A 130,561-nucleotide genomic window follows, 5' to 3' on the forward strand; every position below is an offset into this window, starting at 1 on the left:
CTCACGTCATCTAGCCCTGGCCATGTGACCCCCGTGACTAGGATCTCTACCAGCAGAGCTTCGGCTCTCTGGATTTGCAGAAATAGCCTGAGACAGACATTTTATTACTGGAGAGGGTCCCCCTCTGCATCATGTGAAACAGGTATAATCTTGCTCATAAACACACTTGTTCGAGGAATACAGGACCTGGGACACACTAGGGAACAGGAACAGCAGACTCATGTCGCCTACTGCATGCTTCCTGAGCAGGTACATGATCACTGAAATGGAAGTCCCAGTATTCCCAACTACTTAAAATTATTAATTTCTTTGTCTTACAGAAGGTGTAGTTAAATTTGCCTAAGTTAAAATGTGTGACTCCACTCATTTAGGGAGTCAAAGGTAGAAGCCCTTGCTGCTAGGTGAGTTTAGATTTGGTCCTGAGGACCAACGGTGAGAATACTGTTGCAAAGTTATACGTGGTTGCTTTTGTACAACTTACTTCTATCTGAGCTCCTTACGGTTGCACTAGATACATCCGGGTATTAACGAAGTGGTGTCACTCTGACTTATGTAACCAATCTCCAACCCCTCCATGTACTTCTCCAAAGACTGTCTCATTCAGTAAAGGCACAACCATCTACTCAGTTCCTCAATCCCCAAACCTAGGAATGACCCGTGATCCCACCTTCTCTCAGTAGCCTGTCCACCTTACACCACTAGATCCATCTGCCCAGTCGGCCAGGTTTCCCATGAAGGCTGAGGAGCTGGCTGCCCCTCCCAGCCCCGTGCGACCCTCTGCTCTAAAGGGCAGGTCCTGCCTGGACTAGTACAACAGCCTACTGACTGGCCGTGTTTCTTCCACTCTTGCCCCATCCCTAACTCCCCCTTCCAAATCCATCCTATCTCCACCAGCCAGTGGCTTTTAAAACTGTAAGTCAGGCTACATCACTCCTTTCCTTAAAGCCTCTCAGTAGCTCAGTATCTGAAGTGCTTCGAACTCATCACACTTTCGTCTAGACTTCTCTCTCAGGGCTGCAACTCTCCAGGCTCACCCCAGACCACTGACCTCCCGGAGTAAGCTCTAGGCCCCCCTGCTTGCCTTGGTCCTTAGGACACACCCAGCTCCTTCCCACCTGGAAGTCTGTGTCCTAGCTGCTTAGAGGCTCACTCTGCCCCACCTGTCTTTCCATGATTGGCTCCCGTTTTTGCTAATCAAATCTCAGGCTCAGCTGCCTCTCACTGAGCAGCCTACCTGACCACTCAATCTAAAGCAGTCATCTCTTTACTCTTTAGAACATTACACTACGTTAATTCTCTGCATAGCACCCATCGCAAAGAATATTTCCTTAGTCTATTTCCATCTGCCTCTAAAATGTAGGCTCTTTGAGAATCTTATCATTGCAACATCCTCAGTGCCCAGAAAAATACCTGGTCCGTGGTGAGTACTCAGTGTAACATTTGTGTCATAGACATGAATCTGATGGGAAGGACACACCCATCAGATGTACCCTTCCCCAAATCCGAGACTGTGTTCTGGGTCTCGAAGAATAAACAGCAGGAAAGACACGGTTGCTCTTTGAAAGTGACAATACCAAGGACTCTCTTGAGGAACTTCTTGCTTCTACTGATACTTATTTTTTAAAACGTCTGCTATATATGTGGTAATGCAGTATTTTATTTATTCTGTCCATTCGTAACTAATATTTGACACATTAACAACATTAATAGAACTTAAATCTAGGAGAAGTTCAACTTAACATTTTTCAAAAAATTTCAATACTGGGTGTTAATAAGAGAGAATTGTGGTTGAAATTATTTTGTAAAAACTTATAATACATGTTTGAAGGTAGTCTCTAATACATACAATCAGCTTTGGGCGTGGAATTCTTTGGTTCTAAGAAAGAACATTTGGTTCACTTCACTAATAGGGATATCTCTCAGTGCCGGGATGGCCTCCTCCTGGTACTCCTTCTGCTGCTGGTTTTTAGCGTAGTTATCTGCAAGGAGAGGACAAAGGCACTGACTGCCCAACGGTTTCTCCTAGTCTCTGCGGTTTGCGGAGACCTATGACACAGTTTTCTAGCTAATGTTTGGGTAATGGCAGATGCCACGTATAAGTGTAATTAAAAGATTACTTAAATTCTCTCTTGAGAAGAAATGTCCCAGTTAGAATAGAAATTAGCAGAGCACTTTCTCGCTTGGAGAGAAGTTACTATTTCACTCATCTGTACTATGATGACTAAAGTCCCATTTGTACATTCTCCATAGGAGCAGAATTCCAATCAGGCTTAGAAAATATATTTAAGTCAACACCCAAAAACTGTTAAGCCATTTGGTACAATCACTCATACAAACCTAGCGCTTTCCCCTCTCTGCACAAATTGTCTATTTGCCATAATTCCGGTCAAGAATGCTGGGGATACAGTAGGTTATCAGAAAGAAAACAGAAGTACTATAACTGATTTTCAAAATACATTGTACAGGCTCACCAAAAAAAAAAAAAAAAAAAAGAAAAAAAAAAAGACTTTGAAAAGTTAAAAAAATCATACCTGGGACCTGGGAACTTAAAAAATATTTCACTTCCTAGAATCTAAACAAGTTTAGAAATCTGCCTAATTTATTTTAATCTTTAAACTTCAAAATGAGAACTTTAAATAAAAAAAAACTGCAAAAACACGCTGTGGCTCGTCTACCCCCTACTGGGATCAGGCACACACGTGACCCTGAGGGTACACACCCCAAAGCCTCTTCCCGGACAAGGACTGCAAGGCCCGCGTCCCTTCACCAACACCACCTGTTTAGGGTAGAAGTTATTTCCGTCAGGCAGAGCTGCCGAGGAGCATACTGTCTACTTGCGGTTTTTATGTGCAAATACACCTGTTAATTACTGCAGTGAATGGCAAATTCACCAGACTTGTTTCCAGAGGAAACATTTCTCTGGGATACTTCTGCAGTGTTTCTCCCAAGTTCTTTTCACCGTGCTGCTGTGTCGCATACTGCACCCTATTCTCGGTTGCTCTTCTTGATAGAAGCGCTGAGAGCCCACTCGTCCATCCCCCCGCACTTCCCATCGGCACCAATTTACCTGTGACTGTATGAATGGAGTTGAGTGGTGAGGTATCCATCATGTTTACTCCAAATAAGAGTACATACCCGATGACTACGGTAATGAGGAGGTAGACGGGCAGTGCAACTGCCCAGTACCTGCAGAAGAGAAAGTGAAGTAGGCAACAGACTTCCCCAAAAGTTGTAATTCTTACAAGTCCGTCACTAAGTTAACATCACTTTAAAAATTTAATTTCATTAAATACATGTACATAAAAGACAGTGAAACAGTTCTACAAGGCCAGTAATGAGAAGTTGCAACCTGTATCCCACCTGTCCCAACCCTGGAGTCTCACCCCCCAAAAAGGTACTTGAGCACCTGGGCGGTTTTTTCCAGTACCGACCTCATACGCATGCTGTAATGGTTTTCTCAATGGCAGACACTTGCTCTGCACCTCCTAAGGCGGAGATGAGGAACCTAGCTCTTTCACACTCCCTCACCTGCCTCCTGTCTTCTTACTATACTTACATCACACTTTCTGCACGTACCCAGTTTTTAAAAACTACTGTGACTATAAACAATGCTTGCAACCGAGCACCTTGGTAGTATTATATGCTTTCTTATACAATTTGTTTTTGCTTTTTCTGGAATTAGCAACTCCATCTCTGTGTGTGTTTGCTTATTTTCCATGTACCTATCAGCCGCTGACCCCCTGCAGTCTCCCACAGGACTGCAATGTGCCTATCAAGGCAGCGGAGCACAGCAAGCGACTGCACGTTTGGGTTGGGGCATCGTTTCTTTGGTCATATTCTCCCTGCTGTTCTCTCCCTGGGTCTTCTAAGGGTTAAGATTTTTTCAATGTTATTCTTTCCTCATCTTTTCTGTTTTCCATTTTTCTGTCTTCTACTTCCTGGAGATTACCTTTGGTTTATCTTTTAACCCATCAATTAAAATTTCAATTTTGGCTATCATATTTATAATTGTCAAAAACAGCAGTAATTCCTTGAAGATCAGACTTTTCTATAGCATTGTTTTTTTAAATATATTTTACTGATTATGCTATTACAGTTGTCCTATTTTTTCTCCCCTTTATTCCCCTCTACCCTGTACCCGCCCCCCCACCATTATTCCCCGATCTTAGTTCATGTCCATGGGTCATACATATAAGTTCTTTGGCTTCTCCATTTCCCATACTATTCTCAACACCCCCGCCAATCTGTTTTGTACCTACCATTTATGCTTCTTATTCCCTGTACCTTTTTCCCCATTCTCCCTCCTTCCCCTCCCTGCTGATAACCCTCCATGTGATCTCTATTTCTGTGAATCTGTTCCTGTTCTAGTTATTTGCTTAGTTCATTGTTTTTAGGTTCCATTATTGATAGCTGTGAGATTATCATCATTTTACTGTTTGTATTTTTTCTCTTCTTTTTCTTATAAAGTCTCTTTAACATTTCATATAATTAGGGCTTGGTGATGATGAACTCCTTTAACTTGACCTTATGTGAGAAGCACTTTACCTGCCCTTCCATTCTAAACGATAGCTTTGCTGGATAGAGTAATCTTAAATGTAGTTTCTTGCCTTTCATGACTTTGAATACCTCTTTCCAGCCCCTTCTTGCCTGCAAGGTTTCATTTGAGAAATCAGCTGATAGTCTTATGGGAACTCCTTTGTAGGCAACTGTCTCCTTTCTTCCTGCTGCTTTTAAGATCCTCTCCTTATCTTTAATCTTGGGTAATGTAATTATGATGTGCCTTGGTGTTTCCTTGGGTCCAACTTTTTGGGACTCTCTGGGCTTCCTGGAAGTCTATTTCCTTTGCCAGATTGGGGAAAGGAAATAGACCTCCTTCATTATGTTTTCAATTTCTTGCTTTTCCTCTTTTAACACCCCTATGATTTGGATGTTGGAATGTTTAAAGTTGTCCCAGAGGTTCTTAAGCCTTTCATTTTTTTGAATTCTCATTTCTTCATTCTGTTCTGATTGAATGTTTATTTCTTCCTTCTGCTCCAGACTGTTGATTTGAGTCCCAGTTTCCTTCCCTTCACTGTTGTTTCCCTGTACATTTTCCTTTATTTCACTTTTCATAGCCTTCACTCTTTCCTCTATTTTGTGAGCATACTCAACCATTTCTGTGAGCATCCTGATTACCAGTGTTTTGAACTCTGCATCTTGTAAGTTGGCTATCTCTTCATTGCTTAGTTGTATTTTTTCTGGAGCTTTGATCTGTTCTTTTGTTTGGGCCATATTTTTTTTGTCTTGGCACGCTTGTTATGTTTTAAGAGGCAGAGCCTTAGGTATTCGCCAGGGTGGGGCAACCCACACTGCTGTGTTGTGGTGCTGTCCCTGGGGGAGGGGTCCAAGAGGGAACAATGCTGCTTTCTCGGCTCTTGGCTGGCTTTCAGTCACTTCCCTTACTGCCCACAAGCAAATTGGGCCCTTCTGGTGCTGATTCCCAGGTGGGTGGGTTTGTATACATTCTAGGACCCTGTGGGTCTCTCCAACAAATTCTTCTGTAAGGCTGGGAGTTTTTCCTGCCACCTTAACTCCCACAGATTTTACAGCCAGAGGTTTTGAGGCTTTATTTTCCCACACTGGAACCCTGAGGTATGTGGTCTGTCTCACTCCCCAGTTGTTCTTCCGGCTTACCTGCATGCAAATGTGGGACCACTGGGCCCCCCAGCTGCCGCCTTAATGCAAGTCCTCTCTACCCCAGGTGCCTATTTCCACCCCTCCCACCAGTCTGGGTGAATGTTTCTTCTTGAACTCCTTGGTTGTTAGACTTCCATACAGTTTGATTTTCTGGCAGTTCTGGTTATTTTTTGTTTTTAAATTTGTTGTTGTCCTCCTTCTGGTTGTACGAGGAGACAAAGTGTATCTACCTATACCTCCATCTTGGCCGGAAGTTATAGCATTCTGTTCTTGTTTCATAGTTATTTTCTTCTGTTCCTTCTATTAGCTCCTTTTCCTTCTTTTTTTTTTTCTCTTGGGTTTCATTCTAAAGGCTTTCAGAAAATGTCTGGTAAGTTATGGTTGCCCGCTCATATTTAAAAGTGAGGCACTAACAAGGTAACTGGAGGCACTGTGTATATGTGGGCCAGGGTGGCCACCTGGCAAGTCTCACTACGGGAACCCTGGCCACTTCACTGGGGGGCCTCCAAGGGTCAGAGATGGCAGATCCTTTCTCCAGAGCTCACTTGGGGACAAGCCTCACCTCCGGTTTTGCTAGGAGGAGCAGGGCGCTGTGAGCCTGGCAATTGCAAGCCTGGGAGCAGCATGAGGAAAGGCGCTGAGGGGGAACCTTATTGTTCAGCAATGCATTGGTTTCCACTGGTTTCCCTGTTGTCAGTAAGGTGCCCCAGTCCCACGCTCAGTTAGACCTAGTGTCTGCAGACTCTCATTCAACTTTCCAGAGTAAAACTCCTGTCTTCTGCAGGCAAGGAGGGTTGATCTCCCTGCTCTGAGGGCCAAGGAGGGAGATTTGAGGGTCTAATGCTATGTAAACACAGTTTTCAGCCCAATCCAGAATCAACATTTTAAAGAGGTACCTGGTATGTCCAATTTCTGAGCCTTTCTCTAGTTCTGGGGCACAAATATTCTTGCTGGCTTCCCTACTTCAGCAATGTGAAGAAGTGGAAATTAAATTAGTTACTTCTTACCTTTCTACAACCCAAATATGGGGTTGGTACTTTTTACTTGCTATCCTATTATTTGTTCCTATGGGTTTACACCTTAACAAATTTTTTTTTTCTACAGAGTTACTTTAACAAGATGTTGGGAGGAAATGGGGACAATGTACACATTGAATGCATCATTTTTCATTGCAAGTGTATCAGTAATAACCTTTAGAAAGCTTTAAATTTCTATATGGCTATTTATGGATCTTAAAGAATAAATATCCAAGATATGAGTATTCTTAAGAAAAAACCTGATCCCTCAAAACAGCATTAATATACTTTTATTTTATTTAAGCAATATATTCAACTTACTTTTGAGGCCAATAGGTTAAGCTTAATGCGTTTAGCCACGACTCAGGAATAAAAGCCCACACGAGATACAGTACTGTAAAGAGAGGGAAGAAAGGTCAGTGAGGCACACACCTCGCGTACTAAGGTTCAGATCAAGCAAAAAAGCTCCCGTGAGGCTTCCCTGGTGCACACAGAAATGACTACCCTCCTTCCAGTCCTGCCAGCTCCTTCTTTGTACCCTTAGCACAATTACTTTCTATCTTTTTATTGTGGTAAAAAAAAAATAACAGAAAACTTATAAAATTCAACCAGTTTTAAGCACAGTCAGCAGTGTTCAAGTATATTCACCTTGCTGTGAAGCAAATTTCCAGAGCGTTTCAGCTCAGAAATGCCCATTAAACAACAGCTCCCCTTTTCTCCACTAGCCAATCTTTTAACATGTCTTTAACTCTCACACCCTATTTTAAGCACTTTAAGTCAGCAGTTTTTGTATTTGTTACAGCACCTAGTGATGTGTCCTTTACGCATAGCAGGTGTTCGACACTTCATCCCCAGAGGGCTGAAATGATTAGAGACATTTAGTTGCTCACGAGTGAATCACTCTACCCCCTTGCTCTGACCCCTGCATGTTGGGCTTCTGCCTTATCTCCCAGAACACACTCTTATTCCCCTCCATCCAAGTCTCTGTGGCAATGTTTACTGTTGTCCTGTAATGTGACAGCGAACCTGTGGGTGTCACTGCGGGGTAGGCACACCGCTAGCACTTTACTTGCATTATTTCATTCAGTCCTCAGGACAATCCCAGGAAGTACTTTGCCATTTTTACAGAGAGGAAATGGGATCTGAGAAATGTTACATAATCTGCCCAAGGTAAACAGCAGAGACAAATTTCAAGCTAACTATACCAGTGACGAAGAAGGAGTAACATTTTCCTCAACAAATATGTAATACACAGTTCTGTGTGTCAGGAACATGGGATACAAAGGTGAATCCAGAAGAGATGGCCTCTGTCCTCCCTGAGCTTAAAACCTAGTGGGAAAGGAGACGAGTAAATGGGTATTTTTAATTTACCAATTAAAATGGTAAGTGCTAATGGGCAAGAAATACAAAATGATAAAGGAGTACCTAAGAAGGACCTTAGCACTGGTGGGGTAGGTCAGTTGGTTAGAGCATCGTCCTTATACGCCACGGTTGCAGGTTCAGCCCCTGGTCAGGGCACAGACAAGATTCAACCAATGAATGCACATATGTAACTGGAACAAGAAATCAAGGTTTCTCTCTCTCCTGCTCAAATCGATTTAAAAAATAGAGAAAGAAGGACCTCAGGCCACACTGGTGGTGATGCAATTGATGTTAATGGTCGGGAAAGATTTCGTGGAGGAAGTAACCAAATTGGGGCCTGAAGGATGAATACAGGGTTAGCTAGATTAAAAATGTTTATGGTTGGGCTTGTAGATGAAAGGAAGGAAGGACATAAGAGAAAATGGCATTCTCTGCCATGATCCCCAGAGATAGCAAGAGAGGTCTGGTGTGGCTAGATGGCAGAGGGAAAAAAGGGTAAGAAACTGGCTTAAAGTTTGAGATAGTTTTTAAGGTTAATAAAATACAAATAGTGGGGAAACATAATATAAATTCATAAGTAGAATTTACTTAATTAAATGAATAAGCATTTATTGAGCATCTACTACATGCCTGGCATTATATAAAGGTCAAGGCTATACAGAAAAATAACATATGGTCCCTATTCTCACAAACTAGTGCAGGAGACAGATATGAGTCAAGTGTAGTGGCAGGAGCTTCACATGCATTATCTTATTAGACCCTCTCCAAACCCTTCTGAGGTGTGTGCTATTACCGCTAATTCACAGATGAAAAAATCGAGCCTCGGGGCATCTGAGTTGCCCAAGATGTCACAGCTAAAAGTGACTGCGCTGGAATGTGAAATCCAAGCAGTGTGTTCCACTACGCTTTCAGGCCACAGCAAGAACATTACTAAAAACATGGAGGCGAGGAGTTGGGGCGAAACTCTCAGCAGTTTAGAATGGCTGGGACATAAAATACAGGCTGTGAGTGTTGAGAAATAAAGCTGGAAAAAACAGGTCATAGATAATGAAAAAGAATCTTGTACCAGGAGCATGGAATTTATGCTGCAGGCAATAGGGACAACTAGATAACATGTTTTTAGTTTTAAAGAGATAGCAAGGAGAAATAACCAGGTACACTCCAGCCAGAGGTTTTAGGCAGAGGAGTTCAGGTCTGCAGCTCAAGTGAGCCACTGATCGGTGTAGGGAGGATGCATCTGTGTTAGAGTGGAAGTGGTGAGAGGCCCCATCAGATCAGTGGCAGGAGCGGATGAATGGATGAATGGGTGAGGGGAGAAGGAAAAGTGTAAGTGAAGAACGACTCCCAGTTTTCCAGAATAAGTGTCTACTAACTTCAGCTCCAAACAAATACTTGAATAGTCATTTCCCACATGGCAAGGAGTGACCTTGCAGAAATATACGTCCGACCATATCACTTGCCTGCTCAAATCCTTCAGTGCCCTTACAGTGTAATCCAAGCTCATTACCAGGGCGTGCAAGGACTTCAGTGATCTGGCTGCTGCCCACCTCTCCAGGGTCTAGTCCCGGTGCACTCCGCGCCAGCTCCCCAGTGTCTCAGGGCCGCTACACTTGTAATGAGTACCGTCTGCCTGGAATGTTCTTCGCTTGGCTCTTTGAATGGATGGTTCCTTCCCTTCCCTCACGTCTTAGCTCAAATCCCACTTTCTTAAGAGAAGCTGTCCTGGCTCACTTGCTATTCCAGCTATTCCATCATGTTCTCATTACTCCCTACCATTTCCCCTTATTTCCTTCAAAGCTATTAACATTTTTTGTAATTACTGTTATGGACAGAATGTTTGCCTCCCTCTCAAATTCATACGGTGAAGCCCTAACCCCTAACATGGTGGTATTAGAAGGGAGGGAGGAGACGACTTCATGAGGTTGGGGCCCCCATGATGGGATTGGGGTCCTCTTAAGAAAAAAGACCAGAGCTTTGCTTTCCTGTTCTCTTTCTCCCCAATACTACCCCCTCCCATCTTGCACTTCCCATCTTCCAGAACTGTGAGAAAAAAGTCTATAGTTCAAGCCACCCAACAGTCTGTGGTATTTTGTTACAGCTGCCTGAGCAGGCTAAGGAAATTATTTTGTTTTTAAATCAGGGAATATTTCCACAGAGAGAATTATGTAATCCTCCTGCCTCCCCCTCCCCCCCACCTAGTTTTCTCATAACTGCTGGGTACTGACCTCTGACGTCCTCAATCTACTTTCTGCCTCAATGTCTCAGGTTTTAATCTTACTAACCTCCATTTGTCCCCTGAACCCATAGGCATGCTTCTTCCTGAGGGTCTCTATACTGGTTATTCTCTGCCTAGGAGGCTCTTTCCCCACATGGCCACAGGGCTGACTCACACTTTTTTTTTTTTATTAAAAAATATTTTATTTATTTATAGAGAGAGGGGAAGGGAGGGAGAAAGAGAGGGAGAGAAACATCAATCAGTTGCCTCTCACTTGCCCCCAACCCAGGACCTGGTCTGCAACCCAGGCATGTGCCCTGACTGGGAACTGAACCAGCACCCCTCTGGTTCACAGGCCAGCATTCAATCCACTGAGCCACACCAGCCAGGGCCACACATTTATGTCTGTGCTTAAATCTCATGGCTCAGCAGGGCACTTCCAGACTGCTGCACTTAAAACAGCAACCTCCTCCCACTTCTATATCCTCCTTTCTGGCTTCATTTCTCTCCATAGTACATTATCATCTCACATTGTGTATGTTTGATTTAGTTATTTTGTCCACTGGCTTTCTTGCTCCACTAGAACGAAAACTCTGTGAAAGAAGGAAATTTTGGCTGTTTGCTCCTCCTCTGCCTATAGCAGTGCTCTCTAAAAACTGTTGAGTTAATTTTTGTTGGGGGCATTATTGGATTTAAGTCTTAAAGTCATTGATTTTATTTATTTATATAGTTTCTAATCCTTCAAATACACTATAGAACAGGAATTTACAAAATCAGGTTGATGATAATAACAACAGCAGCTAATACTTTTTAGTGCTTAGTGTTCCCATGCATTGTTCTAAGTGTTCTGCATAAATTATGGCAACTAATCCTCACAACAGCCATCAAAGCCAGTCAACTGAAGACAACCCAGTGTCTGGGCTCAAGTTCCAGCTCTGTCATTTGCTGGCTGCAAGACCTTGGGCACATTGTTTAATCCTCACCTGCCTCAGTATTCTCATCCGTTAAATGAGGACACTGATAACAACATCTACCTCAGGGGGCAGTCTTGTGACTGATGAACACGGAATAAACATCATCACCAGCTTCTTCCACATGAAGAACCTGGAGTCTCAAAGAGGTTACTTAAATGGTCCCAGGTCACACAGCTCATCGGTGGAAGAACCAACCTCCGATCTCAAGTTGTAACTTCACCCCAAGGCCTCCCCACCCAACCGCTTGGCTGGCTATACTGATGCAGCGAAGGTTCATACCCCCACCTTCCTAGTTTCCAGCAAATTCCAAAGAGTTGGATAGTGGGTACCCAACTTTCTCCCTCTTAACCCTTCATAACACTCAAATCCTTTGGGGGAGATATGTGGGGCCTGCTGTGTGACTCTGGCCATTCATGTCTTGGCAAACATCAGTTTCCTTATCTGTAAAATGGGATCTGACAGGGGTTGAGTGAGACCCAGGATGCAAAGCACACCTGACTTCTCCAGCCTAATTCCCTTCACTCACTAGCTCCCACCTGCAGTGCTGGAGCCTCTTCCAGAGCCTTCGCTGAGGGCCTTCCCACTTCTCCCTCCTCAGGGTGGGGAAGAAAGGTCACCTGATTTCGCGTCTTTCCACTGGGCTCCCACGGCCCTGATCACACTGAGTGGTAACTGCAGATTCACTCCTGTGTCTTGCCAATAAAACCATGGCTACCGGCAACAAGTTTTAGTCACTTTGCAATCCTGTCTGGTACAGTATAAATACTTGTTAAGATGACATCTTTTTAGACTAGTACCTGGCATATGGAACGCTCTGAACAAACATGAGTCCCTTCAGGCTTTCTTAAAAAGAGACGTAGGTACAAAGAATCACAATTCATGTGTGCATGATAACAAACGCAGTAACTTCATTGTCCTTGAACACCAGAAAAAGGCCACACGGCCATCCATCAGGAAAGTACTTACTGAAGCCAAATTGGGAGCTTAAGAAAAGAACAAAGCCATAAATCGCTCTTTCTGGCAATGGCGACGGGGAATTTTCCACCATCTTCCCTGTGGCTTTGAGACAACCTGTGGGAAAGAAGCACAGTCGCTGTCAGTGATGTACTTCCCTGATTGGCTTGTTATAACCTCATCGTTTTGCTGCGGGCAGTCTCTGCAGTGTTTTTCCAGCCTACCCCACTGCGAACGGTCATCCTGCGCACACACCTCCAACACACGCACGCTTGCACTCGCGCACACCAGCACCCACGCCTAACCTGCACGCGCACACCAGCGGCCGAAACGCGCGTGCACGCGGGCGTGCACACACGCCGGAGCGCGCACACCCTGCAGGAAGGGGAGGGGACGCCCCTTCATATCTGCAGGCTTCGCCTTCCTGCGGGAAAGGAAGCGGTGGGCGGTGCGGGAACAAGGCTCCCGCGGGCGGCTAGGACCCAGCCCTGCCCTTTGGAGGAGGCCGGGGGAAAGGGGACTTCTGTTTCTCATTCAAGTTCAAGGTGGCCCTCAACCTTGAGTCCTTCAAGCACCCCATCGGGCCCCTCCCAACACTCGGCCACCTCAGCGGAGTCCCCTAGGCAAGCGCCGATCCCCGGAAGCCGCGGGGAGGAGAGAAAACAAAACCTAAGAAGCCCCTGGGCAACGGCGTCCCTCTGTCGGGCGCAGGCGCGCTGCTACCCTCATCCGGCCGGTGCTCGAGGGTCCCCCAGTCAGCTGCACGCAGGAGGGGGCGGGGCAGCGCGACAGCGCATGTGCGCTGCGGCTCACGTGACACGCCGCAGCCTGCACCGCCGCTCGCTCCCGCTAGCGCGGGCTGACGTGGAGGGCGTCAGGTGGCGGCTAAGGCCGCTCGCGTCCGAGGCTCGCGGGCTGCGGGCCCGGGTGAGTGCGCACCTGGTGCGCGGCAGGGCTCCTAGATGTGTCACCTGGTCGCACTGCATCCGAGATGATCGGGGAGAGGGGCCCTCCACACCCCCTCCGTGGGCGTGTGGTGAGTGTGGTTGTATGCGCGTCGCTGGCTGTGGTGCCTGCGGTGTGCCCGCATGGGATGGGTTGCCGGTGCCCTGGGGGGGGGTGTGTGTGGCCGCTTTTGTCCGCCCGCCCGAGTGGGTGTGTCCCTTCTGTCTTGTGTCCTCCTTCTGCAAGCCTCGTCCCCTCCTGGTGCCTGCGCGAGAGTGAGTAGTCTCTTTGTGGGCGCATCCCCTGGCCGCCCGCGCACCCTTGTCCTGTGGGTGACACCGCTGCTCGGCGAGGGGTCCTCCGGCCCCAGCGCGCTGCCACGCGCCCATGTGTCGCCTCCCGGCCCATTCGTGTCCGCGCGGGCTCTCCCCAGTGAGGGCGTGGGCGCCCCCGGCGGATGTGGGTGGTCTGCCCTCTGTGTCACTGCACCTCTCCAGGGCGTGCGCGTCCCCCGCGCGCTTGATCGCAACTCCTGCAGTCGTGACCCCCGCCTGCAGCATCGCCGGCCCGGGTGTACGTTCTCGCGTGTCCCCTTGTGGGTGCCGCGCCTGGGTCCTGTTGAGTGCGTGATTCGTATTTGTGGGTGCTCGTGAACGTTCGTGCACGTCCTGTCCTCTGTGTTTTGTGTTTCCTGCGACTGCGCCACCTGTTTTTGTGAAAAGCAGCGGAGTCCTGGCCGGTGCCTCCCATCCCCAAGGAGGGGAAACCGGGGAGCGGAAATCAACCCTGTGTTCCCCGCTCCCTAACGCCTCTTCGGAGCATCCTCCACTCCCCATCCCCCACTCCCGAAGCTCATGGCGGGGAGGGGGCACAACAGCGGGTCTAGGCAGCTGCTGCTTAGTGTTGAAGACATCCGGTGTTGGCCTGTTGGCCAGCCTGTTCCTAAGGGGGGGCCAGGCACCAAAACACGAGCCGAGGCGTTGGTGGAGGATTTGGGCTGGTACCAGTGCGTGCCTTTTCCAGGGGCGCCCTAAACCCCCAAAGCTCTTCAATTGCAGACTCCTTCCAAAATTTGCACCATCAATACACTCTAGCCCACCCTGGCGTTCTTGGTAATACTTAGCGACTCATACAGTGCTTTACGGCGTTCACAAATACTCTCTCTCTTGATTCTGCCCAACAGCCTGGCGAGGGAAACAAAGCAGACGCTTCACAGATTTTACTCCTGCCCTGGGAGCAGTTTCATCATAGTTACAGCTCTAGCTAGGACGTTTATTACTTAAAGAAGTTTGCATTTGATCTTAAGGGAAAAGGGATCTGTTACAAGGATACACAGGAAGGAAACTTCAAACCTTTAGGCACCCAACTACGCCTGTGCAAAGGGTCGTGCTCTGCGCTCGAGGGCTGCGTTTTGGTGTGTTATCTCTCTCTGTTCATTTGCTCAATTTTCTTACTCTTGCCTAATTTTCCTTTTTTTCTTTTTAATTTCTGGCTTATTAAATGTACAGAGGGGGATCTGACCAACCCATGGCTCAGATTTACAGTTGTAGTAATTCTGCCACATTTACTTCAGATCCATTTTTCTTTTCTTTAGAGAAATAAAATTGTAGGCGTTGGAGGTGCTCTCAGTTCCTCCCCTCTTTCCCTAGAGACAGACAGCCACGGTGTTTAGGGTTCTGTATATCATTCCTTTGCATCCATAAACAATAATACGGTGTTGTTTTTAAACCTTAGTGATATGAAAAAGATACATCTTTTTGCAACTTGCTTTTTTTCAATCATTACATTTTGAGATTTATAAACAAATAAATTGGAAAATTGTGTTGTCTTTGGTTCATTCATTCTAATTGCTGGTATGGAATACCATTGTATGAATATACCATTCATACTTACTTACCCATATTTACTTACCCATTTACCTATTGATGGACTCTGAGGTTGGTTCTGGTTTCTGACTCTAAAAACAAACCCGCAATAAACATGTTTGTGTTTGTACCCAAATTTGGAAGTTTCTCTAGGAAATGCACCTAGTAGTAGACTTGCTGGGTGGTATGATATGTGCACCTTCAACTTTACCAAATATCGCTGGAACTCTCAGAATGGTTGTACTGATTTTTGACTCATTGGTTATCGAGTGAGGACACGTTTTCTCACCTTTCTGCTAACGGTTTATGTTATCAGACTTGAACATTTTTGCCTTCTCTTTACTGACCAGCTTCCTTATAACTTCAGCTTGTGGCTAAATGTGGCTTCTGCGTTAGCCAAGTGTCAGTCTGTGGGTTTATCTCTCACATCTAACTGGCTCAGTCTTTAACTCATTTGGTCCTCGTGAGATTAATCCCAATAAACATTTATTTTGACCTAATGTATGTCAGTTCCTGTGGTTGATGGAAAGGTAGTAATTTCCATGGTATAAATACCTCTATAGTGACAGGTGGTGTGATTTAATTTTTTCATCTGATGAGTTGTTTTTAAAAATATTTTTTCTCTTTAATGTAATACATGATACATTCAAAATATATGTAGCCTATGTTAAGTTGTGAAGCAAAACAATAAAAGGGACACCTATCAATCCATCACTCATTCCAAGAAACAAAATGACCAGTATTGAATGTGCTAACCCCCAGGGCGACTACTTAACTGAATTGTGTGTCATTCAGTGCTTTTTGAAAATGTTATCAGATATGTACACATCCCTCAACAGTGTATGGTTTCTGCTGTTTTTGAGTTTTAAAAAAAAGGAATACTGCATACAATTTTCTGAGACTTACCTCACTCAATGTTACATATCTAAGGGTCATTCATACTAAGAATAGATTTGGAGTTAATTTTCTTTGCTGTGTAATATTCCATGGGTGAATATAACACAGTGTATGCATTCTTCTGTTGACAGGCATTTTTTTTAAGGTTCTGCTGTTTATGAAGATTCTCGTACACATCTTCTGGTATGCAGTTGCAAGAATTTCTCTAATTTTCGCACTGGGTGTATGACCCCCAGGGCAACGATGATGATTTTTCTAGGGGGTACTTGGGCACACGTGACATTAATGAATCAATTTATAGATGAGTTTCATGTGCACTCTCCTGAAATTGGTATTGCCTGAGGCCCATCATAGAGCCTTCCCTCCCTCTGGTGTCAGCTCCCCACCTCCCCTTTGACAGTAGCACTCTACCTTAGATGAGGCACACTGTGCACCCACACGGACTCTTGCGAGGGCTTTGCCCCAAGTGGGAAGACTCCACAGAAAACAAAGGGATGAGTCAAAATACAGCGTTTAGGGTTAGGGAGAGCCTTTATCAGCCCAGGCATTTTCCATCTCAAGAGCTGCATTCCAAAACAACACTGTTTTATGTTTAATTAACAGCGGGTGTAGTTATTTTATCACTGTTATAATAATTATAATAATTTAAACCAATGGTATGTCACTTTTAATTTAAAATGTCACTGTGGTACTCCAGAAATTCATCCTGTGCAATTATTAAAATGTAGGCTAAGATTTTTGAATGTCATCTTAAAGTGTGAAGAGTATGTAATTTTTAAAAACATTTTTGTGGTTTGTAATAGCACTGTGGTGATATATTTGCCAGAAGTGGAATTGCTGAGTTATGGGTTATGAATGTTCAACTTTACAAAATGTACCAAATTGTTTTCTGAAGTGGTTGTACCAGCTTATAGTTTGGCCAGCAGTTTTGTCAAATTATATACTTCGACTAGCGGTGTTGATGAGTTCGAGCTGGTCTGCGTCCTCTCCAGCACTTGTTCCGGCCAGACTTCCCACTGTCTGCCTATCAGACAGTGTGAAGTGACGGGTCACCGTGGTTCTAATGTGCGTTTCTCTGATTGTCAATGAGTTTGAGGGTCTTTTCGTCTTTTTATGAACCTTGCTTTCATTTTGCGAAACACTTGGCATATCTTTTACCCATTTCGCCAGTGGGTCGACTTTTAAAACCAAAACTGTAGCACCGATCCTTTGTTGATATGCACTGTAAGTACTTCTGTGGCCTATTATGTCACTGAGTATCCTGGTGAACAGAAGTTCTTAATTTTAATGTAATCTAATTGGAAACTTTCTCTAGCCCTGGGATTGCTTTCTTTTTGGAAGTTTTAAAATGATGCCTTTCACATTTAAGTTCATAATCCATCTGGTACTGATTTTTGTGTATGGTGTGAGGCAGTGGTGCACATTCGTCCCCCGCCTCCAAATGGCTACGGTTGTCCTCATATCACCTGCGAAATGACCCTCTGTTCACCAGTGATCTGCTGACCACCTCTTTGCCGTGTTCACCCTCTCTACGCATGGGTTTCTTTCTGGCTCACCTTTCCGCGCCACGCGTCCACTTGTCTGTCTCTGTGTTGATACCACTGCCATAATTATTAATGCTACAGCTTTACTGGACATCTTGATATCTGGGGGTGTGGGGGGGGCAGCCGATTTGAATCTCAGCTGTTCTTGGATCTTTGTTTTTGTTTTAAGAATCAACTTGTCACACAACGTGAAACACTCTTTGGGAATGAATTGGAATTGATGGAATCAATTTGGGGAGAACTGAAATCTTTAAGATTTTGAACCTTCCTGTTTGAGAACGTGGTATGTATTTATTTCTATTTATTTAGGGGTTTTTTTAAATGTCTTCATTTAATAGAGTGTTGTAATTTTCTCCATATATATCTAACACTTTTTAAATGTGCATACTAATGTTTCTAGTAGTTTTGTTGCTATTATAAATGATGTTTTTTAAGATTCTATTTTCTGACTATCGTTAGTAACTAGATATTTAATGGATTTTTAAATATTGATCTTTAATCATTCATTTGATAAACTTATTATTTCTAATATATTTTCTGTAATTCCTTTGGGTTTCTACATGTATAATTATATTATTTGCAAATGGTGACACCTTTGGTTCTTAAAATTTTCCCTTTATTTCCTTGTCTTAATGTTCTGGCACGCTTGTAGAGCTATGTTCAGTGGAAGTGATTACAGTGTGGTTCATCCGAGGTGATGATGGTGGACACACATGTCTTGTGCCTAATTTTAGAGGGGATGCTTCTCCATTAAAATGAATATTTGTTATAATTTTTTGTACATACTCTTTATTAAGTTAGGGAGCTCTTTGTGATTTTGTCATATGGTTTCTTGCATCTGTTAGGAATATCTTGAGTTTTTTTCTCCTTTAATCTGTTAAGTGTGATGGAAATCAACTAACACATTTTAAAATTCTTAATTCTTACATTCTTTCCTGGGATAAAAACAAATTGATCTTGCTAAATTGTCTTTTTGCAAACTGCTGGATTGAGGTTGCTAATATTTTACTTAGGATTTTTGTATCTGTTTATGAATGAAATCACCTGTCATTTTTCTTTATTGACTATCTTGTCTTGTTTTGGTATTAAGGGTGCACGTGCCTTACACCAGCTAGAGAGTAGGTAGGTCCTCCTTTTGTGCTTCCTGGGCCAGTTCGAATTAGAGTGATAGTTTCTTGAAAGTCTGGTGGAATTTACCTGTAAGAGCTGATGTTTTCTTTGTGGAAGGATTGTGAATTGTTAATAATTTACTGGAAATTGGCAGTTGAATAGTAATAGGACTTATGATTTTCTGTTTCTTTTAGTCAATTTGGTAAGTCTTAGAAATTTGTTTTTTTAACAAAAATGTCAAGTTTATTGGCATCAAGTTTATGTTATTGTCTTAGTTCCCTTTAAGTCTGTTTTATCTGGCGTTACATTCCCTTCTCTCATTTTGATTATTATTTCTATGCGACTTCTCTTTTTTCTTTGTTAGTCTTACCAAAAGTTTCTCTGTTCTATTAATTTTGGCAAGGGATTGATTTTTGGCCTTTGTATTATATTTTTGCCTTTTTTGAGTTCATTGATTTTTTTTAAGATTTATTTTCATCCTTTTTCTTGGGTTTATTCTTATATTATTTTTCTAACTTAAATCGCATGCTTATTAATTTTTAGCCATTCCTTTTCCCAGTATAAGCATGTAAAGCTATGAAGTTCTTCAAAGTTTATTTTTGCTTTATCTCATGATTTAGTTTATAGTGTTTTCATTAACTTTCAAATCCAAGTAGTTTTAAAATTTCCATTTTGATTTGTTCTGTAACTTACATGTTTTTTAATGTTTTAAAGTGTATTTACATTTTTAAATTTACCTATATTAACTTTTTTTACTCATCTCTTAATTGTTGTAAGAGAATGTGATGCGTATTTTGTCTGTAAATAATTTTTTGTCTGCCCTTGCTTTATGGTCTTGTACATAGTGAGTGTAACTGTTTTGTGCGTGCTTCCCTGATTGCTGCATGTCCGATAGGTCGGGCTTGTAGGTTGTGCTGTTCGGACTGTCTTTATTACTTTTCGTTTGTTTGACCTGTGATGAATTGAGAGAGACGTGTTGCAGTACATCAAACTTCCTGTAGTTCTAACACGTTTTTATTTTTATGTATTTTGAGGTTATTTGATTAGATACATGTAAGCCTATTATTTTCCTATTGAATTGAACTTTCTCTATTATACTGTGATCCTTTCCATGCCTAATTTTGATTTTTGTCCTTAGGGTCTGTTTTGTCGAACTCACCTTTCTCTTGGTGATAATTTGCAAGGAATAGCCTTTTCCTTCATTTTACTGTCACTTTAAAAAATGTATCTTTATGTTTTCATGTACTCTTATAGAGAACATTTTACTGGATTTTTCTTTCAATTGACTCAGACAATTTATGCCTTTTATTTTTATTTTTTTAATCCTCATTCAAGGATATGTTTCATTGATTTTAGAGAGAGAGAAAGGAGGAGAGTGAGAGTGATGAGCGAGAGAAAGAGGAGAAACATCAATGCTTCCTGTAGGCATAGGCACCCTGACCAGGTATTGAACCCGCAATCTAGGTATGTGCCCTGACTGGGGATCGAACCCACAAACCTTTTCGTGTTCAGGGACAATGCTCCAACCAACTGAGCCACCTGGCCAGGGTTATTTGGTATTTTTAAGAAGTCAGTTCAGGTCTCTTGGTGGTCAGCTCAGTTTTTATCTAAAATTACTTTTATTCTTGTTCCTGAGACATAATTTTGAGGGGTATATAATTCTAGGTTGAGAGTTTATTTTCTGTCTGCATAGTGAAGATATTTTACATATGAAGTCTGCTGCCATTTTACTTACACTTCTTTGAAGATAATATTCTTTTTCTTTTGGCTTCTATCTTTCACCTGTAGGACCAGGTGGCGATTACTTTTTCTTTATCCTCTTTTGGGTACCCATGTTTCCTGATTCTGAATTTTATCTTTATTGATATATAGAAGACACTGAGCCCTGTGCTCTTTAAATATTTTCTCTTTTGATTTTACCTATTCTCTCCTTCTGGAAGTTTAACTGGATATATAGTGACATATATGTATTAGACTGTTGGCGGGTCACTTTTTATCTTTCATACTTTTATTTCCTTGGTTTTTTTTTTTACCAGAATTTACAATGCTGGGTAATTACATTATGCACGTCATCTAGCTCTTAAATATGTCTTCAGCTGTGACTAATTTTTTCTTTAACATATCTATTTTTTCTTTTATTTTTAACAACTATATTTTACATTTCAAAAAGTTTCGCTTAAAGTTCTTTTTAAGGTATATCTGCCCAATCATTTTTTATAGTCTAATGTTGTGTTCAGTTTTTTGAATGCATTAGTATTCTGTAGACTGCATCTGGTAATCCCAATGTCTAATGTACTTAGGAGTCTAAATTTATTGCTCGTTTGTCTTCTGTTGTGTCTCCCTCACGGTGGATTATTAACTCCTGTGCTTGGTGATCTTTGATTATGAACTCCTATCTGATCTTTCTCTAGGAGCCCTGAGAGTCTGCTGGGGGGTGCATTTCTTCTGATAGGGTTTGTATCAGTTCTGGCTGAGGTCAGGGAGTAGTATCAGCTCTGGCTGGATAGAGGAGTTTTCGTGGGACCACTTTCCGTTCCCTCGCTTTGTTTCTGGCCCAGGGCTCAGGGTCCTGATCCAACCACAGCTCGTAGCTCTTGGCTTTTAGGTTTTGTTCTAGCAAGAGGTTTGCTGCTTTTGTGGGAAAAGGGTGGCTTTGACTATTCCCTATTTCTATGAACTCAGCAAAATTGAAAAAATTTTAAATCTGGACCCACTTTTTTTTTGCATTGGTAGAGTCCCCCCATTAGTTCATCATAACTGATGGGATTAGAAGTCATTTACTTTAATATTTAATTTTATTAGTATATTTTAGTTTGTATTAGAAAAAAATGCTGTCCTACCATACATAAGATTTCTTGGTGATATCAAATTTTCTCTTAAAACAAGTTTACATCTAAGTTAAAAGTTGAGTTATTCTAAAGAAAAATATAAATAGCATTACAGTCAGCAAGTGAATTTGGCAAAGTTTTCTTCAGGAAATGTGAGTACAAAATTTGGGAAACACTGAGCTAGGGAATCAAGGTAGGTAGGGGGCACAGTGTACCCTCTGGACCAGATGAGTAAACAACGTGAAAACCACTGGCAGAAGATACAGGCGGGGTGCTGCGGGCTTACGGAGAAGAGGTTTCTGCAGAAATAAACCTGGTTAGCAAGGAGATCAGGAAATGCGTCCCAGAATCCAGTACTGAGGGCAGTAGACATTGGTGGCTGCAGGATAAGGTTTGTTCGGGAATGCAGGCAGTTGAGTGTGATTGGTTTGTACGGTGACTGTCGTGGAGTGACTGGAAGCAGAAGCAGGACCAAGATCTCAGAAGACCTTCTGTGCTGTAGGAAGGAGTTTAGACTTTATTCTGAAGACACAGAGAAGCTATTGAATGATTTTAAGGAGTAAAATGTTATATCAGTTTTAGAGGATGCCAAGGTTAAGGCAAGTCACCAGTTAAGAGTCTCATTTGTTAACTTAGTTCAGAGAAGGAAGATGGTGCTCCAACTGAGGTGGTGGCCCTGGGCCTGAAGAGGTGTACGTATGCTAATTTTAGATTTCTTAGAGGAGTAGAAATGACAAGACTTCATGGTCATTTGGGTAGAAATGTTGACATTTCTTAAGTTTGTTTTTGCACCTGCCGAGTCTGAGAGGCTAGTGAGACATGTTGGTTAAGCCCAGTAGCAGCTGACAAGGTTTAGAAGTCAGGAGATGCAACCCAGTCTGGAGAGATTTGGAAGGGTGGGCACTTGGTCATCTCAGCCATTGGGTGCTGTCGTGTAGTATGATGTAATCTAAAGTGGCTTACGGATAAACACGATGTTTTGAATAGTTAGGAATTTAACGTATGAAAAACATAAATTGTATATCCAACCTATGACATCATGGACATTAATCACTTAGGTCAAGTGAGACTAATAAAAAAAATATCAAATAAATATCAGGTAAATAAAAGTACGTGTGATATGTGAAATGGCAAAAATCATGGTGAAGCTATGAAATGATGGAAGTTCGGGAAGTGCTGTTTTCAGCCATGGGGTGGTGGGTAATAACAAGGTCACCCTAGGGGAGAGTAAGCGTGAAAGCAGAGAGTTGACACTGGGGTGGCAGGGAATGGACAAGAAGGGCCCATGGAGACTGAGGAAGCACAGCCAGAAGAACAGGCAGAGAACCAGAAGATGGTCTCTGGAGTCCACATGAAGAGTTCTGAAAAGGAGGAAGTGGTCAAAGGTGTCAAGTAAGTTGTAAGCTGAAAAGTGCTCTTTGGACTTAGTAGCTGAGGTAGACTAGACCATTTAGCTGGAAGCATCCAGACAATGGATTTTCAAAAATCTAGTTGACATTTATAGCAGTTCCTATATGCCATGCAGTACTCTAAGCACTTGAAATTTGTTGACTGGTTCATCAGGTAGGCAGTGCTGCTGTCTTCACCTGGCACGTGAGGAAACTGAAGTGCGGAGATGTTAAGTGACTTGGCCAAGATCACACGCTCAGGAAACGGGAGAGCCAGGGTCCACGCCCGGACAGTCAGGTTCCCGAGTCCATGCTCCTAGCTACTGTGGCCCACCACCTCTCTGGTGAAAGCAAAATAGAAAATAGAAATTACACCGGCGTTTCATGACAGTGTAGTTGGTGTGGGCTGTGGTCTTGCTGCCAGGTGGTCACGCTGGCTGAGTCTGCCAGTGCGAGCCCGTAACTACATTGCAGTCGATGCCGTGATGTGGTATGTGGGCTGTGACAGACAGTTCTTGGCTCTTTCTGTATTTACACACAAAAAACGTTTGGAAGACAGGAGTTTAAAAGTGTATGTATTTCCCAGAATAGCATATGTCCCATGTTATGTGCCATACTTTGGGGGCAAAAAAGGCTTTTTATTTTTTCTAGTCATTGTTCACCTTTGCGGTTACATTCTGAACTCTGGAAATGTTGTTCATCTAGAGTAGGTCAGGTTGCAGACATTATATGCAACCAGTCTGCTGTAGGAGGTCACTAGTCACTTTATTGGAAGTGGAAACCAGGTTGTAGGAAACAGCAGATGAGAAGGGGGGTTGAATGGGGGAAGGGGGAAGAAGAGTTCTTGCTGAGGTTGAAGAGTGCCTGTGGTAGGCGGGCAGGCTGGAGCTCTAATGACTCTTGGTTGTGGTCGGAGGAGCTCATCGGAGTTCCATTTGTGGGCAGTGACCTGAGGCACGGCCTTGGGAAGGAAGAGCAGAGGAAAGGTGGGTGGTGAAGTTCATTTTGGTTGAGGAGGTGCATTAAAACTGCAAAGCTAGGGTCCTGAAGGGGCGGCCTCCATGGGCCTTCATGTGTCTGGGCTGATGATGGAATTTGGGGGTGAGGGGAACACTCTGAATTAGTTGTCAGTGTTCTTTTTTTTTTTTTTTAACATTTTATTTTATTTTCCATCATCAGTGTTCTTAAACACGACAACCACCAAGAGGTGATGAGGTGGCAATGGGAAGGAAAAGCAGGAGTAGTGAAACACGTGTTTGCGAGGAGAGGCTATGGAATCAGAGGACCTGAGTTTGGATCCTTCCTAGCTTGCTGACCTTGAGCAAATTACTTAATTTTACCAAGCATGTTTCTTATCTGCCCAGTGGAGATGATGGTAAATGAACCTGAGAAAACTTGCTGTGAGGATAGAAGTGATACAATTGAAACACTTGGAACAACATGTGACAAATAGTACAGATAGTTTGCTAGGAAGAGTGTTATTCTTCACTCTACTATTTTAAGGGCTTCATGCAGCAAATTGGATATAATAATACAGATTAATTAAAGAAACTGATTTCTGTTTCAAGAACTGATAGTGGTTTTGCTTAGAAAAACAGCTGGTTTGTCCTAACAATAGTGAGATACTAGTGGTGAAGCAAAAAGGTATTTAAAAATAGTGTTAATGATGGTACTGATAATAATAGGAAAAGAAATCCATTACTTGGGCAAGAGACTGATAAAATGCTGCATTTTCCAGGGATGTTTAGGTTGTGTAGCTTTGCTTTGATAGCTATAAATCTCACTGAACTTTCTTTAGGGGGAAAAAACACACCTTAATGTGAAACTCCTGCCCTAAGTCCCCTTTTCCCCCATTGAAAGAATTATTTTTAAAACGTGGCTGTTGGTAACATGAGGGGTTTTGCTCACCTTTGCAATCTCGCATTGCTGGCTGTGGTAGTTGGGAGAGTGTTGGAGCAGCCACTGTTCATTAAGGAGGAGAGGGAAGGCCTGAATGCGGTTATGGGGAATTGAGAGCTGGACAGACTCACCCTGTACCACATCCGCTGTGCTCCTTCGCCCAAGGCGTAAACACATTGAAGGGTGGAGAGGAGAATAGGAGCAGCTGATAGGAAACTTTTTTCAGTGGAGTCAGGATTCAGTTCCAGCCAGGAGGTTGAGAATGTAGCCGTCTGCATGTAAAATGTTTCATAGGATGCAGTAAAAGCAGATGGCGTACAAAGGACAGCAGTGGAAAGATATGTTGTTCATTCAGCACTTATTTGAGGGTTTATCATGTGTGGGCACGTACAAAGATGAATAAGATGCCCTTAATTATCTTCCATGTAAAGGAGACGTGTAAACAGATAAATTCAGAGTAGAGATGGTGACTCTTTGAATTGGAGGAAAAGAAGAAATAGATTAAACTGACATTTGAAGAGAGTCAGGGCTGAAGAATTGTAGAGCAAAAACAAGAATCTTTCGGAGAGTTCAGTGTTCTTATTGGAACCTTGGGGCATAAGTTCCAAGTGTTTTTCTAAAATGCTGTAGAAACCAGAAAAACTGCTTCTCATACCTCTGATGATTTGATCAGTGATTCGGGTTTCTGTTGTTCCCTTAAGTCGGTGCACCATGGACAGTTTTGCCCTGGGGGACTTCACTGCAGCAGATGGCGCCTGGGTGGAAGATTGCCCTTTGGCAGATGATTGTGCCTTTGCTCCTGATGATTGTGCCTTTGCTCCTGAATTTATGTCCAATGATTATGTTCGTGTGACTCAACTTTACTGTGGTGCGGTGGTAAGTAGATTAGTTCACCTTTTGTTTTTAACATTCTGTCTTAAAGTATTTTAAACATTGAGATATAATTGGCATACAATGTTACATGGTTTCAGGTGTACAATGTGACTCGCTGGGTGTATATGTGAAATCACCACACTGAGTCTAGTGAACATCCATCATCACACAGAGTTACTGTTGTTTTTGTTCTTGTGATGAGAATTTTAGATTTACCTCTTAAAGATTTTTGATTTAGAGCTATTGAGTTTAGGTGTTTTGTGCTACGTGAGGTTTTAAAGGGAGGTGTATGTGCTCTTGAGGTGATTTCAGAAGGGAAAGGAAAGCAGCATGTCAGCAAGTGCCGCGTCCACAGGCAGACTGACCCCAGGGTGTCTCTGCCTGAGGAGAGGGCAGCTCTTGGAAAGACGGGGGAGGAGGCCGGGACCCTCGCTGGTTGAAGATGCTGTATTTAGAGTGTAAATAAATGTGCACTGAAATTTTTATTTAGTGCCAATAATTCTTACATCAAAAATCAAGAACTATGTTTTGCATCTTATCAGATACAACTCAAAAGATTTCTTTTTTGTTTTTTAGGATAGGCAATATAAAGATTATGCCAAAAGTGAGAGAAACTTAGGTGAGTACGCTGGTATTTTAACTTTAGTTTGTTGAAAGACTATCAAGGGAAGTTCATCCTTTCACATCAATTTAGCAGATTTAATGTAGCTCTTAAAATTTCTTCTTACTGTTGTTTTTCATTAGAAATCAAAACCTTTCTTTGTTAAAATAGAGTTTTAGCTAACATTTAAATATTCTTCACATCTAACAGGTTAAAATATTTTATCCATTCATTTCTTATCTTTCCATAACTATTTTTGCTTTTTCCCTATTAACACTATTGATTCATTCCAAAATGAGGCACAAAATATTAATCAAAAAAATTTTTTTTAATTAAGAATTAGACATCTGCAATATGTGGTGTAGTAAACCAACTCCTGTCCTGTACGGTTACTGTGATACCATTAAAATACACATCTTCTGGCCACTTCTGTTTCAACACCAGCAGACTTCTGTCATTTCACGGCTGTATCCCTGCGTGGGCACGAGGTGAGTCACCGTGTTACTAGTGTGTGAACAATGGTAAGCGTGGCGCCCGGCACTGAGGGGCGCCCCGTGCAGTGGAAGGCTGTGTCTTGTGCTGGAATACTACTCAGTCTGACGCGCATCTGATAGAGTGGAAAAAGTTAGTATACTTGGGATTTGGAGATGAATGAATAATCATGATAGCATTATATTTAATGAATAAAATTCCGAAGAGCATTAGATGGTAAATTTGGAACTGAGTAAGGAAAAATTAATATGCATGTTTATAAATATCAGCACTGTATATGAGAGGAAAAGGTATAGTATTTTACCCACTTAATAAACAACTTATTGTTACCTGGAATGAAGAAAGAGAACATAGGGGTGTAACATGCAGTTAAGTGTAAAGTTCAATGAATTTTTACGTATGGGTACCTAATCTTTAAAAAAGTAAATTTGTCTTTAAGCAATTTTCGTGCTTCTGGGATAAGTTTGAAGCAATTACAACATCTTGAATTGATGGAAGATATTGTGGATTTGGCAAAGAAAGTTGTGGTAAGTGGTAGAATGTGGCTTTTTCCTCCTCTATTTAAAGAATACAAGTATTTATATGGTGTCAGGCCCATGTTACTAATTTACAATGATTAACAGGTTTTAATTTTGGTTAACCTACGATGATTCTGCTGTTCATGAGTTTGTATTACTTATTTGAGAGATCAGGTAGACATTTCTTCATTGAGAACCATTTGATAATTTCTCTTACTTCAGTTGATTATGGAGCCAAGAGTTTTTCTTGGTATTACTCTGATTGTAAACTTAAAATTTATTATTATTATTTTTTAAGATTTTATTTATTTATTTTTAGACAGAGGGGAAGGAGGGAGAAAGAGAGGGAGAGAAACATCAATGTGTGGTTGCCTCCCATGTGTCCTGCACTGGGGAACCCTGCTTGCAACCCAGGCATGTGCCCTTGCTTGGCATCAAACCAGCGACCCTTTGATTTGCAGGCTGGTACTCAACCCACTTCGCCACACCAGCTAGGGTGTAAACTTAAAATTTAGAAAGGGCACTTAATGTTTATTTCCTGCTGGTAATCCTTTGCAGTAACTTACATCAGCAGTATATTTTTATTTAAAAATTTAGGTGTAATTAACATTAAAATTCATACATTTAGAAGTTATACTAAATCATTTTATCATTAGAACTCAATGTAAGACTATTTCTGAATTCTTGTTTTAGGGTCCTAAGAGGTAAATTAAGCATGATACTGTATGTGAGAAGTGGATTACTATATACATATATATTTCTAAAATGTAGTATTTTGTTGTGCATTGAGAAATTCACGTATAATTGACTGAATAAGGAAAAAATGTGCTTTGTACTTTTTCTTTACAGAACGATTCATTCTTTATTGGAGACTTACTGCAAATTGGTTATAAAATAGAAAACGTAAGTGTTAAACCCAGGAATCCACCATAGTCTCTTAGTAAATGGCAGTTGCCTCACTGCTCATTGCCCATGTCTGGGTCCACAGAGTCAATTTTTTTTTAAAGATTTAAAAAATATATTTATTTTTAAAGAGACGGAGAGAAACATCAATGTGTGAGACATACAGTGATTGGCTGGCTCTCGCATGCCCCCAATTGGGGACCTGGCCTGCAACCCTGGCATGTGCCCTGACTGGGAATCGAACCTGTGACCCTTTAGTTCACAGACTGGTACTCAATCCACTGAGCCACACTAGTCAGGGCTCAGTGTTTTATGTGTAGCACCTAGTATAATTCTGAGCCTCTTTTACAAGTTGATTCTTTTTTTCTCTTTTAGATTATTTATCTGACATGTCCTCACGAATGAAATTATTAGGTCCCCAATATGAACATGTTTTGCTCTATAATTACTAGAAAACCTTCATACAATGATAAACCAATTTTTAGTGCTGTCAGTAACATAAGCACCTACATATTTCCTTTAAGCCTGCCATCAGCATTGATAACTGATAACTCTACTATTTAATTTCTGAAGTCATTTCAGACCCTAAAAGTATGAATGATGATTCTGTGAAGATCATTTCACTGAGTGCTCATTTGCACAGGCACATGTTTACCTCCTGTTCTTCTATTTGCCACAGACCATTTAAAATACATAATTCCCTGGGTGAACCTTAATGTATACCTTAAACCTTGAGGTCGGGATGCAAGTCCCAGTTTAGATGAGACCTGAGACCCCACGTTTATCTTGTATTACTGTACTCTTCTGCGGCCCAAGGTTGCCCCTGGCTGGGTGTGAGGCCTTAACGGTCAGGCCTGGAGTCATTGCAGAAGCGTCTGGAGCTCTGAGGGTGACCCGGGGCTGCCTGCCATGTAACACACTTGAGTCCAGGGCATCTGTTAACTTGTATGTTGGGGTCCAGCCATTCTAGGTTCTGCACAAGAGTAATAAAAAGTGAGGTTCCAAGTTTTCTCTTGAGAATCCGAAATATTAGATACATTTATAATGCTACATGTGAATTTAGAATTAATACCATAATCACATTCTCTGTCCCTGTTTTTGAAACAGAAAATGTTGGCAATTGAAGAAGCTTTGAATTGGGTGAAATACATAGGCGATGAAACAGTTCTACACAAATTAGGAGCAGTTGACAATTGTTGGCCTATGTTAAGTATTTTCTTTACTGAATGTAAGTATAAATACTTTAAATTGTTACTTGACTCAGTTTTTAAAGGTATTATTGGGAAATGGAACGTGTAGTTGTAATTTATTACTTATCTTAGGATTTTAAAAAATGTTTTTCGCTGAGTAAGAGAAAAGCCTGCAGAAGAGAACTTTAAGTTTGTAGTTACTTTTCTTCATTCCCTATCTTAATGATTTCTCTGACATTATATATTTTAACATTTTACCTAATAGATGTCATAAGTTATTATATATAATACCCAGAGAAAGGGACTACACCTGGGGCCTTGTGTATTCTTACTAGTAAGAGAAATAAGTAATGCAGCAAAGATTATAATTTTCATTTCCCTGATGAATCTGTTATTCTTATGTATGATGAAACTGCTTATATATATTTCACTTTGTGGAATACTTTTCCCTAAAGTATTTGAGTGTTAGCAGTGTTTTTATACTATAGTTGTAAGAATCTTGAAACAGGGAATATTTGGTTCTTTAGTAGATGTTGGTAAGGATTTGTCATTTCCAGTGAGAAGAAGGCAAATTTTGTACCATCTAATTATTAGAGAGAAATTACAATTAAACATGAAGACAGGCTCTTCTGATGGGTTTTCTAGACACTGGGCTGTATTAACATGGGTCTCCCTGTTCTAGAAAGCTTTACTGTAGTTACAGGCTAGATTTAATGGTAGAAGTAGAGGACCAGTATCATCTAGTAGCTCACCATGTGGGCTCGCCCTTGACTCACTGCTGTTCTCTCTTCTTTGTAATATCCCTGCAAGATAGCAGTTGTTATCCCAATTTTAGGAATGAACAAACTAGTAAGACTTTGAGAGGTGAAGTGATACTTCTGCAGTCTAGTAACTAGGAGAAGCCAGATGAGAAGTCGCCTCTTTTTGATCTTAAAGCCCCGATTTTCATACTATAATCTTACTCTGTCCCTTAGTGTTATTTTACTGCCCAAATGCTTCTTGAATCTTAAGTTTTAGGTGAATGTGTTTGTGTACAGGTATAACTACATTTTTGTTGCAATAAAATTATTACTATTATTAAAATTATTATTGTTATTTACCACTTTAGAAAAACCTGTTATATTGTATAGAATAGGTTAAAATACAGTAAATGAGGTCTGGTAAGTTTTGGTTATTGCTTCAGCATTTTAATTAGTTTATTATATTTATATAAGAATAGTTTTTCAAATAGTGACTCATTTTAACATTTTATTCATGAGAGTCAAATGTTGAATTAAGACATTTAAATTCTTCATTTGTTATATTAAATACTTCTTAGAAAGTTGTTTTACAGGATTTTTTTTCAGACATTTTATTGAACATGGTGCCAGGTACACCATAGGTACTCAAATATATTTGTCGAAATGACTTGAGTAATTATGAAGCTCATTGGGAGTATGTTATGATAGAACATTTGCTATAACTACAATTAGAACCAGTGTAGTAATAAACAAGTGTTTTTTTAATGCTTGAAATAAAACTGATTAGATCCATAGCAAGCAATGAACCTGATATTATCAGTTGTTTATTTTCAAATATATTATTTGATACATGTAAAAAGAGGACAAGAAATTTGTTATTTAGAAAGTATAATAAAATAATGGACTTTATGAACTCACCTGAGAATTAGAACATTAACAATACTGTGTTTTTTAAACAAATGTTCTCTAACTCTCTCCTAAAATAAAATTTAGACAAGTATCACATAACTAAAGTTGTGACAGAAAACTGCAATATTCTTGAAGAATTTAAAAGGCAAAATTGTACAGAGTGTTTAGAGGTAAGAATAAATATTTACTTGTAAGTATATTTTAAGATTTGCTTATTAGAACTTTTATTAACATTCAGAAAGTTCAGTACTACTGCTATCTGGCAATATATAAGGAACTACTATAAAATTCAATAACATGTTTGAGGGAAATTTTATTAAGTTTTGATTAGAATATTTATTTTTTTGGAGGAGGAAAATAACATCTTGATCAGAATTTTCTGATGTTACAGACTTTAAAAGACTTAATCATCCTCTGGCTGGTGGGGCTCAGTGGACTGAGCACAGGCTGCGAACCAAAGGGTTGCCAGTTTGATTCCCAGTCAGGGCACATGCCAGGGTTGCAGGCCAGGGCCCCAGTGAGGGCCATGTGAGAGGCAACCACACATGGATGTTTCTTTCCCTTTCTTTCTCCCTCCCTTCCCCTCCTCTAAAAATAAAAAAAAAATTTTAAAAAGAGTTAATCAAAAACTGAAATTTTATTTTTTTAAATTAAAAGGCGTGTAATTAGTTGAGTAAATATGATTTCTTTGGTAACAGCCTTATTGAGATGTAATTCACATGCCATACAATTGACTCAGTTAGATGAATTTAACTAAAAATTTAAAAAAGGATTTAAGAGAGTAATGCTCTTGAATTCTCTAAAGCCATTGATGTGACCCAATTTATTTTAGTTAATTTGTTTATTTTGAATATTTGAGTGTTTGAAATGAAGTTTTAGTTGTATCTGGAGGATCTTTGATTTTCTTTTGATTTCATTCTTGCTTACTTAGTTGCCTCTTTATTTTGTCAATGAGTCTAATCAATGTGGCCTGCATGTGTTATTGATTTATATATTGTTTTATAAGCACTCAGGTTCATTGAACAATATCACATTATCACATTTTCTAACCTAAAATTAAATTTTTACCTTGTATCTATGTTTTCCCCTCCATACGGCAGGCGCTCAGTAAGGTTTACATAAAGCGGGCCTGCCAAGCAGTGTGCGGAAGGGAGTCAGTTGGGAGCAATCACTTATAATGTGATGGCTTTGTTTTCTCTTTAAAATTCCTGTAACAAAGCTAGCACTGAGTCATTAGGTACAAGTTTCTTTAAATGTACACACCAAAATATTGAGTATTGATTTCTCATTTTCTGCATGAATAATTGCCCAGGTTGTTTCTGATACCAAGGGTAGAAACCCAGGTCCACTTTTGCTAGGTACGGGGGCTCCTGATTGTCTTTGCATTTGATTGACGGGTCTTCTTTCACCTTGGTTTCTCAGCAAGGAGAAGTCATGAAAATGAAAGGAAATGAAGAGTTTTCCAAAGAAAGATTTGACGTAGCTATTGTCTATTACAGCAGAGCCATTGAATATAGGTAAGAGGTAAACGGAACAATGAAATCCTTTTTATGTGGCAGATAAGTTAGAATTCTGGTCAGGGAAAAAAAGGATGAGGCATTGAGGAGCATCTTTAACTTGCTCTGCAGATGAGTTTCCCACCTGTAGGCATTAGAAGCGTAAGAGATGGTCTGAGTGTACGAACTCAGTCAGACAGTAAAACTGAAGGAAGTCGGGTACAATTGTGAATTTGGTTCTGCCTGCCTTCGTTTTCTTTCAAGCTGTCAATAAAGACTTACGTTCTTTCTTGTTTTCATTTTGCCTTCAACTAATTTCGTCCAAATTATTAACTGATAGTTACTAATACTTAAGATGTCACCCCTTCAGAGATTTTTGCTTTCTAAGAGGGAACTTTTAAAAGATAAGAATTGGACTTGTTGAGAGAATGCCAGTGTTCTCTCTGTCTCGCCTTTTATTTGCTCAGCGGGTAGAATTTGGTAGTGTTTCTGCAAGCGCTGCTTGGCTCCTGGGACACCTTCACCGGGCCACCTAATACTGTGGCAGCCACGGGAGGGTGTGCTGTAGACAGCGTCCCTTGTTCCTCCCTTGCCAGTCTCCTCGGGGAATGAGCCAAGCAAGGCAGCACGGCATACACCTGAAAGGCTGCTGCTTGGTTCTTCTGAGGAGAGGGTGGAGGAAAAGAACAGTAGGTTCTACCACCCACGGCCAGATAAGACTGAAGAGGGGAGAATTTGAAGTGAAGCTGTTCAGTGACCCTTCCAGTTTACAGACTTCCTGCGAGTTCTTCGTCAAGGTGGTGTAGTCCTGACTTACATATGTAATTCTGTCCTCTACAAGTATGCATACTTGCAGTGCTAGCTTTTCAGCCTGCCCCATCTGACTCTGGCCACCGCTCTGTGAGCTGGGCGAAGATAGCGGCAGTCTATATGTTGCACACAGGGAAGTCAAAGATGATTTGAGCAGCTGCTCAGGTCGAAAGTGAAGGAACCAGGACTTAACCGGTTAGGGTTCCCAGTCCTGTGTTCTTTCTGCTCTGCCATACAGATGTAAAGTTTTTGAAAATTTTTCCATGCCTTGTGTTTTCTGTATGATTTTTGTTTGTTTCATATGTAATTTGCATTACTGATTAAATGTTATTTCTTTTAAAGTCCCGACAACCACCTTTTTTACGGTAACCGAGCTCTTTGTTTCCTCCGCACTAGACAGTTCAGGTAAGTCGTTGCAGTGTCCCGGTCACTGAGCTGTTAGGTTGAATGCCCGTGTCGGAAAAATATTTCTCTTTTGCAGGTATGCAAGAAAATCCTCCAATAGCTTTTTGGCAGAAATAGTTCAATGGTTTAAAAAAGAACTCTGTAAGCTGTATATGGTAATGGCAGTGACAGCAGTAGCTATTTTGATGGTATGGGTAACACGTTATGAATTATTTTAAGTACTTTACATGTGTCACTTAATTCTCACAGTACCCTTAGCAGATAGGGAATGTTGTTCTCCACACTTGTATTTGGACAGACTCTTCCCATTAGTAAGTACTGATGTCAGGGTTTGCACACAGATCTCACCTGATGATGGCGAAGTCTGTGTTTACACCATCTGTGATATATTACCTTTTTTTGCTCTATTAGTTCTATAGTTCTGGAAGAATTTTTGTTGTGTTTGTTTCCTCCATCCTAGTATGAAATAATTAAGTAAATGTCTTTCATAAGTGAAAAAGAAATTTAATGGTTTAAGAATGGAAGTGAAATCATAATTCATCCTTAGTTCCTAATGTCAAACCAAGCTTTTATTTATTAGTTGAGAAATACTGTTAACACTATGCCATGAGTTTGTTTTCCCTCAGTTTAAAAACCTTAGGACATAAATGATTAAGCATTAATACTGAGCAGAGTAGGTGGTTTGGTTTAATTATGTCCTGCCTTGCTGTAAGGTTAGGGTGGCTTCAAGAATACATCCACTCAGTAGAAGAGTATTAAAAACAAAACAAACCAAAAAACCAGGTTAGAGCCTGAGATCCTCATAATAGGCATGAGGTCCTGCTTAGTTACTAATTATAACCCATATTGGTGTCTGACCTTTCCACAGAGAGGTCAAAATAAAAAGAAAATTTGACAAGTTATCTAATTCCCTCTATCCATGGAGAAAAAGGACACCAGTTGCTTAGGTGAAACAGTGTTTTTCTGGTGTTTGCGTCTGGAAGAAACTTCTTACATGGTTTACAAGTAATACAAATTGAGTGATGGGGTAGAGAAGAACCTCAGCAATATCTTGTTCATAAAAGAAAAAAAACTCCCTGAAAGTGCTCTCTGGGGTTTCATAATTTGTGACATTTTCTCGTGAAAGCAGTTAGTGTTGGTTGTATTTCAGTGCAACTGCTTATGTTGAGACGTGATGGGGAGTGGGAAAGATAGAATGTTCCAAGTTTGTAGCTTTTAAAAATAACATTTATCATGTTTTTCTTTTACCATAAACAGAAAACATTCTCATGGTAGAAAATGTGGAAAATACAAGAGTGTAAAAAGAAGAAAAGTGTAAGCGAGGCTGTCTAGAGTGGAGGAAGGGGACAGGCTTGGTGCGGTCTTTGTCACTGCCCCCACCTTCCACTGTGCTGATGAGGAAGGGGCTGTAGCTGGCTTTAGGTTACTGCCTCTGGTTAGGTGCAGAATCGCAGATGTCCTGTGCTATTTGAAGGTGCATCTGTGTGCTTTGACCATGAATAGGTCGGCAACTTGGCTAGCTTCTTGTGAAAATCAAGGTGTCTAATCTGAAACTGTGAGTGGGCACAAGGTCATTCACTCTGCATAAAGGAGCTTCGAGAACTGAGAGACAGACCAGGGTGTTTCTGCCCTCTTTGCTGAGCACTGAATGCTAGACAACTCAAGGGGAGCCTCCTCAAACTCTGCTGCAAAGGAGGTGCATCAAAGTAAAAGTACAGAAGCCAAATATCCTGGTGAGGTCAAGGTCTAGAGCAGGGTTGTGCATCCATCCTTGTGCTGCCTTCCCAACAGTCTGGCTTGTGGTTCTGTACCACTCAGGTTTTCATTAGAAGCAGGTCCGCAGCATCTTCTTAGGCAATAACCAGCATGTATCGGATGCCTCTTCAATGTCAGAATCCTTATGCTGCACTGGTTTTGCTGGTGTTTCCCACCTTCTCGCATGTTGTTTACACGGCTTGCTAGTAATGTAGGCATAATTTTTTCTGAGTCCCATGTTACATAGAACTCCTGATCAAGAGAGCAGACAGTGTGACTTCAGAAAAGAACATGTTGCCAGAAGTGCCACTGACATAGGAGGACAAGTGTCTGTCAGCTTAGTTACCAAGATTGTGATGCTTTGAAGCTCTCACATCCAGGGTTTGGCAGACCTGTCATGGGAGTCTGGCTGAGCCCCAGGGACAGGTGGGGCTGTTTGGAGCACTTTGCACATTCTGATTCACAAAACCCTGACAGCCCTACGTGAGACAGGTGCTTCTGTCTCTTTGTAAGTGAGGGGCCAGGGGAGGTCGAGCAAGTGTCCGTGGACACTAGGTGAATGTGATGGAGCCAGTGTTAGACCCAGGCAGCTTGGACTTAGAGTCTTTATTAATTCCCACAGGAAGGTAGTGATAGAATCCAAGGGCAATGTGAAAGGTGAAAAAAAATTAAATGGTCCAAATAGTCAATAAATATGATTATCCTTGCAGGATACGCAGGTGAAAAACTTGCGTCTCTCTTTCATACCCGTCAGATTGGCAAAAGTTTTAAAAACTCATTACACCAAGTGTTTGAGAGGATGTGGAACACAGGGAGCTCGCGTTATCGGCCGGAGGAAGTGCAGGCCGGTGCCCTCACGTCGGAGAGCAGTGTGGCAAGGTGAAGATGCCCGTCCTCTGCAGCTCCCGCCAGACCGTCAGACGCGTAGCTGAGAAGAGCTGTGCGAGGCTTCACTGTGCCGTTGTTTGTAAGAGTAAAGAGTGGAAACAACCTGAATGTCCATCCGTAAAGGAGTAGATACATCAGTTACGGTGTATGGTATATTCATACAATGGAAACCTATGCGGTTGTTGAAATGAATGCAATGTTGAGTGAAAACGCACGTTGCAGAATGATTTCTATGGTTTGATGCCATTTATATAATTTTAAAAAATGCCAAATGATAAGCATCTTTATAAGCATCTTAGCATCTCAGTATGTATTAATGTTTTAAAACACATGGGCACTTGAAACACCAGGGGAGTGGCTATCTCAGGTGGAAGGGAACAGGGCCAGAGATGGAAGAATGGTACACAGTGGATGCGAACTGTAGTAGACTTCTGCCAAAAGATCCGAAGCAAACGTGGCAAAATGTTAAGATCCGGCTAAGCCGGTACATGGGTGTTCATTATGTTAATGTTAATATCTATACTTTCATGTACACTTGAAATATTTGATAAAAAGCAACACTGTAATTAAAAATGCACATGGTAAGAAGAAAAAAGGAAAACAAAAACAGATCACGAAATATCAAGGACGAAACAAGTGAAACATAATCTTGAGAGAAATCAAAGGAAGATCAACAACAAGGAGCCCGTAGTGAGGGATGTGTGAGGAAAACACTCCCTTCAGAAAGGGTCAGAGTTGCGGTGGCGGTGTTAAATGCCAGCCAGGCACACAGTTTGTAAATCAGACCACCTGTTGGTGAATGTAGGTGAGCTGGTCAGAACCCTTCTCACTCACTCGTCCAGGTCTGCGGACCACTTGGGAATGTGGGGAATGGGGTTGGAGTGAAGGGGGGATGGTGGCAGTATGCTGTCCCCTCTCACAGCTTGTCCCTGCAGAATCCTGCAGCCTGAGGGACGAGTGCTGTGTATCCTAGAACCTGTGGCTTGGTGTTCTGGAAGCTCACTTTTCAAATACAGTTTGGAAGTTAAAGGGCATTTTAGAATGGTAGTTGTGACTGAAGTAATTCAAAATTTTCAGTTTAGAGGAAAATATGGAAAAAGGAATTAGGCACATCTATAGCTTTCGTAGTTACAGTAGCTATGCAAGGTGTAAGGTTAGGCTTTGCCTAGTTAATGTTTAATTCATTCTTGTGGGAATCAGATGTAGAAAGTCAAATTCTTCGGAGGGAATATGATAAACTATACAGGGAACTGTAGTGAGAAAGGGGAAGCTTAGCCCTGGATGAATTTGAATTACTTTGGAAAATTATGGAGTTTTTAAACTTGGTATTTACTTTGACCTTTTCATATTTAATTACCCATCATATAATATTGCTTCTATTAGATCCCAAGTTGTGATTGATAGCAGGCAGATAGTTTAAAGGATAGCATCTCTCCCTGCTTCCCCTCTCCTGAATTTCTTCAAGGCCAAAGGTATAAATCAACTCCATTGAATGATCTGTGAGTTTTTTTAAATCCTAGTTGGTTTGGTGAATTATTTCTCACCCTGCTTTCTTACCTGCATGGTCTTTTTATTTTCATTTACAAGCTGTTGAAGTTGTTTTTTCAGTCTTCTTTGGAGTGCACCCACTTTTTAAAAAAGCAGGTGACAAATGCAGATTGAAGAACGTTAAGAGCACAGAAGGACAAACTGCAAACTCGCCCAGCTCAGACCTGTGTATATTTCCACACTTTATGCACATATAAGTAGTATTAAGTTGAACCAAATGAAGTTGCCATTTTTATGGCTGATTGAATATAGGTTGATTGCACTCGGTTCAGTGTAAAAAGTATGTATGTCTTTTTTTTTTTTAACATGGACAGGAGCGTACTGTGTGCACTGTACACCTTTCTTCATATTTAAGTCTTGGAGCTTGTTCCATGTCAGTATACATAAAGATCGACCCTTGTTCTCCTTCATGGCTGCATAACCCTTTATTCCGTGGATTACGTATTCTTCCAGCTTCAAAATGTTACGTATCACTCTAATGATTATCCCTTTGTGTTCTGTACTCAGGTGCAAGTATACCTGTAGGATAATACAACAAAACAAAAACGGGAGTTAGATGTAATCTGACTCGGATGAAAGAACATCTGTAATTTTAATTCCAGAAACTAACGATTTAAAAACTATTTATTTAGGCAATGGTATCGGTCACTGCACATTTGGCAGTGACCGACCATTATTACATCTGACTCCCGTTTTTGTTGTGTTGTAAGAGCTAGAACCTTGGGGAGTAGTACTGTTACTTCTTTGTTGGTCAGGGCAGGCCCTGAAATAATAAGTCTTATGACTTGCAGAGTTCTTACATATTGTGGTTTGAGGGGGGCAGTAGCATTTATTTCCCCTCCCAAGTCCAGAGCCAGTCAGGAGATGGGAGCTGAAGACAGGCCGGTGGTGATCCAGCCTCACCCCACTACTGCAACAGTTGCTGGAGAACCGGGCCTGAAGTCGGACAGCCGGACGACTCCTTACTCACCCGCGGTTGCACACAGAACCGGGCACCAGGGACCCTTGTGAACTTTGCAGCTTGGAGGAAGAGGAAATCTGGTGTTAGTTAGGTCGGGGCTTAAGATGACATCCCAAAGTGAGACGAAGAGGCTACGCCACCTGTGATTAGTGCCCCTCCCCGGCCATCTAACCGCCTGCGGAAAGTTAGGGATGGGGGGAGAGATTATTGTAGCAAATCCACATGGAAGCTTGGAGGAGCGATAAGTTATCTACTAACATTTTAGGGCAATATGTATCATATTGCTTACGAGGAAATAGGTGCTGGGGCTGAAGAGGACGCTTTCCCATGGTGTGTAGTGAATTGGAGCATCGGTGCTACAGTTCTCTTCTGACCCTGTGCCCAGCCCTCTCACCACAAGGTCACGTAGTCTTGGGAGTTGCCCTGTGTTCAGGGATGTCATTACCCCGCAGGTCCCGGGCTATAGTGGCGTTCACACCATGCAAGGGAGTCCACCCACTGCTTTAAAAGGAGCAGAATGTGGTCATATGGTAATCAGTGTGAGAATATGTTAGTATTATACATTTCTTCATTAAATACTGTGGTATTTATGTGATAATTACAATTGGTAATCACTGATGGTCAGATGTAGTATACATATTACAATAAACTATAGTATAATATACATTCAATAGATATTACTGGGGTTCTGTTTATGGTCAGGTCAGAAATGAACACAAGCCCTTCCAGACAGCGGGACCCCAGTGTGACGGCCCATGCGGGGGGATTAGTGGTACACCGGGTGGCCCGAGTACAGAGGATGAGGGAGGGTCGTGTAGTCTGCCCGAAAGCTGTCAGCCTTAGGGGAAGAGAAAGATTTAAAGCCGAAGGGGGACGGCGTGGTCAGTGCCCTGAAGTCAGTCTGGCTGCGGTAGGAGAGTGTGCGGGGGCGCAGCGGGACGGGGTTGTGGGGGCGGGTTAGGAGGCTGATGCGGCCCTCCAGGCCAGAGAGGATGGTGGCTCGGAGGGTGGAGTCAGTGGGAATGGAGAAAATATTTTGGAGGTAGAATGAGCAGGTTGCGTACCGTCTGGTTTTTGGACCTATTCTGAGGCTCCCGTCCTCCACAGCCTCACCGGCTCGGGGGCCCACTCCCGACACGGGGCCCTGGGAGGGAGGTTGGCAGGCAGTAGGCCTTGCCCTCACTCTTGGACGTTCTGTGCTGCAGGACCGTCCAAATGGGGATGTTGTGCAGGCCGCGAGGTGCGTGGCTAGGGCCTCCCCGGATAGCTGTGGACAAGACGCATGGTGGGGACACAACCTAGGTGAAGCTGTAGGAGAGGGGAGATGCGCACGGAAAGGGCGGTGGGCCTTCACGGCTCCGGAATCGCTGGAGTGTTGCAGGAATGACAGCCTGCCCGCAAGGCCTGGTATGATGTAATCGGAGGTGGGGCTTCGAGCAGACCCCCGGACAGTGCTGACGTGTAGCCAGGGGTGGGACCTGCTGGGCTAGAGCAAGCGCGCTGAGACTAGGGTTGCGCAGTTGGGAAAGGATGAGCTCGCGTTGAGAGGCTGCCCATGGGCAGCCTCTGGGCTCCCAAGAAAGCTCAGTGCGGCCTCATGGCGGCAAGGGTGGGCCGCAGTACCTGCCACTGCTGAGAAGCCGAATGGACTTCGGACTTAGTGTCGTGGACGCAATTCAGGTACCAGAGGGGACCCGTGCTAGTGAGAAGCTTGGAAGCGAAGCTGGGTAGAACAGGTTGAAATATGGGATGGAGGACATGGAGACAGCTAGTATAGGCAGCTGTTAGAGGTGTCTGGGGAGAGCAAGGCAGTGAAGAACAGAAAAGGTATGCAATTTTATCTGCAGCGATCCCCAACCATTTTGGCAGCAGGGACGACGCAGTTTCATGGAAGATGGGGTGCGGGGTGAGGGGGTGGAGATGGAGCTAAGATGCGCTTTGCTAGCTCGCCCGCTGTGGTTGGATGAGGGGGAGACGGAAGGCGGAGCTCGGGCCTGATGAGCTCACTACCCGGGTTCCGACTGGCGGCGGAGTGGTACCCGTGCGTGGACCCCCGTTTCCGACAGGCCGCAGATTGGTGCCCATTGGCGGACCCGTCCCCACTGCCCGCAGATCGATACCCGTTCTCAATCCCATTTCCAACAGGCTGTGGACTGGTACCTGTGTGCAGACCCCGTTTCCGACAGTCCACGGACTGGTACCCGTTCGCGGACCCCGTTTCCGACAGGCCGCGGACTGATACCCGTTCGCGGACCTCGATTCCAACAGGCCGCGGATCGATACCCGCTCTCAATTCCGTTTCCGACAGTCCACGGACTGGTACCCGTTCGCGGACCCCGTTTCCGACATCCCGCGGACTGATACCCGTTCGCGGACCTCGATTCCAACAGGCTGCGGATCAGTACCCATTGGTGGACCAGTCCGCGACTGGCCGCGGATTGGTACCCATTTGCAACTCGTTTCGGACGGGCCGCGGATCACTATCTGTTTGCGGCCCGTCTCCTGACAGGCAGCTGGCCGGTATTAGGGTGTTTTGGCTACAAAAAACAGAAGACGGATTGAACTGGTTTAAATGGTGACATAAACTGACCGTATTCAGGAGTTCCAGAAGATGGTGGCTGACAGTGTCGTCGAAGACCTGGTATTTTTCCAGGCAGCTGCGTGACCCGGGTGTCCTGCTGCCACCTATGGGTGTCGGGATGCATTACAGTCTCCAGCGGAAACATGACTTGTCTGTAATCTTCAAAAAATATATACTGGAAATGTAAATTCAGGCCACGGGCCAGTACCCATTCGCAGACCCCGTTTCCGACAGGCCGCAGATCGGTACCCGTTTGCGGACCCGTTTCCGACAGGCTGCGGATCGGTACCCGTTCATGGACCCCATGCCAGAGAGGCGACGGATCAGTACCCATTTGCGGCCCGTTTCGGACAGGCTGCGGGTCAGTACCCGTTCGAGGACCCCATGCCCGACAGATTGTGGGCTGGTACCCGCTTGCGGCCCGTCTCCTTACAGGCAGCTGGCCAGTATTAGGGTGTTTTGGCTGCAAAAAACAGAAGACGGATTGAACTGGTTTAAATGGTGACGAAAACTGACCGTGTTGAAGAGTTCCAGAAGATGGTGGCTGACGACGTCATTGAAGACCTGGTATTTTTCCAGGCGGCTGCGTGACCCGGGTGTCCTGCTGCCACCTATGGGTGATGGGATGCATTACAGTCTCCAGCGGAAACATGACTTGTCTGCAGTCTTCAAAAAATATATGCTGAAAATGACCATTCATAAGCCTATAGGTTGAATTTTCGGAAACCAAACAACAGTCACTAGCGTCCAGATCACAGCCGCAGTCCCCCCTGAAGTCAGTACCCACCTCCTCCCCCAGGATGTCTCCGGTAGTGACTGCCAATGCCATCGGTGATTTTTGCGCAATATAAACAGTCATACAGTATGTGCTCTTTTATGTTTGGCTTTCAGCATTGTTTTTGAGATCCGTATTGTTGTATGTAAAGTTACATAAAGTGTTCATCAATTGCATGAATATACCAGGTTTTATCCATTCTCCTGTTGATGGACATTTGGGTTTCTAATATTTGGCTTTTATAGGTGGCGTCATTGTGAACCTATATACTCACTTTTGTTGAGTGTATAATCAGGGACAGGATATGCTTATGTTCAGCTGTAGTACTCAAGTCCCAATGTGTTTGTATGATTTTATGCCCCTGCCAGCAGCCTACGAGAGTGTCAGTTCCACATCCTCACTAACACTTGACTCTTCTGAGTTACTTCATTGAGCCTCTCTGGTGGTTGTGTAGTGATGTAGTGCTGTGATTTTAATTTGTATTCCCTTAAGTTGAGCATCTTTTCATCTGCTTATTGACTACGTGGGTTTTCTTTTACCGTTAAGTGCCTGTTAGGATTTTGAGTTGAATGTCTTTATTTATTAGTTATTTTTTTTAAATTATGGGTATGAGTCATTGTCACACATGAGTCACACACATCTTCTCACACTCTGGCTAGCTTTTCTACTCTGGATGTTCACACAGCAAGCTACTACTTTCAATGTAGTGCAGTGTGCCAGCCGTTTCCTTTATGGTAGGCATTTTCTGTGTCTCTAGTCTCCGCCAACTCAAACGGCACCGCAGCGTTGTGTTTGTTCTGCCATCTGGATTGTTTAACTTTGGGGTTTAGGTCTGTAGTCCATCTGGAGGTGATGTCTGTACTTCGTGTGGGGTGGGTGCCTGTCCCGTGGACTCAGCGCCATTTGAGAGTGGTTTTCTCTGTACTGCAGAGTTTCCTTTGTCGTGTAGATCAGGTGACTGGAGGTGAGGACCTGTTCCTGATTTCTGTATCTGCTCCTGTTGGTCAGCTCATCTATCTTTAGCTTTTTCTTGTTTGAAATTGCATATACACCTTTTTACTGGGTGTTATTTCGTTGTAGTATAAGTTACCTAATTTTGTTCTTGTAATCTATTTTTAACAGTGATGAGCTAGTGGAGAGAGGGGATTACAGGAACTACTATAAAGGACACATGGACAGAATCGAGGGGGAGGGTGGAGGTGGGTTCGGCTGGGGTGGGGTGGAGGGATGGGGAGAAAAGGCAGACAACTGTAATTGAATAACAATAAAAATTAAAAAAAAAAAAGAGTGATGAGCCCTCTCAGGTATCATTGGCCAGCACTAGGTCACATGTCTACACCTAAGCCAATCAGTGCAAGGGAGAGTGGCTGTTGCCATGATTGGATTAAACTAGTTAGGAATTATCTCTGGATCTTGTAGTGGTAAGGTAGACACAAGGAAAGGCTAGTAATCAGGTGGTGGGGGGAATAGTTGTTGGGTAGGCTACTAACAGTGTTTTCTCATGGTTTAAGATATATTTATTTTTGTTTTTTAAAGATGGGAGAGATGTGAGCATATTAAAAGTTGATGGGAGGTTGTACAACAGTGTGACTGTACTGAATACCACTTGAACTATACATTCAAAATGGTTCAAATGACACATTGTGTGCTATGTAAATTCACCATAATATGGAATGGATTCCTGAGGAGGAATTGTTAATATACAGGGGAGAAAAGGGAGAATTGATACTGTGAGAATGGACCGGGTGGAGAAAGCGGGCGCATAAGGTAGAGCATGAACACCTTTACTGCAACAGTACAGGAGAAAAGGTAGGGCTAGGTGGGGGTTTGTCCTTGGCAGTAGGAAATTGAGGGCTTTCTTTGATGTCTCCAGTTTGCTCTTTGAGCTCAGACCAGAGGTCATCTGCTGAGAGTGAAGGGAGTTTATTGGAAGTTTGAGGACAGGACATAAGATTTGAAAAGATCATCTCAAAATTAGAAAATGATTTCATCTAGTAGGATGTTTTAACATTGTTGAAGGCTCCTTCAGATTGTTTTAATCATGTATAATAGCTCTACCTGTCTACTCTGCTGTGTGATTTTCTCCAGCAATACTTAGCTCCCTAGATAAAGGCATGGAGAAAGCAGAAAGTGGGATTGATCCCAGAGTTGGGGCTTTGCCGCAGAGCCAGATGTGCACAAAGGGACGTAGGAGTATAAAGAATGACTAAGCGTGTGACCGTGAAGTGACTCAGGCTAGCTAAGTAAGGGAGTAAAAAAGCAAAGTGGTTAAGTCAGTGCATTGGGCACCCTGAGGAGATAGTAGGAATAGTTGAACAAGATGGAAGGAACTAGGTTATAGGGGAGAGTGGGATGCCTGAATCAGTGATTTTTGAGGTTGGAATAGTTTTGAGTGATAAGTTTTGGGGGACGGAGGGGGCAGTGGTAGATATCTGAGCAGGGGTGGAGGAGGAGGTCTTAGAAGGTAACCCAGGAAACTTAGTACTTGACAGTTTACAAGCACTGATTTAGTACCTTCCTCAAGAACTGTTACCCCTGTTTTAGATGAGGAAGCAGGTCCTAAGAGGTGAAGAACTTCCTAACAGCCCCAGTGAGAGTTAGTGACTGATTGGACTTCACTGTTTTACGTCCCAGCCTTCATGCTCTGCCCCCTATACCCTAGCAGAAGTGTTATGTGAGCGATCTGGGAGTTAGATTTCTGCAGATTGGAGGTCTTGCTGCTGTGCAAAAAACTATACAACTAATAACAAGAAGTTGGGCACAGATTAAAATGTAGGTAGGATATGTGCAGGAAATACTCCAGAAATAGGGAAAGTAGTTATTCCTGGGTAGTTGTGATCATGACTCTGGATGACTTTTCCCCGTGTTTTAATTTTCTGTGTTTTCCAAATTTCCTATAATGGATGTATATAGACTTTTAAAAATTAGAAAGTTAGTTTGTAACTAGATTATATATGGAAAATGCAAAAAGTACAAATAGAAATGCAATATAATACCGTTATTAAAATAAAAGTGTGAATATTTTATTTCCTGTTTTCCTTTTTAGAAATGCACTTGGTGATGGAAAGAGAGCCATTATTCTAAAGAACAACTGGACAAAGGTAGGTTACTCTTACATTTTACGTTGGCAAATAATGCCATACAGCTTGATGGGAAATGTGTTCAGGTCACAGGTCGTACGTTTGTATGTAAAAACGCTGGATAGGATGTGCAGGGTTCAAGAACGTGACAGGGACTCTTCAGTTCCACAGTCAGAAAGGAGACGGAGCACAGCAGTGAGGTTGCGTGCGTCTGAGGGGAGTAGGGTGCCTGTAGGGATCTTGACCTTGGGGGCACCTCACCCACTGAGATACCAGCATCTGCACACTGCGGCTGGGTTAAAGACCTGAAAAACAAAACTTAAAGCTCAGAAGGAACTGTAGGAGATGGTATTGTTCATAAATTCTTATACACAAATTAGTGAAGAAACATAAATTTGACTATATCAAACTTAAAAATCTTCTGTATGTCAAAAGACCCCATGAATGAAATAGTCTGGGAGGAGATAATTTGTCTTATATATGGCATATATAACTGATAGTGTTTATATCTGGAATGTGCAAAGACCTAAAATTAAAAACCCTGTAGAAATGGGCCAATACACAGGCATTTCACAGAAGAGGAGTTCTGAATGGGTAAAAGAAGTAAACTAAGCTCTGTTTCCCAGTAATTAAAACTGTACAGAGGCAGAAGAACGAAACCAAGAGAGCACATTGGAGAGCCTCTAAACAGACCCACGTGTACATGAGTAAATAAAACAAAGTGATACCATTTGGGCTCTTCAGATTGGCGCTAGTTAGCGAGATGAACAGCCCTGAGTGTGGGTGAGTGCGTGTACCAGCGGGAACGCCTCATAACCCAGTGGTGTCGAATTGGTTACAACCACCTAGGAGAGTACGGTGATGTGCATGTGCAGCGACTCCTAGGTTCTAAGTGTGTGCTCCCCACAAACAGTCGCACGTGCGCCCATGGTGGGGTGCACAAGGGCGGCCACTGTGACAGTGTTTTAATGGCACATCTGAATATTCATTAACAGAGCAGGGATGGACGTGGCTTTTAGACTTGATCCAGGTCATTACTATGATCTGTCTGATCTGTCTCTGTCTTTTTCCTTAAAGACTTTATTTATTTATTTATTTATTTTTAGAGACTGGGAAGGGAGGGGATGAGACAGAAACATCAATGTGTGGTTGCCTGTCATGCGCCCCCTACTGGCCCTGACTGGGAATTGAACCAGCGACTCTTTGGTTCACAGGCTGAAGCCAATCCACACTGAGACACGTCAGCCAGGGCAGAAGTTTTTAATTTTCACCAAGTCCACCTTGTCAGTTATTTGTTTTGTGGGTCATGCCTTTGGTGTCACATCTAAAAAGTCATCAAAACACCTAAGGTCACCTAGGTTTTCCCCTATGTTCTTGAGTAGGAGTTTTATGGGTTTGCATTTTCCATTTAGGGCTGTGATCCATTTTATGTTCATTTTTTGTGGAGGGTGGAAAGTCTGGATTCTTTTTTTTTTTTTTGCATGTAGATATTTATTTGTTCCAGCATCATTGTCGAAAAGACTATCTTTCCTCCATTGTATTGCCTTTGCTTCTTTGTCAAAGATAAGTGAACTATATTTATGTGGTTCACTCTTCTTTTAATTGAGATGTTTTGTGCTGATTGCAAAAATACTCTGTAGCCTAAAAATATTGGGTTGGTCAGAAAGTTCGTTTGATTTTTTTTCCTTATAACGGCTCTAGTAGAGCTTAGTTGTCTTTAACTTCATTTGAAACAATTTTGTTAAATTGCATTGTGACAGCTGTCATATCAGCATGCATTTAAACAAACTAATCAAAATTGGTGAATTTTTGTGTGGTCATTTTAATGTTGAATATGGAAAAATACACAACATTTTTGGCATATTTATACTTTATTATTTCAAGAAAGGTAAAAATGCAACTGAAATGCAAAAAAGAAAAAGATTTGTGTAGTGTATGGAGAAGGTGCTATGACTGACTGAACAGGTCAAAAGTGGTTTGTGAAGTTTCGTGCTGGAGATTTCTCCCTGGACGATGCTGCATGGTTGGGCAGATCAGTTGAAGTTGATAGTGGTCAAATCAAGACATTAATTGAGAACAATCAACATTCTATCATGCGGGTGATAGCAGACATACTCAAAATATCCAAAATCAATAAAGTTACTGGTGAAAATGAAACACGTGTCTTTTATTTTAAGGAAAAAACCACACAGGCTTTTTGCTAACCCAACACAACTCCTAGTAAGTATTCAGGAAGTTCGGTAACTGTATATCTAGGTCATTTGTCACTTTTATTTTACTGGAAGGGAATGCTCATGGAAGGATGGGTTTAAAAAAGCAAAAGTAGACTGTCCAAGGTGCAGTCTTTACTTTTATAAGAATCCTTCTATTTAAGAATTCATTGTGAGCCTGAGCTTACTCAGTCATGTCTCCAGGATATAAGCCTATATGGGAAGGTACTCTGTCGATTTCTGTGTGAGGTTGGGCCATTTTTCCTTCCTTCTTTCTAGTTAGAGAAGACTGGTACATTGTCAACTCCCCTAAACATGCATTCAGGCTTCAGAGAGGCTTAGTCACTGTATCATAAAGAGTGAGCATTTTTATGGTGGAGTCAACAGGTAATTGTCGACATTTCTGTGTGAGTTACCTTTTGATGTTGTTTTATAGGACACAAACCAATAGTTTCACAAATGTTCTCAAGAACCTTTTAATTTTTAGGGGTGTATTTGGACTCTCTTGTTTGTGAGAGACAAAACCTAACCCAGATTTGGCCTCAGTAGAAAAGAGGATGCATCAGCTCACATAATCTGAAAATCCCAGGGGTCAGCTTCGGGCGTGATGGGATGCGGATCCCTACGTGCTTCTCTTTGTGTTTCTTAGCTGTGCTGCCCTGGTTGTCGGCGTCACTCTCAGTCTCTCTTCCGTTTCATTCTACCTCGGTCCCGCTGCTGTGTGCTCAGGTTCTGCAATGTCTGTGTTGTCACCCAGTGTGGTTCTCATCTTAAACGCTGCAGCTTTCACCTCTAGATTTCAATTTGAGTAGTTCTTACATGCTGCATGTCTTTACTTACATGTTCAGTCTTTCTTTTAGCTTCTTGAATGTATGGAATATTTTTATAATAACTTTTAATGTCCTTGTCTACTAATTCTCTCATGTGGGTCATTTCTAGGTTGTTTCAATTGACTCATTTTTCTCCTTACTATAGATCACATTTTCCTTTTCTGAATACCTCATAAGTTTTTTAAAGATTTTGTTTATTTTTAGAGAGAGGGGAAAGGAGGGAGGAACCGAGGGAGAGAAACACCAATGTGTGGTTTGCTCTTGCACAGCCCCTACCGGGGACCTGGACCACAACCCAGGCATGTGCCCTGACTGGGAATCCAACTGGTGACCCTTTGGTTCATAGGCTGGCACTCAATCTGCTGAGCCACACCAGCCAGGCACATACCTAATAAGTTTTGATTGGATGCCAGGCATTGTAATTTTCCTTGATATTTTTTGTATTTCTGTAAATATTTTTCAGCTTTGTTTTGGGATGTAGTAGTCACTCGGAAATAGTTTGCTTTCTTGGATTCTTGTTTTAAGCTTTGTTAGGTGGGACCATAGTGGTATTTGGTCTAGGGCTAATTTTTCCTGCATAACTGAAGCAAAGCTTCTGAGTACTCTACTTGATACTCCATGAATTACTGGTGTTTTCCACCCTGGTTGAGGGGAACAGGAAATGTTCCTGGCTCTGTGTGGGTGTGACTATTGTTTCCTCTTAGCTTTTCAGGTCATCTTTCTCTGGCTAGGGTAGTTGCCCCACATGCAGGTGCTGATTAGTACTCAGCCAGACTCAAGGGGGCCCTGTGACAATCTGGAGTTCTCAGTGCAGCTCTCCCCTCCCTGCCCCCCTGCCCTGAGAACTTGAGCTGCGTGACTTGCCTGGACTCCCGGCTCCGTTTCCTTAACTGAGACTGCAGTCTCTGCCTGGGTTCCTGCTCACTGGGCCATGGCTGAGCAACCCCACTGAGCAAGCAGGAGCAGGCCCAGAGCTTACTCGGTGTGTTTCTCTGCTGTCAGGGATCGCTCTCTGTTGTTGCCTGATATCCAGTGTCTCACAACCCTTTGTTTCACATATGTTGCTCATATATGTTGTTTATTTTAGGCAGGAGGGTAAATCCAATCCCTGTTCCTCCATCTGGAGCAGAAGTGGTAGTGTGTGGGCTCTCTTGGCTTCATTTTGAAAAAGACTTACCATGTAGTGGGAGGACCAAAGTGATATCCTCAATAGCTGTTAATTCTAGTGGAAAGAGAACATCTTCAGCATCTATACTGTGTACCCGAGGGATGCCTCAGACTTACTCTCCTTGAGCCCACCTGTGGATCCATCACTATAACCTGGGAAGTGGTGCATTTGGATTGGCCTGTTTCCTGGGTCACAGCTATGCTTGTACTCCACCATCATTGTCGGGGTGGGGCATGAGGTTGCCAGTCCTGCCATTACTGTGTAGAGAAGGGACATGGTGGCACTCCAGAGGAGGTGCTGGGCTGATGAACAATAGAGAATTTTTATGTATGTGATAGAGAATGAGGTAGTGTCAAAGAAGAGCAAGACTTTCTATTGTAATGGGATTCAAGTAACTCTCTAAAATAAAACTTTAGCAAAGAGATCCGAATAAAATTTCTCAACTGGCACCAATTACACTGGTTATAAGTTTAAAGAAAAGGACTCAGTAAAGGATGAGTAAGGTGGAGGGAAATGAGAATGAGATAAAGTGTTTTTTACAAATTTAAGCAGATATGGTTTATAATCTATCATAATTTCCTGTGCTGTGATTTTTTTTTTTTAAACGCAGTTATGGTCCTGCCTGGCATCGCTCAGTGGATTGAGTACTGGCCTGCGAACCAAGGGTGGTCAGTTCGATTCCCAGTTAGGGCACACGTCTGGGTTGCAGGCCAGGTCCCCAGTAGGGGATGCGCAAGAGGCAACCACACATTGATATGTCTCTCCCTTTCTTTCTCCCTCCCTTCCCCTCTCTCTAAAAAATAAATAAAACTTTAAAAAATGCAGTTATGTAAGCTTTCAAGTTGACATATGCCTGGGGGATAGGATTTTGGTCGTTTTTTTTTTTTTTAATTTTATTTATTTTTAGAGAGAGGAAGGGAGGGAGAAGAACATCAATGTGCGAGAGATACATCGATCGGTTGCCTCTCACAGGCCCACAACTGGGGACCTGGCCTGCGAGAACCAACAACCTTTTGATTCACAGGCCAGCACTCAGTCCACTGAGCAACACTAGTCAGGGCAGGATTTTGGTCTCACAGCATACCTGAGAGCTCTTTGTTATCTTACGCCTTTTGAGAAAGAGCAAAGTTTAACCAACTGCAACCTGAACTGACTCTTTGATCTGAGCCTCAATAGTCTGGCTACAGAACTCACTGGTTGGGTTGCTGCCCCAGAGCAGGGTTACACGCGCACGGAGTCTGCATAAACAGAGGTCCTTGTGGTGGTTTCTGGCTTTTCTTAGTGGAAAGCTTGTCTTCCTTAAAAAGGTCACTTATTCCCGATTTCATATTTTCTCATAGAATCAGAATGTTCTGTGTAAAAAGTGCAGTAAAGAGGAAAGAGCCCTGGGCCTGAAGTCATAAATAAGATCAGGGTTCTGTGGTTTGCCCCTCAGTAAGTGACATCGGTCCAGTTCCCAGCCTCTCACACTTAGAAGTCACTCTTCAAGTGGAGGTACTGTGTCTAAAATGGGAGTTCGGTTTGTGAGTAGCGAGCTGGAGGGGAGGCAGTTGAGTTGGCCCAGGTTTGGCAGTGTTAGCTTTCTAGGCTAAAAGATTCATGCTTGATATACAAGATTTCTCAAAATGTGTAAATGTGGCTGGCCAGCCAGGCCTGTAGTTCTGTAGCAAAAAAACAAAAAAGAACAAAAATCTCAATTTAAAAAAGAAAACTTGATTAAAAAACAAAACTTGATCATTGAATTAAGAGTAAATCAGTGGTTTTGGACCTTTTCTTTCTTAAAGCCAAGACCTGTTCTTAGAGGTAAAAGAATTATCATGTAGTGGGAGGGCCACAGTGATATCCTCAGTAGCTGTTAATTCTAGTGGAAAGAGAACACTAGTGATCACTAGAGAAATCTAGTGATTAAGAGAGCCCTGGCCAGGTAGCTCAGTTGATCAGAGCGTTGCTGATAAGTCCAAAGTTACAGGTTCGATCCCTGGTCAGGGCACACGCGAGAATCACCCAAAGGATGCATAAATACGTGGAGAACAAATCTCTCTCCCCCTCGCCCTCTCTCTTTCTAAAAAATCAATCCAAAAAAAAAAAAAAGCTGAATAAGAGAGTGATGGATAGAAGATGTAGCCGAGATTTACCTGAGCCCGTGCTCCTCTTCAGAGGGGTTGGAAAACTGCTACGTAAGCCAACTGTGCTTCCAGCTCTAAGGTTCTGTTGGTTTCCGAAGTGGAGGGAATGTGAGGACTTGGTGACTGTCACTGCCTTGAAATATTGTGAACAAATTTAAGTTATTTATATGAATGATTTTTATACTTTATTGGGCATAAAGTTATTTCATTCTTTCCTAGTAAAATATAATGAAGGTTGAATTTTTTCATTTGGAGAGGGTACACCAATCTCTCTTAAGCAAAAATACTGATCTCTAGTCAGCTGTTGAAAATTATTATGAATACTGTTATAACTATTCACTTAGATCATTTAGGTAATTTTATATCCTGAGAGGTATTAATACTTTTATTTATATTTCATTGATAGGGTTCTAATCTAACATTTTAAGTAACTAATCAGATTTCAAGCAAAATATTTTTTCTTATCTATTTCCTTTAACCTAAGCATATTTTTGAGAAAATTAAATTTATCTCTTTGGAACAGGGTCATTATCGTTATTGTGCTGCTCTTTCTATGCTGGGGGAGTATGACTGGGCCCTACAAGCAAACATTAAAGCTCAAAAACTCTGTAGAAATGACCCTGAGGGAATCAAGGATCTAATTCAGCAGCACGTAAAGTTACAAAAACAGATAGAAGACCTGCAAGGTATTTCACCTCAGATTCTTTCGGTTTCACGTAATTCCCTTTAAAACTCTTGAAGGTGGGTTTCTTGGGTGAATGGTGGACCATGAATCAATTTTCAGATGATTTGTACTTACTTTGTTATCTTGGTCGAGTCCCTTTGGCTTTTCATTTCCATCTGTATAGAACTATATCAGCATTATGTTCCATTAGGTAATTATAAATGATTTGCATTTTTATTTGAACATTTAGCAACAAATTATATGCTCTTGTGTAGAAAAATAGCGTTCTTGAAATTTGAAAATAAAATAAATCCTTTTTGAAACAAAAATGCTATAAAATTCTCCCCTTCACTGTTATGGTTATTTCCTGAAGAAAATTCCCTCCATGAGAGCTATTTGATGTATTTGCACCAAGTTCATGGCTGATTTTACGTGTATCTCAGGAATTTGCTGGGCGGCGTAGGAACGCCGTAGTTCCTGCTCTACACTCTCTGTGTAGGTGTCTGCTGTTTCTTCTTTTGGGTGTTGAATGTCTTATGAAGCTGAGTTGAGTGGTTCTGCTTCACTAGCAGATGTCATCCACCAACGATTGTAGGACTGTGAGCTCCTCGAAGACAGGTGCTGTGTCTGACTCACATTTACCGTATTTTGCTGTGTATAACGCACACCTTTATGCCCAAATTTTTGAGGGGAAAATAAAGCTGCACATTATACATGGGTTGTACCTGGAATACCTTGTACCTGTTCTTGTGTTTTGTAATTGTTTGTTAACATAAAATTTCTTGTACTATAATATATTCAAAAATAAATGCTAAATTTCCATTAGAATACAAAAAACAAGTATCTAAATATAAATAAAGTAATTAATTAATTAAAAATTAAAATGAAAGATCGTTTTCCTGAAAGTTTGGGCCAAAAACGTGGGTGTGCGCTGTACACGGCAAAATACGGTATTTATCGCCTCATGTAGTCAGTGATCCTCTCCAACAGGGTGTCAGCTGAGGTCTGTGTGCTAGTGCGTTGACATGATTGTCAAACCGAAAGCATTGCAAAATGTAAAATTGCTTAGGTTTACTTCTCAGTTCTCTGCATGTGCAAGTCTTTCAACGTAGGTGTTTGTGTTGCCAGTGCACTGATTACTAAGTGTGTGTGTGATTGATTTTTATAGGTGGAACATCAATTAGGAATCCACTTAAAGCCTGTTGTGAAAGCAGGTGAGTTCTATCCGTTCGATCAGTAGCTGCTCACTTGGAAAGACTTTGCCCTGCAAGTTTAAGAATCGTTACGGTTGATGCTTTAGTATCTAGTAGCAACCACAGTTAAGTCAGAGGTGAAAGGTGGTTTTTAAAGTGTCCCTGTGTAAGATCAGGTGACCTATGAATTGCCAAATTTGTTTTGCTGACTGTTTTGCTCAGCTATTTGTATATGTATATATTGGGAATCAGTAGCCTAAGTCTGTGGAAAAAGGGGTGAAATGTTAATGGAATGTTACTGTGTTTGAATGGGACCGGTTTGGGCCATTGGGGTCTTGGCAGCAGAGAGCAGGGGCACAGTCTGTGCCTTGTAACCCTTCACCTCTGCCCTGGAAACATCTGCCTCTGGACTCCCCACGCTCTTTCAAAGGCTGAGACTCTTCCTGCTGGAGATGGGCGGCAGGTAGACTGGAGTGCGCCTGCGGTACAGCCAGTAGCGTCCAGTGCTCTGCCCGTGTTACTTGGCGGTTATATAAGATTAAGCTTTTCCCCACATTCCTGAGATAATGAAGCTGATAAACTTAAAAGGAGAGTCACTTATTTTAATATTAGAAACCAGACTACATTTTTTGAGTTGTTTTTAATCTGAGTTTTTAATACCAAATGTAAAATAATATTTATGCATAAAGCCTACTCTCAGAGGTAGAGATCCTTTTTAAAACAATCTTATCTTGCTTTCAAGGAAAAAGGGCTCTAATTGCTGAAACCTGTTTCTTTGAAGGTTGACTTTTTAAAATGCATACTACTTCATAGAAATAAAAAGATTATTCCCTTTCTCTCCATTCAGGGCCGACACACCTAGTTCATCAACACCTGCGTTTAGTACTTCACTTAACTTTGTGGAAACCGAAGGAGATTCCAGGAAAACCAACCGCGAAATGGCAAGCGGTGGTCATCCAAATTCAAAGGTAAGCTCAGTGAAAAACTAAAAATAAAATTATTTCCAGCATAGATAGTCTCATATTTTTACAATAATATTTTGGTGATAATGTAAACTAAGTATTTTGTTGATATAAACCTTTTTTTTTGCCTATTGATATCAAGAGAATGATTCTTTTTAAAATTTCATTTATTTATTTTTAGAGAGAAGGGGAGGGAGAGAAACATTGTTGTGCGAGAGAAACTTTCATCAGTTGCCTATCACATGCCCCTAGTGGGGGGCGGGAGGTGCCTAGCCCACAACACTGGCATGTGCCCTGACTAGGAATCGAACTGGTGACCTTTCACTTTGCAGAACAATGCCCAACCCAGTGTGCCAGTGTGACTGAGGTGTGCCAGTCAGGGAGAGAATGATTCCTTTTTTTTTTTTTTTTGAGATTTTATTTATTTATTTATTTATTTTTAGAGAAGGGATGGGAGGGAGAAAGAGGGGGAGAGAAACATCAGTGTGTGGTTGCCTCTCGTGCACCCCTTACTGGGGACCTGGCGGCAACCCAGGCATGTGCCCTGACTGGAAATCGAACCAGCCACCTGTAGGTTCTCTGGCTGGCGCTCAATCCATTGAGCCATCCAGCCAGGGCAGAATGATTGTTTATAATAAATAATTGAGCTACCTTTTGTAACTACATAAAAATAGTATTTTATTGTCACAGAATTTTTTTTGCAGTCATGTGTATGTTTTTTAAATGTTTTTTTCTAAATTTCATTTTACTCTTGGGTGGTTCTCTTTGCCTTCCCTGTACATGTGTCTCAGTCAGTCACTTGGGAATGAGTGACTGGGGTCTGGTGGCCAAATCACCCCACCCCTTACAATGCTTTCAGGTTTTTCTTTTCCTTTTCTCTCTTCTTTTTTGCGATCTGCGTGGCTGCCTGCCCACCCACCCAGTGTGTGCTATGCTGGGCCTGGGAGGCACCCCACCTCCATCTGTGCCCAGGGTGTTTCCTCAGCCTCTGCTGCTCCTGCTGGTGGCCTGAGCTCTTGGCTCATGGCTGTGCTCAGCTGAACCTGGGTCTGGTGGCCTCTCAGGGAACCTGAGGCCTCTGGCCTGGCCCCGGGCCTGGCCCCGGGCTCCGTGTCCCCGAGGACCTGCACCTGAGTTTTGCTCCGAATTGCAGTGTACTCAGAACTCAGCAGATGTCACTGAGTCCACATTTATATTTCTCTCCAGGGCTGGGGGGAGGGGGACGGAATATGGTGTTTTGGGTTAGATGGGTACTAGGCAATGAGGGGAACCGAATTCTTTTGTTGTTAACAATGAAGACCTCAAAGAGGCTGTGCTCAGTTAGGGAGAGGAGCAGAGGGAAAGATGTGCCGGTAGTGAGTCCGTCCAGACGCTTCCTGAGCGACTGCCCTGTCTGGCCTCATGCTAGGTGTCAGGAATAGGATTGTCATTTGAGAATTTGTCATATCATACTCTCTTATCATTAGTTATGATTGTGTGTGTTTATTCATTTAGGCTTAACCAGCTACATGTTTTAGGTGCTTGAATAAATTCTAATCTATTTTATTTTTTATCTATTGAATTCTTAAGGGCTTTTCTTTTTTTTTTCAAAATCTCATTAATTTTATTTTCATGGGTAGGACGTAGATGACGCTTCGAACGCAGATGATTGCGACTGTCCTCCTGAATATTTGATGTCACCAAGTGAGTTTTTGCCTTATGCAAATTGCCTAAGTTAATGTAGTGTTGTCCAAACTTCTGTGCCCCAGAATTTGCACAAACAAGCCTCACTTATATCCGCTCCTGTTCTTTTACTTTGCACTGCTTCTCTGTTAAAACATGGAGTATTTATTTGAAATCGGTACTGAGTCCTTTCATATTATTTAATAAATCTAATTTTGGAACTCCAAATTAAAGTAATGGAAAGGAAGGATGAAGCCCTTTCTGGTTTGCTCTCTGATTTCCATTAGGCCAGTGCTCTTCGGCTTTCATATCATTATCTGCCCCAACCAAAGAGCGGGTTTAGCCGTTCTACCCCCCTCAGTGCCTCACTGTGACGCTCACCGTTGATCTGTTTATGACGGTACGTACGTCTCCGCTTTATGCGTGGGGTGGGAGGGCAAAAGTAGGTTTACAGTTGTGAGCACGAGAAACAATTTGTTCTTGGGTTACTATTTGTTAATTGGTGTATTATTTTTCGTGTGAACAACTGCAAACCTACTTTTGCCCCACTCTGGATGAAAAGGTGGATTTTCTTTTCATCTCCTAGTAGCCCTTACTAACCCTGCTGGGGGTGAGGGGCGTCCCCTCTGTTGAGAATGGATGCTTTAGGCCAGCTCTTGTTTATTTTAAACTGTGCCTGGTGCCTGTGTTTGTTTACGCATCTAGTCCGCAGGCAGACGGGGCAGGACCTCCCTGACTCCGCCTCACTGACAAGTGCAGGGGCCCAGTGGATACAGCCAGGTTTGATGGAAATCATTCTAAAGTGAATTGCATGCTTCCCCGCCTTTTAAAACAGAGTTTAAGAGAAGTCACATTTTCTTAATGACTAAAGGTTGTCGTTGTTACAAGTTATTTGTCTCCACTTTTCATGTGTTCTTTCTGGGGTTCTAACAGGGACCTGTGACCGTCTAGTTAGTGACTCTGTTGCCCTCTTCTCCTTTCTCGTTTGTTGGTTTTTTTGTTTTCTCTTCCGTGTTTTTGCTTCTGGGAGCCATTTCTCTGTTTTCTTAGGCTCCCGTGCCCATATCCAACTATGTAGTACTGGGCAATACTTCGGCAGAAATTACAAAGAGGGGACACTCAGGGGATTGCAGCTCTAATAGCACCTGAAAAGGCTTTGAGGATAAAACTTCTTTTTGAAAACAGCTTTTAATGTATCAGTATTTCTCAGGCTGTTATCACCCGACAGTACATTTAAATAAATAAATACTGCCCATACTTCAGCATCTACATTCAAAGAAATTGAGGTCCCAAAGTTAGGGTTAAGTAGTTCTGCCTTAGGTCACACAGCAGAAATCAAACTGGAACTCTTCTGCCTTTCTAGAAGCCTCTTTTGTTTTCTGAGGCCACCAAAACCAGCTCAGGCTCTCATCCCGTCCTCAGTGTGTGGCTCTGACTTGCCTGCGCAGTCTGTCCCCAAAGCTCCCCTCGATACACTGGCCCCTGCTGCTGTGCTCTCCTCTGCCCGTCTCTGCAGGCCTGTCTCCCCCCACAGTGCGCATGGGCTCGCTCCTGCTGCCAGCCCCTAAGGCTGAGCTCACCGAGCTGGGGAAGTGGAAGCACTGGGGCTGTCGAACCCCCCCAACCTGCCTCAGCCGCAGCCACTCCAACCTGGGTCCTGACCAAGCTCGCCGAGCCACATGGGTCTACTTAGCGTTTCTTAAAAGGAACTCCACCCTTGGGGTCTGGCCCACTTTGTCCGAATCCTGCTTGTTCCTTAAAACTCAACACAAATGCTGCCTCCTCACAAATGCTTTTCCCGACCCCTCCTGCCCCTCTGACTTCTCCCTCCTGTGAGTTCTGACAGCAGTTACTGTGAAATTAATTTGTCAGTAACAGCAGGGTGTCTTCTTTTCTTCTCAAGTGTGATTGCTGTTTAATTTCTGCAGTGACTATCTTTTCCTCCCATCTGATTGTAAACTACCTGAGAAGAGAAACTGTAGGCTGTCTCTGTGATAATACTAGTAATGATACTAATCTCCTCTAGGCCTACATAATAATACTAGTAATTTTATTGTCTGCATAGGCAAACGTCACCAGTAGCTTCTTTTTTGGCTTGTCTGTTTGTACTGTGCTCACGATATTGCTTCCTTTGCTATCTTATACAATTTACATATTTTAAAAATTATTTTACTTTCAGGCTCATAGATTTTCATGTCCAGATTTCAGGAACAAATACTTTTGTATTCACAGGTCAACCTCCAAGGCATAAAGGAAAAAAATCCCGAAACAATGAATCAGAGTTCAGGTATGTTTTTTATCTAAGGTTTTTTGTTTTTTCCCCTAATGTTCTCCTTCCAAGAAAAAAAGAAAAAGAAAAAAAATATCTTTGAAGTACTGGATACCTTTACATATGTGTATTATGTTAAGTAGTAAAATCCCTTTCAAATAGCAAAGGCCTGTTTTTTAGAGAGAGTCATTTGTGAGCAGAGAATTATGAATCTCGCTTGTTAATACTGATTTCTGAAAGTCATACATATATTCATTAGTATTAATTTTTTAAATTCCAAACTATGTGTTCATGCCCTGACCAGTGTGGCTTGTTGGTTGGGCGTTGTCCACCACAAAGCTAAAGGTCGCTGGTTCAATTCCTGGTCAAAGCACATGCCTGGGTTGCTGGCTCGGTCCCGGTCAGGGTGCATACGAGAAGCAGCCGATCGATGTTTTCTCGCACACTGATGTATCTCTCCCTCTCCTTGTCCCTCCCTTCCCTCTCTCTAAAAATAAATAAATAAAGTTTTTTAAAAATACGTGTTCATAAGAGGAAAAAATATTCAAAGAAATACAAAGTGGAAATTAGTCTCCTTCCTGCTCAGCGCATTTCACTGTTCACAGTTTCTTGGCCATGAGGAACCTTCTCTGCCTACACAGGCACAGGCATGTGTATAGTCGGAGGAAGGTATTTACTGATGAACCAGCCTGCATCTGTAAAATTAGTTCTACCAAACATCCCCCTAAAATTAACGGTGGGAACCCTTGCCACCTGTCTTTATAGTTCTCCCCCAGAACCTACAGAGATGTGGATTGATTGCGGAATGGACTTGTCCGTCTCACCGGGGACCCAGGAGTTTGTGAGGTTAGTGAAAAGGGAGGCTGGAGTGCCAAGCCAGCTGGGCCAGTTGTGCCGGCGTCGGTGTTCTCGTCGCTCCTGAAGGCTGGCCCCCTGATGGGGTCCTGGAGGAGAATGACATGACTGTCATAGTGCCGTCAGAGAAACAAGTAAAGCCCCATGTTTTAACAAAATGACCAGTTTTTAATGGACAAAGGAAGCAATATCGTGAGCATGGTACAAAGTAAATGCAAAGCAAGGACATGGAATATTGTGTGATTCTGTTATTTCATAGAAAAGTCCTGAGTCTTCCTCTTCACCTGGTGCTCCCCAGGAGAAACCAAAACCAAATACATGGTCGTACTTTGAATGTGTAGTTACAATCTTAACCTGTTTTGTTAAAGATAGATTGATTTTCCCGATACGGTGTTTCTGTTTTCAAACTGAAGGCTTCCTATTTGGTCACGTCTGTCTCACGGGGTTGTTTAATGATTAACGGGTGACCACGCGGAGCACGGCGAGCGCGGGATGCACAGGAACTGTGGTAACTGGTGTCGCCGTCACTTCCACTGCTGGCTGAACCATTTTGGTGGACCGCCTGCTTTCGTCTCCTCCCCCGCGCCTTGCGAATCTTCCCACACCAGGCCACCGGGGAAGACAGCCTTCGTTTTCATGGCTGTAGGACGTTTTACAGTATAGACGTGTATTTGGAGAAATTTCTGGAGTGGAATTGCCCTGTCAAAGGGGATGTGTAATTTTTAATTTTGATAGATGTTGTCGAATTGTCCTCCCAGAAGACTATCACTGTTGGACACTTTTACTAAGCTGTGAAAGGGTGTGGTGTAATGAAATATGTATTTGTTCTCTGTCCCTAGTCCCTGGCACAGACCTCTTAAAACCTTTGGAGTTTCCTGAGTGATAAGAGTGTCTTATTTTTCATAGCAAGCCCCTTTCCACCCTGTTTGAGTTTACACCAATGAGGTAACTCAAGGCTGGGGCCCTGCCTTCAGGATTGGGGCTGGTCACCAGAAAGACCAAGTATGCGATTGGAGGGTTGGATCTTTCAGCCCCACCCCTGGTCCCTGAGAAATTCAGGAACCGGGCTGGAAATTATTCCATTCACCAGTGCCCAGTAATTTAATCCTTCATGCCTGTGTAATGAAACCCCATTAAAAATCTCTAGACACTGGGGCTTGGGGAGCTTCTGGGTGGGTGAGCACATTGAGGTGCAGGGGAGGTGGCCCAGAGTAAGAGCTGTGCGTCACCCCACTCCCCCCATACCTTCCAACATGTCACGTTCTTCAGACTTTTATGAGTTACATCCTTTATAACAAACCGGTAATAGTAAGTATAATGCTTTCATGAGTTCTGAGTCACTCTAGGAAATTGTTAAACCTGAGCTGGGGTCATGGAAACCCCAGAGTTTGTAGTCAGCTGGGCAGGAGTGTGGGTGACCTGGGCACCCTGGTATGGCTGGTCTGCAGTGAAGGCAGTGTTGTCAGGCTGAGCCTTTAACCTGAGGGACCTGCGTGGGTCCCTCCTGTCAAAATTGAATTGAACTGCGCTGTAGACACAGCTGGTGGAGAATCAGTGTGGACAATGAGATGTATTCGGTGTCAAAACACCCACGTATTTGGTCTCAGAAAACAGCTAGGGCACCTGACTTTCTTACCCTCACCAGCGTTGGAATCAGACTTTCAGAAGCGGTTATGTCTTAATCTTAGGTTTTCCCCTGCAGTGGAGCATTGCAGTGTTTGGTGGCCCCATTTCTTGCTTCGGGACTCTGTCATTATTGATGACTGCAGTTGTGTAGTAACTTTGGGTGGTCAGTGCAAATTCCCCTTAGTTTATTTCTTTTTCAAAAGCTGTTCTTCCATGTCATCTTTATAATGAATTCTCTTGGCTCCCCCATCTCTAATTTTAAGGGATTTTTATTGAGATTTCATTGGATTTAAAAATTAATTGGGGGAGAAATGGCATCATAGTAATATTTTAGTTCAGGAGCTTGTGACTCTGCACTTACTCAGTGTTTAAAATGACCTTCAGTACATATACTTTTTCTCGTATAAGCAGACTGGTTTGTTTTAAAATAATCAGAACAGCACTTTCCCCTTTTAGCTCCAGTTCACAAGGGAGTTTACCAGCAGATTTGAAAACCCTTCTGGAGAGAGAGTTTTCTAAATCTTCCAGAGCTGCGCACCAGGTACGGGAAGGGCTTTTCTGATGGAAAAGCCAGACTCTGAACAACACGTTTTCACTAGAATTAAGTCTAGTCGTGTGCATCTTTTACCTTTTTGTATAACTTTAGTTATGGGCGTATAATTTATGAATATACATCCATACTACCATCAAACCAAACGATCACTTACTTAGATATTTTAAATTACGTTAACCGGAGATTTAACTGACAGTGAACACTGCAGGATTGTTTGTGTAACAGGAAGGGTTGGTTTGTTTGTTTGTTTGTTGCAGGACTTCGCTAATATAATGAAAATGCTGCGGAGCTTGATTCAGGACGGTTACACGGCTCTGCTGGAGCAGCGGTGCCGGAGCGCCGCCCAGGCCTTCTCAGAGCTGCTCGGCAACTTAGACCCTCAGAAAATAAAGGTGGGGTTGCCGCCTCCTGCCGCGTCCGTCGGTGCCGAGGCACCTCGCTGTAACTGTCCTCCGTGCTGATGCGCTCCCCATGTGGAGGGGGACCAGGGCTTTGTAACTTCGCTGTTACCAGCACACTTTGGGCCTTGCCCCGATGGCCCGAATCCCCGGGCTGTGGCCACACTCCCCTTTGGCCTTCATGCCCACCGTCAGTGTGACCCAGGTTCCGATCCTCTCCTTGCTCTCTAGAACTGCTGGCCTTCTCTCTTTTTGGAGTAAGGATTTGGACTCATTTTAGTCACATCTTTTCATTCAGAAAGTGTTAGCTAGGTAAATAAACAGTTTATGCAAGGTTGTAGGAGAGCGAATGTTTTCACCTGTCACTAGTAACCACTTACATGCAAAAGAGAACAACTTCAGTTACTCTAATCTGTTATGAACCATGCCTTTAAGGAGCTCTGAGACAGTGTGTCTGTGTTTTTATTAAATACTTGATAGCATATATCTTTGCGAACATATTTTCTAAAGCTGTTTGGCCTTCATTTCAATCATCATGATTAGTGAGATTTTACTACCCTTTTTCTGTTGTGGCTAACAGGTTGGTATGATGCAAACTGGGTAGAATTATCTTCCGGCTTTTAACTGGACCATTTCTATTTACAGCAGTTGAACCTGGCCATGATCAACTATGTCTTAGTGGTCTACGGATTTGCAATTTCTCTCCTTGGGATAGGACAGCCTCAGGTAAGATTTGTAACAGAGATAATAAACATCTTAACTAGCCATTGATTTTAGGAGATGTATAAATTAGCTTTCCTGTTTTGACTTACCTCCCCCTGCATACTTCCCTGATAATTTTTTCGGAAATTCCTACATTTTATTTAGTTTGTGTTGTGTGTGTGTGTTTTTTTTTCTTGGAAAGAAAATTCAGTTTGTGTTTCCATTAGAAAAAGTGATGTCTGACAACCAGTAGGAATCTACTTTTTATTTGTATGAAAAGTAAAGGACCTAATGTATCAGGGTACATTTCAGAAACATGTCGAGGGGGGAAAGTTGAGTTGGAGAACTGTTTGGAAAACGTACTTCATGACAGTGTATATTATTAATGGCTATCTGTGGGCATTTTGTAAAAACTGAAAACATGGACCAGCCCTGCATCAAATTTAAGGTAATGGTTCCACTTAGTGATGGAAGAAATGTGGGCCTGGGGAGGTTAGGAAAGGGAGTTTGACCTTATTTTATTAAAAAAAAAATTAAAGTAAAAGTGATGATACAATTTGCTCTGGGTGGTGAGTTCCTGGATGTTTTCTTATTCCGCAGGCTGCAGTCTTTCCGTAACCACGTAGCTACATTTTGTTTCCATGGTTTTGAGTTTTTGATGAAGGTCGAAATGGCTCTAGAATTACCTCGTGTATAATATATTCTTGCTACCAACTTGGGCTCCAAGTTTCCTTGGCTAGATGAAGGCATAAGGATACCTAACGAGGATCAAGTCATTGGTTTATGTTCATCCTCCCAGTGGTCCGTGTTGCCTGAGGTTCATTTTCCTTGTGACTTGCTTGTTTCCTTAGTCTGGATGTCTTTCATTAAGGCCTGTCTGTTTTTTAGATTGTTACAGACAAAAGTTCATAATCTCAATTCTTTTATTCATGGCAGAGTAATAATAAATATATTATATTTTGTTTATTAGAATTGAGGAGGTAGTTTATTATATTTATGATTTATTCTGAAATAGTGAGATTAGTTAAAGAAAAGAATGGGTATGATAGAACTTGAACCTTGAAAAGAATTTTATCATTCAGAGTAGCCCCAGAAGGAAGCAATGTATTTACTCCGGTACAGCCCTTGCCGGAAACGTTTTTGGAATGCCTCCTTTGGAGCTGGCCGCAGCGCTGCTGGTGGGCTCCATTTGTAGTGACGTTTCCGTTTCCACCCACGACGGGGTTATAGCCGTGTGGTTGAGAGCTAAGTGTCTTTGGAGTTTTTCAAAACAAAATTCATGGAAAGCACAGAGGTTTCCACAGCTGACAATATTCCAAGACATCTACTCTGAGCCCTGTGAAGCTGTTATTAAAGAGCTGTCTTTAAGGCTGAGCATTTGTCTGTCTTACGCCACAAAACACGGAGACGTCACTGGAATGCCTGCGCACGTAAGGCAGCAGCACCGGGGTGGATGTGACGGGGTCTTGGCCTCCGAATCAGTCTTTTTACCCTGAAGTCGCACCGGGTGCTGGTCACCGAGTGCTGGTCATCAGCTCGCGGTGTGTTAGTACATGCTCATTTGTTGGGTGGTCACTGTGTTCAGTGGTTGGCTTCTCATTCTGGAGCTGGATCACTTCAGTTGTGAGCATTCATATGGTCGACATTTGTACAATTGCTAAGAAAATGAAATGCAGACAGTACAGTTTTGCCACAGAAGTTTTGGGCAGCTTGTTTTTTGTGTTACACACACACACACACACACACACAATCAACCTTCAGATAAAATGGCTTGCAGTGTTTCTTTTTTTGTGTCAGTGATCATTGTGTTCTTATTCCCATTGAAGGAATTATCTGAAGCTGAGGGCCAATTTAAGAGGATGATTGCATTCTACCCCAATGAGGGCCTTGATTGCTTGGCCTACTGTGGGATTGGAAAAGTGTACCTGAAAAAAAACAGGTTGGTAGAAGCCATTCTAGTTTATGCCCCAGGCTGGTAATTCATTCAGAGTCTAATGTGGGACGAGCCCTTTCCGGGAATTATTTCTATGTCTGTGGTACGCTATTACAATTATGTTTACTTTGAGGACTGGCATTTAATGACATTGAAGTAAGGGGAGTCATATCACTTCCTAATGCTTCCTGATTTTGAATCTAATAAGAAATTCAGCCCTGGCTGGTGTGGCTCAGTACATTGAGCACTGGCCTGTGAACCAAAGGGTCTCTGGTTCAATCCTAGTCAGGGCACGAGCCTGGGTTGCAGGCCAGGTCCCCAGTAGGGGGCATGTGAGAGGCAACCACACATTGTAAATAAATAAATAAATAAATCTTTAAAAAAAAATTCAATAAGAGACTAATTTGACACAAAAGGCTAAGATAAAATATAATCTTTTGGTGTGTGTCATATTAATTGGTGACTGAATTGATGTACATTAATGCTTTACAAGTCTGATTGTTTAATTCTTTAGTTAAATATCTGTTTGCTCAAAAAGCTTGTATGAAGATTGTCTTAATACGAGGTCCATATATGGTCAAAGATATCATGAGTTAGGAATAGAAATCTCTTCTCTGAATTTATATTACAGTTGGAATCCTTACTCAAGGTTTAGTATGTAGCTGTCACCTAAGTTTTCCATGTCTTACCTCCCCAAATTGCCATATGAACCTCAGAGGGCAGGATTGCTCCTTGAGCTTTAAAACATATTTCCCCAATCCTGCCGCTTGTACCCAGTGTGAGGTAGGTGTGTTAGGTTACTTTGTAAAGAAGTGTTAATGATTGAATACCATGTATAACTTTTAGCTATCTTCAGTTTTCATCTGAGTTTTTAAGGGAAATTTTATCAGACCGTTGGTATTCTTGGGAACCCAATCTTAGAGTGTGCCTAAAACCTCCTTTGCAGATTTTTAAAGATTAAGGAAAGTTGTGTTTCCTGAAGTTACTGTCTCGACAGGCTAAACTGTATTAAGTGGTGGAGACAGGAGAAGTGAGGGTTCAGTGGTCTGTGTAACAATGGCAAATGAAGTTAATTTCCAAGTTTCATGTAAACAGTCTAGGGTAAGCCCATTTAATGCCATGGCCACGTGCAGATGATCTTAAGGTCTAGAAAAATAACATACATGTGTAAAATCACTGGGATTGTGGCAAACAAAAAGTTCTGCATGTCGAAGGAATTTAAACTTTCATTTCAAAATCATGTGTGGGGTTCGATGTGTAATGTGCTGTTTCGGCCATTGGGATGTGCAGGTTCCTGTGCGAAGTCCTGCTGTTCCTAACTGTCTCGGTGGCGATGTAGCACTACGGGCAAACTGAAGTTTTTAAGTGGGCAATCATATGAAGATTGGAGAAAGAAGGAAAAATCCTATTTCTTCTCCAGTCTGAAGAAAAGAATAAAGACTTGGTCAACTTTATAATACAATATTTTAGTGTTTTTTGTTGAATGGGCTATGAGAATCCATTGACATTCTTTTAAAACCATAAGTCAGATTAGATTAAAACATTTCATATTTATAGTTAAAAGTTCACATACACATTTGTTCTGTTAAAATAATTCACTGCTTTACGGTTGAAGAAAGATGTCCAGAATACACTCTCTTTAAAAAATTTTTCAGCAAGAATCTACTTTAATTTGTTTACTAGATAAACATAAAAAGGGAACAAACAAATTGCTTAATTTTTTTGTTTTAGTTGTTGGAAACTTTAAAAGAGTTACAACTTTAAAGGACTAGTGTGCACCTTCCATAATAAAGCCAGTCTCCGGGCAGATTTGTATTTGTGTTTGATTTAATAAGCAGACAATACTAAAGAAAATACGGGTTACATTGACTATTTCTATGCAGTGATTTACCAGAAGTACTCTTACTAGTTAGCTTGAAATCTCTGACTTTTGTTGTGGGGAATGAAAATTCATGTAACATGTTTTAATACCTTTTTTCTTCATAATTATGACTAGGTTTGGTGAAGCTCTTAATCACTTTGAAAAGGCAAAAGCCTTGATTTATCGACTTCCTGGAGTGTTAACTTGGCCCACAAGTAATGTGGTTATTGAAGAGTCTCAGCCAGGGAAAATAAAGGTAACTGTTTATTTCTGCAGAAAGCTTCTTACTAACTGTTAAAACCCATCTGCCCTCATTGAACCAGGTATCAGATGACAAAGAGGTCAGAGCCCTCTCTCTCCTCAGCCCCCCGCTGGCATTTCCCCTTTAAAGACTAGTCAGACTCACTGACATTTACTACACAGTTTCTATGTGCTGCTCACATACATGCCATGTTTTATTACCTTTAATCCTTACAGCAGTCCTACCAGGTGAGTACTGTGATTGTTCCCATTTTAGAGAGGAGGCAGATTAAGTTCAGAGAGGTTAAACAAGCTCAAGGGTAAACAGATAGGAGGAAATGGTGGAGCTGGCACTTGAGTCTAGGCATTCTGACCTCCGTGCATTATTAAGCAGAAAGGTATGCTATCCTTAGGGAAAGGTATACCATCGCTGTTGCATTATATTTGCTGTACATATTGAGATGGTACTTGAAGACTCAGAAAATAGTAGTCTTATACCCAGAAACTTAGGATGCTTTGCTAGGTATCGAGAGACTAAATTGTGTGTGAGTTGACTAGGATAGACCTTTGGTTGTAAACCCCGGCATTGACTCAGAACTTGCTTTTGACTAAAGCTTTTAAAAGCACAGGGGTCAACTCTTACAGCTCAATAATAAAAAGACAACTAATATAATTAAAAAGTAGCCACAGGATGTGATCTTTCAAGAAGTTACACGAATAGCCCTGGCTGGTGTGGGTCAGCGGTTTGAACGCCAGCCTGCGAACTGAAAGGTTGCCGGTTTGATTCCTGGTTGGGGCACATGCCTGGGCTGTGGGCCAGGTGCCCAGCTGGGGGCATTCGAGAGGCAACCGATGAATGTTTCTCTCACACATCAATGTTTCTCTCCCTCTCTTTATTCCTCCCTTCCCCTCTCTCTAGAAATGAGTAAATAAAACCTGAGTTACCATGTAACCCAGCAATTCCACTCCTAGATACATACAGAGAAAACACATGTTTTCAGAAAAACTTGTACATGAATGTTCATAGCAGCATTGCTCGTAATAGTCAAAAAGTGCCCATCAGCCCTGACTGGTGTGGCTCAGTGACTTGGACGACCACCTGCAAGGTGGAAAGGTCACCAGTTGGATTCCTGGTCAGGGCACATGCCTGGTTTGCTGGCCAAGTCCCCAGTTGGGGGCGTGCAAGAGGCAACTGATGTTTCTCTCCCTCTTTTTCATTCTCCTTTCCCCTCTGTCTAAAAATAAATAAATAAAATCTTTTTTTAAAGTGTCCATCAACTGATGAATACTAAAATGTGGTCTGTTTATACAATTGAACATTATTCAGCCACAGAGAGGAATGGAGTGCTGATGTATGCTACAACGTGAATGAACCTCGAAAACATTACACTAAGTGAAAGAAGCCAGAGACAAGGCCACATGTTCTATGATTCCATTATGGGAAATTTCCAGAATAGACACATCTGCTTAGAGACAGAAAGTAGATTAGTGGTTGTGAGGAACTAGGGGTTGGGGGAAATGGAGAGGGACCGCTAATGGGAATTCTTGTTTGGTGATGAAAATGTTGTAAACTTAGAGTGTGGCAGTGGTCGCCAGCCCTGTGAATACACTGAATTGCATGGAATGTGAAGGACATCTCACATGAAGCTGGTGTTAACAGAAATGAAACACGAAACACAAGGATCGTTGGGTTTTCCTCTCTTTATGCCAGGCTGGGAGGGAGCCGTAGGACTATTTATGACAAAAGCCAGCTCCGGGAGCATGGCACGCGTTTCGTAGAGGCACCTGGAGCAGTGGGCTAGTTCTTCAGGGAAACAGCCCAGGTGGCAGGGGTTCGAGGGGGCAGGCGACTGAGAGTGGTCGGACCCTAGGTGAGGTGCCACTGGGAAGGAGGGGAGAGTGGAGTCCAAGGATTATTCTACTTACTTGCCTCCCTCTGAATGCTGTAAGGAGATCTCTGAGAGCTCTATGTTGTAAAATGAGGTTTGGTGGTTACAGTAGGGTGAGGTTTTGATTCTGACTTTGAAATCCTGAAAAAATTTTTTTAGTCCTTGCCCACCCCCTCATTACTCTCTCTTGATGTGTTTGCGTCAGCCTCCTTCTACAAGGAAAAAGTTAAAAAGTGGTATGGAGTTTTTTCCTGGCTAAAAACATTGTTACTCCTATGCAGAAAATATTTTCATGGCAATTTATTATTGAAATCTCAAGCATTTTGGTTGACGAATTAGTGTGGTAGCAGGGTTTTTGTGTGTATTTTTGTTCTAGACGCTGTTAGAGAAGTTCATCGAAGAATGCAGATTCCCTCCAGTGCCAGACGCTGTTTGTTCCTATCAGAATTGCCGGGGGTCTTCCAAGATCCAGATATACATAACAGATCCAGACTTCAAGGTAAATAGTGCACAGTAGGACATTAACAAGGCACAGTTGTGCCGCAAAATGAATTGGGAGCAAATCCTGTAACTGGAGGCACCATGTTCTCTGGCTTGCCCGCAGTCTTATGTCCTGTGGCCCACCCCTCCCCCTGGCCTTCTGTAGGTCCACGTCAACTCACATGGAAACCCAGAGCCACTGAAATCCACTCCGAGGGCATGGTGTGACCTGCGAAGGCAGGCTGGCTAACTGTGCCATAAACTGCCTGTTCCCAGGAGCACTGGAAATAAAATGAGGTTGTTACCTCTGATTTGCCGAAATTCTAATCTCTTGTAAAATTTGACTCTAAGAATCTAAAGGCCGTTGTGATCTCTCATAAACCAATTTTGAGACCAAGTCTGGCACTTAATTGTGTGAATGAGTTATTGGGCCTTAGTATATTCAAGAAGATAATAGCTGCCCACCCCAGCTGGCGTGGCTCAGTGGATTGATTGCTGGCCTGTGAACCGAAGGGTCACTGGTTTGATTCCCAGTAAGGGCACATGCCTGGGTTGCGGGCCAGGTCCCCAGGTGGGGGTGTGTGAGAGGCAACCAATCAATGTTTCCCTCCCCTTTTCTGAAAATGAATCAATAAAATCTTTAACCAAAAGAAGAAGATAATAGCTGCCCATTTTGGCACTGTCCCTGGTTCGAGCAGAAGAAATAATGTTTATAAAATATTTTATACATTGGAGAGGATAATGCAGCTGTAAACTTAAAATGAATCTGTTGGTCAAGCTCTGTATCTCTGACACCAGGGTATGGAAGTATTGTATTCCCCACAAAGAAATGTGATGTCTAGTGACGTCTGCCAGATGAATGTGAACAGCTTGCTCTGTATCTCAGTATGCATGTGAGTGAATCAGAGTGTGTGTGTGTGTCAGAAAGAGAGAGAATTAATTAAATGTGATGAATTTAAAAATGTTTAAACCCCCAGGGTTTTATACGAATCAGCTGTTGCCAGTACTGCAAAATAGAATTTCACATAAACTGTTGGAAGAAGTTAAAAGCAACCACCTACAATGATAAAATTGACAAGGTAAGGCTAATAAGATTGTCTGGATTTTCTACTATGCTTATTGTATGTTGATATTCCACCCCCACCAGGAATCTTAGGAGAATGTCTTAGCTGAGTATAAATTCCTTCCTGTACATACTAGACATATCAGAAAGTTTTAAATTAAAACTTTAATGATAAAGTGGAAAATCAGCTTTTATTTTTATTTAGTAAAAATATAAAGGCAATAACCATAAAGATCTTCAATAAAGGGCTTCACCAGCTTTTACAGTGGGAATGTTGTGATCAAAAAATCAAAATTTTGATGTCTAATTTTAAAATATAGGTCTTAAAGTATGCACTGACAGTTTTAGCCCTTCAGGGATCTTTCATATAAGTACTTTAAAATTATGATATAGAATTGGGGGTCTCAAATTCTTTATTTTCTACCAAAATTTGATGAGATAATTTTTACTAAAGAATCAACTTAAATTTTATACTTCCACTTCTTGTTGTGGCTTCTCTTTAATTAGCAAAATAATGATGTTAATTACCGTTAGCTAGATATAGTTTCCGAGAAGGCACAGTTTTAAAATCTTACTTCTCTTCATAGAATTTGTGATTTATATAAGCTAGAGACTTAAAAAAGAAAAAAGAAAACCTTTTTCTATATTGCATAGACTCATGTAAACCCCTGTCAATTCCGGTGGAAAAAATAAGGTGGTTATGCTCAATGTCTGTTAGCAATGTCTGTAAGTTTGCTAGAGATACAGTCTCACGTTTTATACATTTTCACATAGTTAACTGTTGCCGTTGAGTCACTTCTGCTATGTCTATGTCTTATCTTAACTGAGTTTCTCTAACTATAAAGCTCCCTTAGTGGCTTCACCACGCCTCTGGGTTGAAATACACCCCGTGTAAGTTAGCTGTCAGGAGGATATACTGAAGTAATACACAACCCGAATGTCTCACAATGCACAACAAGAAAGGCTCATCTTGTGTACGTGACTAGTCCTGAGGTTCTGCGGCTGCTGGCCAGGGCTGGGGTGCGGCAGCTCTAGTCCGTTGGCTGTGTTCTTGCTGTCTGAATCAAGGTTGCCTGGAAGGTGTTCTTGTGGCAGAGGGTAAAGGTCAATGGCGAGTCCATTCAGTGTTTCTTCGAGCTTTTGCTGGGACGTGGTGTAGGTCATGTCAGCGGTCCTTCTGTTGGGAAAGCAAGTCGCGTGGTTAACCTAATAGCGACGTTCCTCCTACTGGGAGGCTCTGAAAGTCAATGAGCAGGGTCATTCACTGCCTCCCTAAAGGGGGTTTTGACCATATTTTGACTGTTCTTGGTGGTTAAAATGGTATACATGCACAGATTTATTCTGATACATAGCACTTTTTTTTTTAATCAAATAGGATTTTCTGCAAGGAGTTTGTCTTACCCCTGACTGTAAAGGCATCATTTCGAAGATTATCATCTTCAGCAGTCGTGGTCAAGTTAAATGTGAAGTGAGTATCTCTTAAAGGAAAGCCTTATTACATTGATAACCAGAGTGCTTACACCTTTCAAAACATGGTTTAAATTTATGAAAGTTGTACAATTTGGACCTTGTCTTTTCCAGAAACAGTTACTTAATTTCAGAAAATATAGGAGACGACTAGGATGTGAGGCTGCTTCCTCCTTGCAGTGAAGGGGTCTCACATTCTTTAATTTCCTAACAGGAAAATGAGGCCTTTTCATTTTAGGTTTACTGTTGTTGCTCTTTTTATAATCTGGTTCTCTTAAGCCCAGGTAAACTTTTGGGGATTTGGGGAGTGGGGGTCCTGTGGGAGGGGGAGAGTGCCTTGAGGGATTACCTTTAACCAGTCCTCATGGAGGTCTTCACGGGAGTTGGTGGTTATGATATTTGTAGTTTATTTGATGTCAGTTTACTTTTCATTAAAAAAAGTTTCTTGCTAAAGTGCATCTACTCTCTTCTCAGCAAATTGTTTTGCTGGAGCTTTCTGGGCTTGTGTCTGGGTCAGAGCATCCTCACTGTTCTCTGTCAAACTGAGCATTGATGATGTGCTTCTGGAATACGTGTTACGTGTGGCTGTGTGCTTTGTGTCATGGAAGTATGAGACCAATTTTGGATGTCTTTGTTTTATTTAAAGTTTGAACACAAGGTCGTAAAAGAAAAGGCTCCTCCAAGACCTATTCTGAAACAGAAATGTTCTAGGTAAGATTTTTAACTAAATCAGTAGCTTAATGATGTATTTTACAATATAATTCTATTAAATGCAGATTTCTAAATTATGTTGTTTTTTAAATTGGCTGTGAACACATGTCCAAATAAGTGGTTTTAAAATGATTTTTATGGGTATTTAAAACTTAAAGAGAACTAGCCTGGAATGATTAAATACTGAAAACTTGAATCAGAAGTTTTATTTAATTGTTGAATTTGTAAGAAAAATTATGGCATTTGATGCTGTGAAATGACATTTGATTAGTAGGTTTGGCAGTTACATAAAAATTGTATGCTTAGCTGTCAGTTGTTTAAACTTTAATTCCAAAAGTGTATATTTTTTCTCTTTCTTCAGCAAACATTTTGAACCAATCACTTCTTTCTCACACTGAAATACTCAGTGTACTGTCAAAATTATTCCCTTTATTGTATCTTCTTGTAAACATCAAATACAATCCACTTTGCTTTTATTTTTGGTCCTGCCTGTTGTTTTCCATTCTAATAAGTAATTCCTTGGTGACCAAGAAAAAGCAAAAGAAATGACGAAAAGAATTGTTTGTTGAAGAGCATTCATTGTAACCATATCAACCAGATTCCGGTGTTGTGGGCCATTATTGGGATGCAAGGATAATACTATACTGTGGGGTCTGTCTTTGAAGTGAGTGTTTACGTGTATTATCTTGCAGAGTAATGTTTACTATTCCTATTTACCCTAAGCAGTGACTTAAAAACATGGAAATAACATCTGTACAGTCTATACATGCCGTCCTTAAGTAAACATCACTTAATCACTGAGTTCCTGTTTTCATGAAACGTGTCCCTTTAGATTGACTGAATTGACCACATGTCAACAGCTTTTGATATTAAACAGAAGATGCAGGCTAAGTTCTAATTAAAAAGGAAAACGTCTAGCTTATTGCTTAGAGAATGGTTTGTATAGTAGGCAAAGGAAAATAGTTAATTGAGTTTATAACAAAGGTGAAGTATCATTAATTGTAAATGTTTATCAGCCTAGAGAAGCAAAAACTGAAAGAAGACAAAAAAGTAAAGAGGAAGATCCAGAAACAGGAAGCAAAAAAATTAGCACAAGAAAGAATGGAAGAGGACTTAAGGGAAAGTAACCCACCCAAAACTGAAGAGCAGAAAGGTACGCTGGGGTCCCAGGCATGATGCAAAGAGTATATTGTCATGTAAACTGTGAATGCAAATACTCATCTTCCTGAGCCTTATGTTGTTATTGAATTGAAATTCAGATTTCAGTGAATATTTTAATGCTCTCACGGATGGGGGTGGTATAAATGGCACTGATTTTGGAAGCAGTACGTGGGGATTCAAAACACTACCCTGCCACTAACCGGGGGCAGACTCTTAATTTCTCATCCCTGAACTGGAGGCAGAAATAACATCCAGCACGAGTGTTGTGTGTTTGCCAGTGGTCTGTAGACTTCGCTCTGTGGATTTAAGTGCTAAAACAGTGCACCGTAAACTCACTACCAACCGTCTGAAATAAAGCTGACTTCAAGTAAAGATGCCGTTCGTAAAAGGTGCCGTAGGGATCGCTAGTCCAGCTTTTTGTTTTAGGCCCGTGTGTCCCCACTCTGTGGTCAGGGTGGGAACGCGCCTCTGGTGATGGCACTGTTTCTGTGGGCACGCTGTGCGTGTGCGACTTCCAGATGAGCTGCAGTGGGTTACTGTCATTTTCTACAGCAGTGGGTATCCTTAAAGTGAAGTACTTCCTCCTGCTGTCTTTATTCTTCATCTCGTATTCCATTGATGTTTTACAAATCAATCAAAATGATCTTTCCTACTGAAGGAGTTTTCAGTGAATGTTGGTATTTTAACTTTGGGCACTTCCAGAGGCTAAACAGCCATCCTTTAGGGAGATGAGTGGGTGGGAAGATGAATTCCTGAGATATTTTCCAGCTCATCGCCATTGAGTTCACAGGTCTGCAAATTAGGATCCAGCAGTTACATGAATAATGTAATAAGAACTACCAAATATAAATTGAATCTGTGACTGAATAAATGATCACTTCAACTCCAAAAAAAAACCCCTTTGCATTCTTAATGAGTAAATATGTTTATTGAATATAAATTCTGAATAACTGATGAGGCTGGGTTAGGATGGTTGAGGGAAGTAACCTTATTTTAGAGGAACTAAAATTTTAGATGTTACATGAGTGGTACAGAGTGAAGAAGAAAAGGTATTTTTGATACATTTTACTTAACGTGAACGTTCTTATTTTTTCAAAGGTATTGGTGTGGGGCAAAAGTAGGTTTACAGTTGTAAGTATGTGAAACAGAGCTTATGTTTTTATTATTCATTAATTACTGTACTTTCTGTATAAACCACTGTCGACTTACTTTTGCCCCACGCTGTATTCAGAGTCCTAATTTAAAATTTCTTGAGTTGTTTATTTCAAACAACATGAAGAATCTGAGTCATGTTTATGTCACACAGTGTTCCATCATTTCTTTCTGAGTGTCTGTCTTTGCCGGTTGGCCCTGCTTCCTGCTGGGACTGACCACTGTTGCTTGTCCCTAGAAACCGCAGCCCGGGTGCAGCACTGCGAGCTCCTGGACGATAGGATCCTGCAGTGCATCCAGCTGTCTGCCGACAAGATCCAGGCCAGCGTGCGGGACGCGTCCAAGCTGCTCAAGGAGCTGCTCTCCTGGAAGGTTCTGAGCACAGAAGACTACACAACCTGTTTTTCCAGCAGGAATTTTCTGAACGAAGCAGTGGACTATGTCATTCGTCACTTGATTCAAGAAAAGAACAGAGTCAAAACAAGGATATTTCTGCACGTTTTGAGCAAGCTCAATGACATGGAGCCAAAATTGGCCACCTGGATCCAGAAGCTTAATAGCTTTGGTATGTCATTTACTTCTAGAGATGCAGTTCGGTAGGAAGGGCCGATGTGGGGCCTCAGAGTCCTGTTTCGTTTTCCTGTCGTCATTTAAGACTTCTTAAAATGTAGGACTGCCAGTTGGTATGGTTAAAAATACTATTTCCCCAACTCACCATTTTTAGATTATTTTATGGAGGGGTTACAGTATACATTTTTTAAAGGTATACACACAGCAAAGTTCAGTCAGTTACAAAATCCACTCCTGTGTTATGCTAAAGTATTTGTGTAAGTGTGTGAACTATAAATACCAGGCCCAGCCAGGAGTGCAAGGCACCCCAGGAGCCAGGTGTCTGGGCCCTCTGGGACTGTGTGGTTCCGCAGTCTGAGTCCTTACTGAAAAATTGAGAGGGAAGTGTGGATGGGACTAATTGCTGAGGATTGCATCACCTAAGGCACACCTGTGTAGGAGTAATCCCTATGTAACGATTAGGAGAAAAATACCTGGGTTGTAAACCACAGGGTCGTAAAACTGTTACTCTGTCCTGATTTTCCTAATGTGGTTGAGGAAGACCCCCAATGCAGGCTCTTTGCCCAAGGCCCTCGAGCAGGCCGCATTGTCTAGCACCCGATGGTGACTTCTTGGGTACTCGCCCGGGCCCTGTTTATCCGCGTGACTGATGGCAGCTGACCTGCACAGTAGATGGTTCAGTTGGCAGCTGTTAGATAAAAGGGCAGTGGCAGAGCAGGGCCTTGCAGCGGCCTGTGGTCCAGAGTCAGCCTGCCAGGCCTCCGTGAGCCACCGACCTGCCGGAGTTCTCAGATGCATGAGCTGGTGGGGCTCTAGGGTGGCAGAGGAGACGTTGCAAATTTCTGGGTTGAGACATTGAAGAGGGCAGCAAGCTTGGCACTGGGTTTTGTGAGTTTCTGCTCCCAGAAAATTCCCCTGAAGGGACAGTTGTCCTTGGCATCTATTGACAACCCAGCGCATCAGTTATAAAGTTACTTCTTACTTTAATCTGCTCTGTAAGACAGACTGGAGAAGTAGGCTTGTCTGCCCCTGCTGACCCGGGCAAGAGTGCCCGCCACTGCCCATCGAGGTAGGCAGCAGCCTTTGACTTACAGCTCATAGACGGAGAACAGGAATGTGTGCTTCGGATGTAGTTCACGTTTATTCTGAAGATTCAAGGTATCGTTTTAATGAGTATACGCATACTATTTAAAGGTGCAGGTTCTACTCAAAGCTGTAAAATGATTCAAACAAGTTAATTAGTCAGGCTGTACTGTAGCCCTGATGTAAAGCTCACATTTATTAAAAGCCAGTAATTTTCACTTTCTGGAATTTTACTTTCTTCTCCCAGAAAGTCAGTCACATTATTTGCATGTTTAACATGAGAGGTCCATTTATATGCAGGTAGAGGGAGGGAGGGGGAGGGGTAAGGGGTGGAGAGGGAGGATATGAACATCTCAGTACTGGGTGTGTTCTGCCTCCCCCTCCCTGAGCAGGTGCTGTGATGTGAGCCTTAGACGGGGAGTGGGAATGTGGTATTTCTTCAGAGGTGATTCCCTTAAACCTTGTATTGTGTGAGTATTTTATATGTCCTTGATTCCGGTGTTTAACGATCACAGTCTTTCATGCAACATGACCTCTGCCTGCCAGCTGTTTCCTCTGGAAGAAACAGCTGTGCCGGGTAACTGGGAACTCAGTAGTTGGCCTCATTTGCTGTCTGAGAACCTACAGCCCCTGTAAGAGGTGACTGTGCCGGAGGAGAGGCTCCTGGGAGAGGGTCAGAGCTAACCTTTGCCTTTCTCTCCGTGGCTGAGTTAGTGTATAGCCAGGGTTCACCATACTTTCAGTGGCAGTGTGTGGGGTTGTAGCCACCCTTTTTCTGATTCGGAAAGGAGGAATAAACCAGGAATGGTGAATGCCTCGACTTTTGGGAGGAATGTTAGGAGCCATGATATTTGGAGGCATATGGAGCAATTCTTGGAGATGTTGAGGGAGGAGTTTACCCATTTCCTGTGTTAAAGACATTTGGGAAGCTTTTGCATATTACTGATGTTTTGTTACTATGGAGTATATGTAGAAAAGCATTGTAAAATCTTGCTAGTTTCTACTAATTGGAGTGAATTCGTTATGAATTAGTGAAGGGTTATTGCTTTATATTTAAAGGAATTCAATGCCTTTCTTTTCCTAAGTCTTAATAAAAGTAACTAATAATAGAAGCCTTCAGCCCACCTTATTCAACTAATAGATAATACTTATTATAATTGGCATGTCAGTGTTAAATGGTGCTTCTGAAATGCATAATAGCACAAACAACTTTGTTCTCAAGTATTTACATGTTTTCATTGTAGTGAAGCACATCGTAATGGAACCGTTTTCAAAAATGTGGTGAATGTGCTTTTACAGTAAGTGATTTTCCCTTCTGACTTGGGCTGTGCTTTCATTACAGGCTTAGATGCAGCAGGGTCTTTCTTTTCTCGTTACGGAGCATCTCTTAAGGAGCTTGATTTTAGCATCATGACTTTTCTCTGGACTGAGAAGTACGGCCACAAACTGAAGTCGATAGAAGGGAAGCAGCTGGACTATTTCTGTGAGCCGACATCGCTGGAGGACGCCCGGTTCCTGATCTGGCTGCTGGAGGAGCACAGAGACAAGTTCCCAGCACTGCACGCCGCTTTAGACGAGTTCTTCGATATCATGGGTGTGTGGGCTGAGTTCGTATTATACCTAATTGTGGGGAGGACCTAATTTACTTAAATACTTTTAAGAAACACTGAACATCGTTCTGGTAAAGCCAGCTTATTTGGGGAGGCTAGCGATCAAGAATAGTAATTTCTCTTCATGGCATACAACCTTTTTACTCTGCTGAGCGGAGTGGCGTGGAGATGCCCAGAGGGGCACGTTGCACTGACTGTCCTCACTTAGATGTTCTGACGGTGTCACGGCAAAGATTGCGTGTTCATTTGACAGGATTTATTCAGAAGGGTTTTGATCTGTAGCAGTCAGGGAAACACTGGCCTGTAAGAGCAGGTTTGCAGAATCTAGAACAGACAGCACATCAGCTGCAGGGGGAGGAGCCTGGAACTGCAAGCTGGGCAAAGGGGACTCTGGCTCAGCTGTTCCCCAGTTCATTTTATTAAAAAGCTTGGCTTCACTGCTGCTTCAAGGCCCCGCTAGGTGTTAACAAGGAATTCAGAAATGCTCACGCTGCTTCCTGCCCTCGAGGGCCCTGTGCTCCACAGAAAGGGCGAGAGGAACACAGGTGCCCTGTGGGAGTGAGGCCAGTGACGGAGACCATGCAGCGGGCTCAGACAAGGGCCAAACACATGCGTTCTCCTGGGAAGAGGAAGGCCTGATGTGGGGTGGGGTCTGAGGTGGGCAGGGACAGGATGACCTCCAGCCTTGGGGGGGCAGTGGGGGGACAGTCGGGGCACCTGTTAGTTTGGGTGCGTGCCTGGGGTCCAGTTTGGCAGGATAGGACAGCTAGTAGTTAATTTCTTAGCTGTTCTTGATTCTTCGTTTCTTCATCTGTGTGGTTGGTCCTCTCTCGCTTCAAAATTCCTAACGTTTTAGATTCTAAATTAATTTGAGTATCTTATTTTTTCTACTACATGTATGTCTTATGATAATGCCCCTCCCCCTCCCCCCAGCATCAGAAGTCTACTTTATCGTTAGGCATTAGACTTGTAAATTCCAGGCTGCTTGTTTTAAAGTGTACCGTCAAAGGTCTGGCCCTGTACAAAAGTTTCGTAGTTCACACGCAGCACAAGGAACGCTGAAGCTTACTGCCGTTGCGGTTCTTAGGACGGCACACTCGGTTACAGATGGCTTCACTTTCCCGGACTCTGCGTCCTGACTGCGTGCTGCTGGGCAGTCTGCGTTTACCGCCATCAGTTTGTGCTGCTGGAATAACATGCTGCCCTGGGGCTGAGCTTCTGAATCCCGAGGCACATTTGGGTCACACAGCGAGACAACTAAAAAGCGCAAAATAATGCCCTTTCTGCACTTTTCCTGATTCTTGTGTTCCATACCTAAATATGCAGCCCATCTGGCTGTGACTCCTCCTCTGCTCTGTCACGCGGGCAGGAGCCCCAGCCGATCGACAGGCCAACAGGTTTTGGATCCCACAGCTCTGCCTTGCACCTTTGCCTCAGACATTTCCAGTTTTATCTCCTATGAGAAGTGGTTATATTTCTTAAAAGTTAAAGAGTCCACTGATCTTGTAAAAAAGGATATTCAACAACGTTACCAGCTGCCCCCCTGAGCTATTGGTTGCGTGTTTCCCTGTTGGAATTTCTGTGTAGAAAGGCAAGAGGCCTCCGAAGAGCAATGTGCCTGAACCCATTTATATCCCACTTCCGTCCTGAATTTATCTCATTTAACAACATTGTTGTGTAGCTTGTCTTCAAACAGGGAACTTCCTTTTTTCTGTCATCCCATATCCAGTTTGTCAGCAGTCCAATAAGCTTCATCTGGTCTCTGTCCTTCCCTGTCCAGCTCCACTTCCTAGGCCAGGACTGTAGCGATCCCTCCGTGTCCAATTGAGGGCAGGAGCCTCCAAACCGGTCTCCATGCCTCCAGACCCTCCCTCTCCAGATCTTCTTCCTCTTACTTTACCTCCTGTGACTCTCAAGGCACATCTGTCTGATCCCGTCACTGTTCTGTGTGGGAAACACTTGCTTGGTTTTGTCTACAGTTAAATTCGCATCGTGTGTCTGAGTTCATCACTCTGCCCGTCTGCCCTCTGAATAAACACCAGTTGCTGTGCTCCAACCTGACCTTTACTTTCCTGCCTCCAGTCTTTGTGCGTGCAGTTCCTCCAGCCACTTCCCACCCCGTGGCTTGTCATTTCAAGTCCCTTCCTCCCCAAAGCCCTTCCTGATCCCTCCTTGGGCCTCTCCCCTTGAAGACTTTATTACTTCCCCTGCTTTGTCCCCATTATATGTTTTGTGGCAGTTAGCGCACTGGGTGACAGGAGTTGGTCTGCTTGTTGTCTTTTGGAACACAGGCGTGTGGATGGCAGGGACTGTTTTATGCATCTCTGTATTCCCAGTACCTGGCATGGAGTTTGGCATCTAGAAGGCATTCAGATTACGCTGAAATGGATTGAAATTTGTCATGCTTTGTAGTTGTTGTCCCATTTAGTCAGTCATTTCACTCTTGGTTTCTAAACTAGATCTGTGTCAAAGCCAGATAAGGCATAGAACATAGTCGTGTTAGTGGATCCGGGGTGGTTTTCTTTAAGGCTTTGGTGTATTGTGTGGCGATGTTAATGTTCCGTCTCCTCACAAAACCATCTTTATCTTCCCACAGACAGCCGCTGCACCGTGTTAAGGAAACAAGACAGTTGCGATGTGCCAGTAAGTTACTCGATCACTTTAAATGTTACGTTCTGATTTGTACTCGCCAAAGGAGAATAGGAGGGCCCAGGACAGTGTTCACTTACCTCGTAGGTGGGACCAAATCTGGAGCACTTCAGGTAACAGAACTATTTCATTAGAAAGTTGATCCCTCTCTTCCTCCTGGAATTGGAACAGCAGTCAGCAAACTCTGAGGCTTATGTTAGACACGGGCCTTAAACGTTTCACAACTAAATCTTGGATCATTTACTGGCATAAAAATGAAAAGTTATCGCCCTGGCCAGGTGGCTCGGTTGATTGGAGCATTGTCCTGTACACCAAAAGGTTGTGGGTTCTATCCCCAGTCAGGGCGCATACATAGGCTGTGGGTCCAGCCCTCAGTCAGGGCATGTATGGGAGGCAACTGATCGATATCTCTGCCTCTCTCTCTCTCTCTGCTTTCTTCTCTCTCTCAAATCAATAAACATATCCTCAGGTGAGGATTTTTTAAAAAACTGAAAAGTCATCTGTATGGTGAAAATTTTAATGTTTTGCTCTTTAAGGAAAACAGACTTTGTTTTGAGTAGCTCCAAATTGAGTTGAACTTAAAATTATTTCCAGAGTTGTGTTCCTTACGTAGTTTTGGCATATTTCAAACAGAAAATTGCTTGCTTAGTGATTTTTAGGATCAGACCATCTATACTTGAAATTTTGTCTTAATCTATTCTATCAAATGTGGCCCAGCTAAGAATGGGAACACAGCTAGTGCCCCGGGAGAGGTTGCATGCTTCTCCTACATTCACCGTTTGTGCCCCCGTGTCAGGCCAGGTGCGGAGGGTCTAGTTTGCCTGAGGAAAAGGAAGGTCATTAAAATACTATTAGCATACTCCTGGAATTACTTTAGTCTGATTAATTACTTGAAATGATATAAACCTTGTTGAAAATGAGTTCAAAATATTGGAACAAATGTAATTTTAGTTGTAACATTAGGCACCATTAAACTTTCTCATAATTTCGATTATAAATCATAATATTGGAGCTGACACATGGTTGTGCTCTTTTTGTTAAAAATGTTACGTAATTCAACTTGTGAGCAGTCTATGAAAATCAGTATGTTTATAATATATGGTAGCTTCATAATGATGTATTTGAGGGTTCATTGACTTTTCCCCCATTTTTTAGGTTCATTCTACCAAGACAAAAAACAAAGGCAAGAAAAAGAAGCCAAAAGATTCAAAGGTATGGAGTATTTTCTGTATTAATTCTTATCTAAAATAATTGAATGTGTAAATTGGAAGTAACCAGTTCTTGGGATACTTTGAAGCATTTTGTTGAGATGACTTTCTAGGCTTTAAAGATATTTTGACAGTCTACATTTTGAGGAAGTTTAAAGTTCATATTGTATATAAGTAACTCTTAAAAGAAACTTTTATTTCTTTTATATTTTCTGAATACTTCTGAGTAAAAACAATTGTCACAATGTAGGACTCTGTAGGGTTGTCATAGAGTAGGTGCCCAAGGCAGCTTTTGAGTTTATATCTTGGCTCTCTACCAATTACTATTGTTTTTATTATTGCTGTTTTTATTACTTGTGTGACCTTCAGCAAGTTATTTGACTTCCCTGTGCCCTAGTGTTACCATCTGTGTAAGACATGATTCCTGTTAGTAATAACTAGTAGAGCTGTTATCTAAAATATTTAAAATAGCCCTGGCCGGTGTGGCTCAGTGGATCGAGTGCTGGCCTATGAACCAAAGAGTAGCTGGTTTGATTCTCAGTATAAGGCACATTGCTGGGTTGCAGGCCAGGTCCCCAGTAGGGGGCGCCCAAGAGGCAACCACACATTGTTGTTCTCGCCCACTTTCTCCCTCCCTTCCCCTCTAAAACTAAATAAATAAAATCTTTTTTAAAATATTGAAAATAAAAATGGTGCATATTAATCATTATAACAGAACCTCAGAATTGATAGACTCAGAATTTAAGTCTGTGGTGGGCTCTTCATGGCTGTCAGGTAGGGGACACGGGTCGAAAAAGTGGACAAATTTTAGGGGAAGATGAGAGCAGCCAATAAAACTTTTTTGTCTTTGACTATGTGTCTTCAGTTTATCTAAGAAGGGAGTTTAAATGGAGTGCCACTTAAATTTTTTTAGAGTGGTGGGAAGCTACCTAAATGTTAATTCGGACCTATTTGTGGTTGTTGAAACTTTTACTATTGTGTGTTTCTACTCACAAGACAATTTAGATAAGTCTCACATGTTGTCAGTCTCATGCATATTTATCTAAGCATTCATCGGTTTTAATGGTATTTTTAAGGTAGAAAATTATTGTCGTGTTTCTGTCTTTTAAACCAGCCTATGTTAGTCGGGTCTGGAACAAGTTCTATAACACCAAATAATGAGACCGTCGCTTTAGGCGGAGACCACAAGTAAGTACAATTTGTAGTTTATGCCTTATTTTAACTCAGGTGTTTTAACTTAATAAGTGACGTTAATTGAACGTACTTTAAATTTGTGCTTTCCCTAATTCCCTGTCTAAAGATATGCATAGCATAGCTTGTCAACATTAAGAATTCATATAAACTGCTTTAAAATCACAGGGCTGATGACATTCATTTGATAAATTTGAGAACCTACTATGTGCAAAATACATTGAGGGACAGTCCTAGAAAATGTTCTTCAAAATGTTCATGGAGGAGAATGTTCTATTGATAATTACTAGCATATTTGCTATAATAGGAGAGACATGTTTGGGAAGCTATATATGATATAGTAGTTTAACCTTAGATTTCTAGTGATTTTTAATAGCATCTGGGTGTGGAAGCTGAGTTTTCAAGAAACACACAGATGTAAGAAGAAATAAAACTAGTGGGTAGCAGTGACCTTTTCATGTCATATTATTTATGGGCCAAAAAACCGCAAAAAATGTCTGGGGTTTTTTTTCCAACATTTCTGAGAGGAGTTGTAGTAACAGTTGTTTTACAGTCATTTTCATGGATTCTATAAACGGGGAAATTGTAACACTTGCATACCAGGCAATAGTCTTAAGAGCTTCACATACAGTATTATTCTGGGTCACCTGAAGCTCATTATTTACAAAATTTATTTTTTCATCAGAAGCAGTACCGATCCCGCAGGCCCATTTGTAGTGCCTGAGCATCTTCGGCAGGATGTGGAGGAATTCGAAGCTCTCTATGAGCAGCAGAACGGTGAATATGTTGTCCGTGAGAAGCAGGTGTGGCCCATGAACCCAAAACAGAAGAGTTCAACTCTGTACGAGTAAGTAGGACATTTCCACCACTACAGTTTTATATCAAGGCGGCCATCTAAAGACCTTGAGTTTTTAAATTGGTGTCCCTTACGTTTCTGAAAAGAACCATTTTATAGGCTTGTAAACTCTGGGGAAGAAAAGTATTTTTACAACTTCTATTCAGTACTATACAGATATAATTGAGAATTTTTAATTATTAAACTTACAATCCTAATGATTATTATTTTTGTCAGTTTGAGCTGCTAGTGTAGATACTTCCTGCTGCCAACGCTGTCCTGTGCCCTGAATGGACTGATAAAGTTTCAGCCGTCATTGTTTCCTTGTGAATTTCAAGGTGTGCGTTTGACAGGGATCGGTGTGACTGTTTGCTTTCATTGTCCTTGTGGCGACGGGTGCATCCTTGGGCATCACGTCAGTCCACTCGAGTAGCTTGGTGGAGTGTTCGCCTTTTGCTGGGGAAAAGATACCCGATCTTGTTGCTGCTTGTGCCGGATGGTAGTGGTTCAGCCGGGACGGCGGTGCACACGCAGAGCCCTGTGCCTCTGTGCTGCGTTGGAGACTGACTTCCTGCCTTGGTCTAATAAAAGAGAAACTGACTGGTCTGAGCAGGGTGTATAAAACAATGGAGTGACGAGTTCAGAACAATCTGGAAATTACCATGTTGAGCTTCGCATTAATAAGCAGTGCGTGATGCTTTCCTTAAGACGGAGGGATGAGATCTGCAGTAGGAAACTACTTCAGCAGCTAACTGTTCTCTGGAAAACTGTCACCCACCACAGTCTGGTCGTTTCTTCTGCTTTCCTCAGTTGCACCATTCCTGTCCAGTCTGCCTATATGCTCTTGGTTCCTCTTGGTGGTTTCCTTTGAACTTGAAGTGCTGAAGGAGACATACTGCTAGACAGCTCCTGGATGACAGCGTGAAAACAGCTACAAAATATTTTTAAAAATATGTTAGACTTTGCTTGAGGCATCCAGACCTGAAGATAAACTGTATAGTTTTCAGGACCTTGTTTCTTAAAGAATCTATTACCGTTATTAGTGGGAAGAGATTAGACAACTTTAAGAGGAAAAATTATAGGCTGATTTATTTGTATTTTGAGACAAAATTGATATCTTTTAATAGGACTAAGTCACTAAGTTATAGAGTCACCTCAAAACATAATTCTTTCTTTGAATTTTCAAGAGTAAACATGTGATGCCCTGGCCAGCGTGGCTTAGTTGGTTGGAACATTGTCCCGTAAATGAAAGGTTGTGAGTTCAATTCCTGGTCAGAGCACATACCTAAGTTGCAGGTTTGGCTCCCCGTCTGGGAGTGTGCTGGAGTCAACCAATTGATGCTTCTTTCTTGCATAGATTTTTCTCTTTCTCTTCCTCTTTCTCTAAAAAGCAATGAAAAAAAATGTCCTCAAGTAAGGATAAAAAAATTTTTTTAAATAAACCTGATGATCACCTTAAGAATGATTTCTTTTACTGGCCAATGGATAAAAGAAAAAAAAAATGAAACTAAACGTCGGTGTATGAAGAGTGTAGAGTAGAAAAACTGTTGGGGAGTGAAGAATACTAGGATAGCTGCTACTAATTAACTTTTTCTTAAGTATTTCACGTTCGAGTAGGGGATTGAACTGATTTATTTTTAATGACTCCCTTCTAGTTCTAATATTTGATCATTTAGATAGTTGAAGCAAATTAAATTTCAGTAGGCAGTATTCTGCATTTAGTTTCTCCTAACACCTCTTTAGGAGAAACTAAATTTAATTAGTCAACCAAGAATAAGGTTAGACTCTGCAAGACTGGAGAGAAAGTAGGAAATACAGTCTTACCGCATAGCCTGCAAACAGCCAGAGACAGAAACTGATCACTGGTCGGATGACAGTGTGTCGCAGATGGAAGCGGCTGTGTGAGATGTCACGAGCTTGTAGAAAACGATGATTTTTCAAGGGGGCACGACCAGAACACTAGGCTGGGAACACTTTCTGAAATGTCTTTCCATCCTTGTCCCTTTCCCCTGTGTTGCCAGTGGCATGACTGGTCCTCTGAAAGTCCGTCAGTGACTATTTAAGATGCTAATGGCTTCGTCCGTTGTGAAGATGTGTGTGCGCATACAGACCTACAGACATAACATCTGTCACTATCGCTGGTGTAGTTACTTTTTTTGTGGTTTGCTTGTTTTTGACCCCCCTGTCAAGCCCAGCGTGCCTGCAAGTGTTCGCTCTGGTTCTGAAATATAGGCACACTGCACCTATTACAGTCCAAGACTTTGAAAAGGGGCGCACACTGTGGCAGGAGGGGAGCGTATAACCTGGCGGAGCTGAACCGGCCCCGTTGGCCCTCTCACCTCGGTCGCACCCAGCGTCTCTCGTGGGAGCTTCAGCCTCCCTCCCTCCCGTCTGCTCAGCAGCCACGCCAGCGCCCCGGTCAGGTGTTCATGGCCGATGGGTTCTAATCCCTGCACCACAGTGGATTGTGAAGAAATCGTATTTGTGTTATCTTGGACCCAGTGTTTACCTTAAAGAGACTATTTTTCAAGGCCAGAAAAGTGATAGAGTTGAACTTTATTTTGGATTTAATTTCAAATAATAGTACTATAAAAATTTGATTCGCAATATAGTTATAATACTGTTTCTCTTTGGGCTGGAACCCCTGTTGAGTCCTGTTTTGTTCTGCACTGGACATGTGAAAAACTCATTGCTAGACCAGTGAACAAATGTGAAGGCTCTATTTCTTTGAAATTTTTTTTTTCTGATTATAAAAGCGATAATACAAATTACTATGGATTTTTTTAAGTAAAGAAAAGTTTAGCCCTGGCCGGGTGGTTTGGTTGGTGGGAGCTTCATCCTGTACCCAAAACAAAGGTTGCAGTTCAGTTCCCAGTCTGGGCACATGCCTAGGTTGCAGGTTCAAACCCTGGTCGGGGCCTGTGCGGGAGGCAGCAGATTGGTGTTTCTCACATCGGTGTTTCTCCTCTCTCCCCCATTCCTGTCTCTCTAAAATCAATAAACATATTCTCTGGTGAGGATTAATAATAGTAATAAAATAAAGGTTAAAGGAAAAAATTACTGTGAATTCTGTCGTCCAGCTGTAAGCGCAGCTGGGTTTTGCTGCACATCCTCTCAGGCTTTTTAAGCCTGTGTGTGTAGAAAAGTGTTAAAGCTTACAGACTCTGCGCTGTACACTGGGCTTTGTCATTTGCCTGTCTCACCCAGGACGGCGTGGTGAGCGCTGTGTCGTCTCCCTAACTATTCTTCAGGAACACGACTTCCAGCGGCTCGGTGGTCGCCACCAGGCCGGCAGCATCATTTGCGCTGCTGGCTGTTGAAAAGCTTGTTGCTGACTTAGAGAGTGATGTCCTTCCATGTGGTCTCCGTTCTTTAGTTATCCCATTTGGATGTAAGTGTTTAGTCCAGGTAGGATAGCTTTACTTGTCAGTGGTCCGCTTGAGTATTCGCCATGGAGAGAAGAAGTAACCACATAGCCACTGCTGGTGAATTGATCTCCTCTTGCTCGATGGCACTAAACACCAGCCGAAAGGCGTCTCTTCAGACAGATCGCAGGGTCGGTGTTATTTATTTATACCGATCAGCCAAAACTCTCAACATAGATTACGGTTCTTGGGACTACAGTGGTTTATTTCGTTGTGCTTCACTCTCCTCGACCCCTTCTGCTTTTAGAGCTTTCTCATTAAAACCGAAGTGTGGTTTAGCCTGTTGCCTCGCAAAACATCATGTGTGTAAGGAATTTCTGCTGTGGAGAAATTACTCTCAGGGGAAACAGTCATCAAAAGACACTTTGAAAGAGAGAGTTCGGTGACTTTTAAGTGTTGAGGCAGCAGTGCTGACGGAGATGTGGCATTTGGTCTTTCCGCCACAGAGAGCCGTCGTCTGTGATTGTCCCTGCTGTGCAGTTATCTGCCGCAGCTTCTGCACAGAAAGTTGCTTTCTTGTGCTTCAACAAGTGTCGATTTTACCTCCTCTTAAGTAGCTTGTCTTCCTGGTTAGCATTCATTTACAAGAAAGTTTCACTCTTGAAAAGCCTTCTTAAAAAGCCTTCTTAGTGTACCTAGTGTGTGTCTTTCTTGCTAGTTCTACTCACTGTTACAAACTGAAAACCAAATCCAAATGGAGGAGGAAGCCTCCTCGAGCCAGAGACAAGAATGAGGAAAGAAAATACCCCAGAGCTGGAGGCAGAGGCGGGATTGGCCCTGTATCTGTGGATCAGATCCTGTACTCTGTGGCTGTATTGATCAGACATGATTGATTGCAGTGCCTCTGAGTCATTGCATATCCCTAAACAGGAAAATTATAATAGATGTACCAAATGCAAATTCCAGGAGGGTTTTTTTTTGAAATTTTATTTCTTTTTCTTATTTGACATTCTTGTTATTCTGGTTATTTTTTTCTTGAATAAACTTTCTTTTTATTGCTTTTTAAATAGGTTGTATAATTATAAACTTATAAAGTAACTTTTAATCCCCTTTGTTTTTTTTCTGAAAATGGGTTATTTTCTGAGGGGTAAACAAAGTTTTATTTGTAGTATTATTGATTGCAGTTAGCCTTCCTCAGATGTAATATGAGTAAAGTGATTTAATATGAGTATAATGTTTGTTGGGGAGGAGTTGAGATCAGCTGAAGTGGTGGTATTTGCTTTGGGAGAATTTTGGAGAAATTTATTTTTTTAAATGAACATATGAAAGTACTTTCTTATAACTTACGTAAATATACATTTTTTCCAAGTTATTTCTCCCAGTTTTTGGAGGAACATGGTCCTTTGGATATGAGTAACAGGGTGTTCTGTGAAAAATATGAATTCTTCCCAGAGGAAACTCGAAAGATAGTAGCAAATGCTGGAGGTTTGAAAACTTTCCTCCTGCAATGTCCTCGTTTTGTTGTGATCGACAACTGCATCGCCTTGAGGAAATATGCATCACGGCTCAAGAAAAAGAGAAAGAAGAAGAACAACAAGGCAAAGATAGAAGAAATATCAATAACAGGAGAGTTTCTGCGAATCACACTGCCTCTGAGTTCAATGTTCAGAGAATTTAAACCAGATGTCACGTCCGAACCGGTGTCCGATGTATCTTCAGTGCCAGCTTCTGAGGATGCACAGCCCGAACCAGAGCCTGCTGCTTCTCCCCAGCCAGCCTGTGAAGTTGAGGAGCCAGAGCCCGTGTCTGAGAATTCTCACGGATCAGCTCCTGAGGATGAGAAGCCCGAAGAGGTCCTTCCTGATGCTCCCAAACCAGCCCCTGAGGATGCGGCTCCCCTGCAAGCCTCCTCTCACTCCCCCAGACCAGCTCCTAACGCCGTGAAAGAAACCTACTGGGCTCCAGCACACTTGGTCACAGGGTACTGCTCATTCCTTCCCTTCAGGGGGTTTGACATTACCCAGACACCGCCAGCGTACATAAACGTGTTACCCACACTGCCCGCGTACACTAACATGTACCCACCTGTGGCCACCGTTTTTTCTTCCGAGTGTCTGCTGCAAAGATCAGCGCCATGGGTGCCACCTTATGGAGCCAGCGGCAGACCAGACATGAGTGCTGCTGTGTACTTCGAGGGTCCTCGTTGGGATGCCGTGCCTGCCCCCAGTAGCCAGGCTGCGTGGGAAACACAGATGCGTTATGACTCTCTGGAGACATCAGGAAAGTCACCATGCAACACAGATGGTACTGACCGCGCCCGTAGTGAGCCCAGCAGAGACGATGGTCACAGTGGGGAGTCAGCCCACAGGGAGGCAAGCCCAGAAAGGACCGACGATGTGACAGACAGCACAGCGACAGACAGCGCGCACACACGGGCGGTTGCCGTCCAGGTGAGACTTGCGTGGGAGGGAGTCGTCCTAACACTTTGCCCCTTCCCATTGCCATTGTGTTCACTGGAGTTCTTTAAAGTTATTGATCAGATAATGGTTACTAAAGCTTGCACCTAAAAATGTTTTTAAAAGATGATCCTTGTTGTACAGCATGACAGGGAACCTTGTCAAGAAAGAATTTTGGGGGCCTAGTAAATAATACCTTTGTTTTCTACCCCAGTTTTGCATCAGTTGAAAAATAAGATAGAAGAATCAGCAGATGGAGCCAGAAGATCACCTTAGTAATTACCACAGGCACAGTGGGTGGAGAGTGCATGTTGTAACAGGAAGCCGCTACACCCCAGCTATGCGCCCGGGTACAGCAGTGCTGGACCAGGCGGCCTCCCAGCGTGGGGCGCCTGCCTACGAGACGTACTGGGTGGAGAAGGAGGGACAGTGTGCTTTCTGCACAGGCAGCTCCCAAGAAGAAGGAAGGGTCTGGGCTACCCATGCCCAGTCTCCCCTGCCAGACGGGGAGGGGTAAGGGAGTCAAGGGACAGCCAGAGGGAGAGAGACAGGAGGCAGGGGAACAGAAGTTCCTTCCTGCCAGGCGTGAGAATAAATTTAGGTTCCTCTGTAGGGCTCATTAGGGTTCATTAAGTCCTTATAGGATTATGCCCCTACTCATTAAGTTTTCTATTTTCTAGAAAGCTTTGAAAAAATATGTTCAGAGTAGGAAGCATAGACTGTTATCTAAATTGTCAAAAAAAACCCCAAAACCTTGTGAAAATTGTAAGCATGTCTTTAAATTCTATTACGTAATGGACTTATTTTAACAGAGCAATTGAGATAGATTGAATTTGAGTGTTTGTTTTGCCCAAAGGTGTCTGGGAATGTCACACATCAAGAAGTCAATACTGAGCCGTACGATCCTTTTGAGGCACAACAGGTGAGTCACACTGTATTAGACTGTTTAAAGGTTTAAATTTCATTAATTTAACTAAATGGGAATAGATGGAAATGACTAGAACAATTTTGGAGCCATCTAATTCCATGTAAAATGTTATTATGGAATAAGCTTTAGATTATAACCAAAAAAATTACTGTTTCATTTTTGTTATTGGAATTTGGGAAGGAGAGACAGAGAAAAAGGTGAGTTTTTTCCTAGCGTGTTCATTTCACAGTATAGTGGCTTTGCTGTCTAACTGGTGTGATGAGCCCGCGTAAACTTACAAATAAGAGCGTACTCCCAGGACTGATGCAGAAATTATTATAAAGACCTTCACTTCCTAAAGAGTGATTGAATTATAAAATCTATTGATATAATTTACTCTGCTGACATCTTAAGAGAAAAGTTACTTGGTAACTCCATAGTTGCTGAAAAGGTACTGGATAAAATTGATTATTTCTTTCTTGACTAAAGCTCCTGATAAAATGGGAATGGATGAGCTTGTCTCAACATGCCAGTGTCTTTCTCTTTTAAGTCAGAGCCGTTATCTCACTTTGAAGGTGAAACATCACCATTAGTATTTACTATTGTCCTGGAGATAGCAGCTGACAAAATTAGGTAAGAGGAAGAAATAAGGTTATAAAAGAGGAGGTGAGTGTATTATTATTTACAGAGACTCGGGTTGTTTACCTGGAAAGTTCTAACGATCACCTGAAAACCCAATATTAAAATGTAAGAGAATTCTTGATTGGATACAGTATTTCTAGGTATACAAATAACCTGTTGCAAAGTATACTGGAAGAGAAAACTCCATTTTCAATAACAACAAAAAGTTACAATACCTAAATCTATAAAAGAAAACTTGAAAATGCTACTGAGAAACACACAAAAACCTTAAATAAATCAAAAGGTGTTGAACAGGAGGACTTAATATTGTAGAGATTGGTTCTCCCTAAGCTTTGAATTTAACACAATCCCAGTACAAACATGAATAGCATGTATTAGTTATATGTTGCTGTGTAAGAAATTACCTTAAAACCTAATGGTTTAAAGCAATAATAAGCATTTGTTATCTCACAGCTTCTGAGGCAGGGAAAGAGGGGCAGTGGAGCTGGGTGTCCTGGCGGTCTGTTCGGAGCTGCAGGCAACATACGGAGCAGGGCTCGGTTACCTGCAAGGAGCAACTAGGGCTGGGGGTGCTGCCTGCAGGCTGCCTCGCTCACGTGCCTGGCAAGCTGGTGCTGGCTGTTGGCAGGAGGCTTCTGTTCCTTGCCGGTGGCCCTACCTCCATGTGGGGCTGCTTGGGTGCCCTCGTGGGGTCTGGCATTACCCAGACTGGGTGATGCGAGGCAGGAGTAGCAATGGCTGTAACAGTCTACTTTAGGAAGGCACACTCTTTTCTGTTCTCCTGTGTTCTCTTGGCCGCACAAACAAACCCACCACCCTAATACACTGTAGGAGAAGAGTCTACTGCGAGAGCATGGGTACCAGGAGGTGAGGATATTGGGGCCCGTGTTAGTGGCTGGCTGCTGCACAGGATTTATTGGAAACTGGAGAAGTTGATGCTTCATTTCATATGAAAAGATAACCATCAATAGTGACCGTGGAAAAGAAATTATAGGGAAGGAAGTTGTACAACCAAATATCAAAACACAACATAAATCTATGTTAGTATATAGATTGGCTGTTAGACTAAGAATCCAGCCCTGGCTGATGTGGCTCAGTGGATTGAGTGCCAGTCTCTGAACCAAAGGGTTGCTGGTTCAATTCCCGGTCAGGGCACATGCCTGGGTTGCAGGCCAGGTCCCCAGTGGGAGGCACGTGAGAGGCAACCATGCGTTGATGTTTCTTTCCTACTCTTTCTTCCTCCCTTCCCCTCTCTCTAAAAATAAAAACAAAAACAACGAAGTAAGAATCCAATAGAACAGAAGAATACAGAAATTTAAAATATAAAAATGGTAACTATTGGTAAACAAAAAATAGGTGATTAAATATATGGTGTTAGGAGAAATGCATTGCTATGTAGAAAATTAATTTGGGTCTCTACCTCCTTTCTGTATACCCAAATTAATTCCAGGTGGATCAAAGATTTAAATGTTTTAAAATGGAGCCATAAAACATCTAGAAAAAAGGGAAAGTTTTTCATAAGATTACTAAACAGCATGACAAAAAGTATATGTTTATGTATATATACATACATACTATATATATATACACATGTGTATAGCACATATGTGTAAATGAACGGATACACGTGACATGAAAACTCAACAATCTAGGAGTATTATTTGCAGCGTAGGACAGATAGAGTACTGGTTTACTTGCTTAGCATATAAAGTTTCTATAAATCAATAAGGAAAAGAGAATAACCTAACACAGAAATGTGCATGGATGTGACTAGGATTGCACAATAAAAGAAAAATGATTTTTTTTTAATATTTACTTTTTTAGAGAGAAGGGAAAGGAGAGAGAAAGAGAGAATGAGCCTCACTAGCCAGAGCCCCCACTTGAAATTTAAAACAGTTACTTGTATATTATTGAAATAATGTAAAAACATACATTTCTGGCCTTAGCTGGTGCGGCTCAATGGATTGAGTTCCAGCCTGTGAACCAAAAGGTCGCTGGTTTGATTCCCAGTCAGGGCACATGCCTGGGTTGCCAGTCGGGTCCCCAGCAGGGGGCACATGAGAGGCAACCACACATTGACGTTTCTCTCCCTCTCTTCTCTCTCCCTTCCCCTCTCTCTAAAAATAAATATATAAAACCTTTTTTTAAAAGAACCATTCATTTCTGGGGAAGGCAGTTTGGAATTTGTATGCAGTCATAACATGTATGCAGAGGCCAGTGAACGAGGCTATTTTTGTATTTGTTTCCTTTGTATATGTGTCAGCAAAACACTGAATACCTGTCTACATATCTGTCAGTTTCAGACTATTTAAATAAGTTACAGTATATCCATATAATGAAATACTACAGTGTCATTTAAAAACGAAGCAATTCTATCATTACTCACAGGCATTGATTTACAAGATCAGCTGTGAAATTAAGTAGGACGAAGTAAGGTTAGAAGTTTGTGTTGCTACTGTTGGTACAGGGAGCTTTATAGTTTTGGCCAATTACAAAAATAATATAGGGTCCTTACATTTTTTTAATGAACAATAACGAAAATTATGAAATAGAAAGTGAAAATGATCTCTATCCCCCCCATCCATGTTAATATTCTCATATGCAGCCTTCCGGGCCTTATTTTAACATTTAAGCAAGCAATGCTTTTTAAAAAATGGGATCGTACCATGCGTGTTGTATTTCAAATTTTCAGTGTTATTTTATTTTGGACTTTTTTTTCCCATATCAACAAACAGGATTTTTACCATCTCTTTTTTTGTGTGCATCAGCCTCTTACCATCATTTTTAATGCATACTTGGTATTTCACTGTATGGATGTGTGATCATTTGACTGCTGTCTTATTACTGAACATTTAGGTTGTGTCAACTTTTCACACTTCCAAACAGTGCTATCGTGAACACATTTGCTGATGTAAACATGTTGCAAGTAGAATGACTGGTGTTGAGTTCTTACACCACACTTACCTCTGAATCAGGGATGCTCTGTTGTTGAATGAGTTTGCGTCTTTGACTCTCAAATATTCTCATCAGTGTTGGGAAAATTCACAAACACTTCCTTAAATTAACTCTTAGTTTCAGGAACTTGACATTAGCAGAGCTGCTTGTGCTTCTCAGCCGGTGAGACTTACGATTTAACCCCACGGCTGCTGCTCTCGTCTGGGACTGGGAGACGTTGCCTAATTTTTCTAAGCTTTGGTTTTCTTATCTGTAAAAGGTGAAAATAATATATTTCTTATAGGAGTGTGGTGAAGTTCAGATGTAGTAACAGAGAGGGCATGGGCCTTTCTCCCTGTCTGTGTTGGTGATTTCGGGCATATAAATTAATACCATGTTGCTGTCATTGTGAACCTTTTGCTGAATTGAGAATAAAAATAGAGTCTTAACCCATAAAGTCTTGCTAATGGGTTATAGTAAGCTTGACCATTTACCTTGTTATTTAAACATGGTCTCTAGCCATTGTGCTGAATGTTCAGGCCGGACAGACAAAAACTCGGACACCCCAGGCACACTGGCGTGGGGTCACCGGGCCATAGTCCACAGCTCTCTAACTGATGGTTCACAGAATTTCAAAGCCTTGATCTCCTGCCTTTTGGCACTTGGGGGGTGCCAAGATGCTGGGAGAGGTGCAGGAGATGGGGGAGCTGGACCAGGTTTGCACCACTGGGATTGATTTCCATAGCCTGGCTACCTTGGACCCTCCTTCTGGGCGGAGCAGTCCCCTGCCACCGAAGGGATTGGCAGGGTCACACAGACGCCCCTTCCAGACACAGGGGTGTGGTTGCTGGCGGTCTTAGCCGTAGGAAGGGTGTTTCCGACGTAAATGGTGTTGGTTGTTCACTATGTCACATTATAGTGTGGCTTCTGTTTTTGTTTCAAGTTGGTCCAAGAGATGGTTATATAACTGAAAACAATTAATTGATAATACTCTTAACTTGCTTTTTAGTCAGCAAATGTCCACTTAAGACACTTAAAAGTAAGATCAAAGTTAATAAGTTCTGTTCATATCTAAAATATGCATATCATCCATAGTTTTTAAACCTAAAAATAGTTCTTGATGTTAATTGTGGAGAATGGCATTTACATAAAACTGTTGATATAGCACTGAACCCTTCTAAAATGGATAAATATTCAGAACTAATTATAGAACAGATTGTTATCAATTCCAGCAATACAGGAATTTTTTTTTAAAAAGAGGTGGCTTTGCTAAACACTGTTCAGGGGTTTGTACTTCTTGAATCATTGTGACATTTCCTCTAAATTTTTATCTGCCTTTTATTCTCCTTTGTTTATTTTAAGAGCAGATATAGGCATTTTTAACTACTTTGACAGATAATTTTTTGATTCACTTGCAGGGGGACATTTCCCAGATTGAAAAGGAGTACCATGCTTTGCAAGGACAGCTGAAGGAAGCGTGTGAAAATTTTGAGCAGAGGATGCTCCAGGGCTCAGAAGAGACCAGGGACCTGGAAGAAAAGCTGAGAAGGAGCGTAGAAGAAAACGAGGTAATTCTGTCCGACACCTCTCTGTGCTAGCATGGGGCCTAACTAGGAGAATTGTGCTTATGTGGCTCAACTAGCTGAGCTGTTGCATCGTTGGTTAAACAAAAGATTCTTTCTCAAGATCGCTTGTTTCCAATTTCTCTGACATACTGAAGTGACCGTGTTTTTTGCAGCATTTTAGAACCTCTGCAAGTTACGTATAAGAAAAGGGCTGTAAATGCGGTTTTCATTTACCTCCAACTCAGTTTGCTTGATTAACCAAAACTATTTTCTGGTGAACAAGTTCCAAGTTAGATTGTTGTTTATGTTGAGAGGCAGTGTAGCATTAGTGGTTAGGGGTGTGGGGCCTGGAGCCAGACTGGCTGGGTTCAGATCCACCCTGGGTTCTACCCCAGTTCTGACCTTACTCCTCTGTGCTTTAGTTCTTTATCTGGAAAGTGTGGGTGATAATAGCTCTCATTTTGTGGGATTGGATTAATCCTTGTAAAGTACCTGAAACTGCCTGGTGCGTGGAAAGGGCTCTGTAAGTGTTGGCTGCCGCTCTCCTTACTGTTGTTGTCACCCTGTCGTCTTACTCACACCAGAACGGTGAACTCCCCCAGAGTGTCTTGTTTGAGTATATTGACTTTGCATTTCCTTGACTAAGATCGACCCTCAGTTACATGTGACTGCAGTTAGAGTAACGCTGATTAGTGGCAAAGCCAGACTGAATCGGGGGAAAGTGGAATTACAGGTGTGAGGAAATCACAGTGCATTTCTTTTTAAACGCTGAGGTCCCCTGCACAGAGGTAACAGAGGGATGGATGATGGTCCATTCCCGAAAGGAAGGGTTTGTTGCGGAAGTGTGGATCCACAGCTGGGGAGACATGATCAAATAGAATAAATTAGCTTAGTGAGACCCTAATCAGGTGGAGCAGATCGCAGACCAGGCCTGGGAGCAGGGCTGGGCGAGTGGCCACCCTAACTGGCGGGCTCGGGCACGTGGCACGCTTTCTCACTCGGCCAAGGCTCCGGGTCCTGTGTCACGTGGTTGTATGTGAGCATGCAGTCAGTCCGTCTTCTCAGAGAGCCGTGTTCGTCCCCCAAATCACAGGCCTGTTAGGTTGTCAGACTTCCCATGTAAAAGGTATGCCCGTCAGCATCAGTGGCTCGCCTGAGTTCTTAGGTTGGTGTCTGTACGTGAGAGGCTGAGATTTAGCCATGGCCATTTCTTTATTAACCATGATTATGCTCGTAATTAGCTTGTGGAGAATTCTTTTATAGACATAAAAAGAAATTTGAGGGTTCTTTTCTTTTAAGATTTTATTTGGAAGGGAAGAGAGAGAGAAAGAGAGGGAGAGAACATCAGTGTGAGAGAGAAACATCCATCTGTTTCCTCTCTCATGCACCCCAACCAAGGACTGAGCCTGCAACCCAGGCCTGTGCCCTGACCAGGAATTGAACTGGCGACCTTTCGGTTTGCAGGACAACGTCCAACTGTGAGCCACACTGCTCAGGGCGGATTTTGTGGTTTTACTGATCTTTCTCTTGGCTTTTGACTCTCTAGATTACTGAGGTTACGAGCTAACTACTTGTAACTTCTACTTTCAAGTGGCTTGAGGTACGTTTGCATGTGCTGGAGGCAGCACCTTCCTCCATCGTCATGGAGACGAGAGAGGCTGTAGCAGCAGGTCACACTCAGGGACCCAGGCAGTGCAGTCAGGCACTCTGGGCTGCACCCCACACACGTCACAACTTCGTGACCTCGGACAGTTTACTTGACCTCTGTGACCCCCAGTTTCTCAATAGTATCTCTTATTTCATAGGTCTGTGAGGATTCAGGGGTTGTTGAAAAAGGGCGGTGAATGGCCAGAGGTCATGAGCATAGTAGCAGGGAGAATTGTCCCATCCGAAATGCCAGTCACGCCCCTGTTGAGACAAATCGATCACCTACAAAGCACTTTGAGAGTGCTTAGCACGTATTAAGCATTAATAAAAATCTGAGCTAGGAAGGCCCATAACATGTCCTGAGGCCGGTTACCTGTTGTCCACCAGAGAAAAACAGCCGTCCGGCAGTTAGCGTCCCATTTTCCTCAGTGTGCCCCTGGCCGGCAGCTGGCAGGTCGCAGCTGGTTGCGGTGTGCTCAAGGGCACCCTCTTTTTGTTTTGTTAAGATAAAATTCACATAATGTAAGATTCACCATTTTAATCGATTCCCCGTTAGAACGTGTGCAGTTCATTGGTGTCCCTAGCCACAGTGTCACATGATTCCAGAGCCATTGTCACCATCTGGAAGAGAAGCCCTGTGCCCACTGAGCAGTCACTTGTCACCTGCCTCAGGACTTAGGTTCTAAGGTGCTTTCACGAGACTTTAATTCTTAAAGCCAGGATGGGCATTTCGTTGACGTTGGCTTTTGAAACACAGTCAAAGTAAGTTTGGCCCCGAATCATTTATGGAGGGGAATTTTGGGACTTTGTCCTTGTGTGCTTTAGAGCGGAATCCGGGCCCCACCAGAACTTCCCGGCCCGCATCCCTGTGGAGGTGGGTTCTGCTCTTTGGTCAGTCGTGGCCGAGTTACGCCTTTTGCTGACCTGACATATTATGTGCTGTACTCGGTGGCAGATTTTGTGCATGTTTTATTGATTCCATCTCAAAGCCATCCTGGCACCTTGGTGTCGTCTCCATTTTACCGGCCAGGAAGTGGAGGCGGAAGCAGCTAATGAACTTGCTCAGAGCCCCACCAGCGCTCAGGAGCAGAGTGGTCCATGTCAGGGTCGGGGACCCTGCCGCGCCCTCCTGTAGGAGGGTGTCAGTCTCCCCTCCCGCAGAAGACATCCTTCAGCATGTCAGGAGCAGCTTGGTGTATCGGGTCCCTGCTGCCATAGTAATGCTGAGTAACAGTGGCCGCAAAACCTCAGTGGCAGACATGTAACAATAAACAGTAAGTGTGGGTCTGTGGGTTCACTGATGTGATTGGGTCAGCACGGGCTCTGCTGTTCTGGGGTGCACTTGTGCACATGTCTGGGGTCGCCTGCCTGTGCTGGTTAAAATGGCCTCGGCTGGGATGACTGGGGCACTGAGCTCAGTTCCATCTTCCAGAAAGCGCCAGGGCAAGCAAGTAGGGCCCCTGCTAGCTCTGTGCAAGCCTCTGCCGATATCTGGCCTGCTGCTGCCCCATTAGGTAAAGCAGGTCATGTAGCCCAGATCCAAGGGGTGGGGGAAAGAGACTGCCTGTGTCGGGGAGGGGACTGCAAGGACCAGGGCGAGGGACAGAGGACGAGGCTGGGAACATCGTCCCTCTCTCACAGTAGCTTGGCACCACTGACGCACACACACTTGGGAGCGGCCAAGAGCGTGAAAACCCTTGCGTGACTGCTGCCCGCCTCCGTCTTCTGTCTTCCCCCCACCAGGTCTCTGTGTGTCCCCTGCACTTAGTGGAAAATGTTTGTCCTGTGACTTCTCCCTCCTGAGCCTCCCCCAGCACTGACCCTTGTGCCTCTGGTGGCCTTCTTCCTTCCCAAGCCCAGCCACTCCTGCTCGCCCTCTGGGTCCGCTCAGGGGTCACGTTCCTGAGGAAGCAGGCGCTGCTGGCAGCCTCGGGCTTGGGCAGAGGCCCTGGCTGATGCAGTGGCGGGCGTAAGCACCTCACTGTGTTGTGCAGTAATTACCCTTTCATTCACATCTGTTGAGAAACGGTCCACGTGCCGTACAGTTCACCCATTTAAGGTACGTAGGTCAGTGTTTTCAGTACGCGCACGGAAGGGTACAGCCGAGAGCACAGCCTGACGTTGAGAGCTTCCACTGCCCCGGAGAGAAGTCTCATACCCACTGCCGGGCACTCCCCATTCTCCACTCTCCCCCCAGCGCTGGGCAGCCACGCGTTTACCTTGCAGGTTTATGGGCATTTTATATAAATGGGATCTATGGTCTTTTGTGGGTGCCTTGTTTTACTTAGCATAATGTTTTCAAGGTTCATCCATCAGTCCATGTAACATGTATCACTACTTCGTTCCCTTTAAACGCTGATTAATATTCCATTGTGTGGCTACAGTACATCACATTCCATTTGTCCACTCATCGTTGACGGACATTTGAGTGCCTTCCCCTTTCTGACTATTACAAATAATAACTGCTGTGAGCCTCTGGGTACAAGTTTTTCTGTGGACGTGTGCTGTCGTTTCCTTTGGGTGTATCCCTGGGAGTGGGGTTACTGGGTCATATGCTCGCTCCGTATCTTACCGTTCACGAAATTGCCAGAATCTTCCAAAACGACTGCAGCACCTTGCACTCCCACCAGCACGGGCAGGGGCTGCAGCCCCTCCACAGGCTCGCTGACACTTGTCACCCTTTTCCTGCGTAAAGCCATCCTGATGGGTGGGAAGTGGTGTCTTATTCATTGTGGTTTTGATTTGCATTTCCCTAAAGGCTAACGGTGTTGAGCACCCTGTCATATACTTACTGGTTATTTGTATACTTCTATGGAGAAATGTCTATTCCAGTCCTTTGCCCCTTTATTAATTGAATTATCTTTTTGTTGAATTCTAAGAGTTTTTTAAATATATTCTGCGTCCAAGTTGCTTATCAAATATACAATTTATAAGTATTTTCTCCCACCTTCCGTATTTGCGGTACCTGTCTCCCATCTTTATTTTGTGGGTTGTCTAATCAATCCCTTTCTCGATGGGATCATTTACAGCACAAAAGTTTTCTGTTTCCATGTGGTTCATCTTCTCTATTTTTTTCATTTGTTGCTTATGCTTTCGGTATTATCTAAGGAACCATTGTCTAATCCGAGGTTACCAAGATTTACTTCGATACTTTTTTCTGAGAGTTTTATAGTTTTAGCATCTCCATTTAGATGTATGATCCATTTTGAGGTAATTTTTACACATGGGGTGGTAATTCTTCTATGCATATAACCCCACCAAACTGTGATCTCTCTGAAGGGGAAGACTCTTCTTAGTCACCCTTGAACCCCAGTGTTTACACAAGGAGCTCTGCTGATAGTGTCAAACCGTGTGGCCTTGAGCTCCTGAAGAACTAACTAGTGAACGTGGCTTTATGTTCTCGGTCAGCCTGCACCAAGGGGCATCAGCCCTCCACATTCCGTGAGAGCTGCGGCTTTACTTACTGCTCTGTCTGGTTGCTGGTATGGAGCTGAGGGTGTCACCCCTTCTTTCACTTGACAGGTGTTCATGGCACACTGCTCCGAGTGCCAGGCTCTGCGCCGGCTGCCCAGGGCCTGCGGGCAGCACCCTTTTCGCTGCCTGGGCTGCTCTGTGCAGTGGGCTTCTTTTATTTTGTGGATGCTGAGGTATAGCTCACTGTATGTCCTCTTTGGCTTTGTCTGCCAGGAAGTTTTAACACTGTTTCTAAAGTGTGGTTATCTCTTCATGCCATTTATTTTTATATTACTCTCACATCTGGTTTTATTTTAGCATTCTTTTTATTCTGTTTTCTTAGCCTACTTAGCATTGTTTTATTTTTTCTTTTAAAATTTTACATATGTATATATTATTGAAGATACCTCAAGTATTTATTTTGGAACAAAGTTGAGCTTTTAGAAATAGAAGTATAAAACCAAATTTTCTCTAAAGGAGAAAGGGATCACCAGAAAGTGTTTGTAACTGTACCATAACCTGGCGTGCATAGAGGATGCAGTTGCATGCAGGCTGTTTCTTCTTCTGTTCTAATGTTTGGGAGAGAAATCGGCTCATCCTCGTTCACGGAGTCGGAGCGAGTGCATGGCAGCTGGCCTGGCCAGCATTCTGGGGCAGCAGTGCCATCAAAGGGCAGTGGCCCAAAGAGCAGCACTTTCTGTGGGTGAGCTGTGACAGGCAGTTGTCGCCGGGTCATTTCTCATGCCCCAGTATGACCTTAGTAGCACATTGTCTCCCGGCCAGGGGGTTGGATCCGAGGTGAAATCATTGGCTAAGAATAGAAGCCCAGGACAGGCGAGAAACAAGGTTGGTGTGTCTGCCAGCCGCGAGGCATGCCTGTGGACCTTGCTCACAGTGGTGGGAGCGATCCGGGTAGAATAAGCATCTTGTGAGTAGAGTGGGCATGGTGGTCACATCAGTCATTGCAATGACTCAATGAACGCAGGTTCAGCTAGGTTGGAGCCGTGTGAGTAGAGCCTTCCCGTTCTAGAGGGCGTGTCACTGGGCTGTCATTGGCCTGTTAGTCTCAGGGCCGTTGAGATCAACCCTCCGGCTGCAGTAGGACTCAGAAGTCCTTGAGGACCTGGCCTGGCCAGCAAGTGCTGCCAGGAAGACAGAGGCTGGTGATGACAGACACGAGTCTTTTCAAAACTATGTCTCAGAGGAAGTTCTTAAATTTCCTCCTCGTCTTCTGACACCACAGGTCGCTGCTCCCAGAAGCCCTGCTAAGCCTATTCCCTCTACAGCACGACTCCTGGCCTGGAACTTGTCCCCCTGATACTCGAGACCTCACCTTAATCAGCTTGCCGCTGAAGCCATGAGTTTCTTGAAAGAGAAATGTTGGACATTCTGCTGATATTTCTAACAAGGCTTTTTATGGGGAAATACAGTCCAAGTCGCAGCCAACAAACATGTATATGGACTTCTGGGTTGTAGTGTATTAATAGAGTGAGAGCTGCCCACATTGGGAAGAGTTGTTTTGGGGAACAAAGCACAGTGGACTTGAGGCGTGCTGGTCTGTGCTAGAATAGCCTGGTAACTTGAAGTGTCTGTAGTGTGTAGATAGAAGCTTTCTAAGTGGTTATGCTGAAAGACTACTCAAGCCCTGGCAGGGTGGCGCGGTTGGTTTGAGCACTGTCCCTTACACCAAAAGGTTCAGTTCCAGGTCAGGGCAATACCTGGGCTGCAGGTTCAGTCCCCGGTCGGGGCACATACGGCAGACAACCATTCGATGTTTCTTTCTGTCTGTCTCCTTCTCCCCCTTCTTTCCTCTCACCCACTCTCCCCCTTCCTTCCTCTCTAAAATCAATGGACATATCCTCGGGTGATGACTTAAAAGGAAGAAAAGAAAGACTATATGAATTCAGTATTTTTATTCCTTTGCTTTGTAGTCTTTGTCAAACACTTGTAAATTTCTACTCCATCAAAATAATTGCGGGGTCAAAATTATTGAGTTTATATATTTATTTTATTGTTTATTCATAGATTTATTTAAACATCCATATCCAGGTTAATTTTCCTTTTTCCCATGTCTTCTAGTCTAGTACATCATTTGTGTTTTTCTTCTTTGTTAATGTGTTTTATTTAGTTATTCGTCCCAAGGGAGAAATGTATGCTAATCCATTGATCTTCTGCTTTACATCTTATATGCACCCGGACTCATAGGCCCATCCATTCCCATCTTCTGAAGTGCCCTTGTGTCTTTTTATCAGTTTTGCTATTACCACCGTCATCCTACTGTCTCTTGCCTGGGCTGTCGCAAGTGAGATTTTAAGAGATTTTCCCTTTTTCTATCTAGAGTTTTTAACAGTAAGGGTTATAACGCATAATGGGCTATGGAGTCACTTTAGTGATGGTGACTGGAATTATTTTTAACAATACCATGAAATAGAATAGAAATACTAGAAATCTCAGAAAAGGGCTATTTTTTAGGATTGTGTGCGTGCTATGGGTCATTATTAAAATGTATTTGACTATAAGTCACGGTCAAGAACATGTGGAAGCCAGTGGCCCATCTGACACATTAGTGTACCCTTTCACCCACCCCTATCCGTCTCTGTGTCCTTCAGAGTAACTTTCCAAAGCAAGTATCCCGCCATCTCACTGCCCTGCCTAAGAGCCTTCGTTCGCTTCCACCTGCTCTCTGCAGGGTGAGGCCCGCGCTCTGTAACGTGGCTCACAGGGCCCTCTGTGATTCGGACTCAGGGTGCCTTGGGTGCCTTTCCTCCCTGCTCCACCTTCCATACGTCTGTCCACCTCTTGCACCTCTTGCTTTTGTGCAGATAACTTATTGCTGTCCCTTACTGCTGTCCCTTCCCGCTGCTTCAGTCCATTCTGGGGGTGGCGGGCTCATCTCTGAAGACTGGGGTCAGAATATCATGGATTTTGAGAAGTCCTTCCCAAACACCAGACATCCGGCCATGCCATTATCTACTCTTGGTTTGTTTACCTGATGGCCTCCCCTCCTGCCTGGTTCAGTGAGGGCAGGTGGGGGCCAAGGCCACATGTCCGGCAACGTGGCGTCCCCTGAGCCGGGCAGCACAGCCAGCTATGACATGCTCTGTGGGACTGGAGTCGGTGGTTAGGCTGGGACACCACCATAGTTCTGATGTGTCAGGCTCCTTCGTCTTGTTTTTTTGTTTGTTTTTTTTTTCGTAATTAATTTAAAATTTTTAAATTGATTTTAAAGAGAGAGCTGCAGGGGGGAGAGACAAGCATCGATTTCTGTTCCACTTATTTATGCATTCATTGGTTGATTTTTGTATCTGTCCAGCTGGGGATCAAACCCACATACTTGGTGCGTCGGGACGACTCTCTAACCAACTGAGCTACCCAGGCAGGGCTCCTTTGGTTTTTCAAGTACATCTTCCAATTTATTACTTGCTTTCTAAAATGTTTTTAGATCTCAAACACGGAATTAGATTGGTTCCTCGAAGACTTGGAAAAGGAAATTAAAAAATGGCAAGAGGAGAAAAAAGAAATGCAAGAAAGAGTAAAAGTACTGAAGAAGAGAATGAAAAGGATTTCACATGCCATTGAACTGTAAGTAACAGCTGAAAGGTGTGTTTTTTATTACTGGGGTGGGGTTTTTTGGTTATTTTAATACTTTTGATATTCAACTTCAAACTCTGTCAAGTAAAGTGAAAGTTTTAGATGCTGTTTCATTGCATTTTAAAGAATATCTGTTGGGCCCTGGCTGGCGTGGCTCAGTGGATTGGGCGCGGGCTATGAGCTGGGGGCGTCGCTAGTTCGATTCCCAGTCAGGGCACATGCCTGGGTTGTGGGCCAGGTCCCCAGTAGGGGGCACGTGAGAGGCAACCACACATTGATCTTTCCTTCCTTCCTTCCCCCTCCCTTCCCCTCTCTCTAAAAAAAATAAATAAATAAAATATTTTAAAAAAAGAGTATCTGTTGGGGAATTATGTCACCTGAAACTTCTCCCAAACCTGCCGGGTTTGCAGGTGAATAAAGCGGGACTGAATTAACAAACAGGCACTTCCTTCCAGTCTGAAGCCCACCTCTCCTGTGAACATGACGTTTGGCCTTTCTCTGTATCTGTGAAATGAGGGGCCAGTCTGGATCTTAAGCTTCTCCTCAGCACTAAGACTGTGTGATGATTATTTTATTTATGGGAGTGTGTTGGACTTTAAGTTCTGTTTTAGAGAGCAGAGGCTGTTTGCACTTCGAATGACAGCCACTGGTCCTACTGTGCTCCTCCCTGTCTCGTGCTGAACCAGCCAGAGGTGCCCCTTGAAGTGGACTGAGGCAGGGTGACCCACACGCCAAGCATGTGACCTGGTAGTGACCATGTGAATTGGCTGAAGTCAGTGGTCTGCCCTCCAAGTGTAAGGAAACTTCCCCGAAAGAAAACCCCAATTCTGTGCCTATTTAGAAGATACTAGAAATGACACAAAATGCAAAAACTTGTAAAGAACTCAAGAATTTTTGCATGGATGTGGGTAGAATTTACCCTGGGATTGGGGGGGTTTTTTTTAATCTTGGAAAATTAATTAAAATTTGATGATTATGCTTTCATAGGTACACTCAGAAAAATGATGGAAAGGATAAGGAACTGGAATTCCTTCTGCATCAGCCCTCTGAAATCAGGCAAATTAAGCTTAAATTTGTTTTTTCTGTCTTATTATACTTTTAATACCAGAGACACAGGCACACTACATTTCTAAATATATTGTTACTTGTCTGTGTTTTAAATAATTATGTTTCTCTTTCCTTTATTTTCTGTTTTATTCTTTAATATCCAATAGGTTTATTCTTTAAATATTTTTATGTTATGATGTTTTATTTTATATTGTTGAATTATATTAAATATTTTATATTTATTGAATTAATTTGAAACTAAATAAATGTGTCTTAAAAAACTTTGGTGTTACGTGAAGTGTCAGACTCAACTATATTATAGTAGTTTGTTGCTCTGTGATTATAGGTTCCTTAAAGAATTTTTATTATGAACCTATAAAAAGTTTTCTTTTTAACCTTTCTTAATGGAAACAATGTTTTCACATACTGGTAACCAGTCTGTTCGGTAGGAAGCCGCTGTATTCTGCTTTTCTCAGATCGTTTCATACACACATTTCCATTCACAGTATGGCGCGTGGCCGCCTCTGTTCTGGCTGTTACAAACGCATTGCCATGAACAACTTCGTGTAGATCATTTTTTCCTCTGGGTCATTTCCTCGTGATAGGTGTCAGGATGGCATTTCTGACTCCAAGGGTGAGGGGTGTTCTGTAAAGTTTATTAATCTGGGAGGTTGACCCCCACGCATGCTGGTGGGAATGGCGAGCCTGGTTCTCCGCTCTCACACCGGTTCCTTGCTTTGCGTTGCCTCCTGCCTTTGATCGATGGGAAAGCACAAACAGCCCCTGTGAGTCTGGAGTGTGTGGTACGGTATTTAGCAAGAAGTTGCTCTAGAAGACGTTGTGTCTTCTGGTGGCATGATTTCAAGTTAACCTGGCTGTAGCCTTTGTGATCTCACTGGTTAAACTTTTTCCATAAACTGTTTTTTCTTTACTCTTTGCAGTAATGCATTTACAAATGAGAAGATGAAACTGGAAGAGAACGTAAAGAACGGGAAGAAGCATTATGAAAAGGTTCTGCGAAGAGCTGTGGCTGCAGAGGTGAGCCCAGGCCCTGGCGTGACTGCCTGCCAGGTGTGGCAGGAGGTCACTGCTCTGTGCTGAGTCACGAGTGAGGCACAACACTGCCAGAAAGCGTGCCACCCTCGACGCTGCCTCCGGGAGCAGCCGCTCTTCCTCGCCTGTAGCTCTTTCATTGTTTGCCCTTGTGCTTACGTTGTGTAGCGTAGCTGTGCTCGGTGCGCACCGGATTGCGTAACCAGATTGCCTCCCTTGTGGAGCGTTAGAATTCAGGCATTTTTTATGCTCTCCACTTCGAGTGGATGGCTTCATGCTATTTAATGAAGAAGGGCTATACCATGAAGTGGTCAACCATAAAACCATATTTGCTGATGCTGGAAAAGGAACTTGAAAATCACCCACTTGTTACGAACATACTTTCTCCTCGCCCCAGAAGAGTGCGTAGCAGTATCAGTGTACTGTGTGAGAAAGTGAGACAAAAATCAAGACAATGACCCCTGGCTATATATTGTTTAGTTCCTGAAACATGCTTGTCATTTGTCTAATTAAGTAAATGTTATTTATTGGTATATATGTCCATGGTTATTCCGGGAAAATAAAAAAAGGCTTAGCTTTACAGTCTGCAAACATAAGCCTTCAGTTAAATACCGACTGTGCAGCTATTTCTACGGGAAGGAAAGGAACAGCAAAGTGCCTGCAGTTTGTGGGTCCCGCACTCACGTCTGTGTCCCAGAGCTTGTTCGGTGCTCATGTACCGCCACCTGGCAAGCAGTTTTGCTGGTGGGTCCCGTCAGGGTCCCTGACACCTGGACTGAAACGGGCAGTCCTGCACTTCCTGCAGAGGGTCCCACAGACATGGCCAGTGGGCTTGTGGGGAAGCAAGAGTGCACAGTTGCTGATGCCCGTGCTGAGAGCAGCTGCTCTGTGGCCTCTGGAGCCAGTGGGGTGCAGCCTTGGGTTGTTCTGCAGGCCCCGGCCCTCTGCTCACCTTGGACAGGACCACAGGTCACACCCACCAGGGGCGTACATACACACGGATAACCTCAGTCCGGGCTCAAGCAAGAAGCCACGCGGGAAGTTTCACATCTGAGAAAAGCATCACTAAGGCACTGTGTTCTGCCGTGTGTAAATACACTCCTTTGTATAATGTGCACCCACATTTTTGTGCGCTTATACACAGGATTATGTAATCACTGTATCCATGTATAAGGTGCATCCTTATTTTTCCCTCAAAAATGTGGGCAGAAAAGTGTGCAATATACATAGCAAAATACAGTATATATTTTACTGTCATTTTGTTACTCTAGTTTCAAATCCAAAAGTTCTAATTCATGTTCACCTGAGTGAAATGACAACATAATCAAGTTCTGGTGATTTTGTCATTGTGTATTATTTAGGAAGAAACTTTAAAATAGTTTTGGCCCTGGCTGGTGTGGCTCAGTGGATTGAGTGCTGGCCTGCCAACCAAAGTGTCACTGGTTCGATTCCCAGTCAGGGCACATGCCGGGGTTGCGGGCCAGGTCCCCAGTTGGGAGTGTGCAAGAGGCAACCACACATAGATGTTTCCCTCTCTGTCTCCCTCCTTTCCCCTCTCTCCAAAAATAAATAAATAAAATCCTTAAAAAATACATAAATAAGTTTGTTTTTCAGTTTTAAAGTACTTAAGCGTTCTAATCTAATTGTAGGTGTCTGTGCTTGAAAATGTGAAGGAGACGGAAATGCGCAAGTTATGGATCCTGGAATCACAAGCAGTTCGGTACCTGCAGAGCCTGAAGCAGTTGGACAGGTACTGTGCGGCACTGTGGGTATATTTCCCAGTGGGTCATTTAGTTGGTAAAAGTTACAGGTGATTTGAGAAAAAAAAACTGTAGGCAGGGCCATTTTATTTTTAATAGTTATACAATTAATACATGTTCAGTTGTAGAAAAATCAGAATGTTAAAACAAAAATGATTAGAACTGTCCATAATTCTAAATTGAGGTATAGTTAATATTTTGGAATAAATTCACTACTATTTTTAAAAAGTGAAAATGTGTATTTTTTCCACTAAGAATAGGAGACTTCCTCCTTTCTCATCAATGATAGTGCTCCAACCTGACGTGGAAAGGTTAAGTCGGACTCCAGCATACAGCCGCGTCCCGAGGGGCCCGGCGCCACTGGCATGGGGGCGGCTGTTAAAAGCTGCACTGCAGCAGCCACCCTTGCGGCTAAATTTTTATGCACATTAGCAGTCATTTCCATGCAATAAGTTTCTGGAATGGAGATCAAACTTCTCAAGGCTTTTCGAACATTTTGCCAAATTGACTTCCCCTAAGCACAGTCATCTAACAATCCCAAGGGCAGAGTATGGGAATGACACTTCAGAGGAGGTCCAGCGTGCGCACTTTTTCAGCTCTCCACGATCTTTACCTGTTTTTGTTCGTTTCGCTTTGTTTTTAGAATAAGGTTTACCTGAGACCCCTTAAGGGTTTCCTGCAGTCTGCGTTTAGCACTTTGCCGTGTGGATTTTCAAACACGGGTTACTTTTCCCGTCGTTGTTGTTGTTTTTACTACTGTATTCCGCACACAGGTTTTAACTTTTTAATCCCAGGTGTTTCATCCTTCCCAACGCTTTTGGATTTGATCACAAACCCTCCACGCTAACCCAGAGTTTCTTTGAGTCCTGGAAAATACGTCTAGTTCTTTATTTCTTCATTTCTTTAGAAGATTTTATTTATTTTGTTAGAGAGAGGGGAAGGGAGGGAGAAAGAGAGGGAGAGAAACATCAATGTGTGGTTGCCTCTCAAGCGCCCCCTACAGGGGACCTGGCCTGCAGCCCAGGCATGTGCCCTGACGGGGAATTGAACTGGCGATCCTTTGGTTTGCAGGCGGGCGCTCAATCCCGAGCACCACCAGCCAGGGCCGTTTCTTCATTTTTAAGATTTAGTTTTTTTCACATGCGCAGACCTTCCTGATTAAAGATGAACTAATATGCTGGTTCAGATAGCAGGACTCGCACAGCTGTAGCGGACGCCCCGTGGTGTTCAGGACTGTACCTCGTTCTCTCGGACAGTGTCCACTTCCTTAGTAAACCTCATGGCGTACTAGCTTATCCTTAGGAGTCTACGCTAACTCTGCCCACTCCGCCGAAGAACAGGAAAAGACGAAAGGCATCAAAGGGTTGTTCCAGGTTTTCCTTAAGGTGTACCATGGGAACCGGCACAGTCACGGATCGATAGTGTTTCTGATTTTCTCGGTGAAGTGGAGGAGCAGAAACTTCCAGTAGACCGGGTGTGGGAGGCACTGAGATCATCAACCTGTTGTGGACATCAGGCCCCACCCTTTATTTTACAGTAAGATAGGAATTAGGGTTTCTAGCAAAGTTTTAAATGTTCTAGGATGCCTTTTTCTAAAATTCACAGATGACAGCCTTTAATATTAAACATGGATGTCTGCCGTGGCTGGTGTGGCTCAGTGCATTGAGCGCCAGCCTATGAACCAAAGGGACACTGGTTTGATTCCCAGTTAGAGCACATGCCTCTCATGCGCCCAGTAGGGGGCGCATGAGAGGCAATCACACACTGATGTTCCTCTCCCTCTCCTTCTCCCTCCCTTCCCCTCTCTAAAAATAAATAAATAAAATCTTAAGAAAAAAATGGATGTCAAAATGAAGTATGGCCAAATATTCAAATTTGGGTAAAGAAATTAAAATTCAGGAGTATATTTGCTCTCTGCCCATCAGTGTTGGGGTTGGGGTTAGATCAGTTATTAAAATTTCCTGGAGTGTCTCTAGTGGTGTTTTTAAGATAAGCAATTCTTTAAAAATAGTTGTTTGTTTTGTGTGTGTGAATGTGTGAAATGTATCTTTCATGTTTAAAGGTTTATTTCATTTGTACTTTAGTGCTTTCAATTTATTTTTTTTATTTTTGTTTTAAAGATTTTATTTATTAATTTTAAATGGGAAGGGAGGGGGAAAGAGGGAGAGAAACATCAATGTGTGGTTGCCTCTTGCACTCCCCCTACTGGGGACCTGACCTGGCCCGCAACCTAGGCATGTGCCCTGACTGGGAATCGAACCCATGACCCTTTAGTTTACAGACTGGCCCTCAGTCCACTGGGCCACACCAGCCAGGGCCAGCGCTTTCAATTTTAAAAACTATTTTAAAGTGGACATTAAGCATTTTCATGTTTTTCTACTTTTTCAGTAATGCTGCAGTGTATATTAATCTGGAATCTTACATGCGTACGTGGGAATCATTTGTTTCTGATGTAAGAAGAGAAATGGAGAGCGCAAAGGTAAGTTATAAAATAGTCTGGAAATCTGTCAAAATCCGTATGATGGTTATAATTCGTTTTTTGAGCTGGTGAAGGCGATGTGTGTTTTTTGTTTAAGTTTTAAGAAGAATTTTTCATGAAAGTGATGATATTTTCCCAACTGTGGCAGACTCTGCCCTCACTGATGCGGGTAAGAGCAGTAACGTCTGGTCAGACTGCAGAGCACCCTAATTAATGAGGTCTTATTCTGAATTCTTGCCTTACAAGAAATAATAACTTCAATACCTTTTGTTTCAGTTGTGTTTCTTGGAAAATTGCTGTTTTCAATGTATAGTAAGAAAAATAGATTGTGGTTTTTCCCTTGGAATTTTTTAGAAAAACTGAACACCTTTCCTTCTACCTGCAGTCTCAGTTTGAAGAGCGCATTGAGGCAGTTAAAGATGGTTGTTGGCTCAGCGAACTTCCCAAAGTGCAGATTGTGGAGCTCTCGTTTCCTGCCTATAGCACAGTGAGTCTGTCATCTTCTTTCGAAGGGAAGAAGATGCAGGGCGAGCCGCCGGTTCTTTCTTCACTGGCCCACGTGGTCGGTTGTTGTGGATTGGGATGGGATGGATGGGATGGGATGAATTAGTACTTGCCTTCGTGTTTTCATTGTTGGTGCTACTGGTTAACCTTTTAAGCATTACAATAAGCATTCTTACATAAATGGAAGACATTCTTTCTCCATCGGGGTCTGAGGAGAGGACTGGGGTGAACACAGTGCTGATACAGCCCCCCTTTCCTGTCTGGATGCTGGGGTTGTGTGTGTGTGTTTTCCTGCATTTGAGAAAATACTCCAGGTGTAGCAGGTACCAATGCTTCAGATACGGTTTATTCCTCAATGCTTAGAGGCATAAGACCACAATCTGGAAGTTGAGATTTGTTTTCTCATTAAATATGCTATACGTGAGACATACAGGGGTTTTGTTGGTCTGGCATGTTATGTTTTACTGCTGGTTTGAGGTGTATGCTTCATCTTCTGAACAACAGTGATTGACAAGCCGGGTTTTTTTTTTTTTCATTTTAAAATATGCAACATAGTAAAGAAAAGCATTGATTTTACTTTGTGGACTTTAAACTGTGGCTTAACCTAGTATGACTTTGCTTTATTCCAGCATACATATTATTTGAACACAGCAGATGTTCAGTAAATGCTAGATTGAAAGGAATTACTTCTAAGGGAGATCAGATCGTAAAAATTTAAAGAAGGGCCCTGGCCAGTGGGCTCAGTTGGTTGGGCGTTGTCTCACAAACCAAAAGGTCGTGGGCTCAATTCCTGGTGAGGGCTCATGCCTGGGCTGTGTGCTCAATCCTGATCTGATGTGCACGAGAGGCAACCGCCCGATCGCTGTTTTCTCTCTCACATCGCTGTTTCTCTCCCTGTCTTTCTCCCTTTCTTCCCTTCTCTCCCTACAATCAATAAGCATGTCCTCAGGTAGGGGATAAAAAAGGACTGAAAGAGGGGGACTCTATTTACAAGTTGAGATAGGTTTCAGAGTGTTTCCGCACAATGTAGAACTCTTCCGGTTCTGCAGTAGCCTGTAAGGTGACTCTCCCCAGGGCTCCATTCGTGCCTGGGCCCGGTCGTTCCCCAGCCTGAGGTGCACACTGTCCTCACTCCCTGCCTCCTCCCTCCCCGAAGCCTGGAGGCTTAGGTGACAAGTTCCCTGCAGTCAGGAGGCTGATCCTGAATGTCTTTTTCTTATCTGAACATTGCACATTAAGCGTTCAGACTTACATATTCAACCACAAAAAATGTTAAAACGTTAAAAAGTTTAGCCACTGTGAAATATATGAGTAAAATATTCTATCAAGGTCCAAAGTATTTTCTCCACGGAAGAGTTTTCTCTCCATTGAAATGAGTAAGAAGCAGAGTTTTATTTAGAAGTAAATTAAAGATCACTTACCATTTACAGTTTTTCCAAGTTCTTACAGACGATATGGAGGGTGGGGGGAATGATAGATCTCAGTAGAATATTTTACTATTAAATTTTAATTCTGGCTTATGAACTTTATAAATGCTGAAAAGAACTGTAATGTCCAAACTCCTGGGAACTGTCAGTGTGCCAGCAGCTTGAATAATGAGCACCCTGAAAAATCCTCTGTGCTATTTCTCCCTGCTCACCATGGGCATTGAGCGATGATGAAGATTGGATGTGGTCTGTGCCCGCAGAGCGCATAGGGTTTGGGGACCGAGGCGTTAAACCCACAGTTACAACTGGAGTACGCCAAGGGTTTTCATAGGTGTGCAGGATGCTGTAACAGCGTAAACCAGGGTCACTGACCCACGCCAGAGGCCTGGGCCTCGGCAGAAGCTGCCCTTTGGGCATCTTAGTGAGCCAGAGACCTGGAACAGGAATTACCCAGGGAAGGCAGGGTGGTGGGGAAGGCTGGGTGGCGTTGTGTCTGGAGGGCCAGGCGGACCCTACTGGAAGAAGCCCCATATTTGGAGGCTGGGAAAAAGAACACACAGAAGGGGCGAGAGTGAGAAAGATTACCAAGTACACCCAGGGTCAGCAGTTTGGACTTGACCTCAGGTCACTAGGGAGCCAATAGAGGTTTTAAGTAAGGGGACAACATCAGCTTTGTGCTCTGTGGTGATCAGTTTGACCATGGTGTGAGGAAGTGGGAGGGGCTGGAGGAGTTTCCAGGTGACTGGTCACCAGCACCGCCAGGCCCCGGATGGGGTCAGGGGCAGTGGGGTGGGGCAGAGAACAGGCCTGAGAGGTATGGTGGAGGTGCAGTCGAGAAAGCTGTGCCACCGGTGAGATTGGGGCTCAGGGTATGCGCCTTGGAGGGGGAGGACGGCCCCCACTGCCGTCAGGGGTGACACAGGCCCTAGAGGGGGAGCGCTCCAGTGGGGTCACTCTGCGGGGTCTAGTGTTGAAGATGTTGAGTCGGAGCCACCAGCAACCACCCAAGTGGGTCTGCCCACTAAGAAGTTCGGACGTGCAGAGTTGGGGCTCAGGAAAATAGTTTTTGAAAGGGGGGTGTTATTGGCAGCAAGCCCTCGGTCACTGAGGCATGAGAGACTATGAAATGGCCCCGGGGGCGGGGGTGGCATGAGGCAGAGACCCAGGCCCTGGGTGATAGCACCCTAAGGAGCTTCAGCACTTAAGGCCTGGCCAGGCCTGCGGGGAGCTGAGAAGGGGTGCCAGAGCCGGGGAGAGGTGGAGGCCAGCCACGTGCAGGACAAGAACATGACCAGCCACGTGTAGGTGTCCCGGGGGCTGGTGATGGGGGGACTGTTGGTGGCCTTGGCAAGGGCAGTTTTAGGAGTGTTGGGACAGCTCTTGATTCGACAGCCACAAAGTGTGGCTGGGAAGGGAGTCGGGTGCTGGAAGAGGTAAAAGTGAGGCGGTGTTTCAAATTTCACAGAGAAAATAAGGAACTTTAAAGAGAGGTATTTAGGAGTCGGAGTCCAACCCTTTTCTAACAGTGCACAGGTTATGTTGCGATCAGTAATTTTTTTTAGCAAAAACTAAGAATTAATTGTATTCCCGTGCTCCCGAGCACCTGGTTTTGTTGTAGCCCTGCACAGCTGTGGGTCTCTGTCCGTGCGTGTTTCTCTGAGCACTGCCGTGGTGCCTCCTCACAGGTGCTCTTTGAGTCGCCTCCGGAGTCTCCAGGTTGTGATGATCCGGGTCCCTCGACCTCTGCAAGCCACGGGGCCGGCGACGGAACAGCGGTTCCCAAAGTCTCAAGTCTGGTCTCTGCCAGTGACCACCCCGAGGGGGCTCCCTCTCCACCACAGCCAGCCTCGCCCTCCGGTCAGCCGGAAGCTGCCCGGCCGCCAGCGTGCACGGGCGCTGTCCAGGCAGCTCAGTCAAAGCACAGGCATGTGGCTGACCAGAAGCTGCCTGTCCCTGCAGCACGCGCCGCCCGGTCAAGCCACTCTCCAAAAAAGCCGTTCAATACTATCATCGAGCATCTGTCGGCGGTGTTCCCCGGTTACAGCAGGTACGAGGGTGAGACAGGGTGGCTCTGTTACAGGCTTTCAGTGACCCAGGGTTTCCCCATCAGAGGTACATAAGGCCAGTTAGGGGCTGAGGCGGAAAGGATTGCACGGTTGTTTTATTGAGAAAGATGAGTGCTACATTTCCTTTTTGTAAGCAATAAAGGTGAGCATCTTGAAATCTGTTTTTTAATATGCCTGTCTAGATTGAGAACTTCGAACACGCATCAGAACCTATGACTGTTTCCTAAGACATTGATGAGATCAGTAATGTGCTCCAACACTAGTTACAGAGCCACTGAGTGAGCTGCAAGACACCGGCTTTATATCATTCTGGAAACCACATGCCTTATGCAGGGTGTGAGGAGGCAGCAGCCCCTCACGCCGTGCAGGCCAGCCCCTCCGACTTTCAGAGGAGGGAGGTTGAAAAGTCTGGGTGTAAGGGTGGAGAATCAGGCGTGTGGGCAGGTTACAAGGGGAATCGTTGTGTAGGGGGTGGAGGGGCGATGCTGCGTTTACCGGTCAGCCTGAGTTCTCAATCCGCACATCAGCAGGGCCGCTCCTCAACCTAGGCCTCGCTCTCCGGGTTGTGGTGAGGGCAGAGGCGCTCCTGGCCTGCGGTGAGGCGGAGGGAGTGTGTCCGACGGCAGCTAGGAAGAGAGGGTTCCACATCCCGGGACGGTTCCGCACCACTAATCCTCGTCCACTGGAGCTTGTGAACCGTTCGGGCTGTGAAGACCTTGCTGTGGGTTAGATTTTTAAGGGAGGAGGTCAACAAGAGGTTCCTCTTAGAGATGTTACTGGTTTCAAGTCAGCACCAATGGTGTGTGGCCGTTGGTGATGTTGGATAAATGGCTGTGCAAGGGCAGGCGTCTGCTGTCGCAAATGGGTCCAGAGGATACACCGGAGATGTGTGTGTGTGTGTGTGTGTGTGTACACATATGTACGCACACACACACCTGTATGTACACATACATGTATGAAAATGAAATTCTATTTGGGTAAGAACTTAGCAACAATATAGAAATTTTCATAACTAGGTGGGAAGAGGGATTCTGCTATTTTATATATAGTTACTGTCATCTGCAAATTAATTTTTTGTGTGTATATTTGTTTCTTTTAGTTGTTGGGTTGATACTGGCACATAATATGTCTTTTTTTTGCGCATAACACTTCTCAGCAGTAGAAAACTTTGACTTTCTGCTGTCATTTCTCCCCACTTTCCCTGTCAGCACCGAGCTTGCTGGTTTTGTTAAAAAAGTGCGAAGCAAAAGCAAGAACTCGCTCGCAGGCCTGAGCGTTGACGACGTTGTCCAGAGGGTGACGAAGCTCATTCTGGACGGAGTGAGAGCCCAGAAGGTCAGTGTCTCCCACAGATGCAGGGGTGGTTCTGCTTCACCATCGTCGGGCTACCAAACGTGAGCACCGTGAAAAACGGAAACCAGCTTGCCGCCAAAGTGTGGAGAGCCGTTTTCTAAAGACAGAAGACGGTCAAGCTTGTGCATAGCTGAATGTTCTTCCTCACCCGCATTCTCTCTGCAGCCAAGTCCAGGACAGGACGGGAGGCCAGGGGAGCCCCACTCCGCTGCTTCTGTGACGGGACCACTGCCCGGGACCCAGGGGCAAAGGACAGCAGGCGTCCCCGTGAGTGTTGTGTGTGTGACTGTAGAGTCAGGGGCTGCTTTGTGTGTTTTTGAGAACAAGAAGGAAATCCATGATTTAGCTCCATTCTGCTCATTTCTAGACTGAATTCACTGTCCCTTAGCGCAGTCAGTGAACAGCGGGGTCATCGTCTCTGCTTCTCCGGGTGCGTTGGGGCCCCACGGAGAGGAGCCCCTGGCACGTGACAGGAAGGGCTGCCCCCGGCATGCTGCAGGAGCTGGGTCTGCAGGCGGTCACATACATCATGCTCACGTCAAGTGGGGTATTTTGAATGGCTGGGAATAATGATTGGGGGTAACTTTCTTCTGTGAGACCAGGGATCACACAGACTCGGTTCTGTCCCTTAAAAGCACTGAGCTTGGTCCCTATCTGCTGTGCAGTTGTCATTGCGATGAAGCTGCTGCCCACTTACTGGGAAGCCTGGCAGCAGCCCAGGTCTTCAGACCCCAGACCCCAGGCCCCGCCGCAGCCCCACTTCTGACCTCAGCCCCACTGCCAGGGCTGCGTGCAGTGCCCCCCGCCCCACCAGACAGTTTCTGGGCTTTGGTTCAGGGCCACCGTGTCTTGTCAGCCGCTAAGGACACAGATAAGCAAGGCTCATTTCCTGCCTTCAGGGTGCTCAGGGGGCAGAGGGGAGTGAGCGAGGGCCGAAGTGGATGGCGCCCTGTGGGTGCCGTGAGCTGCAGGGAGAACTTGGTGCGGTGTCTTCGGTGTCCTTGGGTGTCGCCCTGGGGCTCTGCCTTCGCCCGGAGCCGCCTCTGTGCAGCACACCCCTGCGGCCGTCCTGTCCCGGGCCCCACACCGGCCCTGGTCAGGAAGTCAGCTGGCCGGGACCTGCTGGATTGTTTGGTTTGATTTGCAGTAGTGACCCACCTTCACAGGGACATCAGGAAACAGAGAAAAGTCAGATCTCTCCCAAGCGAAAGCAACCATTCACCCTGTTACCTGTCCAGACTCCTCCTCGGCAGCTCTCGCAGCCTTTCTCTCGCTGTTCACAGTCTGAGTTCCACGGGCGTGGGAGGCGTGCTGCTTTGCCGCCTGCTTTTATTCCGGGGGCTGCGTGAGCAGCTTTTCCCCATCAGGGACTACGGCGTCCTTCAGATTTCAGTCGGCCACGCAGGGGTCGGTAGTGTAGATGGGTCGTAATCCACTCGACCGTCCCCAGCTGTTGGAGAATTAGGTGAATGATTAACTTGTGATACTCAGTTCTGTACTTAAGTATGGGATGCGATTAAAATAGGCATTTGTATATTTTACCAGGAAATCTATTAACTGTATAAAACATCCCTCTCTGAGGATGTTAGAATTTTAGAAGTATACTTTTCTTTTTGTACTTTTATATTCTCTCTTAAGAAGCGCTATTTAAAAATAAGTTGTTTCATGAGTCTGCTTAGCTGTAATGGGGAGTAATTTGTCACTTCAGTGGTGCAGGTGTTGGAAGGCCACCTGTAGGAAGGTTCTGTGCAGTGAAGAGGAGTTTACGCGGAATGCGTCACGCGCCTACCTTTGTTCCCGCAGGCCCCGGGCGCACCTCGCTGTGAGGTGTGCGGCGAGGTGATGAAACCCAGAAGCTTGCGTGTGCTGCACTGTGGGCACAAGTGTCACAAAGGGGTAAGTGTCCTCGTCGGCGGTCCTCATGTCGTGCATGCAGACTGTGACGGGTTTTGAAAACAAAAGGGGCTTTTTCCCCGGCACCGACTGTGTTTTCAAAGCACTTCCCCTCTAGTCCCCTGTGGAGTGTCACTGTTTCCGGGTACCGGTGCCCTGAGAGGGGACGAGCCCTGGGCCCTGGGCCCTGCGCCGCTCTCGCCCCCACCTCGTGTTGGGCACCGTGAGCTCCACCGGCGAGGCGGGCGCTGACCTTCAGAGCAGCGCTGGGCCCTCAACAGGTGGTTTCTTACACTCGTGGAGCCAGACGCAACGCCGGTCCGTTCAGTGCGGTGTGCGAGGTGAGCTTAGCGTTTTGGAGGAGAGACACTCGCTTCACTAGTCCATTGTGCCTGATCCCGACAATTCCGGGATTGGGGGTCGCTGTTCCGGCGTTTGTCCTGCACCCTGATGCTGGGCTAGAAGAGACCAGGTCTCTGCCATGTCGGCACGGGAGTCCCCGAGAACAGGGATGAATACAGCGCACTCGCCGGGGGTGTCGAGGCCGCTGGCCTGTCCGCACGCACCAGGTGTGTGGTGTCTGCCGAGGCCCCGCAGACCTCACACACGCCCAGCTCTGTGGCGGCAGCAGGCCAGCAACTGGGGGCCACGGTGCGCAGACGGGCTGCACCTGCGGGCTGCTGGGGTGTGCGGCGACCAAGGTCAGGCAGACCGGGGATGAGCTGGGCGAGTGAGTCTGAGGACCAAGGAAATGCCAGCCTGTAGAAGTCAGGGCATGATGCGGAGCTGGGCTCAGGTGGTGGGGGCAGCGGGAGGCTGGAGACCCTCCCGGCCCGTTTAGGTCAGAGGCCCAGAGTTCTCAGGCAGGTTCAAGGCGGGACCCTTTCCTGTGGCCTGGTCCACACTCCTGGCCTGAACAGGCCTGTGTCCCTGAGTGTCCGGCAGCCCCAGGCCCCACGTGCTCCCGGAGGCGCTGACTGGTTTCCTTTTCTCCTTCCAGTGCTTACAGAAGAGTGTGAGAGGCCAGGGCGCCTGCCCAGCCTGCCGCCCCCAGGACCTCTCGTCAGGGGAGCAGCCTGCACCCTCTGGGGAAGACCGCCTGCTGTCCTAGGCGGTCACGGCTCCCCCAGGGTGATTTGCTGATTGTCGACTGGGAAGACTGACATGACACAACCTTTGGTATCAAAGGCAAGCATCTCTTTGCCCCAAGTCACAGCGCTCATAGGTGGAGATTTGTACATGGTCGACAGTGACTTCTGCTCTCTGATCAGACGCGTCAATGACAGCCCGGTGCTACCAGAATCGATGTAACTGCCTTCTCGCACCGGGCTGACAGCGGGCTCCTTCTGGGAAGCCCCGGCACGCCTCCCAGCCTCACTGGGATTCCGGACCTGCCAAAGGGCCCGGGTACAAATTTCACAAGAGTCGGTGTTCCTGAAAAGACGCCAACATGCTTCCTCAAAGATTCTGCATTTTAAAAATGGGCTTAAGCAAACCACATTTTAATCATTTGTAGTTGACGTTAAAATATTGGCCGAATTAGACCACGATTCAGATCCCTTCATGTGAAACATTGTATGATTTTGATCGTCCGTTTTATTTCCTGGAAGTGTACTTGTAAAGTGCTTATTCGTCTGTCGTCTTGTAAAGGTAGAATCTGATTCTGAAACTTGATTACAGGCCACTCTCTCGTGTCCGCCCGGACTTTTCACCCCTGAAGTCCAGGCTCCGTATGTGTTTCCCAGCCTCACATTTAAAGCCTATTTTTTAACCCCGTCACTGTTCTCCCGAGTGGCATTAGTGCTGCCTCGTGATTCGACAACAGTGTTTGCGCGTCAGTAGCTCACAGCGGGCACCGTGGGAGTGGTCGCCACCAAGCCCCTCCCTTCTCCCACCACCAGAAACGGACTCTCGCGGGACCGGCAGGCCCTGGGGTCCCTGTCCCACACGCTTCGTGTTTGACGTTCGTGTGCGGTGACGCATGCACTTGTGCTGTGGCCTTCTAACAACGTTAGAAACTTAACACAAATCGTTCTCTGTAGTGACTTACACACAGTGGTAAGTGCAGACACACAAACTCTGGACGCATTCCATTCCTCTCGCACAGGAAGGATCAGTAAACGTTCTCCATTGTGCTTTGTGCCCCTGGACGCTCCCAGCCAGCCCCAAGTTTGGGAGCCAATCTTGCCGCCCTCCTCTGCCTTGTTCCTGTGAGTTTTGGTGTCCTGGTGACCTAGTCTGTAGCCACTTAGTCCCCGCTTTGCAGCAGACTCCCCACGCGGGTCCGGAGCATCGTCTGCGCGTTCCTGCGGACGGAGAACTGGAGGGATGAGGGCCGCAGGACCAGCTCACAGCAGCGCGTGCAGAGGGAACGCAGAGCAGCTGGGGGACGCGTGTTGCACGTAACTTCAGGCCTGTGAACATGCCTTACACATGTCCTGTGTGTGTCAAAATAAAGAGTATTTTTAAATGGCATCACTCCACTGGTGTGCTTGTCCGTTCTTTCTGAAATAACATTGAAAAGGATTCTCCTGGAAATTCGCGACGCTCGTGTTGTGCTCAGGTTTTTAACAGACTTCACCAGGCGGGAAGAGCCGTGTTGCGTCCGGGGAGTCCGACCACAGGTCTCAGGACGTTTCAGAGTCTGGGTCGGAACATTCCTCTGTGTCCCCAAGATCGGCTCTTCCCATTCATGAATGGGCAGTTTACACAGAGAGACAGTTAACTGTTTTAGGCAGAAGGAACAGGTTTTTTGTATGAATACACACAATACTGAAATTAATTACATTATTGATTTTTTTTTTGAGGCACTTGTGGGTGCATGGAACACAGGGGGCGATCAGTGAGGTTTCCCATTTGGAGGACCTCCTGCATGTGCCGAGCACTTAGGATGATAAGAGAAAACCGGTATTGCTGTATGTTCTTAATCTGAGAGCTTGCAATTCAAAATAATGTATGACGTAAAGCAATGCCTGTCCCAGAGAGTTGAGATTATTTTCCCTGCCAGACAGCTTAACCTGTGCTGTAAGTAACGGACAGTCCGACGTGAAGTGACGCTGTGCCCCAGTGATGCAGAGTGTTGCCGCACGTGTAAGGCCATTTCAAGGCCCGCAGAATGGGGGCAGGCGGGCGAAGTGAGCAACTCCCCACAGCAGCAAAGTGGGGAAACTGGCCTGGGTAGCCTTTGCATCAGAGCACCCTCTCTGGAGAAGCGGATTGGCGGGAGCAGAAGGGACAGTAGCAGAGACGGAAATGTCTCTCATCCACAGAAGGCGCTTGCTGACGAGGCTAATGAAGAGCAAAGACAGCGAAGTGAGTGGCTTGTCGGAGGCAGGACCGGAAGTGTCTCCAGGGGTCCCTTTCTTTTCTTCTCTTCACACTGACTCGATCTGCTAGGGGGAGGGGTCCGCCCTGGTGATGCCGAATGTCTTAGGTGCCTTGCTCAGAATGACGGGCGAGGCCTGGAAACCAGTGAAAACCAACGTGTGTGGAGCACCTACTCTGTGTGCTCGCTGGGTGTTTCAGTAGCAGTGAGTGAGAGACAAGGACCCGGGAAACTCGTCTTCCTGTTGAACAGACAATAAACACACGCATAGCTTTGGGGAGTGAGAAGGGCTTTGAAGCAGCAGCAAGGGAGGGAGGGGGAGTAATAATAAAATTCTCACTCTGTGTCTAGCCCAGTACCTGGCACCCAAACCCTTGATAGGGGGGAGCTAATGATAGGTGTCAAGATCGAGCCCCGGGAGTGGCATAGGGAGAGGGTTTGGTGGCCCTGAAGACTAAGGTGGGATTAGATTAAGAAGTAGGTCTCTTCAGTGTAGCCCAGACCAGAATGTGATTACGTGGAGGAAAGAGCAAGAAGAAATCAAATCGCCTCATTGTGCAGAATCGCACTTCAGTTGGTTTCTGAAATTTGACGGGGGGACAAGGGGAAAGGTCATCTGTGGCTTTCGCAGGTGACCTGGACGAGCCATTGGAGGCAGCCTTTCCAACCCGTGAGGGTGGTTGGCTCCCGGGAGATCTGTACTCAGCACCTCGTGGGGAAGGTGCGTGAGGCCGGCTCTCCAGTTTGGGGTGAGGCCTGTTCTCAAACATCCCGTCATTGCCTCCCAGCTGTGCTGTTTCTGCCTATCTCCCCTTTAAAAGTGACAGAAAAGGGGGGAAAATGTTGGCGAAAATGCAGAAATTAAATAGCAGTAGTAAACTATGAAATCCCAATGAGACGGCCATCGATCGTCTGGAAAAGAAGTTTTTAACCACACTGAGAATAGTAGTTTGGGGTATACGAATGGAAAGAAAATGAACCGTGACCTCACGTCCCACATAAACAAGAACTGCATTGGATCGTGGTCTGAGCGTGGAAAGGGAACAGACAGTCCTGGCCTTGGACTAGGCGAAGGCTTGTTAGAGTGCGAAGCACACTAACCATAAGGGTAAAAATCTAACAAATTGATTATTATAATTAAAAACTAAATCAAGTTACTGTTGAGAGAGTGCCACGTCAAGCCATGAAGTAGAAGAAATCTAGCAAAGGATTCTAGAAATGACTGTTAGTTATCAATAAGAAAAAGGTAATATATTTAGAAATGAGCAAAAGATTTGCATAGGCACCTCACGGGGATCCAGCTGGTTAATTGGCATTTCACAGCCAAGTTCGTTCAGTTCCCGTCATCAGGGAAATGTAACCTCAAACCGCATGAGATGCCACTAGGTGTCCACCTGGGCCGGTAAAACGGTGACAGGCTGTCAGTACCGGTGTTGGGATGTGGAGTGACTGGGACGCTCCTGCACTGCTGGTGGCAGTGGGAACCGGCACAACCTCGCAAAGAGCATTTACTGAAGCTGCTCCTGCAGCGCACCTGTGACGTGGCCTTACCGCCACACGTGGGCTTAACAGATGTGTGCGCAGTAGTGCGGGTATCTCCATGCCAGCTCCGGCCAGAAACAAGCCAAACGCCCGTCCACAGTGGAGGGGACAGGTTGTGGCCGTGCAGTCTGTACAGCGGGTACTTCCACACACAGCACCGCTGGCCCTCAAACGTGAAAGTGAGCAAAAGCAGCCAGACGACATAGAAACCCCCATCTACGTGACTGTCAAGACAGGAAGCTGGTGGGGGAGGTCAGGGCCGTGGTTGCCTCTGGGCTGATGCTGCAGACGAGGAGGGAGCTCAGGGTTGCCCGCCGGGGCTCTGGAAATGTTCTGTATCTTCAGCAGAGTGATGCTCCGCTGAATGTACCATTCGGAAAAGTCACAGAGCTAGCTGTGCATTTAAAGTGTGTGCACTTTTTGTACTTAACTGTTTTCATTAAACAACAAGCAGAAAACAGGAAACAATGAGAAATCTGGGTCCAGGAGATGTAGGGTCCCCGTGGTCCCCGGGCGGATCTGGAAGGCTCATCTCGCACCTCCCGGCGGTGACCTCAGCCAGGCAGCGCTTCTTCAGGAAGCTGCTCCGTAGGGCAGTGAAGAATGTGAGCCTGGTGCCAAATGCCAGTGCTGCCAAACCCAGAGAAAAAGCCAAAGATCCCAGGGGGAGGGCAGGTTGTTTCAGAGTTGCCTGGTCCTGGGAAGTGGGACCCTCTACTCTGCAAGGACCAGTTGGTGGTCGCCCTTGGCCAGGCGGGGTCTGTGGTGCTGGAGGAGCTCCACTGCCCCAGGAGTAAAGGCCCATTATTCAACTTTTAGGGATTTTCCCGGCTCAACACAACTATTGAAAAATGAATTATATAAGCTTACATTTAAATTACATAAAAAAGCAAAGGCAGTTGTTCCCTGTTACAGTTTATTATTGTCTGTGCATTGGGGATTACCTGTATTGTGGAAATACCGTATAACAGGACTCCCTGCATCTCTTCCAGCCTCTGATCAATGGTGAGTCTTTACACCATGGAAATGGGCAGATGCTACATGTCACGGCTCTCCCTCGCCCCCCAGAGAAACAGCTTGCCGGATGGCACTGAAGGAGCCTTTATGCCTTTCTCATTCCACATGTGACATGGTGGTTAGGGGACCTCTGAGATGACTTCTGCTGCAGGAGCCTCTTCCCACTGCTCTGTTTGGTGAGGGTCCTACTCTCACTGCCATGGGTGCCCTCTGCCCCGCTGGGTCTGGGCCCCATCTTGGTGGGTTTCCCTTTCTCTGCCCCCTGGAAGGAAGACACTGTACTGCCTGGGGCACCTGCCTCGTAGTAGTTCCTGCTCAGCCCCTCCCAGCAGCAGCCTTGTCCCCCATCCCACTTGGAGCAGCTGCAGGTGCTGAAAGCCCTGGAAGGCACACTTCCCGCCCCTGTGGAGACCCTGCCCCAGCAGCGGGCAGGTGAGCCCAGCGCAGGTGAGCTGCAGCAGTGCCAAGCCAGACGCAGCCGTGAGGGCACCACCACGCCGGAGGCCCCTTTTCTTGCCTCCCTGGGGGAGGACGGGGCTGGAGGCTGGGCCAGCCTGACCTTGCCAGGTGCCTTCACAGCACAGGGTGGTAGCTATTGCTCCACTTCTGAGGCCGGCACTTCAAAGAGAAGGCTTGCTCCCTCTAACATGTGCCTTTGTGTCAAACAGAGGTGCCGTTGTTTTCAGCAGATACCTTGGGACTTGAGAGAATAAATACCATTCTGTTTTCAGACTTTCTTCCCCTCCATGTTTCAGAAGTTATGTGTAAAGGCATGTTGCCTAATTGCTCCAGACCTCTCTTTCAGCTTCTATTTATTTGGTGTGATCGAAAGGTCTTAATTTAGCTCTCCCTGCTTCCAGTTCCAAGAAATCTGCCACCAGGTCCAAGCTCTGTGTCCTGAAGTGCCACCGCATTCCAGCGGGGTGAGCCAGCAGCCTCCGAAAAAAGAAAGCGAAGGAACAGACAGACATTGTGCTTCCAGACGCTGGCCGCTGCCCCAGCGCCAGCGTGGCTCCGCTTTCACTGGGGCCTCGCTAGAGGCCACATTGCTTCTGCCTCCCGTTGCAAAGGCCAGACCTTTGTGAGCTGCGGCTCAGCACTTGCACCAGCCCTTCCCTGTGACAGACGTTGCCATCAGTCCCAGTTCCCTGGGCCTTTCCAAGGCTGCCAAACCTACGTGGCTTCCCTGCCCTCCTTGTGCCCCCTGGGGCAGAGGGACCTTGTCCCCTCCACCTTCACACCCCCCAGGGAGCCTCGTTGACCTGAGCTGTGCTCTCTGGGAATGAGTCACGTGGCCCTGGTCATTGGATGGGCTGCTAAACTCCAGCATGTCCCCTGCTCATTGGTTCATTCAGCCATCCGTCAAGTCTTCATTAACATCCCGCCTGTGCGGGCCTAGTCCTGGGGTCTGGAGGTACATGCGGGACAGGAGAGATGGAAGGCCCCTCTCAAGTCTTCAGCCTTCCGTGGGGGAAACAGCCATCAACTACGATGGCCAGGTACATGGTATGTGGGTGCGGGGGGTGTGGGTGGAGGGGAGGAAAATGAAGCCGGGAAAGGGATGAGGAGAGTGGGGGAGTAGAGGGGCCACAACTTTAGAGAGGCCAGGGAAGGCAACATGGGGGTGCAGCCCTGGAGGGGTTGGGAGGGGCCTGCGGAGGTAAGGAGCAGGGGCTGGCAGCCCAGGCTGAGTGGATTCTGGAGAGGAGCATGATGGGGACGAGAGCAAGGAGGCCAGGGTTACCCTTCATCAGGTGAACTGGGCCAAGGTGGAGGTTCCTGGGCAGGGCACTCTGGGACCAGCAGGGGGCGCGTGCTTGGGCCTTGGGCCTGAGACCAGCCGAAGAGAAGGCCGGTCAACACCTGGCCAGCAGTACAGCTGGCTGGTGAGCACTTGTAAATCTTAGTTCTGCCTGTGGGCTTGGACTCACAGGGACTGGTCTGGGGGCCAGGCAGCGGCATTTCTGATGCAGTTTCAGCTGTACTCTATGAGCCTTCTCACCGACCTTTGCTTCCACACTCAACGACCCCTGCCCTTCTCTGTAGTCGTCTGAAACCCTGGACCCACTCAGGACCCGCACCCCTACTTTCAGTGGGGGGTCTGCCCTTCAGGGCTGCGGGGCCACCACTGGGCCCTGGCACCCCTACTGCCCCCAGCCCAGGTCAGCAGCTTCAGTCTTACTTCGCCTCTTCACATCTGGCCCTCCCGGAGCCCAGCCCAGCCCTGGCCTGCAGAAGCTGCCCCTCCTGGCATTGCTACTGGAGGCCAAGATACCCCCACCTCCCCTCTCATCTTGACATGTCCCTGCGCCCTGTGTCCCTTCAGCAGTGTGGCCTTGGCAAATCACTTAATGTTAGAGCCTCGGTTTCCATAGTCACATAATAAGGAGTAAATGAGTGTGCCTTGCACACAGTAGCTGCTCCACAGACACAGATTAACTTTCACCCTCGTTTTGCACATGAGGAAACAGATCGAAAAGGTTAAATGACTTCTCCAAGGTCACATAGCTAGAGAATGTCTGAGTCAGGACGTGCACCTGCTCGGCCAAGTCCTAGCTGAAGCCATGGGCCTGCTGGCCACTCCTGCTTCCAGCCAGACAGCACCAGTTCTCACGCCACGGCAGAGCCAGATCCACCCACGTGGGCCGCGACGCCCCGGGACTCCCAGCCGGCCTGCTGCCTGCACCCACACTTCAGCGGCAGTGGACATCCCCTGCACGCTTCCTCATGAGGCCACACCAGTGGCACCCCACGGTGACAATCCTCGTGCCACTCAAGGCTTTGTCGGGAGGAGAAACACGCCTTCCTCACGGACCCCTCACGTCTGCCCGCTCCACTCTCCTCTGTGGGTGGGAGCCCACTCCGTTGTTCCGGGGGCCCGCTGACTCCGGTTGCAATTAGTTATTTTTTCCTGAGGTTTTTGGTTGCCTTTCTCTTTGCCTCTCTCTTCTTCCACCACGGGTCTTTGGCCCGTTTTCTCAGCCAGACTCCCGTCCAGCTTCCATCCTAGAACTACCTCCACCGCTGATCCGGACTGGACCCACGCCTCCCTCCGGGCAGGCTCCTCTCCTGCTGGGTTCACAGCCCGAGTTTCCCGCAGGATGGGCCAAACAGACTCAGGGAAGGCCGGCACCGGGAAAGAGTACTGAGGTCCAAACCGGCAGCCGACTGACGCGGCACGGGGCACTCGCAATGCGCGTAGGGTCGGGTCCAGGGCCAGGCTTCCAAAGCTGTGGCCAGTTTAGTGACCATGTAGCAGTGTGACTTCAGGATTTGGGTTTGCCTTTCCTTAGGATCTAAGGTGCAATCCATATATCTTCTTTGTTGAAACGTTTGTTTAAATATTTTTTTTAATTGTGTAAGTTTGATACCTGGTCTTCAGTCCTAGAACAGGGGTGTCAAACGCATTTTCACCGGGGGCCCCATCAGCCTTGCAGTTGCCTTCAAAGGGCCAAATGTAATTTTAGGACTGGATAAATGTAACTACTCCTTAACAGTTAAGTGAGAGCTCAGTGCTGCCACTGGGTGGAAACAAGGTGCCGGGCCGGGTAAGACCAGGTGGAGGGCCGGACTCGGCCCGCGGGCCTTGTGTCTGCCCCCTGTGCCATAGAAGCTCTTTAAAAACCAGGATGCCTGCTGCGCCCCGTGGAGTCGATGGCATCTCTGCCACAGGAATTCCTCCTCACCCTCCCACCTCTGCAGGCAGTGGAGTTTTCGCGGGAGGGGTGAACGGACAGAAGAGGGGTTTTGCAGCCCCTCGAGGTGTGGAATGCAGCAGCAGAAACCTGGAGCAGGTGCTGATCCGAAGGACAGGCCCTCCCTGGAACCTGCTCGCGTGTTCAGAGGGGGAAGGAGGGCGTTGTACTTTCACACAGCAGGGCACAGAGGTGGAGCCGCCCTAACCTTGCCTGAGTCAGACTCCCAGGGAATCCAGCCGGCACCTGTGTTACAGGTGTGTTCCCCGTGGCGCCTTAGAGGGCCCCCTACTTGGAAAATGACAAGAACTTATCATCCAAACCCAATGAAATAAATGAATGAAGTACGTGTGCGTCTTCACTGCAAAGGCCAAGGAATAGTTTCATAGATGTTTCTGCTGGGTTTTCCCTCAAGCAGTCAAAGATTTTAGATTTGTTTGAACTTCTGATGCCCGACTCCCTGATATCCTAACACGTGTCCCCCCTGCCACATTTCCAGAGAGGTCACTTGCTTCTGTCTCCAGAAGCTTCTGTGTGTCTGGTCAGCCCGGCTGCCCAGAGGCGGTCACCGGAGCCGCTGCCCCCGCCCCCAGCACAGAGATGTCTGAGCCGGTGCTGGGCGCCTGGCGTCTGCCGACCGGGCCTCGGAGCGGGCGCGGGAGAAGGGAGGAGCGGAAAATGACTGTGCAGAATGGAATCCACCGTTTGTCTCCAAGTTTCTGCTGCTCCGGCCCAAAGCCTTTCAGGCTCTGCCAGCCTGGGGACCGAGCCCCGTCCAGTGGAGCCCTGAGAGCGCCTAATAAGGCGTTCCCACCGCTGGGGCGTGCGCCGCGGAGACCCGGCTGGGTGGGAGGATAGAGGCCTCGGCCGGGGGCGTTAGCTGGCCCTGGAGCTCTCCGGTTCCTCTGTCCCCTCGGCCCCGCCCCGGGGGGGGGGGGCGGGAGCTGAGCTGTGGGCCCTGCTGGGGCCTGGGGAGCAGCCTGGGTCCGCTCGTGCGGGGAGCGGAGCCACGGCGTGGGGGGGAGGGGCCACGGGCGGGGAGCCCGGGGCTCAGACGCGGCCATGCGGCCACTCGGCAACCCTAACGAGGCCCTCGGCCCCTGAGGAGGCCACCGAGGAGACCGACGGCGGCGGACCTGGTGGAAGCGCCCTGGCTGTCGGACGCCCGGGGGTCCCGTCTGACCTCGGGGGTGCGGGAGGAAGCGAGAACATCCCCAGACGGCCGGGGCCGGGGCCGCACACGAACAGGACCGTGGGGGTGAACGAGCCCACACCCACTCGCGGGCTCCTGGCTCAGAGACGTGGGAGGGCCACGTGCCCGCTTCTCCGGCGGCGTCTCCCCGCAGCCCCCGCGAGGACGGGCGGCGGAGGGGCGGAGCCGGAGCTGAGCGCCCGCCCGGTGGCTCCCGTGTGGTGGGCGTCGCGCCGGCCCGACGGCGGCTGGTCCGGGACCACCGCGGTGGGGCGAGTGTCTGCGGCAGAGCCCTTCCCCGCCCCCTCCCGCGCACTGCTCAGGAGGGCCCTGCAGGGTGTCCCGCTGATGCCCTCGGTCAGTGGGGGCTGCAGGGCCCAGGTGGCCTTGGGCTAGTTGCTTCCGCTGTCACACAGGCTGGGACTTTCGTCCGGGCCCAGTGTCCTCAACCGTGACTGCTCGTTAGAATCTCCGGGAGCCTTTAGGCAGCCGGCGAGCAGGGTCCGCAGGCCAACCGGGCCAGACTCCCCAGGGCTGAGACCCGCCTTCCCCGAAGTTCAGACGGTGAAGCCTAAACCCCAATGTGACGGGATTAGGCGGCAGGGCCTGTGGGGAGGTGACGGAGGGTAAAGGGGCCTCGAGAGTGGGGCCCTCGTCCAACAGAGCTGGTGTCCTTCTGAGCAGAGGGGATGCGGGGCTCGCACGCAGAGGAAAGGCCCGCGCGGGACCCTGGCGTCCAGCTTCCCGACCTGCGGGGACGGAAACGGCGTCTGCGGAAGCCAGCCAGTCCGCGGTGTTTCGTTAAGGCCACCCGAGCAAACTCGTACAAGCCAGCGTCAGCATTTTTCCTTTTTAAAAATAACTTTGGCTATTCTAGGTTTTTTGCATCTCCAAATACAATTTAGGAGCAGACTGTCGTTTTCTACACAGGGCCTGCTGGGGCTCTTGGGATTGCATTGAATCAATGGATCGATTTTGGAAAAATAAACAACAGTGTTGATTATTCTAATTTCTGAGCATGATATATCCATTCGTTTAAATCATTTTTAATTTCCCTCATCAATGTTCTATCGTTTTCATTTGGTCTTTCATTAAAGGTAATCCTAAGTATTCAATGTGTTTTGATACTACTGAAAATGCTATATTTTTAAAGATTTTATTTACTTTTTTTTTTTTTTTTTTAGAGAGAGGGGAGAAACATCAATGAGCGAGAGATACATTCATCGACTGCCTCTCACGTGCCCCCCAACTGGGGACCTGGCCGCAACCCAGGCATGTGTCCTGACTGGGAATCAAACCAGCCACTTTTCAGTGCACAGGCCAGCACTCAATTCACTGAGCCACACCAGCCAGGGCAGAAAATGCTATTTTTAAACTTTATTCTCCAAGTGTTTTTGCTGTACACAATTGACCTTGTATCCAGCAATCTTGATAAATGTTGTTCATTCCTAGTAGTATTTCATCATTCCTTAGAATCTGCTATGTAGACGATCATGCTGCAAATAGAGACATTTGTACTTTTTCCCTTGCAATCTTACGCCTTTTTTTTTTTTGTCTTAATACATTAGCTAGGACCTGCCGTACAAGACAGTCTCACCTCGTTCGCAGTTTTGGGGGAAAGAATTTAGCCTTTCACCATTAGGTATGACATTAACTATGGGTTTTCCATAGGTGTTTCCTTCATATTCCTGCTTTGTTGAGAGTTTTTCAAATTATTAATAAAGGTTGAATTTATTTTTTAGGGATCGTATGATTTTTCAATTTGATTCTGTGAATGTGGAAAGTCACATTCATGTTCAGATGCTGAACTTTCAACAGACTCTGTTTGTTCATGCTGTGTATTCATATCTTGCTGAACTATGTTTGATAGCATTCTCTTGAAGAGTTTCCAGCTACGTTCATGGGAGATACGCAGTTTCTCTGAGGGGGTCTTGGCCAGGATGGTCTTAGGTTTTGTTCACTGCATAAGTGAGTTGTAAAAATGTTCCCTCTCCTGAAGGAGTTTGTGTAGGGTTGGTACTATTTCTTCATTAGGCTTGATCATTTCGATTTTTCTCCTTGGAACAGCTTTTTATAATGAATATATTTAATACGCATAGGACCATTCCAATCTTCCACTTCTTTTTGAG

At 44.5% G+C, this 130,561-nt stretch overlaps 2 protein-coding genes across 12 annotated transcripts; one reads left to right on the forward strand and one right to left on the reverse strand.

The window, feature by feature from the left end:
- Positions 1 to 1,637: 1,637 nt before the first annotated feature.
- Positions 1,638 to 12,979, reverse strand: PIGP (phosphatidylinositol glycan anchor biosynthesis class P). Of its 6 annotated transcripts, none has more exons than XM_024561526.3 (5): positions 12,867 to 12,979; positions 12,210 to 12,314; positions 7,014 to 7,086; positions 3,068 to 3,186; positions 1,638 to 1,979 (listed from the first exon to the last, which is right to left on the reverse strand). In XM_024561526.3, the coding sequence occupies exons 2-5, from the start codon at positions 12,289 to 12,291 to the stop codon at positions 1,849 to 1,851; spliced, it is 405 nt and encodes a 134-aa protein (XP_024417294.1). In that variant the 5' UTR covers positions 12,292 to 12,314; positions 12,867 to 12,979; the 3' UTR covers positions 1,638 to 1,848. The 6 variants fall into 6 exon arrangements, with proteins under 6 accessions (XP_024417294.1, XP_024417284.1, XP_071076634.1 ...); XM_024561516.3 differs by having other exon boundaries at positions 12,803 to 12,949; XM_071220533.1 differs by lacking the exon at positions 12,867 to 12,979 and adding an exon at positions 12,755 to 12,763.
- An 82-nt stretch (positions 12,980 to 13,061) lies between these two features.
- On the forward strand, positions 13,062 to 120,136 carry TTC3 (tetratricopeptide repeat domain 3). Of its 6 annotated transcripts, XM_053916974.2 has the most exons (48): positions 13,062 to 13,233; positions 17,618 to 17,731; positions 25,375 to 25,549; positions 26,123 to 26,165; positions 26,485 to 26,635; positions 27,079 to 27,166; positions 28,007 to 28,060; positions 29,168 to 29,288; positions 30,984 to 31,069; positions 32,322 to 32,416; positions 33,548 to 33,610; positions 45,165 to 45,219; positions 52,056 to 52,218; positions 53,365 to 53,410; positions 54,237 to 54,357; positions 55,971 to 56,034; positions 58,246 to 58,300; positions 59,048 to 59,128; positions 61,220 to 61,304; positions 61,574 to 61,708; positions 62,360 to 62,440; positions 64,243 to 64,355; positions 66,346 to 66,466; positions 68,716 to 68,838; positions 69,797 to 69,898; positions 71,258 to 71,350; positions 71,996 to 72,060; positions 73,077 to 73,213; positions 74,612 to 74,938; positions 77,369 to 77,620; positions 80,233 to 80,279; positions 81,441 to 81,497; positions 82,608 to 82,681; positions 83,370 to 83,531; positions 88,254 to 89,334; positions 90,197 to 90,262; positions 95,242 to 95,391; positions 103,931 to 104,070; positions 105,067 to 105,135; positions 106,068 to 106,164; positions 107,829 to 107,929; positions 110,328 to 110,418; positions 110,804 to 110,905; positions 114,035 to 114,396; positions 115,624 to 115,750; positions 115,934 to 116,035; positions 117,572 to 117,664; positions 118,662 to 120,136. In XM_053916974.2, exons 3-48 carry the CDS (start codon positions 25,385 to 25,387, stop codon positions 118,770 to 118,772), a joined length of 6,117 nt encoding a protein of 2,038 aa, XP_053772949.1. In that variant the 5' UTR covers positions 13,062 to 13,233; positions 17,618 to 17,731; positions 25,375 to 25,384; the 3' UTR covers positions 118,773 to 120,136. The 6 variants fall into 6 exon arrangements, with proteins under 6 accessions (XP_053772949.1, XP_053772960.1, XP_053772952.1 ...); XM_053916977.2 differs by lacking the exons at positions 13,062 to 13,233; positions 17,618 to 17,731; positions 25,375 to 25,549; ... (6 more) ...; positions 32,322 to 32,416; positions 33,548 to 33,610 and adding an exon at positions 40,024 to 40,442; XM_053916979.2 differs by lacking the exons at positions 13,062 to 13,233; positions 17,618 to 17,731; positions 25,375 to 25,549; ... (6 more) ...; positions 32,322 to 32,416; positions 33,548 to 33,610 and adding an exon at positions 41,934 to 42,205.
- Positions 120,137 to 130,561: the final 10,425 nt, after the last annotated feature.

This window comes from Desmodus rotundus, chromosome 2 (assembly GCF_022682495.2).
Source record: "Desmodus rotundus isolate HL8 chromosome 2, HLdesRot8A.1, whole genome shotgun sequence".
Classification (NCBI taxonomy): Eukaryota; Metazoa; Chordata; class Mammalia; order Chiroptera; family Phyllostomidae; genus Desmodus; species Desmodus rotundus.

Coding starts and splice junctions, on each gene's coding strand:
- TTC3 (XM_053916974.2), top strand. CDS start 25,385: ATGGACAGTTTTGCCCTGGGGGACTTCACTGCAGCAGATGGCGCCTGG. Junction 66,467..68,715: donor CTCAGCCAGGGAAAATAAAG/GTAACTGTTTAT, acceptor TTTTTGTTCTAG/ACGCTGTTAGAGAAGTTCAT. Junction 72,061..73,076: donor CTGAAACAGAAATGTTCTAG/GTAAGATTTTTA, acceptor AATGTTTATCAG/CCTAGAGAAGCAAAAACTGA.
- PIGP (XM_045195634.3), bottom strand. CDS start 12,602: ATGAAGGGGCGTCCCCTCCCCTTCCTGCAGGGTGTGCGCGCTCCGGCG. Junction 7,087..12,209: donor AAGCTCCCAATTTGGCTTCA/GTAAGTACTTTC, acceptor CTCTCTTTACAG/TACTGTATCTCGTGTGGGCT. Junction 3,187..7,013: donor TTAACCTATTGGCCTCAAAA/GTAAGTTGAATA, acceptor TCTCTTCTGCAG/GTACTGGGCAGTTGCACTGC.